Here is a 144,179-nt window from a genome sequence, read left to right as displayed (position 1 = left end):
AGAGCTGATTGATAAACTGATGTGGTTTGTTTGCAACCTACAGCTTCTGTATGAAGATCATTTTTTTTAGCATTTTCCCATTTTGTCCTTATGTCTCTTCCTTCTATCAGAATAATTTACGATCTCCATTTCCCACTTAGCCTTAGTCATGTGGCTGCAGAAAATCCCTACGTTCTGACAAATGGTTCTTGAGGGAGAGCTATGCCACTGGTGCACAGCTGCCTCCTTACACTAATTCTGACAGACGGACGTGGTGCTGTTTTCCCCCAAGCTCCATCTTTGTTTTACCCATGAAATTGCTTTGCTATGCATTCTTGTAGGCAGTAAGTCTTAATTCCCCTTCTCCTGCTGAGAAATGAAGAGAATGTAGGTCCCAGGATAACCTTATCTGCTGGAAAGGAGCATAGAAGTATAATCTCTTGACTCGTTTCATATGATTTGCCTGTGCTCTGCACAAATGCATCAGAAGACATTTATCTGACTCTGAAGCTGAGATTTTCATAAAAGCAGGTTAGCTCTCTAATGTTCAAATAGCTGGAATTTTATCCTCTAGCTTAGAGTGACTTTTGAGTATTAAACAGGGCCTAGGGGTTAAAAGATGGGACCTCAAAATTATTTAGAACTACTGCTAGTTCCAAAGGGGAGAATACACATAGAGAAAATGGTTGTGTAACATTTTCTGCTCTGAAGGAGCCTACTGTAATTTGTATTGAGAAGCAGTAACAATGTGTATTGAATGCTGGAATGGAACCCACTGTACTGACACTCTGTGATGTCAGCATCTTAGCACTGTACATGAGCTCTATCTACTACAGCTAAGTGTTGAAAGGTTTGTTCTAGTTGATAATGAGGGCTTCACTAACATGCTCTTATGGAAAATCACAGGTTCCAAATGTGTGGCCACATGGTAGAAAATTTCACTTTCTTCCATTGCAAGAATTGGATTTTCTTATCATTAGGTCTGAATTATGTCCACACCATGCTAATATAGAATGTTCAAAATCAAGATGAGGCAGAAAGTAGCAGGAAAAGATAATAGCAAATACAGTAGTGACTTACACTGTAAGAAAGGGCTTTCTTGGTACATACCTTGGCTTGTCTCTATTCTCTCCAAAGAAGACAACACATGCATTTCCATTCCCTTTTAACAAAGAGCAGGTGAGACGTGAGACATGATTGTCTGGATCTCTCAGTCTGTGTGGAAGAGTATGAAGGAGACACATAAAGGCCCATTATATTTTCAGCAGTAATGAAAACCAGCATAAATTATGCGTTGATTTTTGAATTAGGACTTTCTAAGGGATATGAGATATTAGAGACAGAACTTCGGGTTTTTACATCATATTAAGCTATTGTCCAATTTTCAAATTATATTTTTATTTGTTATCTTTTAAGTTTTTAATTTTTTGAATGTTTTGCTGTTATTAAGACTTTGTGAGTTTCACACCATGCATCCCAGTCCCACTCATCTTCTCAATCCCTCATATGTGCCCTTCACTTCTGCAACCTTCCCCCAAAATAGAACACACACACACACACACACACACACACACAGAGAGAGAGAGAGAGAGAGAGAGAGAGAGAGAGAGAGAGAGCATAGTAAAACCTGTCATTGTGGAAGCTATAGTATGTCACAGTGTGCCTCACAGTATATCCCTCTGTTCACACATCTACACTTGAAATGAGTCATTGGTCTGGTTTGAGGACTTCTGTGACACCATCAATATTCAATCCTCCCCAGGACTCCTCATTATCCTGTTGTTTTCCTGTATCATAGAGATGCTATATGTTTTCATCAGCAGGACTGGTCTTTGCAATGCTTCCTGACTGTTCTCGGATAATACATTTCAGGTGGGTCAATTCAGAGCCCCAGACCTGGGCCTAGGTGGTCTCTGAGTTGGTCAGCCTAAGGGCTCTCCTTTATTCCCACCACCAGGGAGACGTCTCCAAAACTGCTCCAGCTAGCCCACCCAATGGCGCCATTGGCAGGAGTCCCGGACAGCTCTCCTGCTTTTAGGCTTCAGGAGTAAGGTCACCTACACTCATTCCTCCAGCAAGACCGTGCTGCCCAATAAGTGCCAGGACCACTTTTCCAAGTGCTGAAGCCTTCCAGGAGCTGGACTAGCTCTTCCTGTCTCATACTCTTGGGGCTGGCTCACTCTTGCTTTTGCCATCAGGGTCAGTTCTCCTCTTTGCCCAGTTGAAGGGCCCGGTCTATCTCTCTAGTTCTGCAGGTAGTGAGAGGAATAGCTCTCCTGCTCTCAATCTACCAGGGCCAGGTCTCCTGACTAGCCTGAATAGCAAATAGCCCTTGGGGCTGGTTCACCTTCACTTCCTCCACCAGGGCCAGCTCTACTCTACTGCCCAGGCAAAGTTCAATGCCAACTCTCCTGAGTTCTACAGACAGCGAGTTGCAGGGCCAGCTCACCAGCTCCTGTGACCACAGGACAAACTCTTCTGACTGCCACAGGCACTGAGGAGAAAGATGAGCATCACACATGTTGTACCCATGTCATCTCACACTAGAGCAGTGTGATAGGACTAGTTCTCCCTGGCTTACACTTTTAGGGCTGGTTCCCTTGCAGCTGTCCCCAGGACCAGTCCTCAGTGCTGCTGCTGGTAAGGGGTGGGGCCAATTCTAGACAGCTGTTCAACATCCACATAGTACCTTGCTGCTGCCATGACCAGAGATGTCCCTGTGTTCTTTTGTGGTAATACAACACTGGGACATTAGCATCTATCATTAGCCACAGAGCCAGACATGGTCCAAAACAACAGTTTGGGTTGGGATCTCCCAATGGGGCTGGGTGGCTGGACACTCTCAACAAGCAGTTCCTCCCCAACCTCTACTCCCCACTGCCATCTCTCTTCATAATTCTCAAGCTGCTCCACTCTCTTTCTACCTCACCTGTCCACCATATTATGGTTTCTCCTACTTCAGGCTAGCCACAGGACTGGCAGAGCCCTGGGTGACATGCTATCAGAGCTGTGTGTTGTGGCAGCAAGCTAGTGTCTATGGCTAGCCTGTGCCAAGCTCACGAGGGAAGGTCTATGGATGATGTGGTGGTCCACAGGTCTATGCCTGTCCTGCTCTGCCTGCTTTGCTGCCTGGATTTGGATTGATTTCATTTTTATATTTGTCCTAGGCATAAAACTAGGATGAACAAAGGACTGCCATCTACTCTGCCCCTGACTGACATAAGAACAACATCACAAATAAGGTGTCTCTTTGTCAATTTCCAATAGGATCACATTGTATTTTTTTACTGTACTTGATATATAGGTAAAAGTTTCTTAAACTTTATCTCATTAATATGAATAAATTGTATAAAGTAATTAAGTTTAGTGTTAGATTTCAAGTTACACTGATAATTTGCTAATTGAATATAGACCCCCCCTTTTCACTCCCTTTTTCCCTCATTCCTCCAAACTTCTACTAGTTATTATTGTATGGTTAGGTGAGCTTTTTATAATTTCATACACAAGAGAAAATAAACAGGTATCAGTCTTTATGTGTATAGTTTAGTTTACTTGACTTGGTGAACTCTTATTCCATCTGTAGTGCTGGAAATAATAGGACTTCATGTTTACTGTGGATTAATGAGATTCATTGCATAAATATAGTAAAATTTCATATACCATGCATCTATTTTCAAACATTTACTGTATTGTGAGTTTTACATACATGGAACTGTTTTTATATCATTTTCAGGCTACCAGTTCCTCTCTCTGTGTTCTTCCCACTGTCTTTCAAATTCATAACCTTTATTTTATATATATGCATATATATATACATATATATACACATACATATAAATATACTCATATATGTATATGTATTCTACTGAGCAGAACTTGAGGGTTCCATAATCTATGAACAGAATTGTTTTTGATTCTTTGTTATCAATCATAATTAATTGCCTACAGCTTTTTATATAGAGGTGGCATCTTATGGGAATTCCCTCATGCACCTTAGCATGCCAGTTAATGATGTATTGTTTCCAGTTTTCTCTAAGCTAATATACCGTTGAGTATTTTTATCATTATTCATTAATTAACTTATTTATTTACCTTCCAAAAGTGTTTTCCCCCTTCCAATCCCCTTATCCCAGAGTTCCACCCCCATCCCTCCTCCCCTTTGCCTCTAATGGAATGATGATTCCCTGTGTCTATCTGCCCACCCTGGTGTATCAAGTCTTTGCAGGATTGGGCACATCTCCCACTAAAGCCAGATGAGGCATCCCTCTGCGATACATGTGCTGGGGGCCCAAGATCAACCCATGTATGCCCTTTGGTGTTTGCCTCAGTCTTTGGAAGCTTCAAGGGTTCCAGGTTAGTTGCTACAACATGTCTTCTTGTGGATTACCATCCCCTTCAGTGCCTGCCCATGTGATGGATCTCAAGTTGGGCTGGTCACTGCTCAGTTATTCCCTCAGTCTCTGCTCCATCTTTGTCCCTGCATTGGGATTGAAAGATCTGTAAGTGGGTGGTATCCCCATCCCTCCAGTGGGGATCTATCTGGCTACTGGAAGTGGTAGCTTCAGGATTCCTATCCCAACTGCTTGGCATTTTGGCTAAGGTCATATACATTGACTCCTGGGAGTCTCCTCCATGCCAGGTCTTTGAGACTTCGTAGAGATTTGACCCACTACACACTCCCAGTGGCTGCAGATTTCCATTCATCGTCCTGGCTCTCTGGGCCTCACTCCTGTGTTTCCTTACACCTGATGCTGCCCTCCCTATTCCCTTTACCTTGCTTCTCCCACCCAGGTCCCTACCACCCTCTTCCTCCTGTGACTATTTTATTCCCTCTTCTAAGTGGGATTTAAACATCTACCCTTGGGCCTTCCTTCTTGTTTAACTTCTTAGGGTCTGTTGGTTGTGCCATGGGTATTCTAAACATTTTTAGCTAATATCACTTAGCAGTGAGCACATACCAAATATGTCCTTTGAGGTCTCAGTTAACTCACTCAGGATATTTTCTAGTTCCATCCATTTGCCTCCAAAATTCCTGGTGTATTTGTTTTTAACAGCTGCATAATATTCCATTGTGTAAATGAATCACATTTTCTGTATCCATTCTTTGGTTAATGTACTTCTGGGTTGCTATCATTTTCTAACTACTGTGAATAAAGCCGCTATAAACATAGTGAAGCATGAGTTCTTGTGTTATGATGAAGCATCCTATGCATATATGCCCAGGAGTGATATCTCTGGGTCTTGAGCTAAAATTACTCCCAATTTTCTGTCGTATTTATTTCCAGAGTGATTGCATAAGTTTGAAATCTCACAAGCAATGGAGGGGTGTTCCCCTTTCCCCAGATTATTAGCAGCATGTAATTAATGTCCTTTGAGTTCTTTAACTTATCCATTCTGGTCGGTGTAAACTAGAATCTCAGGATCATCTAGATTCAGCTTTCCCTGATAGCTAAGGATATGGAACATTTCTTTAAGCACTTCTTGGCCATTCCAGATTCCTCTGTTGTGAATTCTCTCTTTAGCTCTGTACCCCATTTTTAATTGGGTTATTTGGTTTGATGAAGTCTAACTTCTTAAGTTCTTTATATATTTTGGATATTAGCTCTCTGTCAGAAGTAGAGTTACTGAAGATATTTTCTAAAACTGTAGGCTGCTGTTTAGTCCCATTGACAGTGTCCTTTGTCTTGCAGAAACTTCTTGATTTGATGAGGTCCCAGTTATCAACTGTTGATCTTAAGAGCCTGAGCCATTGGTGTTCTGTTGAGGAAATTTTCTCCTATGTCAATGTGCTTGAGGTTGTTTCCACTTTCTCTTCTATTAGTTTCAGTGCATCTAGTTTTTGATTGAGGTTCTTGATCCACTTGGAATTGAGCTTTGTGCAGTATGATAAAAATGGATCAAATTTGCATTCTTCTACATGCAGATGGCCAGTTTGACCAGCTCCATTTGTTGAAGATGCTTTCTTTTATTCATTGTACAATTTTGGCATTGTTTTTGTTAGATTTCAAGATTCTATATGTGTAGGTTTACTTCTGGAACTTCAATTCTATTACATTGTTCAACCTGTCTGTCTCTGTACCAATACCATGTGGTTTTTAATCCCTATTGCTCTGTAGTACAACTCGAGGTTAGGGATGCGGACTCCTGTAGAAGTTATTTTGTTGTTCGAGATTGTTATGATTATTCTGGGTTTGTTGTTTTTCCATATGAAGGTGAGAATTTCTGTTTCAAGGTCTGTAAAAAAGTGTGTTGGAATTTCCAGGGGAGTTGCATTGAATCTGTAAACTGTTTTTTAGTAAGATGGCCATTTTTACTATGTTAATCCTACCTATCCATGAGCATGGGAGATCTTTCCATCTTCTGATATCTTATTCAATTTCTTTCTTCAATGTCTTGAAGTTCTTGTCACACAGATCTTTCACTTGCTTGATTAGAGTCATCTCAAGATATTTTATATTATTTGTGACTATTGTGAAGAGTGTCATTCCCATAATTTTTCTAAGCCCACAAATCATTTGTGGGGCTACTGATTTCTTTGAGTGAATTTTATATCCTGCTGCTTTGCTCAAGTTATCAGCTGTAGGGGTTCTAAGGTAGAATTTTTGTGATCACTTATGTACACTATTATATCATCCTTGAATAGTGATCCTTGACTACTATTTTCCAATTTGTATTCCCTCATTGTACTTTTGTTCTCATGTTGCTCTTCAAACTCCATATTGAATAGATAGCAAAATGTGGGTAGCTTTGTACCTGATTTTAGTGGGATTGCTTTGAGTTTCTCTCCATTTAATTTAATGTTCACTCTTAGCTTGCTGTATATTGTTTTTGTTATATTTTAGAATGTGCCTTGAATCCCTGATCTCTCTAAGTCTTTTAACATGAAAGGTTGTGGGATTTTGTCAACTGCTTTTTCAGCATCTAATAAGATGATAATGTAATTTTTCTTTCAATTTGTTTATAGAGTGGATTATGTTATTGATTTTCATATTTGGAACTATCCCTTCATCCCTGGGATGAAACCTACTGATAGTGTGAATGGTGTTTTTGATATGTTCTTGGATTCAATTTGTGAGAATTTTATTGGGCATTTTTGCATTGATGTTCATAAGGTAATCTGGTCTGAAGTGATCTCTTTCTGTGCTGGATCTTTGTGTGATTTGGGTATCAGCATAACTCTGGTCTCAAGGAATGAATTAGGTAGTTTTCCTTTTGTTTCTGTTTTGTGGACTAGGTTGAGGAGTGTTGGTATTCTTTGAAGATCTGGTAGAATTCTGCACTGAAACCATCTGGTCCTTGGATTCTATTTGAGGGCAAGGGTTGGGAGGTTTTCATTACTGCTTCTATTTCCTTAGGTATTATGAAACTGTTTCAATAGCTTGCCTCATCTTGATTTATTTTTGGTATATGGTATCTGCCTATAAAATCATTCATTTCATTTAGATTTTCCAGTTTTGTCTAGTATAAGCTTTGGAAGTCAGACCTAATATTTTTAGAATTTCCTCATTTACTGATGTTATATCTCCCTTTTCATTTTTGATTTTGTTCTTTTGGATACTGTCCTCGTAATTTTAGATAGTTTGACTAAGAGCTTATATATCTTGTTGTTGACTTTCTCAAAGAAGCCTCTCTTGGTTTTGTTGGTTCTTTTTATTGTTTGATTTGTTTCTAATTGATTTATTTCAGCCCTTAGTTTGACTATTCCCTGCCCTCTACTCTTGATATGTTTGGGTTTGCTGTTGTTGTTGTCGTCCTAGAGCTTTCAGGTGTGCTCTTAAGTTGCTAGTATGAGATCTCCCTGATTTTTTTAGGAGGGTACTTAGTACTATAAATTTTCCTCTTAGCATTGCTTTCATAGTATCCCCTATGTTTAGGTATATTGTGCCTTCGTTTTCCTTGAATTCTAGAGTCTTTATTTCTTTCCTGACTAAGTCAAAATTGAAAAGAGAGTTGTTCAGTTTTCATGAATATGTGGGCTTTCTGTTGTTGAAGGCTAGCCTTAATCTGTTGTCATCTGACAGAATGCAAGTCCTGGATACCCTAACACACCTGAAGAGCAAGACCATGACCTTAAGTCCCATCTCATGAAGATGAAAGAGGCCTTTAACTAGGATATAAATAAATCCCTTAAACATACAGGAAAACACAATGAAACAGGTAGAAGTCCTTAAAGACGAAACAAATGAATCCCCTAAAGAAACACAGGAAAATAAAATCAAACAGGTTGAGAAAATTATCAAATTGGTCCAAGACAAAAAACAATGGAAATAGAAGCGACAAAGAGAACGCAAAAGCAGGCAAACCTAGAGATCAAAAACCTAGGAAAGAGAACAGAAACTACAGACAGAAGCATCACCAATAGAATAAAGAGATAGAAGAGATCATCTCAGGCACAGAAGAAATTGATACACCAGTCAAAGAAAATAGCAAATATAAAAAGTTTCTAACTCAAAACATCTACTATGAAAAAACCAAATCTAAGAATAATAGGAATAGAAGAAGATGAAAATTCCCAGTTCAAAGGATCAGAAAACAGCTTCAACAGAATCACAAAAGACAACTTTCCTAACTAAAAGAAAGTGATGGCTATAAATGTATCAGAAGCCTACAGAACAACAAATAGATTGGACCAGTAAAGAAACTCCTCCTGCCACATAATAACCAAAATGCTAAAAGTACAGAAGAAAGAAATATTAAAAGCTGCAAGGGGAAAATTCCAAGAAACATATGTTAGACATTTCTGCCCCATCTTTCACAATATTTCATCTGTCTTATGTATAGAAGTTTTATTGTACATGTATCACTTTGGGATGTATTACTTGGTCTATGTTTTAAACAGGCTGAGAGTTTCTGTTTATAGGAACCTAGGTGGATTTTCTATCTTGATTATTGTTAATAGTGTTGCAAGAAACAGCTATGGTTAGAATATCCTTTGGATATCTATCTATCTATATTTTATCTATTAATCTATCTATCATCTTTAGTATTGAAGGATAATAGTGCAAGTCTATTTTTTATTTTTAAAGGAACTTTCATATAATGGCTGTCATAGTATGCACCTCCTCCAACAATGTCTAACATTCCCTTTTTTATCAGTACCTATTGTTTTATCTTTCTTATTTGATAGTGATCATTCTAAGAGGGCTGTGATAATATATTGCTTTTTCTAATTTGCATTCTGTTAATGACCAATGACATGGATTATTTTAAGTATGATATATTAAAACCCACACTTCATATATTTAAGAATTGTTTTGAAAAACCTCTTTCTCATATTTTGGCATTTATTTTGTTATTTGCAAATATTATGATATAATTATTGAGATGAAGAGAGCTTAATATATTCTTTATGGTTTAAATGAAGAATTAATGCTTAAATTCACACAGACACTTTTACAAAACTGCATAGTTTCTTTCATTTTTCTTTCTTCTTTCCTCCTTTCTTCCCACAATAATTTAATATCCATTATTAATCTATGTATATACCAACTGTTTACTGTTTTGACTTTAAGTTGACTATTTGGAATTTTCTCATAATATTAGGCAGTGAATCTTTCATTCTTGTTGAAGTTTAATAGAATATTGAAAATAATATTTTCCTGCAATGTTGTACTATCCATCACTTAACAATGAATGATTTCAATAAATGCCATTATCATATACACAAGGTTTGCCTCCACTTACAGTGTCTGAATACTAAACTTCAATCAGATTCTGATAATAAAAATGGCACTGCTAGAAGGATAAGAAATATAGTAAAAAACATATTTACTAAAATAATACAATTCAGCAAATTACCACAGCAATGAGTGATTAAAACTAAATTTCCACATTTTATTTTAACCCCAAAGTAGAGAATTTCTATGCTGTTCTTTTGGGCTTAGATGGGTTCAACTAGGCATTGCCTTTAGTTATGTGTTTAGTAAATATTCCTAACAACTCCTGAGACTTTCTTTCTGTGTGCTGTTGGGAATGGCATTTTCTTTGATATTCCTATTCCACTTTAAATACGCACACACACACAGACACACACACAGACACACACACACACACACACACACATGCACGCACGCACGCACGCATGCACGCACACACACACACACACACACACCACAATCTTTCACATACAATAGACATAGACATATATCACAACTTTGTTGCCAATGATAAATTTTCCCTCTTAGGTACACATTCTGATCATATTCTTGGTAGGTTTTTCCACCAGTATGATTATCTTTAAAATGGATATAACAATAAATGCTTGGTAAATTTTTGAGATAGGTCTTCTTATATTCTAAAACAAACTCAAACTCAGTATGTAGGCAAAGACAATATTGAACTTCTTTCCAGCCTATGTATGCTTCCTAGATGCTGGGATTACAAGTGTGTACAACCATACCCGGATTGTGAGTTTTAAAGATCAAACCTAGGATTTGCTCTACAAACCCTATACCAATTGAGCTAAATCCTCTGTGTATAAACATTATATTAAAGACAGAACAGTGACTAGATTGAAGCTAGCTTTTGAACTCTTCCATAAACCATTGATCAATATTTGGCACCAGTGCTGGGAATGAAGATTTCGATATTTCTGTAGAAATATTTACAAAGAGCTAAATCTCATGTTTTCTTTATTCTACCAACATCAATAAAACATTTAGAGTTTGCAAGTATCCACTCTCTCATAAAGGAAACAGGAACAACATCTGCACCTACTTACCTTTGGATACAACCTAGGCTATCATTTATTTCAACTTCTGGAAAAGGGCTTTATGTTCTGAGTAAAATATATGAACTATCAAGTATCACTAGATAGTACCTTGCTGAAAGTGTAAGGGTCACTCTGCTTCTTGTCTGTTAGAAGCTGCCTGGATGAAGCTTATCCTGGAAGCTACAGACTTTGCCCTGAAACCACATTGTTGAATATGGGTTGCGTATTTCCTCTTTATAGAAGCCATTGCTGGTGATTTACACTGCCTTCTCTGCTCTCACTGTAGATCTATTCTTCAGGGGCAAGCAGATTCTACACTTTATCTACACCAAGTATATGTGTGAGCTGTGGGCGACAAGCTCACAGTGAGGTCTGAGCTTTTTCCCTCTCTTACTGGGCTAAATGCAGTAATGTATTTCACTTAATGTGTTGCCTATAAACTTGTCTGTTTCTGGCTCAGACAGTTTGGTAACCAGTACAGGTAGCTTTTATAAAATACTAATTATTAATTCATTTAATCATGTTAACTAGCTAGCAAAAATTATTTTATTTTTACTGCAATATATAAATATAACCAAAAGGTTTAGTTGCATATCAAGGAAGAAAGCAAGGCAGATGAATTGGAAATGTCTTAGGTTCTATGGTCATGTCATTCCACAACCAGTGTGATTTGTCTATTAAGACCCTAAGGAAAAATTCAGAGTGCAGATCAAATGCATTTTTCATGTCTAGTCTGTTTGCAGCCTTTGGAACTTTCCATACTTTTTCAGTAAGTTGTTCATCACACATGCAATAAATGGATAGCATGACAATTTATGTGACAAAGTGATGGAGTTTAGGATCTGTATATTGTATGACTGTTTCTGTCAGCTAAAAAGGATTCATTTTGGAGAATGGAAGGATAAGGCCCATGAAATCTACAAGAAATTTGCAAAAGATTAGCGGGGTTTATACTTTGTAAACATGTACTGTGAGGAGTAAACTCCAGGATGGAACTGTCTGCAGGTTGTTCAGGTAACCCCAGTGACTTTTTCCAGATCATCAGTAATGCAGAGATGGACTTTTTGTTGATGCAACTTCCCAAGTCACACATGCTCCAGTAACACAAATATATTCATGGCTTTACTGAGGTAAGCCTTAGGTGAAATGGTTTCTGTTGTCCATCATCCACCTAGTCTCATGAAAAGAAACATTTGCTCATATATCCACAGGAAAGGATCACATAACAAAGTATGACAGTGTTGAATGGAACCTAAGGTCTGGTGGGGTGGGGTTTGAAGGGGTGGGCACATTGTAGAGATGAGGGGGAGGTATGGGATAGATGTGGAACAGTTAGAGGGTAGACAAGGAGGGGGATAAAATCTGGTTTGTAAAAAAATGATTAAATAAAATTTAAAAGAAAGAAAGAAAAGAAAAGAAAAGGAAAGAAAAGAAAACGTGCCTCCATAAAAGTCAGCTGGAAGACATTTTCTTAATTAATGATTGATGGGGGACGTCCCAGCCTATTGTGGGTGGTGCCATCCATGGATGTGTGGTACTGGGTATCTAAGTTGGGGTTTTATTACTGTGAAGAGACACCATGACCATATCAACTCTTATAAAGAAAAACATTTAATTGGGGCTGGCTTACAGTTTCAGAGATTTAGTCTAGCATCATTATAACATCATTATGGCAGGAAGCATGGCAGCGTGCGGGCAGACACAGTGCTAGAAAAGGAGCTGAGAATTCTACATCTTGATCCACAGGCAGCAGAAGGAGATTGAGACACACTAGCCAGACTTAGTTTCTTAGACCGTCCCAAATGACCCACACTTCCTCCAAGAAGGTCCTCCAATATGGACACAACTCCCTAAGAGGCTCTACCATAGCCTTACTGATACAGAAGTGGATGCTTGCAGCCAACCATTAGACTGAGCACTGGGACACCAGTGGAGGAGTTAGGGGAATGACTGAAAGAACTGAAGGGGTTTGCAACCCCATAAGAACAACAATACCAACCAACTATACCCTCCAGAGCTCCCAGGGACTAAACTGCCAACCAAAGAGTACACATGGAGAGACCCATGACTCCAGACACATACGTAGCAGAGGATGGCCTTGTTGAACATCAATAGGGGGAGAGGCCCTTGGACATGTGAACACTGGAAGCCCTAGTGTAGGGGAATGTCAGGGTGGTGAGGTGGGAGTGGATGGGTGGTGGGAGTGCACCCTCATAGAAGCAGAAAGAGGAAGGATGGGATAGGGGATATTTGGAGGGAAAACTGAGAAGTGGGATAACATTTGAATTGTAATTACATAAAATAACCAATAAAAATAATAAAAAAGAAAGAGGACACAGCTCCTAAAACTGCCACTCCCTATAACCAAGCTTTCAAACACCTAAGTCTATGGGAGCCATTCCTATTCAAACCACCACATAGTAAGTAGCAGCCCTCCATGGCCTCTGTACCAGCGCCTATCTCCAGTTTCCTACCCTGTTCGAGTTTCTGCATTGACTACCCTCAATTATGGACTGTTACCTAAAGAATAGGTTATACTAAAACCCTTTCCTCTTCAAGTTGCCTTGGTCATGGTGTTTCATCACAGCAGTAGTAACCCTAACCAGGACACCACCATATGTTAAAAAAAAAAAGAAAGAAAGAACTTAGAGTTAACAATTTCTAGGATGCCTATTTACTTATATATAAATTCATTTTATATTGAGCTTCAAATACCTACTTCAGAGGTTGAGGAGGGGAAAAGTTGTCTTTTCTTTATCTTGGTTACTGAGAAGTGGATCACTGGGAAGATTTGTTTGTTAAAGTATAATTCCAGAATTTCCTTTTAGTAACTGATAAAAGTAAACCAGAAATAACAGGATACTTTTATTGTGTGATTAAAAACAATAGGAATGAATAATTAGAGGGGTCATGGTTTTAGCTACCCCACTTGGTTCTGTTACCTTTTATTGGTTCTTTAGTAATAGGATTATATATTAATTATAACAAATAAGTATTTCAAATTCTTTGTAATTATTAATTTGGGCTCTTAATTCATCTTCAAATGAAGCTTATTGGTGGAATGAAGGAGAATGGTGAAGACAGGATTTTTTCCCAACAAGATATCCAGTCTTCTCTTATTTCTGATTTTTTACCATTTGCTGTACAGGAAGAAATCATTATTCCAAATTCTTATTATTTTCAAGTGTCAGAGTTGATTATACAATAAGGTTATTCAAAATAAAAACACAATAATAATCCTTAACATAGAATTTAGTTAGGAATTCTGTTTTAGGTTGGATGATAATAGTTATTCCACTATGATTCCTTCCTGAGCAGAACAAAGTTTTCCTCAATGTTATCGCTTATACTCATATGTGGTAGGGTTGTCATTTTGATGTAATTATCAATGTGTCAGTTACAGTTATATTGAAAATCCTCTGAGAACAAATGCCTCTACAAAGAAGGTGGGAAATATTTCTGGTGATATTTCTTGAGGCTGATTTCATGCCCTCATATAAAGCTATTTTAGTAAATGCTTTAATTTGTGTGTACAGAAGCAGGTTGATCCTTACATACTCTCTTAGGTAGTTCAAAGTTAATGTAGTAAAGAACACAAATGCACAGAAAATCCTTTCCTTGTAGAGTTATAGATGTGTATATTTGCATGTGTATATAAGCATGTGTGAATTTGTACAATAAACCACATATGAAGGAAACTTCACTAATTTCATTGGATACCTTAAAAAGTAAACAGCACATACCTTGAGCTGGCTTAGCAAATCAATGACACTTATATTGCTAACTATATCATTACGTTTCCTCAAGAATCCTATGTCAGTGTCAATGACACATATTGCTAACTATATCATTACATTTCCTCAAGAATCCTATGTCAGTGCGATGTGGACTCTATATCAAGAACTGGGGATTGAAACATGCCATAGATGATGCTTAAAGTTTCTACTTAGCAGCTATATTCTGAAATGTTCAACTGATATTCAGTTTATTTCCATTTCATTCTAAATTGATCACATCATAAGTAGCTTTTTGTAGAGTCTAAAACAAAAAATACATAATTGTAGTTTCGTTCAAAAAAGATAAAAATAACTTTCACCTATCGAGACAAGAAAGTAGTCAGGAAAGAGAGTACAACTCCCAAGAGAAACGTCATTAATGTTACTGGTTCTGTTTCTCTCGGACTCTGTTTCTGCTGTCTGTCTTTCTGTCTCTTTCTGTGTGTTTCTCCTCTTTTCATATATGTGTGTATGTACTCTTTTTCATGAAACATGTGAGTCATTTTAATGTATTTCTGTTCTTATGGTCTTGACTGGGAAGGTGTTCATGAACAAATCTGTGCGCGCTGTTCTTTAGGATTGTTTCTGTCTAGACTTGATTGTGAGTAGCTTGACTCTTTCACCCAACCACCCAAGTGTAAAAGATGTCTTAGGCAGACAACTTAGTTGACAAAGTGTTATATAAACATGTAAACCTGAGTTTTACCATCCAAAATGCGTGTTAAAAATTCAAGTATCAGGGGCTGGGGATTTAGCTCAGTGGTAGAGCGCTTGCCTGGGAAGCGCAAGGCCCTGGGTTCGGTCCCCAGCTCCGAAAAAAAGAACCAAAAAAAAAAAATTCAAGTATCATGCACTTATAAATCCACACACTACAGAGGTGGAGATTGGTAGATCCCTGGAATTCACTTGACCTAATCAGGCGAGCTTAATTAATGAGTTCTAAAGAGACTGTGAAACAAAAGCATCATCAAACCAACAAAATAAGGCAGTTGAGAGATGATACCTCTGACTTTTCTAGTTTTAAAGCTTTTCTATCCCTTCCATACATGCATATACATGTATCATGTATAGCTTCCAAACATAGAGAAACACACACACACACATACACACACACACACACACACACACACACACACACACACACACACACGAGAGAGAGAGAGAGAGAGAGAGAGAGAGAGAGAGAGAGGAGAGAAAGAAAGAATTTTATAATATTCTTTTCTGCTAGGACCTTCAAGGAAGCTGATAGATGAGATTTTCATTTAGCAATCTTCTTATAATATGTTGGTGTTGACTTAAACAATATGAAGAGAGAGAAAAGAAAAGAAAGGAAATGAATAAAATGGAAAATAAATGAAATAGAAAAATGAAAAGAAGTGAAACGTGAAGAATATCAACGTAAGTGTACATTAGTTTTTATTTAAATTTTTATTTAAAAATAACGATACCATTCCCCCTTCCCTGTCCTCCCTCTATACCTCCCATGTCCCCCCTCATTTCCTCTTGGATTCTGTTTTAAATATTATTGTTTTCTCTGAGTCTCTAATTCTAAATACTAGTTTTTATTTATTTCTTGTCAACTCAGTCCAGCTAGAGTGATCTCGGAAGAAGACTCTCAGTTCAGAAAATTCACCCATCAGATTGCCTTTAGGCAGGTTTCTAGGGCATTTTTGTAGTTACTGATTGATATGGGAGGGCTTGCCTACTGTGCTTGGGGACATCCCTGGGTGGGTAGGCCTGGTTAATATTAAAAAGCAAGCATGGTATCAGGACAAGCCAGTAAGCAGCATTCCTCCATGGTCTCTGCTGTATTCCTGTCCTGCGTTCTTATCTTGACTTTCCCTAACAGTGGAATATAAGTTGTAAGGAAAGACAAAACACATTCCTTTTTTCTTTCTCTCTTTCTTTTTCCTTCTGTTCTTTCCTCTCTTCCTCCCTTTCTTTCTTCCATTCTTTCTTTTTTTTTTGGAAAAGTTGTTTGTTTTCTTATCATAGTAGAAAAGAATGAATAATCAGCTCAGTCAGGTTGTTAAAAGTTATGGAAATATAACATTCTTTTTTCAGATTAAACTTTTTTTATTTCCTCATTTTATAAGCTTGCACTATACTCCAAATTCTATGCTTGAACTCTTTTTTTTCAAAAATAATATTTTTATTAATAATGTGAGAATTTCATACAATGAACTGCGATCACACTGCTTCCCATCCCTCCCAGACCCCCCACCCTGTCCCACATCTTGGCACTCTCACCCAAGAGAAAACAAAAGTATACCAAGTCAATTTGTGTTGCCCACATATTCATTTGAACATGGGTCAAACTTCCAGTGACCAGCCCCTTAAAGGTAATGGATTTTTTCCATCCATCCCCTGCCCTGCACACACAGAAGTTATCAAATATGAAGACCCATCCTTCAACATGGTCAGCGTAATATCTATAATGTCAACTCTGAATTACTTTTCGTCACAGTGGAATTTTGTTTTATTTTGCTTGTTTTTGTTTTTCAGTTTTTGCTTTAGAAACCAGACCAAACCTGACTAAGTTTATTCATTTCCTTATGTTGTGTAATTATTCTTTTTCCCTTTCCAAAATGCTAATTTGCGAAAAGTGATTGTTCTTTTCGGTGGCATATTGTTAACCTTCTGCTCTGTTCCTTTGTTATGTTTTAGCATCTTATTTATAACTTATTGGGTACTTGGTAATGAAAGCAAAAACATGCAAATACACTGAATTTTTGGTCAAAGGTGAAAATATATGCTATAACTCTTTGTTTCTTTCTCCCTTCCTTCCTTCCTTCCCTCCTTCCTTCCTTCCTTCCTTCCTTCCTTCCTTCCTTCCTTCCTTTCTGCTTTTTATGCCTCTGTGCTGTGGTTATCAGTAATGCATTAATTGGGTCTTATTCTCTAATAGCAAATGCAAGCAAATAAGAAACAGCTACTGTTTATAGGCCCTTTGTATCATTGTTCAACAAAGGACATTTTTGCTTTATACTGTAAGTCTAATTTCTCATACAATCTGCAGAATGAGTTCACAGATTTCATGGGAAGCTTTCAGCAAACTGCAAACTTAAACCACATCCTTCCAGTTGGACATTTTTAAAGCTATTTTCTTTCTACACTATGGAGATTTAACCTGGCAACACTGTGTCAACACATTTTCAATAGGAACTTTGACAGTTGTTCCTAACTCCTCGGTAGCCCATACAACTCTCCTTTCTGGGTCAGAATGTACAAGATATGATAAAGGAAAACTTTCCAGGTGCCATTTTGGACTTTTTGATTTTTTGTCATACCGGGGACAGTATTTCATTATCTTATGCTGGGTAGTAAATGTCAGATTGCAGAAGCAGGTTTAGCAAGGGCATAATCATGTCAATTAGAGATCACTACAGTTATTCTTCACCTGCCATACACATGCTTAACTGACTAAATAATGAAAATGCAAAAGCTTAGATTCTAAGACAAAACCTTTGATTTTCAGAAAAATACTAATATTAATTTGACATTTGCTGCTGGATTAGTTAAATGTAAGCGTGGGGGCTGGGGGTGGGTTCTTTAACTTACTGGATGATTTTTTATTAAGACTTTTACCTCTGTGCATATAATTCTTCCATGTCAAATTATGCAACAAGTTTCTTGTCTGATAATTTCAAATTTAAATAAATTAGAAGCATCAGCATCATTTGTCAGATAATTAAGTTGTATATGCAGTTTTAAGTTCATCAGACCTTATTTTGGTTTATAATTTTGGTTGATTTTAAAATAAAAATATTAATTTAATTAATGTAGTTCTCACTACCTATATGGCAGATTAATTTTCACTCATTATTTTCCAAGATTTTATAGATAAGTGTCTATAACTACTTAAAAGTATGAATATTATCTGATTGAAGTTTTAAAGAAAAAATGCACTCTGAGTGAACGTATTTAGAATCATTTTAAACATGTTTACTACTTTTAGATAATTAATTTTGTACATTTTAAACATTTATTTTAAAATGGAAAGAGTTGTAACCTTTTTGTCATTAACAATTTCGGTTAGCAACAATGAATATGTTTATTTTAGTAGCTGAATTGATAGAATTTTTTCATCCTCTTTCATACTAAACACATACCACAGAAAAACAAAAAGATCAGATATATTAATGTTCCTAATATGTATTTCCTAATATGTGTTAGTTAAGGAGTAGCCTAGATTTCCATGTAAGAATGTGTAAATTAGAAATTAGACAGCATTATCTCATTAGACACTTGAAAAACCTTTGATATAATCCAACACCCCTTCATGTTAAAGGTATTAAAGAAATCATGGATTACCTTTTCAAACAAATCAAAACATAATGAAAGTTCAAACCCTGTAATTGATTGAGAATTTTTTAATATTAGATTTATTGAGACATAAACCACATAGTGTACAACTTATTAATTTACATTATGAAATTTTCCACAGTGAAGCCAACGTTAAATACCAATACTCGGGAGGCTAAGGCAGTAACATTACTACAAGTTTAAAGACAGCCTGTATATCATGGAAAGTCATAAATAAATAAATAAAAAGAAAAAAGGAAATTAGACAACAATAAACCCTGTTTATATCACAACACAGTGTAACCCAGTGGAGTATATTTATATAATACTTGAATATATATTTAATCTCTTGCATGAGACTTTTTACTTCTGAAATGACTTTAGATTCCTAAAGGAAGTAGAAAAGTAATTACAGACTCTACAATGTTGATATGATGATAGGAACATGGAATTTATATCAGAGGCCAAGGTAGCCTAGAGTACGTCTCTTTATTTGAAATTCAACTCCTCCTATATCATGACTGCTTATTCTTGTTTGTAGTGAGTTTACTATTTCAGTAGTTGACATCCTAAACTGAAATTTATGTATGCAACTTGTGTTTCACTACTATAATAAAGGCTCTGGGCTCTCACCATCAACAGCATCTTGGTTCAATGTGCGTTTACTAGTGAGAGCTGAAGTTCAAGTGGATGTAAGTAAGTAAATTTAAGACAAAAGGCAAAGTGTTCCTGAAGCACATGCTTCCCAGTGGCCTGTGCTGTCCTATTTACTGTCGCTTTACAGATCTTGTTCATCCTATTTGTCAATCTTTGTCAAGGTGCCAGGAGCACAGAACGAATGAGGTATATCCTTTCTAATTTGTATTTCAGCAAATTTCAATGAATGCCAAAAACTCTAAGGAGCAATTTGTTAAATGTTTGAATTTTACAATTAAAGCTTTTGCTCTAGCTTAATCCTCTGCTCTAGCAAGCTAAAAACAATTGGTAAAATCATTTAAATTCTAGTTTGTTGTTTTTACAATAAGGGCAACTTGACAGATAGCATTAAGTGTCAAAATGAGAAAAAAAAAGCTATGTACATAACCAAAACAAAGCATGATAAGGTATTTTAAGATCGTTCTTTGAGCTCACCCAAACTCACTTTTAATTAATTTTTATCATTTTATTCTTGTAATCATAAGTAGTTTTATGTTTCAAATTCTAGTTCTGTGGGACAGCACCATAGTTTATACAACACCTTGGATTTGCAAACAACTTCGTCACAGATTATCGCATTGAAAATATCAAAAACAGATTTTTTGAGTTAATGTTTTATTTTTTTAAATTCAGGCAGTATGTACATTTGAAACTTAAATACATACTCAACAAAGAAAGTTAGTAATTCCAGATTTTCCCCACTGTTTTCCTGTGTGTTTATTCCTGGATTCTATTGCTTCTAGTATGGAATTGATTAAACCTAGTTATAAGAAAAATCATATAGCCTAGATGTATAAAGTATTTTAAAAAAATTTCTCCTAGGAAAACTTTTTTTAAGTGGATAATTAAATAACCCTAATAACCATAAGTACTTGCAGCAAGTTCCAAAAATGTATTCATTGGGGTTTCCACAACTTGAAGTTGGAATAGCTCAAGACGGATTAGTCTCCCACTCTTCTGAACCTAGGATGCTTCTGAATGTGCATTCGATTTGAAAACACACATTGCATTTATGCTCTGTTCAAAATGCCTGTGGGGCGTGGGTTCTAGTTTTATGCTATGCTCTGGTGGGCCTTGGTCTTTGTGAAGAAGGACTGAGTCTTATGCAGTAGCACAGGTGTAGAAGAAGCTCAGAAATTCTTCCACACTAACAGCACTTTCAGTGTTGTAGATGATGAAGACAACACTGCCGTCCACTGACCACTTACATACCTGAAGATGTCATTCACAAATGATCTCAACCTTTATAACAAATACATGAGTCAGGCATCATCATCATCACACTGTGCAGATGACACGTGCTCAGAGGGCTACAGCATCATCACCTCAATGTTAATTACCTAAATTACATATTATTACCACATGCATTTTACTCTGCTTGCATTTTCATTGTTTTAAGAAACTTTTGCAAAAGTGATTGAGATTGGTCTGTGAGCAATTACATGATTGTCTTTACTTGAACTCCCTTCAGCACAGTCCAAACTCTGGCCAGAAGTGTAATACAAACTTTTGGATGAGTCTTCTGAGGAAGACCACATGAAGACAGAGAGCTGGTGACTCTAGAAGTTTGCTGCTAATAATCTGTTTTGGTATTTTGCACATAATCCGTGTGTCAATTTTCTTTTGAATGTGTCTGTATGTGTGGAATGTATATGTGTGTATACAAGTATGGTGCATGTTTGTTTTCATATGTAGGATAACACAGGTGTAGGCACATGTCCACATGTAGACTTTAGGTGTCTTCCACCATTGCTGTCTACTTTATTTTAAGAAAGGTCTTTCACTGAACCTACAGCTTGCTCATTTTATCTAGCTAAACTAGACAGTTTACCCGGGCTCTTTCTCCTTAATGGCAGAATCACAGGGCTCAACATGTCTGTCTGTCTTCATGTAAGTTCTAGGGATCTGAATTCTAGTCTGAGCAGCAATTAATCCACTAAATCATCTCTGCAGTCCTTCATGCTAATTTTATAAGAATAGATTCATGTACCTGTGCCTCTATAATGGCAAAGCATGCTTTTCCAGTGGAAAAGTCATGATGGTCTCAAAGAATATGGAGTGTGTAAGAGGGTTTGATGTTGGCTCGGTCCTCTATTTGCATAAAGATTTAGATATATGAAGCCACTGAATCCCATCTACATTTTAACAGACTAAATTGTGCATTCTTTTAAGTTCTACAAAGAAAATTTCATTCCTAAATTAAGAATCTTATTTGTTCATATAGGAAAATGGTATAGTCTGTCTTGTCCATATGACTTATGTATTTGCGTAAATAGCCTTTGTGTTTTAATTTAACCATTATTCTTCTAAGTTTGAAATTTTATGCTTTTCTTCCATTTTAACATGGAAAGGTTTCTTATTCAGCTTTGCTAATTTTTCAATTTTCACAGTTTGTTCACACATCACTCTTTTTGTCCAATTGTTTCAACAAGCAAGTAAATTTTTGGAAAACCCAATGACTTTATGAGGATAGTCATATATTTTTAGATTGATTAGATGAATCTAATTTCCCTTGGTTTTCTTATTCCTAAAAGGATATCAGTCTGGAGGTTCCTCAGAATATTGGACATTGAACTGCCTGAGGATCCAGCTATACCTCTCTTGGGCATATACCCAAAAGTTGCCCCAACATATAAAAAAGACATGTGCTCCACTATGTTCATCGCAGCCTTATTTATAATAGCCAGAAGCTGGAAAGAACCCAGATGCCCTTCAACAGAGGAATGGACACAGATAATGTGGTACATCTACACAATGGAATACTACTCAGCTATCAAAAACAATGACTTTATGAAACTCGTAGGCAAATGGTTGGAACTGGAAAATATCATCCTGAGTGAGGTAACCCAATCACAGAGAAACACACGTGGTATGCACTCTTGATAAGTGGCTATTAGCCCAAATGCTTGAATTACCCTAGATGCCTAGAACAAATAAAACTCAAGACGGATGATCAAAATGTGAATGCTTCACTCCTTCTTTAAAAGGGGAACAAGAATACCCTTGGCAGGGAATAGAGAGGCAAAGATTAAAACAGACACAGAAGGAACACCCATTCAGAGCCTGCCCCACATGTGGCCCATGCATATACAGCCACCCAATTAGACAAGATGGATGAAGCAAAGAAGTGCAGGCAGACAGGAACAACATGTAGATCTCTCCTGAGAGACACAACTAGAATACAGCAAATACAGAGGCGAATGCCAGCAGCAAACCACTGAACTGAGAACAGGACCCCCGTTGAAGGAATCAGAGAAAGAACTGGAAGAGCTTGAAGGGGCTCGAGACCCCATATGTACAACAATGCCAAGCAACCAGAGCTTCCAGGGACTAAGCCACTACCCAAAGACTATACATGGACTGACCCTGGACTCAGACCTCATAGGTAGCATTGAATATCCTAGTAAGATCACCAGTGGAAGGGGAAGCCCTGGGTCCTGCTAAGACTGAACGTGATTGTTGGGGGGAGGGCGGCAATGGGGGGAGGATGGGGAGGGGAACACCCATAAAGAAGGGGAGGGGGTGGGATTAGGGGGATGTTGGCCCGGAAACCGGGAAAGCGAATAACACTCGAAATGTAAATAAGAAATACTCACGTTAAAAAATAAAATAATAAAATAAAATAAAATAAAATAAAATAAAAAGAAATCAGAAAAGACAAAAAAATAAGTTGGCTGATAAAAGCGTGTTTGAAAACATGAAGGGAACATGGTGAGAATGATTAGGATGACAGGCAATGTGAATGAAATGTAATTCGACTAGGTTGAGCAGACTGATGTTCACAAGTAATTTTGTCTCATGATCAGTCATTAGGGGGAACGATCCCAGAAATGATGAATCAAGATATTAATCAAGCTACACAGGGTCCAGATGTTGTATGACAGTTCACCTGGGGAAAGGCAAACAGAAATCTACTTCCTCCAGATAGGGAATGGCTAAGAGACAAAAGTATAGATAGCACTAAAATCCAACGTACCGAGAAATCTCCCCGCAATTCCTATCCCTCTTGCCGGCATTCTAGCTGGTATATCTGTCCGGGAGGAAAAAGAACCGCCCAATGTGGGGGGCCAGAAACTTTTTACTGTGCTAAATGGGGATGTGAGACCCATACTAATGGGCCCTGGAAAGCCAAGGGGGGAGATCTCGTGACCTTTAATGGCTCAGCTGGGGAATCTAACATCCAAATGAGATTTACTGAAGCAGGAAAGAAACATGATTGGAAATCTGGGGTACGGTGGGATCTCCACCTCAATACCCCTGGGCAGACCCATCCTGGCTTACTGTTTTCCCTCCAATTGGTTCGAGAACGGATTGCCCTGGCAGTAGGACCTAACCTAGTCCTAAAGGATCAAAGACCCGCCTTGCTCCCTGCTCCAGCCCACTTGCCTAGACTCACTCAAACCTCTCTAGTGACCCCTTCCTTCACAAGTAGGGATTTCGCTGCTCCGACCACTCACACACCAGGCACAGGAGATCGGCTACTCAATTTAGTGAAGGGTGCATATTTAACTCTTAATTATACAGACCCATTTAGAACTCAAGAATGCTGGCTATGTCTAGTCTCCAGGCTGCCTTATTATGAAGGAGTAGCGGTTTTAGGAAATTACACCAACCAGACTACAGCCCCAGAGAGCTGTTCTGCTAATCTTAACCATAGATTGACACTTCCCGAGGTCACAGGACAGGGGCTCTGTACAGGAACTGTGCCTCCCACTCACCAGGCACTTTGCAATATCACAAGGAAGGCCCCCACTGGAAAGTATTATTTGGCCGCCCCGCCAAGCACTTACTGGGCCTGTAATACTGGTTTAACCTCGTGCATTTCAGCCATTATCCTCAACCAAACCTCTGATTACTGTGTATTGACGGAGATTTGGCCCAAGGTCATTTATCATGATCCTGAGTATGTATATTCTTATTTTGAGGGACAGCCCCGGATCAAGAGAGAACCCCTCACTCTGACTCTAGCTTTGTTAATAGGAGGAATTACTTTTGGGGGAGTAGCTGCAGGTATAGGGACAGGAACTACCGCCCTCATAGAAACAGGCCACTTCCGTCAGTTACAAGCAGCTATGAATGCAGATTTAAAAGCAATCGAAGAATCTATAAGTGCATTAGAAAAGTCTTTGACATCTCTATCGGAGGTGGTCCTCCAAACAGAAGGGGGCTTGATATGGTGTTTCTCCGTGAAGGGGGGCTATGCGCTGTCCTAAAAGAAGAATGTTGCTTTTATGCAGACCATACTGGAATAGTAAAAGACAACATGGCTAAGCTTCGTGAGCGCTTGGCCCACAGGCAAAAGCTGTTTGAGTCTCAACAGGGATGGTTTGAAGGATGGTTTAATCGATCCCCATGGTTCGCTACTCTGCTATCAACTTTGATGGGACCTTTAATAATCCTTCTCCTAATTCTCCTATTTGGACCCTGTATCCTAAATAGATTAGTACAGTTCATAAAAGATAGGCTTTCAGTCATTCAAACTTTTGTGCTGAGACAGCAGTATCAAATAGTAGAACAACAACCAACTGAGATGCCTTAACCAAATTAGGCAGATAAATAAAATAAATGAGTGAAAGATTCCACTCAAGGACAAAAAGAAAATGGGGGAATGAAAGACCCCCTCCCAGAAAGGGAATTGTACAAGCCCCAGGGCCTCAACCATAGAAGTGAAAAATAAGTACACAGACTTAGAACTAAAATAAGCCTTATGGGAAAGTTCAAGAAGTTCAAATATGTCCAAGATTTGTGGGACAAGCTGACCCAACATTTAGACAAAATAGCTCAGAAAAGAAAACAAAATGCAGGAACCAGACTAAATTATAGGCACTGCTCCATGGGCCACCTGGCAAGAAAAAGAAAAAGTCCTTGACCTCCCGGAAGCCCTGACCACCATGTACTTTTTGCTAACTCACTGTTATGATTATAGCCAAATTAGGTAACATACACTTATGCCTCATTTATTCCACCAATCACATCCCTGTAACCATGCATCTGCTTCTGTAACCCTGCTTCTGCTCACCAAAGCCCTATATAAACCCGTCCCTGGTTCTGCTAGGCGCGCCAGTCTTCCGAATTGACTGAGACGCCCACAGATACCTGTGCTTCCCGATCAATAAAAATCCTCTTGCAGATTGCAGCCTGTGGACTCAGACTGGTCATTGGGCTCGAGGATCTCCCTCCTGAGGGAAGATTCTCTCTGAGAGTCTTACAATATAACTCCTTAGACTGGTACACATGTATGGTTTATTTGGCAAAATGACCAGATCCAAATACTGTTCTTTATACAAAGATTGTGATTGGTCACAAGCCGCACATTGACTGTGCATTGCGAATGTCTTCTCATGGAGCCGACCCATCCTAAACTTTGAATCTTCAGCTAATTAAGCTATGACCAAGAATGCAGGTTTTTATTTTAGACAACATAAAATTCAGATCCAGGTATCTATCTATCTATCTATCTATCTATCTATCTATCTATCTATCATCTATCTATCTATCTTATTCACTTTACATCCCTCTCACTGCTCCATCCTGGTCACCACCTCCCACAATCCTTCCCCCATCACCCATCTACTCCTCTTCTGAGCAGATGGGGGCACCTCTGGGTACCCCCCCAACCCTGGTACATCAAATCTCTGTGAGGCTAAACACATTTTTTCCCATTGAGGCCACACAAAGCAACCCATTTAGAAGAACATATCCACATACAGCAAACAGTCTTTGGGGTAGCACATGCTCTAGTTGTTTGAGACCCATATGAAGACCCAGCTGAGCATCTGCTGCATATGAGCAGAAAGGCCTAGGTCCAGCCTGTGCATGTTCCTTGGTTCGTAGCTCAGTCTCTGAAAGCCCCAAGGGACCAGGTTAGTTGACTCCATTGGTCTTCCTGTGGTGTTTCTATCCCCTTTGGATCTGCAATCCTTCCTCCTATTCTTCAGTAAGAGTCCCTAAGCTCCTTCCAGTGTTTTGCTGTGGGTGTCTGCATCAGTTTGAGTCAGCTACTGGGTTAATCCTCTTAGAGGGCATCCATGCTAGTCTCTAGTCTGCAAGAATAAAAGAATATCATTAATGGTGTCAGGTATTGGTGGTGCTTGCCCATAGGATAGGTCTCAAGTTGGGCCATTATTGGTTGGCCATTCTCTCAGTCTCTGGTCCATTCCTGTGCCTGCATTTCCTGTAAATAGTATAAATTTTGTGTGTGGGTTGGTTAGAAAGCCGCTTAGCACAAACTCTTTGGAACATTTATTCCTCTGTTAACTTCTATAGCTATAATTAGTCTTTCTTTTTGGTGATGATTCAAAAATCTCTTATAAAAAGTTTTGCCTATTCTTTTTATAACACCCCTTTTGGAGTTCATTGAAGGTCTATAAAATTATGATAAGAAATTCTAAAACTTGATTTTACCTATGGAGTATTAAGAGACAACCACAGGCATGTGACAGCTTTAATAAAAAAAATGCTTCACATGTAACTAAAAGAGATTATAGGTTTTCATAGACATAGAATGGATATTTGCAGCCACACAGAATGATGTATTTATTCATTAGTTTATCATTTCAGTCACTCAGAAAACGATTATATAGGCAGTTAAAATGTGGCGGTAAGAAGACTAAGTCTACAAAAGCTAAAGAAGAAGATGCTATTCTCAGGCGATGCAGAGAAGCTAAATTATAGCCTGGTGATTGTAGTGTAGTGTGATAGTGTTTATAGGAACAGTGCACAGGTAGCATTAGAAGATACTGATGAGATGTGGGGCAGAGGCAAGAGATTCTCTAGAAAGCAACCAGGCCTTAGGTTCACTGTAGGAAGAAATGTGTAGTTTTATGTGCACTGGAAAGGGGCATGGTTAAGACCCCAAGAAACAAAAGCTAAGTGACATAAGGCAGCCTGATGAAGAAAAATACCAAGTGGAATGGGCTAGAACTTTGTTAGGACATTTTCAAATGATGACACTACAGTGTCTGTCTGTTTTATTTGTTCTGTACCGATTGAAGGGGATGGTGTGATACAGGTTCCCAAGTCCCTAGTCCTGTTCCCTAGAGGGTCTTCTACTCTCATTATTGGTAAATGAATACACTTCTCCCCACCCCATGATCCTCCATTTCTTTCTACTTAGGATCTTGCCCTTTCAGTTTCTTCAAAACCCTTTTAGAATGAGCAAATGAGGAGTCTGGCCACTTCAAAGGACAGTGTAAATTGTCCCAGTGTAAATTTCTACCACATGGTGGGATAAATTTATATTCCATTTTTCAAAGTCCCGTGGGAGTCATTAGAGAGCTGGACATTTCCCAACATTTTGTTGTTCCTTAGCTCCTTCCTTTCCCCAGCTTAGACCCCACGTCTCATGCCATTTTCTCCTACAAGTATTGCTTAATAAATCACTTTCATAAATCCTCATCTTAGGCTCTGCTTCTAGGACCATAGCCAAGACAAGTGGAGTCTGTGTTTCATTCATCTTAGTGTCAAAGTACCAAATAGTGGAGACACACTACAAGCCCAGAAAAATGAATCGTTAAGTGAATGAACATGAAAGATGCTTTTTGATAAGATTCAAGTGCACAGGATACTTGACATCAGATAATAGTTAATATTTATTGAATATTTGCCACATCCTCAGAATCTTGTTAAATTTATTGCATGTATAATCTCATTAAAGCCCTTAAAGACCCCATGAGGTAGATGAAATGCTATCTATGTGTTATCAATATTGAAACTTGATAGAGCACTCAGTTCTTTTGTCTGCGAATACCCATAAATAATAAACAAGGGCTTACAAAATCTCACTGAAGTTTTCATTTTTAGTTGTTGGTAGAAATCTGATAATTTAGAATTCCATTAATTATAATTCATTAGAATTTGTAAGATTTTTTAAAATCTGAAATTCAGAGAGCGAAATGTATAACAGAGTTTCAAAATACTAAGAGCTAGATGCATTATTTGATTTATTTGAAAGACAGTTAAAATGAATTCCCATAAGAACAATGCCAAGCAACCAGAGCTTCCAGGGACTAAGCCACTACCTAAAGACTATACATGGACCGACCCTGGACTCTGACCTCATAGGTAGCAATGAATATCCTAGTAAGAGCACCAGTGGAAGGGGAAGCCCTGGGTCCTGCCAAGGCTGGACCCCCAGTGAGTGGGATTCTTGAGGGGAGGGTGGTAATGGGGGGAAGGATGGGGAGGGGAACACCCATAAGGAAGGGGAGGGGGGAGGGGGATGTTTGCCCGGAAACCGGGAAAGGGAATAACACTCGAAATGTATATAAGAAATACTCAAGTTAATAAAAAAAAGAATATTTAACTATATTCATGTTTGTACAGTTTCCTAATTTGGGTCTAGCCTGGTCCATATTAAGTTCCATATTAGCCATGGCTATAAAGTAAGACTCTGCCTTATAAAAGAAAAAGGAAAAAGAAAGATGAAAAGAAAAGAAAAGAAAAGGAACATTTTTTTCTCTCTCAGAGTAGCACAATACTGTTAGTAGGTATGATCATGAATGCTAATTCTGTATTTAGATGACTTAAAGTATAGATGGATTTACTATGTAAAATCATGTTTGAGGGTCTTTTTCTTCCTGCCAAAGTAAGCCATCATTCCCACATTCCTGGTGCCCAAATGAATTTTAAGTATTTTGTTAAGTGCTTATAAAATCTGTCTTGACGGTGCTTAATAATAGAAACAAGTATCAAGTATTCTGTTAGAGATAGCCTTCCAGACCCCGATTTGATTGGAAAGCAGTGATGATTTTATGTGTGTGTGCGTTTCCATAACACTTAAGATCAACCATCACTTCATGCACATCAAGGCAACGCCAAGGGAGTAAGTGTGTTTGAGTTCACAGCAGTTGAGATGCCAGCTTCCGATAATGGGAGTTATTTTTATTGGATATTTTATGTATTTACAAATGTAACCCTTTCCTGGTTCTCCCTCCAGAAGCCCCTATCTGATTCCTCCTTCTCCTGCTTCTGTGAGGGTGTTCCCGCTCTCACCCACTCACTCCCACTGCACTGCCTTGGCATTCCCCTACACTGGGCCATCGAGCATTCATAGGACCAAGGGCTTCTCCTCCCATTGAGCCCAACAAGGCTTTCCTCTGCTACATAAGCCCTGGAGCCATGGGTCTCTCCATGCATACTCTTTAGTTGGTGGTTTAGTTCCTGGGAGCTCTGGGTGGGGGTATAGTTGATTGATATTGTTGTACTTGCTAAAGGGTTGCAAACCTCTTCCGCTCCTTTTGTCCTTTTGCTAACTCCATTGGGGTTCAGGTGCTCAGTCCAATGATTTGCTGTGAGCATCTGCCTCTGTATTTGTCAGGCTCTAGCAGAGCCTCTCAGGAGTAAACACACTTGTGTGACGCCAAATCGGACTGCATTTTGCTCATAGCCCTTAGCACAGTTATGGTTAGTGAATGAGTCCTCTAAAGAGAAAAGTAGTCTTACTAACAAAATGCCAATATAGTTTTATGAATTCTAAAACAAAATGTTTCGTTATCTATAAAGATTTATGTGAACATCTAAAAATCGAGTTATCCATTCATAGGAGAAACTAGTTGACATACACTACATGAGTTCAACAAACTGAAGCTCGGCGATGAAATAGGTCAGCACATCAGTGGCAGGTGCAAACAGAATTTCCCTAGAAATTTCAGGGTAAGTTTTAAATATGATTATTTTGATGTTGTAAGGGAATGCAAGATGTGTTAAAAAATTCTCAAATGGATATAAGCCAGACTACACTAAAGAATTACCTATGTAACCTAGTGAACTTCTGTGTAGTAAGCATATAAGCACTTGTGTTAGAGGCTGTGAAGCTTCATATTAAATAAAACACTCATTGTGTTGTAGCTAAATTTTGGGTGTGATGTTTTTATTCATTTGCAAGTTTTTATAATAACGTTAAAAACTTTATTAAAATCTTAACGAATACCTGGTTTCATCTGAAATTATTATAATTGGCCAACTTGAAGTGATATACACAAAATAAATATATTTTTGTAGTTTTAAAGCTTAAATGATTAATATGTAAAACTATATTTGGAAACTAAGTGCCAAGTGTTTAACCCATCTATAAATGTCTCCAGTTGTAGTAATGAAATGTTGTAGAATCTAACTACTAGGATATATAATCATCAATGTATCTGATAGCTATTATGAGTGTGTGTGTGTGTGTGTGTGTGTGTGTGTGTGTGTGTGTGTGTACAGAGCAGGATCTCTGTCAACCCTGATACTTGGGAAAATTCTTTATTTTTATTGGATATGGAACTTGTTTTGCTTTTAACAGCCTTCAAGGTATCTGAAAAAATGATCTTTAAGCCTAAGCATGCTTATTATCTTGAGGCAAAATTATGCTCAAGTTTCAGGTGGATTAAACATTGAAGAGAAGGGGTCTTATGCCTCCTGTAAATTTCTTATTATTTCATTCAGTCGACTCTTCAATATCTAAGAAAAACTGAAAAAATTCATTTAATCTTAGTACAGTGGTCATAAGACCAGATGTTAACTGTAGCTGGGTATAAAATCACTCTAAGAATTTCAGAAATACAGTAAGATGTGACAGTTTTCATGACCAAATACTAATTTTTCAATGTACATGTTTGCCTAGAAACAGATATGACTGTAATGGCGTGTATTGTAATTGTCTTAGGGTTTCTATTCCTGCACAAACATTGTGACCAAGAAGCAAGTTGGGAAGGAAAAGGTTTATTCAGCTTACACTTCTGCATTGTTGTTCATCACCAAAGGAAGTCAGGACTGGAACTCAAGTAGGTCAGGAAGCAGGAGCTGATGATGAGGCCATGGAGAAATGTTTCTTACTGGCTTGCTTCCCCTGGCTTGCTCAGCTTGCTCTCTTATAGAATCTAAGACCACCAGCCCAGGGACAGCACCACCCACAATGGGCTGGATCCTTCTCCTGCACTTCATCACTAGTTGAGAAAATGCCTTATCTGGGTATCATGGAGGCATTTCATCAACTGAGGCTCCTTTCTCTGTGATAACTCCAGTTTGTGTCAAGTTGACACAAAAAACCAACCAGTACAGTAATATATATTTTTCCATTTCACTTTTAAAAATTACCCCTCTCGCATCCCACAAGACAAAGGAAAAGCTCTAATCTACTTGTGATTTATTGTAGTAGATTGTTCTGGGATGTAGAAACCTCAGAGGTTCCAAAGGAACAATTCAAAATATCGATGTTGAAAAATAATGATCCAGCCCTCTGTGTGAAAAATCCTTCTGCAAATCAGTTGTTTCCTAATTTTTATTTTTCAGCAACATTGATGGAAGATCAAATGAATATGTCAGTGGAGACTATTAATCATGACTTTTTTATATGTAGCTACCTGCAATTTGGAGATATAGCAGGTAAGTAGTTTGAAGCACTGAGTTATATAGTTTAAAAAATCTCTTTGTTAATTTGGCTCATCTCACATATTTGCAGAAATGGTCTTCAGATCTAGGTATAAGTAATATTTTCTTATACATTTTAAAAAACATTTCAAAATGACTCCATTCATGTGACATGCAAGGACAGGGTGCTTGTATCACCTATAACTATTCTGAAATATACAAAATAGAGTGTATGGTGTCCCCTTGCGAGTGTTTGCTTTGAGTACTGAGATATTTATAATACTTAGTCTAGATTTCATTACAGTGTTGCATTACTTGATGTGTTTAAGACTAATTCAATGTCCCACGTTTATCTTTCGGTTTTAAGATTGTACTAGGCTTTCCCAAGTTTTAGTGTTAGTATAACCATTACCATGAGAAAATCATTAGTGAGGATGCTGCTGTGCATACACAAGTATTTCACACCGATCTCATAATTCTAGTGTTTTGATATGCACTGATTAGCAGTCAGGTTTTGTTGGGGGAGCTATGCTCTACATAAATAATCCTGTTACTTATAGTTAATAAAATTCTTATTTCAGTGTTCAAGAAACTTTAATTTATTTTTCCCTGGCAACTTGTACTTTATAGGTATTCCAGTAAAATGTGGAAAGGTTTGGAATATTTTATAAAATTCAGAATTTAGTTTGGCTGTTGTTATTGTTGATTGTTAAAATCTTATTCAGATTTAAAATGTTCTCTTGTAGTCCTGTTATGCATGGTGGTAATTTTAGGCATGTTAAAATTTTGACTATTATTTATTTTATTATTATAACTAACAAAATATCATAGAATAACTATTTTTTCTAATGTGTTTAATTAATATTGATTTATACTTTGGTTTTAGTATATGAACAAACATATTTAGTCAAGATATGTGACTTTTAATATAACTTGTGTTATGTTGTATAAAATACTTACATTTTCATACATGTTGTACTACATCAGTATAATATTTTTTATAAAGACAAAACAACTTAACATTATAGGCACTAAATTCAGAGTCTGTTTTATTTCAATTATATATTACTCTGAAAAAGACAAATTCATGTGAAAGTAAATCAAATATTTAGTAATCAAAACCAAAGAAATTTGGCAAGATTGCCTATTAAGAGACAAAGCTGATCTGATTGGAATGTGAAAATAGTGTATTTTTTAATAACTGTATAGACTTATATAAAGTGTTTAAACTGTGTGATCTATACCACTCTGCTATAATGATTAATGTTAGTCAGCAAATTTTTTCATCAATGTTTGGATTTTAAAAAGTGTGCCACACAGTTAAACAGCAACATTATGCTTTAGTTAATTTTAAAATGTGTTTTCAACCTGGGTGCATGTTATTTCTAAAGACATTCTTTTAAAATGGGCTGCATTTGACAGGACAAACGAGGATCAATGTGCTCTGCTCCTCAGTTCTGTGGTCCTAGGTGAGTCACTTACCTTCCCAGAACAAGCTCATTTTCAACAGGGACCTTCGTCTCCATCCTCTAGTACTCTTAAAAATCCCATCAAATGCCATTTGAAAATATTGGGGCCAGGGAAGCAATTATAACAATATCCATCAGACTTGAATGTGACATACTGTTAAGTAGCCTCTTCATTTCGTTCTTAAGTAAAGCCCATAAGAACCCTTCACTTTAGATGGCAGTTTCAAGTTTGGAAACGAATGCTGTGCAAAAGAAGGGACTCCTTTTATTTGCTTAGTCTTCAGAGACTTGAATTACAAAGTGAACTGTGCTTCCTTAATTGAAAGAGAGTGTCTGGAGTAAAATAATAGTATTACTCTACTTTGCTGTGCTACTCACCATATACCTGAGTTAATTTGAGTATATAAGATACTTGATCTATGTGATCAAGAAGACACTATTAGCATCTGTGTCATTGACTATTTCCTCTTCAGAAGACAGTCCAACAAGGTTTCTTCCTGTTCACCTTTCCCAGCCACATCCAGGACAATGACAAACTGGCCAACCTTGACTGTGGGGCTAAAATCCATGTTTCAGACTTTCATTAATTTCTGTCAGTTACTCAACCCTTTTGTTGATTCAGTTGTCACACACAATTTTCAACACACTTTGTCATTTTTTGTTTAACACTGGTCAGTGTTAGTCTATGTTTTCCACAATTATAACCTTAACCATAGAAAAATCAAAAAATGTCATAGTTCCAGTGGATATATCTAGATCTCAGTTCTTTTATCTATGGACCAGAGAACACTGGAGGGAGGATAGAAAGATTGCATGATTCAGAATAACAGGAAGGCTTCTATGAGACTTCCTCTCATAGAAAGTGATGCATAGAGAAACATAAACAATGCCAATATTAATAATCATTAATAATCATCTTAGCATGGAAGGAGAAGCATGCTCAGAGTTTCCCACCCCTAGGCAAACAACTACATGTAACTAATGACTGTGACGAGTGGGAAATCAGTCCCTCCTAGACACGAGCCACCTGATTGGTTATTGAATACAAAGGTATAGAATACACAAACATCAGAAACAGACTTAGTAAGTTATATTTACATATCTGTGTATTAATATAGTTAATAATAATCAAAGAAAAACAGGTTATGAGTTTAAGACTGGAGCTGGGGTCAAGGGATAAGTTAGAGGGGTAACATGAGGGATAAGGAAAGGGAACAATGTAATTATATTTTGATTTAAAATGCATAAAAATGGTATAAGTTTAAAAACAAATCTCAGCATACTTAAAAATATTGCAGTATAGGTTGCAAGGGAGTTTAAAAACCCATATCACAACTTAGGTCACCTGCGCAAAAGTGAGTCAGGAGTTGTTGAGTAACCAATCACCTTCCAAGTAGATCTGAAGCCTGATCCACACATGGCAACTTACGCCTGGTACTGAAACCTAATTAACAATCCACATCTGGAGGTTGATATTAAGATGCTTACTATAGTGTCTAACTAAATTGACACATCATTACTGTTTTCAAATAACTGTGCTAAAACATATGTTTTGTCCATATTATAGACAAATGCTACTGTTAGCCTCAAACATAAAAGCCTCTCTTTAGAGTGAATATCAGTTAATCCAGAGACCCATGGCTGTTGAACTCAGTACTCAGGGCCCATTCCTGAACAAGGCATTTGTAGCTCAGGACACATAGTAGAAGAAATCCGGAAGTGTCTAGGAGCTAAAAGATACAGAGAAGAGCTCAAAATACCTCCAGAATTAATAAAACTATTATAATCATGAACTCACAACAACTGATTTTACTTGCACTGAGCCTGTACAAGGCTGGACTTGTCACCAATCAGTCACAGAGGGGTTAATAGCTCATAGGTTGCTAGTCACAACAGCTGAACGATTGGGTATTGATGAATTCTGGGACAGAGAGAAACTTCAGAGTTTCAACAGAGTCTTCAGTTGTACATCTACTGCTAAATGCACCAGTCTCCAATAGATAGCTCACACAGACACAAACAATAAGATAAAAGAAGACATCAACCTGAGAAAGTGCTTTTTAGGTAGACAGTCGTCGGGTGGACAGGCATAATGGAGATTGAAGAAAGAAGGTTTGATTGGTCAGTATTCATTATATACCTGTGTGAAACTTATCAAATTTAATTTATATAAAAATGGTGGGAAATTAGTTTTGTTTATGTCCATAAATAACCTATCTGAAAAGCAAAACTGACAACTGTGCATTTTTGAAGAGTTTACATTTAGCTGACAAAATGGTAAAACAACGGCACTAAGAAAGTCGAGAATATATTTTGACTGTAGAAAAGACAAAGGTGGGGGAGAAAAGTAGATAGATAAACTAAGGAAGTATAAAGATATCACATGGTAATCCAGTATTTATTATCTAATTAAACACAGAAATACAAAAAGAAAACAGAATTTGAATGGAGGTTCAATGGTTCAAGGATAATTCTTTTCTAGAAAACTATAGGTTTTAGATGAAAATTTGTTTTGACAGGTTTGGTATGCAAACCCATGAGTTGCCATTGCTCTTGTATGCCTACGAGATGGATGCTGAATATACCCACAAAATCCAGTTATAGGTCACAGAAGACTCGAGCCGGAGATGACCTGGATGCCCCCTCCTCACTGAGTGCTTTTACAGTGTCAGAGGTGTTTAAGAGGACAGTGCTGATTCCAGTTTTTTCGTAATTGTCTATTATCCAGCTTTAGTTATAGTTTCATTGTTTAGTTATAGCTGTGTTTGAGCTGCTTTTAAAATTTCATACTTTGAAATTATTTAGAGATGCCTGATTTAATCGCTAAACTACACAACCCATATTTCACATGCGTTCAATATTGTGTAAATTGCATCTCGATCCATGTTTGTTTCAGGATCATTAAAGCTTCTCCACCTTCCGTTTAGATCAAAACAGTTCCAGAGCATGAGATACTCTGAAATGAGCTCCCGAGCAAAGTCTAACACGCCAAGGCAGTCGCCGTGCAGTGGGTTAGTGACTCCAGTCTTTGGCTTTGCAAACCCTTGCTCTGCAAAGATCTATATAGCTATCATTTGTGCATTATAGAAAAATGTCATTAGAAAAGTCCCAGAGTTTCCCATAATTATATACTTTATTCTTCTAGTCACGAAATAAACCCAATTAGAAAAGGATTTTGAATATTTGGAAGAAAAGAGCAGATTTAAAGGCTTAATTGGTTCTTTATGGGGAAATTATATTGAGCAAGTTAGTATAATATTTCTTCATTGCCCAATCCAACATGGAGAAAATTGACAATCTGCAAACACCAAACAATTTTCAAGAATTAGATGAATAGTAGAGACATTTTAATTACTATTTGAATATAAATTACTTGCTGTGTTTTAAATATTTCATATGAATCGAATCTACTGAAATCAAAGAGATTAATAGCTGTACAATCAAATTTCCAACTCTTGGCTACAGAGTGCCATGGTCGTTGATTCATTAAGCTACCTATTGCTTTTGAATGCTCTCCCTACTTTTATTAACTGCCTTGTTGATACATTTTGTCTTCAAAGGCAGAAAACATAAAGCTTCTGGTTGTCCTTGAAACAGATTCATATACAAAACCTAGACTTTCCTATGAAACACACAGAATAGCTCCAGTAAAGAGCAACATGGAGCAATATGTGTCTGAGAAATGTATTGTAAGGTTGCTCTTGTTTCTGAAATGAGACAATAAATTAGCGTTTTGCTTTCCACTTTTAATTGTTATAGGTGCCTAGAAGCATTGATGTGTGTTACCCTTACACAGGTCCTTAGTAGTCAGCACCACCTGCCAAATAAGATACAGAGTTAATTTGTGATTAAAATTTGAAATTAAAATTTCAGATAAATGTTTTATAAGTATAAATTTATTTAAATAGAATTACATTGCTTTCCTCCCTCCCTTTCCTTCCTTCAGGGCCCATCAAGTGCCCTCTGTCCAACCCATTTTATCCCCTCCATCAAGCTGATAACTCTTTATTTGATTATTGTTGCTACATAAATATATTGTTATATATTGTTACACACATTCTGTTATATACTCGAGTGTGTGTGCATGAACACATGTGTTTCTGTGTTGTACATATAAAAGTTCCTGAGTCTATTTTTGTCGTTTGTATATGGCTTCAGTCCTGTCCACTATACCTTCCTCTATAAGTCTCTATATGATTTGTTGATATAGGCTCTCTCACCGAACCTGGTCCATGCTGATGTCTTAATGGGCAGGCCATTTATCCAACAGACTTTATAGTTGCTGAAAACTCCTTTAACATATACCCAATGTATTATATATTAAAACATGCAGTCTATATGTTCACCAAATTATGAAGGGATAAGAAAAAATGTGCTACATATATACAATATAATTATATTAAGATTTAAAAATAAACCATAAAATTTGCAGATTAATAGGTGGAACAGCAAAATAGTATACTGAGTATCTTGGTAAAGGCTTCTTTGGCTATAATAAAAACCAACTAGAAACAATGTCAGGAGGAAAGGACTTCTTTCACTTCACAGAATACAGTTCATTATAAAAGAAGTTAGAGCAGTTACTCAAGGCAGGAACTAGGAAGCAGGTACTGAAGCAGAAGATATTGAGGAACACTGCTTAGTTACTTGCTTTCCTGACTTACTTAGTGAGCTTTCTTACACAACTCAGGATGCCCTGCCCAGGGATGGTACCACCAGCAGTGAGGGGGCCCCATCTGTCAATCAATAAAGCTCCCTACAGACTTGCTTATAGACAATCTGCAGGAGGCATTTTCTGATTTGACATTCTTCTTTTCAGATAACTTCAGTGTGTGGAAAGTTTATTCAGAAACAAAACCCAGGCACTGTGTAAGGAAACTAAGACCTAGAAAAACAAATGTTTTATTATTATTATTATTATTATTATTATTATTATTATTATTATTATTATTATTATAGCTCTGGAGTTTTAGGGTTGATGATGTGACCTGTAGTAACTACAGATTTAGGAAAGTAGAAAGCAACCTTGGAATGAGGGGTAGAGGAGGAGCTCCAGAGAGGAAGTTAGTTGGTCAGAAGGGATTGGGTTGGGGCGGGGCAGGAGTGGCCAAGGTGGGAAGAGTAAGGGAAATACAAGTGAGAATACAAGGGCATAAGGAGAGATAAAGAACATAAAGGATGCTCGAAAAGTCCACAGTGAAACATTATAAGCTTACTTATAGAGATATTATACTATCTATCTGTCTGTCTGTTTATTATCTATTATCTATCTTCTATCTATCTGTCTGTTTGTTTATCTGTCTGTTTATTATCTATTATCTATCGTCTATCTATCTATCTATCTATCTATCTATCTATCTATCTATCTATATCTATCTGTCTGTTTATTATCTATTATCTATCTTCTATCTATCTATCTATCTTTCTATCTATCTATCTATCTATCTATCTATCTATCTATCTATCTACCTATCCATCCATCTATTCATTTATCTATCTATGTATAATCTATCTAGATATTAATATTGATACATATTTTTATTAGGAAGTGTGACACACACAGATTATTATCCCATCTAGGGAAATAAAGTTTCCCCTAGATATATAGACTATTTGATAAAAATTTCAGTGCCAAACTAGTGATACCTACCTTTGAATTGTCATTAGGACATTGTAAGAGACCCCCTCAATAATAAAGGCTGCTGTTATTACTATGGGTTGCAACACAGAACCTTGTGGTTGTACCCTATTGTTAGTCTTGACCTAAAAGCCTCTTCTCTTGGCCTTGGCTCTCATGGTATAAGAAGATGCTGTGAAATCTATCATGAGAGAAGACTAATCAGTTAAGGATCTTCTGGAAGAAGAGAGATGAGGTTATAAAACTAGGAAAGTCCTTTGGAAATCAATCAGAAATAAACAGCAACAAAACATTTTATTCACAGGCATTAACACCAAATAAATATAAATTTGAAAAAGTTATTTGAGTTACACCAGTTAAAATATAGCTGAGAAATGTTCCATTATCCATGTCGGCATGATAACAGTATATCAGAGTGTAAACAGATCCCGGGCCTTTCACACAGGTGGTTGTCATTACATGGAGTCACAGTGCTTGCAAAGGAGTCACAGTGCTTACAAAGGAAGATGCGTCACGGGATCAGTGTGAGGACCGAGGGAGGTGCCGTGTTGAGCGCTGTAATTTAAGTTTTAGTCAAAATCACGTTATATTTGTGCGGTCTTAGTTTCAGAACTTCACTGCGTCTGTGATGCCCATTCACTCTCCATTCATAGTATTTGCTTACCTGTCTAATCTGAAATGTTAAAATGAAAAACCACCTGTTAGTTCTCAAGAGGACGGGAACACAAATACTCATATTTGCTTTATTATTATATTTGCCTCTGATGAATTCCAAAGGTCCCTGGAGCTTCCCAGCATTGCAGTTCCCAGGCCAAATTGCAACATAAACCCATAAAAATGTAAATACCTAAGAGGAGCAACACTGAGATGCCCATGTTTGATGGGAAAGAATTGATGGGTCAGCAGTCTAAACATGAGCATGATCGTCTTATGGGACTGTATATGCACTGCCCCTATCAACTTATATTGAGCACTGCAGGAGATAAAAGAAGTAATAGTAACTGTAGGACAGCGTCTAGGAGGTGAACATTAAGAATACCTCTAAAGGGCTGAATTGATTTCAAAGTGTTTTGAAGGACTTAAATGGGGGCTTACTTAGCTAGTATTTCAGAATATTTTAATTAAATCATGGTGGCTCAGAGTTTAAATCTCCCCTAAAGAACTAAATTGGGCAAAGATCGCTCATCAAATTGACGTTTTCTGATTCTTTCTCATTAATGAAAACCTCCATGTGTGCTTTAACTGTGGCCTGACATTCCTTCTGGAGAAGTGCAATTAGGAGTGCTTAAAGGTCTGCTCTGTAAAAGAGTGGACTTAATATTTCCTACGTGACTCTAGAGAACAGATCTAGGACCAATGAAGTGCATGGAGAGGGCAATCTTGTTCTGCTTAATATAGAAGATTGTCCTTAGAATCGCTCATTAGCTGGAATAATGTGCCTTTCAAGGTCATAAGCTTTATGTCAAAGACATGCTTAATATGTGCAAAATTTTTGTACTTTTTAATTATGTGGGGATATTTTAAAATTAGTGTAAGCAAAAATTTCAAAGTCCTTAACTCTTTTACTTTACATTTGATAGGATTGAGCTCAGTTTGCATAATTGTAATGGAGGCTGCACTCTTAAGCAGTCTGTATTAATGCAATATATCTGCTTTATACTGAACATGGCATTAAAACATTCAATGGGCTTAGGTTATTTCGATGTACTAGCTTCTTTTTAAAATTAGGACAAGATAAAAACCACTATGTTGAAGTTTGTTTCATGTGCTAAATTAGACGTGGTAGTGTATTTTCAATACTGTATCACACACACACACATACACACACACACAGACACACACACACACACACACACACACTTGTATATTGTAGATCCTAGTTATCAGTGAAAACAATTTGTCATGTGGACTTTAGCAAGAGGGGTCTCATTAGGCTGAAAAGTATAAACTGAATGACAATAAGAACATTATTTTATATTATTATTTCCCGTTGTGACATCAGGGATCTGTTTCCTTCAGCGAGGAGTGGTCCCCTAGAACTCAAGTTTCCCTTAGGTTGGTAATTCTTTGGCACACCAGAATGGGATTCTGTATTCATGGACTCTTAAAGTTTTGCAAAGCATAAAAGAAGGATACATTTAATTTGCTCATGAACATGATAAGAAGAGTCAGAGCAAACTGATCCGAAGACTAAAGGAAGAGATAAACGTATGTGGATATACACAACCCTTACCCCATTGTGATTACATCATTCTGATAAAGTTTATTCATTTATACATGTTGAAATTGGCAAGGAAATAAATGAAAAGACTCCATGTAGTTAGGTTGTTTGCTTGTTATGTTCAGTTCTAAATGAAGTCAAAATAGTGATGCAGATCTGTCCAATATGCAGAAAATTTGACAACAGAATTTCTTTTTACATGGTTCTTCTATACTGTCATAATGTTTTAATTGTTTATTTGAAGCAAAGCTCCAAAATAAATTTAATAACCTTAAAAACCATACCCGTAACTTTAAAAGTAATTTTAAACTTTACATTATAAGTTCATATTAATATATTTCCCGCAGACAAATATGACACGGATATGTTGGCATAGAGAAAAATTTAATGGGGAGTGGAAATAAAATTTTGGTTAATGAAATTGATTATATCAAAACACACTTAACTATTTTACTGATAAATCAGATTATACTCTAAACCAAAAGTATCTCTTAGAGAGAAATACTGCGCCTAACACTCCTACTATCCTATTAGGGTGGAGATTATGAATTGAATTTGAAAGTGATAAAACTGAGCCACAATATGATTAAATAAGTTGTCTAAATTCCCATTTAAGTAAGTGATGAAGCTGGGATCAAACACAGGTTTGTTACTGTACTCTAATAGTTACTGTACCATCCACTTTTAAAATGATATTTTAGCAGATTCTGATCCTTAGTTCTTCATGATGGAGGAAAATATCTGCAGGAAACATTTATAAAGAAGAAAAGATATATTTGGGTAAACACTTCAGAGATGGTGGCTCCTGGTAGGCTGGCTCCATCACTTTGGGACTATGACAGTAAGGGCAGTGTATGCCAGAGGTTGATCAGATCATGGTAGCCAGGAAGCTGAGCAAATATCAGGAAAGGGTAAGGGTCAATATGTATCTTTCAAAGCCACACTAAATGTGACACACTTTCTCTATAATGTTCCCAACTTCTACAGTTCTACCACCTCAGAATAATCTATCCAAAATTTAGATTTATCATTAGATTAAGTCATTAACTAGGGTATAGCCGACATGATCTATTCATCGCTAGAAAAGCCGGAGGTGCTTTTCCTCAACTCCTAAGCATCTTCCTGTCTAATCAAGTTGGTGGCCATGATTAACTGTCATGGTAACTAATGAGCTTTTTGAGTTTCTTCTGATCCAATCAATTCTCCATATGCAATTAAGGTAACTAATGTGTTTAAGAAACCCCAGAATCTCATTATTTCCATGTTGTAGCTGAATTTAAGCCCAGAATTTAATTGTCCATGCAGCATGTTTCTACATTATTTTTCACTCATACTCAAAAGTCTGATGCCAGATACTTTCAAGCCAGTAAATTCACTGCACATCTAGTATGTTTCCTTTCTCTTCCACATTTTATCCTGCTTTCTGATTGATATAACAACTGGTACATTACCATACTGTGCAAACTCCATCCCTTTAAAGACGTAATTGCTTATCATATTTACCTATGGACATATATGTCTTTCAGTGATCTACATCACTTTATATCATACACTGTGGTACAAGTTAATACTTAGTGCATACTAATTTATATTGTGCATTTTAAGACTTTACTTATAGTTAGTAATGTTGAATAACATCAGGTAACTTTGGTATTGAAAGACCTCCAGAGAGGACCTTTCCCTCAGGAGGAGACCCAAGCGCCCAATGACCGAGCCGAGGCCACTCAGATGCAATCAGCAAGAGGGTTTATTGGAAAACACAGGTACCTGCGGGCACACAGTCTCTTCAGAGGACTTGTGCACCCAGCAGCTCCAGCATGGGGCTTTTATAGGGTTTGGGGAAGCAGAAGCAGGCGTACAGAAGCAGATGCATAGTTACGGGGATTGGTGGATTCAAACGAGGCACATAGACAAGTTCACATATGATTGGCTATTTCACATGATGAGGTAATAAGGTATAGCTACACACATTGGTAGGTTTGGGGCGTCCTGAATGTTGGGGGCTGGGGGCTTATCTCTTCCTGCCAGGTGGCCTGTGAGTCAGATCTGGTACTCCTGTTCTGTTCTGCATTCCTTTCCTTTTATGGTCTGTTAGTTTTAACGGTGACTGGCCCTAGGTATCTGGGCGTGCCTGGGTTTGTTCAAGCCTGTTGCAGCTTTGAGTTAAGACTCATGGGGGGGGTCTTTCATTATAAAGTTAAATACATTCAAGCTATAAATAGTTTTAAGGAATTATACATTTTCCTCATATCTGACAATATTTTTTAAAAGTTGCTTTTTATTTTCTATCATAATTGTTTTATTTGCATGTATTCCATAAGTTCATTGCACGGACACCTGGAACTTGCAGTGGGCAGAAGAAGTGTTCTAGATTTCCCTAAAATGTACTTAGAGATGGTTAGGATATGCTTTGTAGGCGCTGAGAACCAACATGCCTCCTCTCCATGATCCGCACCTTCTTTAACCGCAAAGGCTCCACCTATTTATAAAGCTTCCAGATGATCACTTTCGCCACATACACATAATCAGAATTCAATGAAATAACCAAATATCTGTATGGTTTCATTTTATGCTGCCAAAATAATTTGGGGTCTTTTTTCCACGTGGAAAGGATTAATAAGAGAAGAAGAGTAGAAGAGGGGAGAGGTAAAGGCCAGCCATGAGCACGTGGAGGGGAGGGGCATGGGGAGAGAAGGGACAAAGGAGAGAGCAGAGAAGAGAGAGCACAATTTAGGACTGAAAAGACTGTTCAGTGGTTAGTAGTGGTTGCTATTCTTGTAGGGGAATGGAATTCAACCTATAGCATTCGGGTAAGGCAGTTTGGAACTGCCCTCTAATTCCAGCTCTTTTAGCTGCCAGGGGCATAAGGTTTTGCATTCCATTTTGCCATGGATGTATGTGAACTCCACTCACCAGAAAAAAATGCAGGGTGCGTTTTACCCTATACCGCCATCTGGTGATGGGCTTGCAGGAAGCATAGATGTACCTACCACTCTGGGGGTGAGAGAAAGCAGCCTAGGATGGGGGCCTCAGCCGGAGTGAGAAACATCATAGGCTGAGGCAGAAGCTGAGGTTCCCTGATTCCTGGGCATCCAGAAGCTGCTGGAAATTGTGAGGAGGTGTCAAGAAAGGAGGAGGCCCTTGGGCCTGCGATAAAGCCAGGGCCCTGGGGAAGGGCAACAATGGCTTAGCTTAGTGGTGATTGTCTGGGAGCTGGGGTTTGGGGCTTCTGCTGGACACTTAGGTGGCAAGTCTGTATGATGAAGGCTTCCACCCTGCTCCCCACTGCTGTTCTTGCTGGAAAATGAGTGCATACCACTTCCTCAGGGTGGACCAGAGCTTAACTACGTTTTGCAGGAAGTAATTTCTGGGAAGAGAAGTTTATTGGCTAAACCCACAGTGCCTATCTACATACCTCATTTGCATGGAGAACTCTGTTTTGTGCGATGTGACTAGTCATGTTCTTTAGGTGGAGAACTATGATTATATATTCTAGGCCAGGAATCTTGTCGGGGATAAGTGAAACACCTACCATCCTCATGTATCAGATGCCAAGGATATTGAATCTACTCAACCTTACCAAGTGTCCTGGCATGGTCCACTGCCCCCTAGGGGCTTAGGGACTCACACAAAGGCATATTTATATATACACACATATACACAAACACTTAAAAATAAAATAAACTTTTAAAACAGACTTTAATGTTACACTGACATAAATACTATTTCTTTTAATATTGTGTAACTTGCGGATGTTCCCTTAATGTAGCTAAACCTGAGTGTCCTTCTAGACCTGACTTAGAGCATGGTGTCTGCTCCCTGTGATCAATTAAAAACATAACCTCACCTACACCTCACTGCAGGAACATCCTCCTCTGTCATGCCCCTCTATTTATTGTTATCTTTACACTCCTCGTGATGTAATTTTAAACCTAATTCATTTTCTTTGATACTATGTCTATATTGGCTAAATGCTATCTAGAAAACCTCTAGGCATTTTGATCAGAATGAAATTTGATATTAGAAGTTATGTTATGGAAATGCTAGAAATCAGAAATGCCTGGGGAACAAAAATAACTAAAAAGAAAGAAAGTGTTTGACAGAGTGCAATTGCAGCTAGAAATTGTGAGCTGAGCCCTGGATATACAGGACTAAATAAGGAAAATCACCAATGGATTGGGAGTCTCCCACTATAAGAAACTGTCATTGCCTATGGACTGTGATGTGATGAGAAACAGTCTTATTCTAGGAAAAGTAAACCATGCTCCTTTTGCCTTAAGACTATAGCCACAACTACTGATACCATTTACATAAGACTAAATTTGAAAAGCTATCAGATAAGAGGTAATTTTTAGACAATTTCCCTTGTAGCTATAGCACATGACTTGCCACTTTATAAAGGTTACCTAGTACACCATCAAGTAATCTTAGGGTGCGATAGATTGTGCAATGGTGGTCTGTTTCTACTTCTACAGCATATTGGTTGTTCTGATATGGGTGAAGTTCTGTTCCACAGGTCCTTTTCAAGCTTCCAAAATTACATATATTTGGGATTCAAAATTTTTAATACAGATGGAAAAGCAAGATGTTGAAAACACAAGGTAAGTTTTAATTTCTGTGTTTACCAGCTTCTGACATTTCAATTCATATTCTGTAGTCCTAGTGTAGTAGGACCAATACTAATCCCACTTTCTGACTGGGTTAGCAGGAATCTTTTAAAAAAATGCAAACATATTTTGATATCATCATAGGTAAGCAGAGGAGAACCTGAAGATGGGTGCTGTTCACAGGCCTAACACTTCCCATTTTGCTTGGGTATAGACTTGGGTTGATTTTTATTTTTTTTTCCTCATGAGTCAACTTCTGTTTCCTAGGATTATGAGGCTGACTAATGGAAATACACCTTTATGGCAGAGAACCTAAACTATCCCCAAACAACAGAGGGCCTTTTAGGTCACACAGATCACCCCTTAATTCAAGATGATTACCCATAATGGTGTGGCTTCGCTACATAGGAGCACTACAAAACTTGTGGCAATCAAGTCGATTCTCCTCAAGAGATAAAGAAGAATAAAAATGACACCAGACACCCCTGCAGAGTCAGAACTGAGGTAATGATTAGACCGTAATTCTGACCAGAATTACCTGTTTTGCCATGATAAGCACCCCAGGTTTATCCTTCCTTGCTACTTTTCAGAAAATTCCAATTCTCTTCTTAATTGCTTGAGGATTGACTGGAAGTCATTAAACTCCTTAAACTTCCTTCACAGGGAAGTCAGGGTTATTAAGTTTCTTTATTTTCCCTCATCTCTACTGTTTGCCTCATTGATTAACATATTGGAATGAGCGACTTGCCTAGTCTCTCGAGAATGCAGGGGCTTGGCCTTTGACCAAAAAACATATTTGGAAATGATCATGTCAAATACTATAGACAAGGTTCTTGTTAATAAACAGCCAGTCAAATTTTCATCTTCATATAAATGAATGCAAACTTTTTGTTTTGGGAAAGAGAAGAAAAATTCTACTCAATCTCATCATGGATAAAAGATCCAAAATTGTTTCTACATCTTTATTTGGTCAAGAAACAGAAACTTTAATTGAGAGAAATGAGATTCTGTCAAATGCCTAAGCTACACACTTAAAATATATAAAATTATACTAGCAATACATTGCATTCCAGAAGTAGAAAAGCTATTGACACAAAATTGTTGTAAATAGTGTCCATAGATAGGAAAGAATTTTGTGCTACAGATATTATTACTAGTCCTGGGAGTGGTAAGGTTTTCCACTTTGCCATAGATCTATATTGTGAGAATGTCTTTGTTCCTGGTTCTAGGTTCCTGACCCTACCCTCTAAATCTTCTTCCTGTCTCATTATTTTCCTGCATCAACTACAAGGTCTTTGATGACATGATTTATGGTCTACCTTTATGCTACCTTAAAAATTGGGTGGCTCTCAAGTTACCTCACATCCTGGCTGGTAGTATTTTCTGACTGTACAACTCACTCAAGAACTTTGTCACAGTAAAATACACTAGAACCAAGTAAGGGTAATTGCACTAATAGCTTGAATTGGGATTCTTTTAAAAATAATATTAATTCCTCCTGATTTAAAATAATATTAATTCCCCTAGATTTAAAAATATTAATTCTCCACAAATTAATAAATTCAGTATTCCACCTCTTCTCATGTCAACAATCTCCACTCTAACCTCTCAATCCTACCAACTTAGAGTTTTCTTCCCCCATCCAGCTCTGCTTCTGCAAAATTCTATTTAATAACACTTGTCTTATTGTCACCTGATTTAGTGAACACCTCACACTGACAGATTATTTCTTGATATCCATCTATAAGGATTTTGAAGATAAATTAATGATGCTCAACTTTTAAAACAAAATTACTGGTGACTACACCCTTGATTTGGTCTTTACCTATCTGTTATCTCTCCTTGTAAACCTCCACATTTCTAGAGGCTTTTTTTATTTCATTTTTTTCCTTGTAAGGTAGCCAATTGTTTTCTTAGCTAATTTATTTCCTATCGAAGTTTCTGAAATGTTGAGGATTTCAAACAAAACGAAACAAAAATCACCAGAGGGAATAAAACAAGCACAGAAAACACTGTGTTATGGGTCAAGGCTACTGCAGTGGGGGAAAGATTGAATTTAACTCCTCTGTGGAAGAAAAGAAGGAGAAATTAGAGATTTTAAATGCTGATGTGTAAGAATGGAATATTACTGGAAGACACAGGGGAGAGATGAGTCAATAGGATTAGACCATCTATGTTTGCTAAAGCATGCTTCATCAAAAACTTAGGCACCAGCTCTCCTCTAGGGACTGAGTAATGGGAACGTGGACTCTGCTGGAGATAGCATTTCAAAGGTGTGTTTTCTCTTGTTGTGAAAGACATCTCTGGACTATAAAGGATTTACAATTTAAAAAGGTAGAGAACAAAAAAAAAAGAGGTAGAGAACAAATTTACAATTACAGGTTTTTTGAAGTAAGTGCTCTAAAGGACATGGAAGGGCAAGTGGTCAGCAAGAAGTCCCCTCACAGTGGGCCCAAGCTGAGGGGCAGGGAGCCCAGTCAGTCACTAAACCTGTGAGGTTTTTTTTTTTAAGGGAAAACCCATTGCACACATTACCCCCCCTCACAAATCACCACAAGGAAGTATTTTACAAACTACTTTGCATCTTTTACACATAATGTGGCTGTTTTTCAAACATTCTCTGACAGTTTGGACCTTTTCCTTCCCTAATCCCAGAAGCAAGTGCCACATATTTCAGGTTGATCTCACAAAAGAGTCTCATCTCAAGTGTCAATTTTATTAGATCTTGCTTCATAGTCTGAAAATATAAATGGCCTGTACATACATTTGTTTATTCCTCACTCATAGTAGATGCCATTAGCTATGAATTTCATGTGTCTTAGTTGCATGTATCCGCTAGTCAGGAACTCATTAACAGACTGCCTGTGTTTTAACCATGCTATTTTCTTAGCATTGGACTGGGGAAAGGGTTGGCAGAATTACAGAAATGCAAATTAGACCTGTACAGATGATGTACTTGCCCCACACCTGCCCCATATTTTGCTGACCAAAGGAAGCCAAATGGAGTCATGAAATTGCTACCTTGGGAAGTCTCTAATAGTCACGTGGCCAAGAGGATGGTTTTGATTAAAAAGGAGGCATAAACATCTCAGAATAAATCCACTGCCTGTAATAAAAGTGCATTGTAAGAAGGGACTAGAGAGCTTGAGGACACGCAGACAAAAAACAACATTGGATGTTGAATCGAATTTTAATTTTACCAATACTGATTGCTTTGCAGAATGCTTGTGTGAAACACCACATGATCTTGTAATTGGAAAACATTTGGGAAATCAATTTTTCAGTGAGTAGTTTAATGTTTAAGTTCATTTGAGTGAGGTCTTGGTCAAGTGGCAGTCAGTTGAATGAACTGGAAAAGATCGCAGAATAGTCTTTGGCTCAAGCCAATTCATTTTATTTTACTGCTTTCATCCATGGGCTCATAAATATTCATGACATTTGAACATGGAAAGGAAATCGGTTCTGCAGAACAAGTGTTATAAAGTAAGCACTTCCTGTCATATATATTCAAATAAAAACAGACAAAAGATGTGACTATGTTTTGATTCATGCCAGATATTCCAGCACTTAAAACATAAACTGTAAAATTATATTGCATTTGGGGTTAAGAATAAAAGAAAAATACATCACTGTAGAGAGAAAGCTAAGTGACTATCCCTAAATTTGAATGTATAAGCTAGGTGCATTTCTCCACCCAGGCACTGGAGTTGTGGTTGTGTATATTTACTACGAAGTGACATTCAAGAGACAAAGACATTGAAAAAGGGACACAATTTGGAGGACTCACTGCTTTTCTTTTCCTCGGGGGCTAGACCAGATCCTCAGGAATCAAGGACAGTTAAACTAGAGAACCAACTGGATGTTTTCTGATTAACAGGAGTGATATTAAAATGTCAATTTTTTGTGGCTAGGTATGTATTCAATGAAATACTTTAAACTCAGCCAGTTCAAATTGGAAATGATTATATACCCAGTCTCTCAGCCTCATATTTTTTCCAGTTCCTAAAGTGCATTTTCCACTTTGAAATTCAACTCAGTATAGTGGGGCATATATTAAAACTATTTACACACATAGACTATAGATGTTTTGCAGAATTGGGTAAATAGTTATCTCCTGAATTTCTTAATAGTTCTTTAAATTTTGGATGTCTGTATTCTTTTCCTTGGGTATCTTGGTCATCCAAAATATAAACTGAAAAAATTTTTCACTATTTCTTTAAATAACTGACACAAAACTATAATCAGATCATAGTTAGAATCTCATTGATTTTTATACACATTAAACAAAGGAAAGACTTCTATGGGACTATATATTGGGGTGTGGGGCAGGGACCATGACTTGTTTTCCTTTCAGCATTCTTATGGTTATTGCAATCACTTGTATGCTTACTAACTCTGTCAAGGTCCTGCATCAGCATCACTCGGTAAACCAAGGCAGGCAGAGAAATCAGGGAACAGGGCCAAAAGCTGATGAGTGCTGGCAGTGCAGCTCACTCTTACTATTCAGGGCCAAACGCTGATAGCTTCTGGCAAATTACAGCTGTTGATAGCAGCAGGGGAAATAAACTTAGTTATTTGGGTTCTTTTCTCGTTGACGCTGGGACCCTTCTCTGGCTACGGATGAGACTCAGAGTTCCTTGACTTGGCATGAGCCTGTGGGAAAAGAAAAGAGAGCTTGAAAGTCGGACACACAGACAACATGTACACTGGATGAAACCGAGAAAAGGGTTTCATCACACTTTATTGTTATTCTTAGTTTCAATTCCTTCTCAGGATAATTGATTATGTGGGTTTTAAAGCATTTCACATTCCATAAGTTTATGGTAAGTTTAAGGCAATAGTTCATATCATAGGTTGAGCTAAGGCTTAAGGAGTTATAGCAGGATTGTTTGCATGTCTTTCTATTAAGACTAGTACCTGACTGACCATATTTTCTAGCCCCATAAATTCATGATAAATTTAAAGCAATCCTTTTTATGTCCTAAGTTAGTAAAGTTCTGTCGAGAGACAAATCATTTGTTTTATGTCTTATTATTTTGAAGTCTTGTACAGATTACCTACTCCATCATTTATTTTCTGTCCTTGCATCTACAATTGACTATTACAAGTTTCTGACTTTTAGTTACCAGATAGTGTCCTAATTCCTAACCTAGAAGAAATGTACTCCTTGATTGTAAATTGCGCCAAGCCCAATTTCTTTTCCTGGTGCAATTAGACCACGGCACGCGAAGGTTTACAGAGCTCTAGTTGCAACTTTTATTCTTGTGACAATTTATGATGTCTAAAACATCATCATCTAGAATTATGAAATCAATTTCTCTACATGGCATTACTACACGAAAGTACATCTTTGTACTGATTCTGCAGGAGAATTGCCCAGTTGGGTGGGCGGATGCCCAGGAATCATCAGGCTATGTAATAGTGGCAGAAAAGGCAAATCAGCAGCAAGGAGATCCTAGGATGAAGGCTCTGAGGACCCCGCATCTCAGAGTGCACCCATCCATAGCCATGGAAAATGGTGGGCCATCTCCAGAAAACTCATTTTGTTTGCCACTCCCTTTCCTAGATGGCTTCTGACATAACTCCTTTTTTTTTTTTCTTTTCTTTTTTTTCGGAGCTGGGGACCGAACCCAGGGCCTTGCGCTTGCTAGGCAAGCACTCTACCACTGAGCTAAATCCCCAACCTGACATAACTCCTTTCTGAGGAGTTACCTAGGTGCTTGTGGAGATATCCTAGGTCCACGGATAAGTCAGATCCCCAAACCTGAGAAGTTGTTCATTTTATAATGAATATTATTAGTAACATTGTACTCCAGAGGACCAAAATAGAGGATAACTGTAGATGGAAACCTATCTTCCCAGAACACTCTTGCCATATTTCTACCACAGAAAAAGACAAATGGTATGCCATGCCCATCAATATATAAATGACTAAAGAATTGATTGTATATACTTGAAATAATAATGATGAACCAATACATGAACATAGTGGGAATTTTAACCATAAAATAAAGTATGCTTCTCCCCAAATAGTTTGGAATAAAATACTAATCAAATGAATAAACAAACTAAAACAACCAAAATATACAAATTATTCTCCAATATTTTTAATTTTGATTTTTTTCTGACTTCACCTAGCTTCTGTTACAGTAGGGAATTATTTGAAAGCTTACAGCTTCCCACAAACTCATAATACTCATGGAGTTAATTACACTAAAAAGTTTGCTATTAGCTGTAGACATTTATTTAGCACTTCTTGTGCATCAGACATTTTTAGAGCCCTTTATCTACATGTGTATTTTATTATCAAGAACCTCGGTATGTCCTGAGCTGACCAAGAATAAAAAAAGAGCTTGAGCAAGTCCAAGGATCCTGCAGCTGCTCAGCAGAACAGTTATTTCAGCTCAGGTATTTGAGGCTCTGACACCTGTGCTCTTAACAGGTGTAGCACATTTCCATGAATGTGCTGAGTTTATTCTGCAGTCACACAACTCCATTTGGCAAAGCTCTCTCAGAACTTTGGAATCTGAGCAGTATCGAAATTTAAGTCAAGACTTCTCTCAACTTCTTCCATCTGCTTCGCTCTACTTCAACATCCCTGCTGCTAACACCAGACTCTGGAATAGCAGAGGTCACATCTAACAGTTTCAAAAAAATATTGTAGTTTTATTGTTCTTGGTGAGAATCGATCCTGCCTTCCATGCACTTGTTCCATTAGTCACTTTGGCCTCTATCAAGAAGTTTACAGAAGAGATAACTATTCTCTTTCTTTCTTTCTTTCTTTCTTTCTTTCTTTCTTTCTTTCTTTCTTTCTTTTTTCTTTCTTTCTTTCTCTCTCTCTCTCTCTCTCTCTTTCTCTGTGTGTTCACATGTGGATGTATACGTGTATGATATATATTGAGTATTAATTAATTTGCACACATTATTGAAATGCCCAGATCTGTAGAATACAGAAACAGTAAAGTCTGCTCCTTACTGAAACCTTGCACATTTTTTCTGGTAAATGTAAGAAGAATCTTAGATTAGAGCAGTGGTTCTCAACTGGTGGATTGAGACCTCCAAAAGACCACTAAAAAACAAAGATATTTGCATTACAATTTATAACAGTACTAAGATTACAGTTATGAAGTAGCAATGAAAATAATATTTTGGTTAGGGGTTTATGACAATGTTATAACTATATTAAGGGGTCACAGCATTAGGAAGGTTAAGAACCATGGGAGTAGAGAAAATATATTTTATTTTCTTCTAACATATTCTTCCTCCTTTTTGTCTAGACTAAATCTAGACTTTTGCTTTTTCTATTACTTTGTCCTGCATGTGTTTTGTCTTAAGTTGCCACTGGCTTAAACGCAGGCCTTTCTGTTTACACATTTGTTAAAACTCTACAAACAGCATGTGGAGGAGGACAAGTTCAGCCATGAGAAGCCTTCCATAATTCTTCACTTCAGAAACACAAGCCAAGATCCTCTGAGGAGTTTCCTGAGAAAGCAAAATTTCAGATTTTGCTCTTGTCCTTTAAGGAGAAATGTAGAAATACTAAATATCCAATTATATGACCTGATAATGACAAAAAGCACAAAAAAGAGAAAGATCACTATTTCCCCACTAAATTTCAGTGATTTCTACTCAAAGAAAACCAGCCTATCTAGGGAATTCTTTGGAAATTTCAATAGGCCAGAATAAACTTACTCTGACTGAAAACAAAAAGGATGTTGAGATTTGGCATATATGTAGAAAATAATTTAAATAATATGGCTTTACAGCCGCAAATATTGAATATGGGCTAAACAAACAACAAATACAGACATGAGGGGGTACATTTAATTACAAACTGATACCCTTTAATTTTAGTAATTTATTGCTTAAAACTAGTCCCTTTCCATTTTAAAATGTGAGACAGTGTTCACTTTAAATATTAATGGGGTCAATGTGATGCTTCCTGTTGCTCATCCTACATGCACTGATGAAATTCAGACACATTTATACTGTACCTCCAGCCTGTAGTGATTACTGTCCCTGTTCTGTATCAGCCACAATGGTTCTTAGCCTCTGTATAAGAGTATGTAGTTTTTCTTGTCTATATCTGACTTGTTTCACTTAACATAGTGTCCTGTAGCTCTTTTTATTTTCCTTTTTATTTATTCTTTTATACAATACATCCCCACTGCCACCTCCCCTCCTTCAATTCCTTCCAGTCTCCCTCCCCCACATCTCTTCTCCCAGATAGATTCACTACTCCTCTTTTCCCCTAGAGAAGAGTAGGCTTCTCAGTTCTATCAATTGAACACAGCATAACAAGATGCAGTAAGAGTAGACACAAACCCTCATATCAGGGCTGGGTGAGGCAACCCAGTAAGAAGAAAATGGTCCCAAGAGCAGGCCAAAGGGTCAGAGACACTTCCTCAAAAACCCCTGACCTAAACAACTATATCATGCATGCAGATCTAGCAAAGACCCATATATCCTCTGAGATCAACACTTCAGTCTCTGTGAGCACTTATAAGCTGAGCCCTCTTAGTCATTCTGAGGGATGTGATCTCCTGCTGTCCTCCCCATGGCTCCTATGGCTTCTCCCTATGACCCCAATGATTCCTGTGGGTCTTGTAATTTCCCCTCAATCTCAGTGTGGTTTCCCAAACTCCAATGTTTGTGAGTCACTGCATCTGCTTCCATCAAATATTTTGCTACATTTGCTAAAAGTCCACTCTGTCATGGCTGATTAATAAACGCACACACACACACACACACACACACACACACACACACACACACACACACACACTATTTTCTTTATTCATTAATTTACATGAGAAACTAGGTGGATGCCATGTCCCATCCATTATGACTAGTGGTAAAGTAAGCATGTGAATATAGGTATCCCTCAGCATAGCATTAGTAGAGTACGCTTTAGTAGAGTGTTTTGGCTTTCTTGATATAGGATTTGGTTTTCCTTTGAATTCATTATCACTCTAAACTTGGTCATCTTCTGTGTGTTCCTGTCTCCTTAACTAGGAAACAAATTAGACTTTGTGTTCCATGTTTGTGTTCTTTATGGATAAGGCAGATAACCATTTGTACATTCTTGAAATGTGATTGACTTTTCAGTGTAAACTTTTATGTTTCTGATTCCATATTGCTTGACTTATTTCATTTTAGAGTTCTGTGACTACCTATGAGGAAACTTGGGAAATAGGGTAATAGAATAATAAATGTATAGGGGCATCTGGTGCTAATCTTAATGTCCAAGTGCTAAGAAAACCAGAAAGTATTACATATTCATATTCACACATTTCTAGTCTTATATCAGTGTTATAAAAATATTTATATCAGAAAAGTTACAAATAGCTTACTAAGAACTGTTGCTACATGAATGTATTGTTCCAGAAAAATTACTTCCCTCTGAACTGAATTTGCAAATTTCTTTATACTGCAGTGTTGACTATTTTATGCTTGTTCATAGACTTTATACTTTATTTTACTTTGAGACTGATAGTGACATATTCAGTATCATACTTAGTAGTATAGAATAATTTCTGTTATTGATCAAGCCGATAATTATGATAGCTTTTTACAGCAATGTGTTTTACCTAAGTACTTATATCATTTTATGTTTTATTAACCAGATGATAAAAAAAATGTGGCATTTGAAAAACCTGAAAACTGTCCAAATAAAGAAAATATTTGAAGACATTCCCTAGAAAGTGTTTTGCTATGCCATTACCTCCTGTTATAACAATGGTGTCCATATATCAGTTTTTCTTCTCACTAATTTTGTGCATTGTGAATATATCCCCACTGTTAGACTTTTGAGCTCTGCAGGACAATATTGGGTCATGTATGGTTCCTGGTCAACATCCTCTATTGTGAGCAAGTGAACTATAAGTAAATATGCTAAAGTTTGGTGTTTGAATATCAAATGATTAGGTGAAAAGCACTTCAAATTTAGCAATAATGGGGGAAACAATAAATTAACCCTAAATGAGACTATTTCACTGTAAAGAAGGTACACATTAGTTGAAACAACACAATGGAATAAATGTCTTATACTTTTTTTAATTGATTCTCCAGCTAGATTACTTGAAGACTGGAATCAAGTAGAACAAGATGTTAAAAATAAATCAGTGTTAAAAATATATTTGAGGGGTTGGGGATTTAGCTCAGTGGTAGAGCGCTTGCCTAACAAGCGCAAGGCCCTGGGTTCGGTCCCCAGCTCCGAAAAAAAGAAAAAAGAAAAAAAATATATTTGAATCCACATGCTCCTTAATTGCATGGGACTGTGTGCGGTGAGTACTAAATCTTAAAGACCTAAATGAGATTAATTTGTAGAAGAAGCTTCATTAGAGAAGCTGTCATTTGGGAGGAGGCTTGAGTTTTTTTAGACACAGCACAACAAAAGCCCTGAAAGTAGTTAGTAAAAGAATGGATGGTGTTCCAGCAAGGGAGTAAGGACTGGCTTTATAATGGGATGGTTGTTACTTAACATCTCTGTGCCTCAGTGATTCCTCTGCAGAATGAAAATGCTAATGGCATCGGCCTCAATGTCCTGGCTGTTAAATGAGCTGATAAGCATAAAGCTTTTAAAAGAGCCCTTGACACATAGTATGTGCTCAACCAAAGTTAAATGACATCATTATTACAACTGCTAATAGTATTATTCATGAGGGACCATGACAAGAACAGTAGGACTTTTCAAGTTTAGAGACCTGTAGGAAAAAAAAGCTAAAACTGTGAACATTTCAAGAAACAATAAAGAAAGTTGTTTGGGAATTAACCGATGCTGTTGATTTAAAAGTGGTTGACGAAAATGTATTTTATTAAAATAAAAAATATGTAGTAGCAATGTAGTAGCAATTAAAACCCTTAATTTTCTCTATTCCTGTGTTTTCCTAGTTTCACTCTCCATATCCTTTGTTGTAATATCTGGTTATATTGTGACTCAGAAAATCGTTGTTTTGTCCAGAGATTATACACTTAAAACGTAATGGTGTACACACAGGTGCACATACATAAATATGTGTGTGTATATATTATAAAATGTATTAAGTATAACATATTATATTTTAAATATATGATATATTATATAATATGTTGTTAAATAGACATGTGAAATCAAATATTACATCCATGACTGACAAAATTATTATTTCTTTTCAGAACTAGCCAGAAAAATAGAAATCAAGACAATTAAATTGCATAATACATGTCTTCATTTCACTACTTTTTTAAAGCCAATATCTATATGCTGTCATAGGACATCTTTTTTGTACATAATTATTTTTTTATTTTTATTGGATATTTCCTTTATCTACATTTCAAATGTTAGCCCCCTTCCCAGTTTTCCCTCCAGAAACCTCTTATCCCATCCCCCCACTCCTGCCTCAATGGATGTGCTCCCCCACCCACCAACTCCCTCCCACCTCCCTGCCCTGGCATTCGCCTAAACTGGGACATCAAGCCTTCACGAAACCAAGGGTTTCTCCTCCCATTGATGTTGGACATGGCCATCCTCTGCTACATATGCGACTGGAGCCATGGGTTCCCCCATGTGTACTCTTTGGTTATTGCTTTAGTCCCTGGGAGCTCTGGGGTGTCTGGTTGGTTGAAATTGTTGTTCTTCCTAATGGGTTGCAACTCCCCTCAGATCCTTCAGTCCTTTCTCTAACTCCTCCATTGGGGATCCTGTTCTCAGTCCAATGGTTGGCTGCGAACATCCATCTCTGTATTTGTCAGATTCTGGAAGAGCCTCTTAGGAGACAGCTGTATCAGGCAGCTGTCAATTTGCACCTCTTGGCATCTCCAATAGTGTCTGAGTTTGGTGACTGCATGTGGGATGGATTCCCATGTGTGGCAGTCTCTGGATGGCCTTTCCTTCGGTCTCTGTTCCACACTTTGTCTCTTTATTTCCCTCTGTAAGCATTTTGTTCCTCCTTCTAAGAAGTACTGAAGCATCCACCTTTTGGTCTTTCTTCTTGAGTTTCATGTGGTCTGTGAATTGTATCTTGGGTATTCTGAGCTTTGGGGCATCTTAAGAATAGAAGTTGTATGTTGGAAGTGTCACTCTCATCAAGAGCACTTGCTGTCCTTCTAGAGGCCCCACGGTCATTTCACAACAACCATGCTGTATAGCACACAACTGCTTATAATTCACCCTCTAAGGACATCTAACAAACTCTTCCCTCTTTGAGAACTGAATTCATGTACACACACACACACACACACACACACACGCGCGCACACACACACACGCACACACACACGTGCACTCACAAACTTAAAAAGATAAATCTTAAAAAAAATAGAACTTTGTTAACTCATCTAAGCCAACAAGAAATAAGCAAGTCTTTCAAAAGATTATCCTAATTATCCTTGTTTTCTTCCATGATCATTTATAAAAACCAATACCATGAAATCCAGACCATTTTATCTCAGAAATAGCAATACAGCAATAAGCATTATAGTCATCCTCAGAAATAATATCTGGTTATATTTACTTAATGAGGATAATGCTACAGTAAGGCACGTTATTTGCTTGGGATTCATATAATTTTAAATACCTCTTTCATTGTACATAGATAATATATTTTTATAGGTGAACCATGATTGAAACCAGAATTCATGTTACAAAGGCAAACTGAGGATGCCACTTTTATCATAATGTTGATAAAATGTACTTCTACATAACTCCTCATTCTTTTTGGATTTTTCTGCAGTAATCTTGCACATCTAAATATTCACTTTTTATAATAGTTATCAGTACTGAAAAGCCTCTCTGGGGCCCATCTTTGAAGAAAAATGACTCTCCTTCCTCTAGCTATCAACTGGCAATGGCTCACAAGCTAGTGATAGAAATTTGTGGGATTCTCAGACATCCACCATTCGCTGTTCTCTGGACTCATCTTGTACAGGTTTTGTACACACCATCACAGCCCCTATGAGTTCTTGTGTTAAATAACACTTTCATAACCTGAATATACTGTTTCACTGTTGACATCTATTGCCTCTGGAACTTCGGTTCTTTCTGATCCTTATTTTGTGATTACCCTTGAGTTATGTGGAGAAATAGTGTGTTATAAATGTCCTATTTAGAGCTGAGAACATCTCTAATTTTCTGCATATTAACTAGTTCTATATACATATATTATGTGTATTTAGTTATATACAATATTATGTATATTCATGCATATAACAACATATATGTTTATATGTTTATATGTTGTTTATATACATATAAAACATATGTGTTTATATGTGTAATTTATAAACAATAAATATCCTTATGTAAACCCATACCATGAGCAATGAGAAATAAAGAAACTGTGAAGAAGGATTGTAGAAAAAAAAGGAATAAGTTACCAAAATGTAATACATGTGTACTCACACTATACATAAAATATTAAAGAAAAGAAAATCCAATCAATTAAAACTATTGGCTTTGCTGGTGTAATCACTTGCATCCATTTTTCTTCTATTTCCTATCTCTTTCATATTTTTGTTGACCAGTGTTTCACCACTTATTACTCTATGAGGAAAATCTAAGAATGTAAACAGTACTATTCCTTCGTTTGGTTTGGACTTTGGTTTTAGGAATAAAGTATTTGTATATGTTAAGTACACATACACCTACCAAGTTACAACTCAAACCCAACATTTCATTTTTAAAATGTATACATATTTATTATTTCATGTATGTATAAAACATGATCTTATCCAATCATCTTCCTTTCTCCTCTCTAACATTCCCAAACTTCTCCAATAAACCTCTCTCCCAAATTCATGCCCATTTTTTTAGCTTTCATTTTTAATAATCCATCGAGTTTATTTGGTAATGTTCATATGTTAGCAGGTGTGGAGCCTTCTAGTGAAATGCTGGAAACTATCAATTCTAGCATAAGATTTATTTTTCTGATAGTCTACTGATTGAATTATTTCATATTCTTTATTGTGAATAATAAAACTCTACTTGAAGTTTCTTCCAAAATGACTTTTATTCAGACAAAGTACTTTCTCAAATTTAACTCTGCAGAGTAGAAGACAAATATGCATCTATAAAAATTAAATCCTTTTACATTTAAATTTTATAAGTTTAGTAAATTAAATTGGTGGAAGATCATAAAATTGTCAATAGATTATTATCAACATTAGCCTTGTTTGCTATCATCTGATGTTTTGCAAAATCTTCCAATTTTAGTCTACTTCAGGCAATTTTTCCTTGCCAAAATGCCTATTAGCATGATGTGTATTTCTCTTGAATTTGTTGAGTGTTATTTCTGGTTTAACGTTTCACCATAAGAATTATTTGAATCATTAGTGAAGAGATCCATGTTGACAATGTACCCTCAACTATATTTACAGCGTTAAATAATATTTAACATTTAATTAATACTGTGTATTTGTTCCTCATTATATCCTCTGGGTAGCTAGTGGCTGTGACTAATGATGCGTCAAGAATATGTCTTAAGCCTCTGTAACAGCTTTCCTCACATGAGGAGGCTAGTAACTCAAGTAATGTTATTTTACTATTCATTTCCTAGAAACATTTCTGCCATTGTGCTGGTTTCATGGGGATTTTGTGGCAATATATCACAGGTTGGATCACTTACACGTTATGATTTTTTTCTTATAGCTTCAAAGTTAAAGTTATAGAAGTTCAAAATTAATTTGTTGTCAGTTTTGTGTCTTTCCTAGTTTTACTTTAGTTGACTGGTACTCTTCATAATACTCTGCCCTCAGATGGGTCTATATTCACAGTCCAACTCCTAGGACATATATCAATATTGGGTTAGAACTCACCAATCTGGTTTGTTTCCATTAGATAGCATTCTTGTATGGTATCACATTGGATCAGAATATTGGTTTTGTATGTCATCTATGATTGTACCAGTTGTTTTTTTTTCTTTTTTAGTACTCTATGAAAGAAATTAAAGTATTATATTCATGACTTCTTTTATGGTGAGATGCATTTAAACTGATGTATCAATATGTGCTTAGATGCAATAAGATACATATTTTATTACTAACGATAGTGATTTTCACTAATTGCTTCTGTAATACCTTAAATCCTTAAACACCTGGACTAATGAATAGGAAGAATTTTTTACTCAAAATTCTCTTATGGTCAATATAGGTTATCTAACTATGACTATTTTACATTTGCAAAGGAGAGAAGGGAGCACCTGAGTCTAGCGTTCTTGAGTCTTCATCCATACCCACTCATCTCCATTCCCTCTCACCATGTCGCCCTGTGCAATCCAAAGCCAGAAGCATGAGGTATACTACTTTTACTTCTGGTGTTTAAAGTAGCATTTACTCAGTGAAACAAACAAAAATAACTTTTCAGTCAATATTTTCTTTCACCCAATTAAAGAAATGAATGTAGAGTTATTAAAATGATTATCTCTTGTAAATTTTTGATTTGTTACTCTAGCAATATTTAATAATGCTTATAACATTTTATGAAATTACTAGAACATTCAGCTCACTAATACATAGACAGAGTGGTTATTCAGACAAAATTTAGTGACTTACTGATTTTCTGAAGGTTGTTCTAACTCTTTTAAAACAGTGTATTAATAAAGACAAAGAAAATATGCTTTAGATAGTTTCTTCATGGTAAAGTTAAGTGAGTAATAATTCACTATTCATTGTATATCATTAATTAATGACTCTCCTAGGCTTCAGAATAATTAATGAAATCACTTTGGGGAATCAAAAACTGTTAACGCCACATTTTTTGTGGTGTTATACAGTTATTCATAGTTCAGAAGAAGGACTTTGAAAAAGTTTCTATCACAAATTTTCTCCCTTTCTCCATCAAGATATTTGTCTTTCAGTGACTCAGACTTAAAAAAGAAAGAGGAATTTTCTCCACATCCTTGCCAGCATGTGCTGTCACCTGAGTTTTTGATCTTAGCCATTCTGACTGGTATGAGGTGGAATTTCAGGGTTGTTTTGACTTGCATTTCCCTGATGACAAAAGGTGTTGAACATTTTTTAGGGGTTTCTTGGCCATTCGATATTCTTCAGTTGAGAATTCTTTGTTTAGCTCTGTAGCCCATTTTTTAGTAGGATTATTTGGTTCTCTGGAGTCTAACTTCTTGGGTTCTCTGTATATATTTGATATTAGTTCTCTATCGGACCTAGCATTGGTAAGGATCTTCTCCCAATCTGTTGCTTGCCGTTTTGGTGGAGTTGCAAGCAGGTACAACCACTCTGAAAATCAGTCTGGAGGTCTTCAGAATATTGGACATAGTGTTACCAGCTATACCACTCCTGGGCATACACCCAAAAGATGCTCCAACACATAACAAGGAGACATGCTCCTCTATGTTCATAGCAGCTTTATTTATAACAGCCAAAAGCTAGAAAGAACCCAGATGCCCTTCAACAGAGGAATGGATACAGAAAATGTGGTACACACAGTGGAGTACTACTCAGCTATAAAAACAATGACTTCATAAAATTCATAGGCAAATGGATGGAACTAGAAAATATCATCCTGAGTGAGGTAACCCAGTCACAGAAGAACACATATGGTATGCACTCACTGATAAGTGGATATTAGCCCAGTAGCTTGGAATACCCAAGATGCTATTCACAGATCATACGAAGCTCAAGAAGAAGGAAGATCAAAATGTGGACACATTAGTCCTTCTTAGAAGGGGGAACAGAATACTCATAGGAGGAAATACAGGGACAATGAGTGGAGCAGAGACTAAAGGAAAGGCCATCCAGAGACTGCTCCACTTGGGGATCCATCCCATATGCAGCTATCAAACCCAACGCCTACTGCTGATGACTATTGCTTGCTGACAAAAGCCTGATACGGATGTCACCTGAGAGGCTGTGCCAGAACCCCAATGGAGGAGTTAGAGAAAGGACTGAAGGAGCAAAAGTGGTTTTGCATCCTCATAGGAAGAACAACAATATCAACCAATCAGACAGCCCAGAGCTCCCAGGGACTAAACAACCAACCAAAGAGTACGTATGGCCAGACCCATGGCTCTAGCAGCATATGTAGCAGAGGATGGCATTGTCTAGCATCTATAGGAGGAGAAGCCCTTGGTCCTGTGAAGGCTCAACAGGGTGTTGAGGTGGGAGTGGGTGAGTGGGAGGGGGAGCATCCTCATAGAGGTAGGAAGAGGGGTGATGGGAGAGGGGGAAAACAGGAAGGGGGTTATCTTAGTCAGGGTCCTATTCCTGTACAACATCATGACCAAGAAGCAAGTTGGGGAGGAAGTAAGCTGAATAAACCCTTTCCTCCCCAACTTGCTTCTTGGTCAAGATGTTGTTCAGGAATAGGAACCCTGACTAAGACAGGGGATAACATTTGAAATGTAAATACGTAAACAATTCAATTAAAAAAAAAGACGAGGACCTGAAGCTAAAATCAAGGATACTATGTTTGCTTGATATTATTTTTAATTAAAATGTACTAATTGCACTAGGGGAAATTAAAATAGTTTTGCTACTAATAAAACAAAATGTTAAAAAATTAAATGGAAGCCAAAGATCCAAGTAAAGTGTCATCCTGTGTGTTTATTTATCTGTGCATCTACCTCTATCTCTATCTATCTATCGATCTATCAATGTATCTATTATGTATTTATTTATCTGGAAAATGTTACAGGCCAAAAAAATATCAGAAGTCATTGGTAGCATTCAAGAATAATAAAACAGAATTAAACAAATTATATAAATGAAATATAACAAAGTCAAAAGTGAGAAAGCACAGCAACAGTAGGAAGCTAAGGTAGTGTGTGAAGATGTGTTAAAATTTGCTTTAATGTCTACAGTAATTATGGATGTGCATAAAAACACTATAGCCTTGGAGGAAAATTTGTGTAAAGGCAAATTGTGACTCATTCTTCTAGGCCCTTGAAAGGTATGGTATGGGTATGCACTATGTCATGTTAAACTGAGTACTAATCAGTAGCCTGTTTTTACCTGAGGGTTACACCTTAATTTTAGCACATGGCACCTTAGGCTCCCATAGTCTTAAATTTCTCCAGTGTGAACATTGATCCACATAGTCATGAGCCCCCAAACTAGCATGAATATACGGTTTGTATTTAAATATGATCCTGAGGGGAAAAAGGAACACAGGAGACTTTAAAGTAAATTTATACGACATCAAGCTGTTGGGAGCACAGCATGAAGGTCCTTAGGCCCATAGATCTCTAGAGAAACTAGAAGTGTTAAGCATGCATGATTGTCTTTCCAACAGAAAAGACAAAAGACCTGTTCTTCCACCAGGAAATTTAGGAATTGGAAGTGATTAATAGCCTGGTGATCTGTGTTATCTGTTGGGCTGGCCGGCCGTATAACCAGGACTGGTTATAGAAATTTATGTAATCAAGAAATCTAAATAATTCCTACCTACAGCCAGTGTTTTTAAAGCTCCCACAACCTGGACCTGCATATCTAATAGTGTAAATGATTTTTACATTATCTGTATCTAGATGCTCTAGATGCTCCACAAACTCCCAAAATTAGAACCAGAGCTAGCTTACAGCCCAAATGACCTCTATGTATGACTAAGATTAGGGTAGGATCTTCCTTAATCCCTTAAGATAGTATAGGTAGCCTGTCTTTAAAACCCATCTACTTCAAAAAACTAGGGTGTACCCTGAGTTGAATTTCAATGTAATTATGCTTCTCTGTGTATTAAGTTGCATAAAACCAGGAAACTTTTTCTGTTTATTTTTGAAATTGTAGTGTGTTTTAAATATCCTGACAATGAACTGACTGGCCTTAAAATCTTTAGAAGTCTTGATTTCATCCACCCAACCTGAGTTTTCATACTCATTTCTCAGTTTGCGTCTCTGACTGTGCCCAACAGAGACCCCACAACTCCAATAAATCTAATAGAGAACAAATTATCATTTTTGTACAAATTTGAAGCTAATGAATTTTATATATATTATTGAATTTTGTATATTGTTAGGTTATAGCATATATAGTATTTGTATTGATGGTAAAATAAAATATTAACAATTCATTAATATATGCTTTCATAGAAGAATATTTGTTTGATTTTTCTTGTATTGAAAGCCCATGAGTGGGAATTTGGGTGGTTGTCAAACGCCTGGAGTGACTTATGAATATAATTCAATATTCTCCTGATCCAGAACTCCTCACTAAGCCATGCAAATTAAGATGTGCAAACCTTTATTTTGACTCATAAAACCCCACATGCCTGCAAGGCTCTGCAGAGTGAAAAAACACTGAATATCTGAACTATGTCACTTATAGCAGCAGAATATGTCTTTCTGAGAGGATAATGATATAGTTAGTAGATTTTTCTAGAGTGGTCAGGCCAGGCAGAGTCCTCATCCTAAAAAATTCTGAACTTTTGTTGCACATGTTTAAAAATTCAGAGTAATGCAGGACTTAAGGATTTTGACCTAGATATTCTAGTCATTGAACATCTCTAAATGTATAATACCCAAAGTACACTACTGTATTTATAGAATTCTGGTCAGATTAACTCATACTGGGGCAGTTCCTACCAGGTGGTGTGTGGCTTCTCTAACAAGGAACATTTTTTTCCTGAGTGAGAAGAGTAAGTACACAGCAAATATGAGAAAGACATTCTGAAGAAACAAAAGAAACCTCTGGCCTGCAGAGAAATTCAGCAAATTATATATGTAATTACATGTAAAAGACAAAACAGACGAATAAAAGTCCCAATATCAATAAACCTGTCAGAAAGTGGACTTCAAATAGTGAAAAATAAATACTATAAATCACATTGGGATAGTCAGAAATACCAAAAAATAATGACACATTAAATGGGGAGAGAAAATGTAGGCTACCTAGAAACCCAACAAAAACAGTGATTATCTTGGCACATGACTTGCATTTAAAAATAGCTAAAGAAGTATCTATCTGCAAAGTATATAAGGTAAAAATAACCAAATGAAAGCATGAATCAAAGTGGTGTTTAGAAGAGGAAATCAAAGATGAGAAGTCTTTGATTAGAAAACAAAATTAATGAACAGCTGAAAACCTGGGTAAGCAACATCTGGCTTGGGATTGAATTCACTATGAAGCAGAAGCCAACTGTGGATGACCTTAGAGACTATGCAGGGAACTATTCTAAATTTGAAGGAAAATTCCCAGATAGCTGTGCATGAAAACTGAGTGTCAAGTGTTGTGATGTGAAAGTAACATATCTCCCATGGGCTCATCTATTTGAACACTTTGTCCTCAGTTGGTAGCATTGATTTGGAAAGGTTGTGGAGCATTTAGTAGGTAGAGTCTCGAGACAGGAAGTGGGCAAGTGGGAGGCAGGTCTTCAGGTTGTAGTAGGCCAGCCTCACTTCCTGTTTCTGCTGTGACTAGCAAGCTTCCTGATTCTGCCTCCACATCCCCTCTCCTAGCTTCCTGTCTTCTCTGCCATGATGAACTATATCCCTCTGAAGCTGTAACCAAATAATCGTGTTCTGTCTTAACATTCCTTGTCAGGGTAGTTTACCACAGTAATTAGAAAGAAGTTAATATATTAAGTATTGAGGATACAAAAAGGTAAACTTAAGCCCAGTTTTATAATAAAGTATAGGACAATATGACAATGAAAGATAACAATTACATTGCTCTGATAAATTGATAAAGACATGGATTTGATATACTTGACTTTCTGCCTTTGTAATGGAACTCCAAATGCAAGTTTCATATCAGCCCTCCACATTTTCTCTAAATGTACAAAGTATATTATTTGTAATGGAGAGAATGAGTAGAAAGAACCTGCAGTCTGAATTACATACAAATCAACTCTGACCTATATCTTGAGTTATGATACAGACTTCAGCAATGATGCCTCCAAAGTGCTATAGGAATTTCTGAGACAAAAGACTTGTGTGAAGGACTTTGTTTTTCTTTAATATTACACAAATGTATAGAGTACCATAGAATAACAAGTCTTTATGATGGAAAAGACCAGCGTGTATGCGTGTCTTACCTGGCCCCTCTACCATAACCATTCTATTAAGATAGCCAAGGGGACTGTGAGAATCCTACAACAGCAATCACCCCAGCTCAGTCTGCCTCTTTATAAAGTCAGAGAGTAGAGGCCTGAAACTGACAAGGAATTGCCCCAGTCCACTGGGCTTGTGATGCACAAATAATACGTAATGTTTTAAACATTGCTGTCAGTTTCCACAGTGATAATGCCAGAGAAGAAGAGCTTCTAGAGATTGTGAAATAACTCTGTTGAAAGTGATCTCACAGCCTTCAAGTCAATAATTAATTCTGCCAACAGGTAGGCTTGTTACTCTTCTCTGAAGGGCATGTTGTTGCTCATCTTTTATGAAAAGGAAACAAATGACCCCTGGATCCGCTCACATCAAGAATTTTCTGATGATCCCTATATTTGCATCGTGCTGTTTCCTACTACTTCTGTCTGCTTCTGTGCCTACATAAACAATTGGGAATGCTCAGGCATTACTTTTGAATATCGATTTTACAAATATATGTTTTGATAAGTAATATTTATTTTACTGAGTCTACTCAATCTGAATAGGCTGAAATAGACAATAGAAATATTTTTCATCTGGACAGCTCTAATTTGGACTAAGTACTGTTTAGAACTAGTTATTTTTATTCATATCAATTCAAAATTACATTTTAAAGAATATTCTAGTTGCATTTGTTAGTAATTTTTATTTGACAAACCCATTTGTTGATGTTGGTTAGGCATTTAGATTCACATCCTTTTTGAGCATAGCAAATTTTGCCTTAAAAAATATTCATGGTAGGACACTATGAGATGATTCAGCAAGTCTCTGTAATGGCAAAAATCCATATAAAGATGAGGAGGGGAAACCGGCTTCTCAAAGCTGCCCTCCAACATTCTCATTTACTCTGTGACGTATATGTGTTTATGAAGACACTTTGTGCCAAAATGCACAATAGTATTATTATTTAAAGATACCCTGTTGTTTCAGAAACACAAATGACAAATACTTAATAATTTAGTAGATACACAGTGTTTACATTTAACAGTGCCTCATCTTGATTTTCCGGTTTGGTGATTTGGTCAATGTCTCTACAACGTTCATTTGTATAATTTGAGCCTCATTCTCTTATAGTTTACCTTTATGAATCTCCCATTTGAGTTCCTCTCAAACCTTTCCAGACAGATAGATGGTGTCTAGCTGCTCTGTGTGTTTTAAGTTCTCCAGGGAAGATGAGTCCACTAGCCCCCTTGATAACCAGCCCTAGTGTCTAATGGAACACGCACATCACTGTAGATGGTATTTGCAATTATACAGCACATTTCTTCTGAGAAGCTTTGGGCACTTTTAAATAGTGTTTCAATCCCCAAGCTGTTTCTGGAAGTAGGTGGTAAGCTTCATTATGCTCCTGGAGGCTACAAACATGTTTTTGTACAGGCAATATTCAGTGACCAGGACATACAAAAGGCGTTAGAAATGTTTAATAATCAGAACAGTAATTTAACAGACTGCTGGATTGAGAGGAAGTAGATTTAACTCCTGAGTATCTAATATAAGGAAAAGTTGAGAACTTCTGACTTACATGGACAGGGAAGAATGTTCTTCGATAATCTTTTGCTACGTTTTAGTAGTTTGCGTAAAAACCAGACTTCCCTCATGTAAATTGTTCTATCCAGTTATCCTCTACGTATGTCTGTCATGATGCAGTGAGGTCTGACATTCAGAGACAAATAAGCTGCAAGTAAAGGCATTCATTCCTGTTCTTAGGGAGCCCTAGACTGTGTCTCTTTTGATTGCATTGAAAAAATCCATTTTCTATTTTGCCAAATATTAAGCAAGCCTTCTCTAAACAGACTTGTGAAGCTTTTAAACTTTTGCCGGTTTTAAAGTATCCCTGAAGTGAGCTTTCATGTTATTTCGGTCCTGTACAGTGCTCTCAAAAACGCACACATGAAATAATTTATGGTCTTGCATCACAGATTGTATCTGAATTGAAAAATGGACGTTTTAAGAGCATAATTTGATCAGGATCAATAGAAAAGTATATTGGGAAAAGCTGATACTATTAACGCTATTTGATTATTTATATTGATGCTTATTGGTCCAGTGTTTGAATGGGAACAAAAGTGGGCACCTGGGTTCATTAATATGAAGAACTTTAACATTTTATTAAAGACTGAATTCTGTCACTTCACTAATATCAGTAACCTGTACTATTTGATTTGTTTAAAATAATCTATTTTTCTAACACGACCATTTTCAGGGCCCCAAATGACTCAAATCATGTCATTTTTCACCCAAGTTACCACATCATTCTCTTACCTATAGATGGATTTTGTGTAAAATAAGATATTATCATCAGCTTCTCTATAGGTTTGAATCTGAGGTACTCACATGTATCTCTTCATCTTCAGATGTTCGGAAGTTAAAGATTAAATGTCTCTAGATTATAGAAGAGTGAATATATTTACACATAGTAAAATATATGGTATGATAGAAAAAGAGAGTGGGAGAATATATGTGTACTGTGTGTGCAGATGGGATCCAGAAACATGAGTGTCCAGTTCAATAGACAGGGTCATGAGAGCTTCAAAGATAAGTGGGCCTATTTTCACTAGCTAGGGAGCAGGTAGTCTACGGATCTTCAGGATTTTTCTGGAGGAAATTCTGTTACTGAGTGTAAAATATTATTCCACCCAGACCTGAGGCCCCATACTCCCTACAAAGCACTAGCAATTCTTATATAAAAGTGAGCGATCAAGAGTCTCTAAGAGAGGGGAAACGTTCATGACTTTCACTCAATTGGCAGGAGTGTGGATGGATTGTTCTTGGGAGAGTTTCCTTAGTGCCTGGTGCACTGGGAGACTGCTGCTGATGACTCTCAAATGTCAGGAATAATGCTGAAGAAAGAGCAGTGCAAATACCAACAGAAAGCTGACATTCATAGAATGAGAAATAACTGAGTCAAAGCATATGACTCCAGTTAGCAGTAAGTTCTGCACTTAAGACTGGTGCTAATCCCAGTATGTTTACTAATGTGTTACTATTAAGGCTATAGTTACACAAGCTTTATTATATGGTAGGTTAGTAACCTGGTATGTAAGAACATGTGCCATCCAGACTTTATACCACTAGATTTAAGGTTGAAAATAGTGCATACGTATGACCAGGGAGGAATGCTAATTAAATTCACAAAATTAAGAGCAATGTCCGATCTTTTAGAGGATGTGGGATTTATTCCTAGGCTCCATGTAGTGACTTACAGCTGTCCATAATTCCAATTTTAGAAGATCTGTACCTTCTCTTTTGCCTTTGCAGCTACCACGCACACATATAGAAAGTACCACAGACATACATGTAGGCATAGCATCCCTACAAATATGTCCTTAAAATGAAAATAATATAAGCTATACTTCAGGACTAACATATACTCTATTTTGTTAGTTACTTTTCTCCATTGAGATATTTGAGCCACATACACCAGTCAGTGATTCAGGTGATACAGCAAATGTATGATCAATTAAAATAGAAGATTTTGCATGGATACTATTCAAAGAAAAGAATGCAGGTGTAAATGCAAGTAGACCATTGGATAGACAGTCTTAGAACTGTGAGAGAAAGGTAAATTGTCAGCTTTTCACATTAATGGACTCTTTATTTGAATAAATGGATTCTCTGTGTTCACAAAAAGGTATGCTCTCTTTGAATGAATACTCATAATAAGATGCTGTTAATCTATTTTTGTTAGGTGTTAAATAATATACTCAATTTTTATTGGATGGTTTTTTATTTACATTTCAAATGGTATCCCCTTTCCTGGTTTCCCATACATAAACTCCCTATCCCATTCCTCCCCCCTTCTATGAGGGTGGTTTCAAGGATTAAGGAATGAATCTCATCCTATGATATAACTCTTCCTTCCCTGTTTTAAGTTCTATCTAGGTTATTTAACTGAGTGCAACTTCAGCTTCTGATCTTACAAGGGGGACTAAAAGTTCTTACCTTGTTGGATTACTCCATGATTCAAACCTTGATAACAGGATATTTAACCTTGTGTTTATGCTACTGATTTGTTAATTAAACTTGTGAAAATCAAATCTTTGTTTTCCACGGTAAATTCTTTGTTAATCCACGAACGCTGGGGATGAGGAGAGTTTAGTGAAATGAAACCTCATTTGTGCTTCAGTAGTGGCAACTTGTAAATTTATTATCTATACTGTGCAATAGGATGTACCATAAGAATATGATCATTGAAGGTAAGTGTCCACGGTTTTGAGATTTCAACTGAAAAATGTACGACAGGTGGAATCTAGGGAGCATGGCACATATCTGTGAAACAATCTTCTAATATGGTGTTAGTGAAGATAAAAAGAAACTATGACCATTCTGTGCATATTGAGGAATGACCCACTATATAGGGTGTTTGTGAGGATGAAATGAATTATTACATTTTTGTGCCTATTATTTCTATAATTATGAACATAAAACCATAAACTTATGTTTCTTAAATGCATCCATATTTAGACAATTCTCAAGGCAATCTTCTAAAGAATTATTTGACTAGAGGCCTCTTCATATACATTTTGTTTCTAAAGAACTTGGGGGGATTATTTAAATGAACTTTTAAATTTAGTGGCTAATTTTTAAATCCATGTGGTTCAAAATATTGTTATTTAGGTAATGGAGAGGGTGATGGGTATATATGAAATTGTAATGAATCATGCTCTATATTAAAACCCTATAGGGATGTGATTATACTTCTTGATGCAGAGGATTTTCAGGTTGACTATGAGTATTAATTTGCAGCTACTATATTATGCTACTAATCAAGCTTCACTCAACCATCTCTTCCTATTGCCTACAGGGCTAAAAGCGTTTTTCTTGAGCTTTAGTTTTGTTGATTTTTAACTTTCTATCTTTTTTCTCACCACTCTGGGGAACTTCAGACAGGAACAGTTGTTAAATCGTCCTTGTCTCTGGACACTAATGTTCCCAGCCCTGATTAGCGTTTTTACTCAACTCTACATATTCTTCTAGAATCTCCACCTTTCCCAAAATTGTGTAGCTCTCTGTTTATCTTCTGTAACACCTAGGAGGGATTACGGGAGTGTCACACGTGTGAGTCTGAACACAGTATTAAGAATTTGTCACATGTTTTCATTATAACTCTTATTTAGAACTTAGTCATTGTACATAATGAAAAATTTTGCATTAATAGAAACTGATTAAATTATGTAAGAGTTACCTTCTCCTCTTTTTCATGATGACTAACATTTATAACTCTGGAATGTGTTTCTTGTATAGATCATCTTCAATGATCACACAGGTTCTTGGAGGATCTAGAAGGCATGGGACACAGATAATTAAGACATCTCAAAATATTCAAAGTGGCACTATGCCATATAACATTTACATCCATAATTTTGGGCTACTGGTAAGTATTTTCAGTGTTATCAATAAGTTGTTTTTATTGAAGACTGGGAGCCAACCTGGAATGGCTTTAGGGTAAAGTTTGCTATCTACCCTGGGACATCCAGTCCCAGCAGGACTAAGCACATCCTCTCCCACGGAGGCCCAATGAGGCAGTCAAGTTAGAGGAAGGAGATCCAGTGGCAGACAATAGAGTCAGAGACAGCCTCCACTCCAATTGTTTGGGGACCCACATGCAGACCAGTCTGCACCTTTTTCTCCAAACATGTACGGGGTCTAGGTGCAGCCCTTGCATGCTCTTTTGTTGGTAGTTCAGTCTCCATGATATCCTATTCGCCCAGGTTAGTTAATTCTGTAGGTCTTCTTGTGGTGCCCATGACCCCTCCAGCTTAATTCTCTCATCCACAAGACTCCCCAAGCTCTGTCTGAAGTTTGGCTGTGGCTATCTCCATCTGTTTCCGTTTACTGCTGGATAAAGCCTCTCAGGAAACAGTTATATTGGTTCCTTCTAAAAGCATAACAGAGTAACATTAATAGAGTCGGGGTTTGGCTCCCTTAGGTGGAATGGGTCTCAATTTGGGGCACTAATTGGTTGACTCTTCCCCTAGTCTCTGTTCAGTCTTTATCCCTGCACTTCTTGTAAGCAGGACACATTTTGGTTCAAATGTTTTGTGGGTCATTTGATGTCTTTACCGTTCCACTGGGAGTCATGCCTGGTGACAGAAGGTGGCTACTTTAGGCTCCATATCCCCCACTGGTAGGACTCTCAGCTAGAGTCACCCTCATTGACTCTCTGGAGCCTTCCCCATCCCAAGTATTTGGCCCATCCTACAGATGCTCCCCTATCCTGCCCAAGGCTGATTTCCATTTACTCTCCTGGCCTTCTCTAGACAGCTCTTTCTACACCTGAAACTCCGAACCCCTGTTATTGTCCCCATCTGCTCTCCTACACATTTCCTTTTCTCCATCTACCATCCAAGATTATTTTATTTCCCCTTCTATGTGAGATTTAAGTGCCCTTTCTTGGGTCTGTGGATTTTAGTATGGTTATACTATACATTGTGGCAAATGTCCACTTATAGGTCAGTACATACCATTCATGGCTTTCTGTGTCTGGATTACCTCACCCAGGGTTATATTTTCTAGTTCCATACACTTGTCTGAAAATTTTATGGTGTTCTTGTTCTTAATAGCTGAATAGTATTCAATTGTGCAGATGTACCATATTTTCTTTATTCATTCAAGCGAAGCTGCTATGAACGTAGTCGAGCAAGTGCCCTTGTAATGTAATAGGGCATCTTTTGAGTATATGCCTAGGAGTAGGATAGCTGAGTCTTAAGGTAGAACTATTTCCAGTTTTCTGAAAACTGATAAATTGCTTTCCAGAGTGGTTGTCCAAGTTTACACTACCAGCAATGGAGGAGTGCTCCCCTTGCTCTACATCCTCACCAGCACGTGCTGTCACTTGAGTTTTTGATCTTAGTCATTTCTGATGTGTGTAAGGCGGAATGTCAGAGTCATTTTGATTTGCATTTCCCTGATGACTAAGGGTCTTGAACATTTCTTTAACTTCTTCTTGGCCATTTGAGAGTTCTCTATTGAGAATTCTCTCTCTCTACCCCCCTTTTCATTGGGTTAGCTGGTTTGTTAGTGTCTAATTTATTGAGTTCTTTATATATGTTAGATGGATGAAAGTTTTATGAAGATCTCTTCCCATTCTGTAAGTTGTTGTTTTGTCCTATGGATGGTGTCCTTATCCTTGTAAAAGCTTTTCAGTGTCACAAGATCCCATTTATTAATTGTTGATCTTAGTATCTGAGCTATTGGTGTTCTGTTCAGGAATTTTTCTGTTGTTCCAACGTGTTCAAGGCAATTACCACTTTCTCTTCTATTAGATTTAGTGTCTTCAGTTTTATGTTGAAGTCTGTGGACTTGAGTTTTGTGCAGGGTGATAGATAGGAGTCTATTTACATTCTTCTTTCTATATGCAGACATTTAGTCAGGCCTGTGCCATTTTTTGAAGATGTTTTCATGAAATGGGAAACAACAACAGACACTGAGGCAATTCAAAGAATCATTATGTCTTATTTATAACCTGTACTCCACAAAATTGGAAAATCTAAAGGAAACTGTGTCTGTACGTAAATGAGTTTATTTCTGGGTCTTCAATTAGATTCAATTGATCAACCTGTTTGTTTTTATGCTAGTACCAGGCAGTTTTTATTACAATTCTGCATTAAAGCTGGAAATCAGGGTTGGTGATAACTCCAAAAGGTTCTATTATACAGGATTGTTTTAGCTATCCTGTTTTTTTTCATATAAATATGAGAATTGCTCTTTCAAGGTCTGTAAAAAAATTATGTTAGAATTTTTATTGGGAAATGCATTGAATCTGTAGATTGCTTTTGGTAAGATGGGGAATTTTACTGTATTAATCCTACTGATTCACGAGCATGGCAGATCTTTTTGTCCTCTGATATATTCCTCAATTTCTGTCTTCAGAAATTTGAAGTGTTTGTCATACAGGTCTTTTACTTGCCTTGTTAGAAGTACACCAAATGATTTTATATTCTTTGTGACTATTGTGAAGGGTGTTGGTTCCCTAATTTCTTTCTTAGCTTGTTTATTAATCATTTGTATAATGGGAGGCTACCAATTTTTTTAGTTAATTATGCATACAGTTAATTTGCTGAAGGTGTTTATTAACTGTAGAAGTTTCCTGGTATAATTTTGGAGTTTTCTATCGTGTCATCTGTGACACTTTGACTTTTTCCTTTATAATTTGTGTCCCTTTGATCTACTTTAGTTGTCTTATTGCTCTAGCTAGAGCCCTTGTCTTGTTACTGATTTTACTGGAATTGCTTTAAGTTTCTCTCCATTTAATTTGATGTTGGATATTGGCTTGCTGTGTATTCCCTTTATTGTGTTTAGGTATGTTCCTTATATCTTCAATCTCTCCACTACTTTTAACATGATGGGGTGTTGAATTTTGTCAGAGGCTTTTTCAATACCTTATGAAATGCTCATGTGGTTTCTTTCTTTCAGTTTGTTTATGTGGTGAATTGCAATTATGGCTTTTCATTTATTAAACCTTCCCTGTATCCTGGAATAAAACATATTTAGTCATGTTGAATAATGTTTTGGATGTGTTCTTGGATTAGGTTTATGAGTATTGTATTGAATATGTTTGCATCAATGTTCATAAGGGAATTGGTGTGAAGTTTTCTTTCTTTGTTGCATCCTCATATGGTTTAGGTAACAGGGTGACGGTGGCCTCATAGACTGAGTTTGGTAATGATCCTTCTGTTTCTATTTTATAAAATAGTTTGAGGAGTATTCATATTTGCTCTTCTTTGAAAGTCTGGTAGAATTCTGGGCTAAAATCATGTGGCTCTGAGTTTGCCATTTTTTTCCCTGGGTAGGGAGACTTTGGTGACTGCTTCTATTTCCTTAGAGGTTACAGGACTTTTAAAAAGTTTACCTATTCTTGATTCAACTGTGGTATGTGGTATTTATCTAAAAAATAATCAATTTGTTTAGATTTTCCAATTTTGTGAAGTAGAGTCTTTTGAAGTAAGACCTAAGTGTCTGTAGTAATGTCCCACTGTTCATTTCTTATTTTGTTAATTTGGATACTATCTTTCTGCCTTGTAGTCAGTTTGGCTAAGGGTTTGTCTATGTTGTTGATTTTCTCCAAGAACCAGCTCTTGGCTTTGTTGATTCTCTTTTGTTCCTTTAAGTTCTAAATCATTGATTTTAGACTTGAGTTTGATTATTTCCTGCTGTCTACTCCTCTTGAGTATGTCTGCTTCTTTTCATTCTGGAGTGTTGAGTTGTGCTTTTAAACTGCTGAAATGAGATTTTTCTCATTTCTTCATGAAGGAACTCAGTGCTATGAACTTTCCTCTTAGCACTGCTTTCATTGTGTTCCATAAATTTGAGTGTGTTATGCCTTCATTTTCATTGAATTCTGGAGTCTTTAATTTCTTTCTTTATTTCTTACACGACACAGTTATCATTGAGTAGAGAGTTATTCAGTTTCCAAGAGTTTGTAGGCTTCCTGTTGTTTTTCTTATAGAAGTCCAGCTTTATTCTTTGGTGGCCTGATTAGCTACAAGGAGTTATTTCAATTTTCTCATGTCTGTTGAGACTTGCTTTTGAAGTTTACATGCTCAATTTTGAAAAAGGTTCCTACAGGTACTAAGAAGAAGATATATTGTTTTGTTTATGGGTACAATGTTCTCTACATATATTTGGTCCATTTGATTCATACTGTTAGTCAGTGTCACTTTTTTCTGTTTAGTTTCAATTTCAATGACCTGTTCATTGGTGAGAGTGGGATGCTGAAGTTTTCCACTGTTAATGTGTGGGGTTTAATATGTGATTTAAACTTTAATTATATTTCTTTCACTGATTTGGGTATTCTTGGGTTTGTGGCATAGTGTTCAGAACTGAGATGTCATCTTGGTGGATCCTTCCCTTGATGCATATGAAGTGTCTTCCCCCATCTCTTTTGATTACTCCTGGTTAAAGATATATTTTGTTAGACATTAGGATAGCTACTCCAACTTTCTTCTTGGGTATGTTTGCTTGAAAAACATCTTCTCCTTTACTATCCTTTACTCTGAGTTAATGTCTATCTCTGTTGCTGAGGTGTATTTCGTATATGTAACAGAATGATGGATATTGTTTTCACATCCACTCTCTTAGTCTGTGTCTTTTTATTGGGGAATTGAGTCCATTGATGTTGAAAGATATTAATGGCCAATGATTGTTAATTCTTGTTATTTTGACATTGGTGGTGTGTGTGTGTGTGTGTGTGTGTGTGTGTGTGTGTGTGTGTGTGCTTTCATTATTTTGTTTTTCCTGGTGCAGATTTATTTGTTTTCTGTGCTTTTCTTGTATGCAGTTAACCTCTTTGGGTTGGAGATTTTTTTCTAGCATTTTCTTTTCTGTAGAACTGGATTTGTGGATCTATACTGCTTAAATTTATTTTGTTTTGGAATATCTTGTTTTCTCTACCTATGGTGATTGAGAGTTTTGCTGGCTATAGTTGTCAAGGTTTGTCTCTTTGGTCTCTCAGAGACATCTGCTCAGGCCCTTCTAGCTTTTAGAGTCTTTTTGAGAAGTTAGGTGTAATTCTGATAGTTCGCACTTTGTCTATTACTTAGCCTTTTTCCCTGGTAGCTTATTATGTGGAAGGAATGTTTTTTTTTCTGGTCCAATCTATTTGGTGCTCCGTAAGCTTCTTGTATGTTTATAAACATCTCTTTCTTTAGGAGTGGTAAATTTTCTTCTATGATTTTGTTGAAAATATTTTCTGGACCTTGAAACTAGTACTCTTTTTCAATTCCTATTATTCTTAGTTTAGGTCTTAGCATTACAGATTTCTTGGATATTTTGTGTCAGGAATGTTTTAAGATTTAACATTTTCTTTGACTGATGTGTTAATTTCTTTTATCATTTCTTACACACCTGAGATTCTCTTTTCCATGTCTTATATTCTCTTGGTGATGCTTGAGTCTGTTGTTCTGTTCTCTTCCCCAGGTTTTCTGTTTCCAGGATTCCCTCAGATTGTATTTTTTTTATGGCTTCTATTTCGATTTTCAGGTCTTGAGTAGTTTTGTTTATTTACTTTGCCATCTTAAGTGTGTTTTCTATGTATAGTTTTAAAAATTTATTTATTTATTTTATGTATCTGAGTATTCTATTTGCATGTATTTCTGCATGCCAGAAGAGGGCATTGAAACTCATTATATGGTAGTTAGCCACCATGTGGTTGGTGGGAATTGAACTTAAGACATCTGAAAGAGGAGTTGGTGCTCTTAACTGCTGTGTCATCTCTCCAACCCTTTTCTGGAAATTATTTATTTACTCTTTAAAGGCCTCTATGTGTTTGATTGTATTTTCCTGTGTTTAAGGGATTTATTCATTTTCTCTTTAAAGGCCTCTATCATCTTTATAAGATTATATTTAGGGTCATTTTCTTGTGCTTTAGTTGTGTTAAGATAACCAGAGCTTGCTGGAATAGGATAGTTGTGCATTGAAAATACCACATTACCCTTGTTTTGGGTTTTTAAGCTGACCTTTAGCTATCTGGCTGTCCCTGGATATTCCTGATGTGTAAACCTCTGTTAGCTGCTATGGGCTGGACAAGGAAGACTTGGTAGGCAGGAAATGGGAGTGGGGTCAGACCTGTATGTTCCTGGTGCTTAGGGCCTGGTGAAGGTAGGCAGAGGATAGTCTGACGGTTAAATGGAGCTGGGTTTCAGAAGCATGCTGCTCCAGCCAGCTTTCTTTCTAACCTGGCCACAGGCATAAAGAAATTTGTATTTAGATCTGACTCTTCAGTTCATTTTTACTGAACCAGTACTGATAAAGTTGACAATAGATGCAGAGCTGCTATTTGTCAGTTCCTCTTGTCCTATGCAGAAGCATCCTTTCCATTATTATCTACAGCCCATGAAAGTCTTATACCTTATAATTACAAAGCAATATAATGTCTGGGTCACTGTATGCCTGCTGACATTGTGCTGTCTAGCAAGGGTCCATTTCATCCTGCTTCTTAATACCTGCCTCTGAAAAGTCTTTCTAATAGTCCATGTACAGTGTAAAAGTATACCTGTGTCCCTTTCAGAAAACATTTTCTGCTGTCTCCAACTAGACAGGACTAATTACTTTTAAAAATGCAATGGGAATTTTTATGGTATGTATAATTTGTATTATAAGTAATTAGATATCTCCTCAGGTAGACATTGCTTAGGGCTTTATAAGCTTTATCTTTTATATATGCAAAAGCTAGAATTTTGAGAGGTGATATAGTTTTCCAAAAGTTCTAGAATGATTAGATTTCACTTTTAAATTTATATTCACTCTAAATTGATCATTTGTTTCTCTTCAAAATAAACCAGAGTATGTATAATCAATCATTTGTAAAAAAAAAAAACTTATGTGAAGCAGGGTGGATTTAATCATTATTTAATCAGTTTAATGTTATGGTTAAATTAATTTTTTCTGATCACAAAATCAACTCAATTTGTATCTAGTTCTGTAGCATTTCTTGAAGTGACATATAGTAAAATTTGTATCACAAGAAGAGTCACTTGACATCCTAGAATGGCATCAGTGACTTTCTCTAGCATACTCAGGATCCATCTGCTCTGTTTTAAAATGAAGCTCCTCGGATAACACACCTATGAACAAATCTTGAAGAAGAAATACATTTGTCTATAGAACTAGACATTGTGGTCATTAATCTGAAACACAGACTCAAGTTAAATATTTCACTTAAATCAGGTAGAGCTTATTTTGCACTGACCAAAAGGTTGTGGAAGAGTCATAATTTTGAGTCTTCTAAGGTGCCATTAATGGTCCAAGATCCTTCTATCTTTTCTCTATGGTATTTCTAAGGAGTGGTTATTACCCCCCGAGCTCAAAGGGCTCACAGTGACTTCTTCAAAGCAAATCATAATGGGATGAGAAGGCAGGGGTGCTTGTTCAGGGCTCCATCTGAGAAGTTTACATGTCATTTGTGTTTTATTCTATTTCCTAGAACTTAGTGACATAGTCACACCTTACTACAAAGGGAGCGAGGTAGTGTATGTTTTATTTTAAAGTGTCACTTAATATAGTTAGGAAGAAAACTACGTAATGCTGAAAAGATGCAGAGGTATCTATCTATTTACCTTTTTATCATCTATCTATTATCTAATTATTGTCTATTAAGCATCTGTTGACTTGTCTATCATCTATCTATCCATCTCTAAATATGAATGAAAGTGCACACAGTTTTCAGTTATTGCACAGATTTAATTATATATTTGTCTTTGTATGTTGAAGAAGCTTGCTGGAATTCCTCTAAAATTTGTTTCACAGATTTATGCAGGTATTGTCAAATTTAATATTAAATGAAATATAGAACATTATTTAATTAGAAATCATATATTATTCTAAGTATGGCTTAGAAATTTTTTAATTGAATTAGTAGCTGGTGTATAACAATGCATTATAAATAAGAGATAGCATGGTCCAGAAGAGCTCTTTCCTTTATTCTATTTTTGAATGATGATTTAAGTGCTATATGTCAGGGTTATGTAGGCCCTTGTGCTCACAGATAAGCACTAAGCATGCTAAACACACAAGGTTGTCTCTTCCAAGGGAGGGATATATAATCTGCTTTCTTGCAAGAAGGCTAGGAGCAGTGGTGGTTAATAGCCTGATGACCTTTGCACTATCTGTGTGGTCAGCCCACGAGGGATCCTCTGATAATATTGTTTTTAGCTATAGTACTTGGTTTTTATATCTTTACCTCTCATCCAACCCGTATTCTACTCTACCCCTTTCCCTCAACACTAAGTAGGGGAGAAGGGGGCCAAGACCTCTTTTACCCAACAAAATATACTATTTCATTCTCATTAGGGGTATTGGGTTCCTTAGGCAAGTCCAATCTTCATAAGTCAAGATATATCCAAATTCTTCTTTTCAAATTGCAACAACAGAAAGCAGGAGCAGCAGGGGGAGCAGAAGCCTTCTTTTCTGAATACCTTCTGGTTCCTCTCCCAGGCTATGGCAGTTATACATTCAGAAGAGTTCCCAGAATTTCAAACACTAACTATCAGCATTTGGCAAAATCATGTCCCTCCTACAGCTAGAGACAATCATAGTTAGCAGCTATGGACAAACTGAAGCTGTCCCATATCCCACACCCGAGATTAAAACAAAGATATATTCACATAACACAACTGGGTTTTTCCTTTTTTAAGAAATCAAAATTTTCACTACATTCCTCCACCAGATGCTTATCTTGAGCTGGCTTGGCTCAGGCAATCTACAGTGCAATCCTCTCTCCACCTGTTTTCTGAGTTAATCTATAGAACCTGTCTTTATGGAAGATGATACTTGCACTTAATAAAGGGTTTCAATGTAGTCTCATTTTGAACATTGTTTTGCACACAGGATTAAGTTAATTATCACCAGAAAACCTTTCCTCAATTTGTACTGTGCATAAATATGAGTAAAGTAAGCCACTGTAGGTCAGACTACCATAGTTTGAACCAAACCAGCTGTTGAGTCTTGTCTAACTGAGCTGCCTTCTTGACTTGCATGGATCACTTTGCTGGCTGTGGCGATAGCAGAGACACCTGCAGTTATGCACGATCATTAGCTATATTCATTAAGAATAAATGCCAAAGAGCTGGCTCATGGTAAAGGCATCTACTTCACAAATGTAATGTCTGGAATACTAAGGAATAGTGTAGAATAAGAGAACTAATGCCATATGGATTTCCTTTGGCATCCACAATGCCAAAGTGAGAGGAACATACACAAACATACATGTATGTGCATCCACACACTAAAATGTTAGAGAGATTCTAAGAAGCGCACAGAGTATCTTGTGCATAGGATGAGATTTTATCAGTACTGTGAAATGCAGCACTTGGACTGAATCACTTTGACATAGTAACAGTTTTCTTAAAGTTATTAAGCTTCTTTCTTCCATTTTCATGAAGAATATCTGTTGACCAGTCCCATTTGTCTCAAAGAAGAGAAAAACATGAAAATTGTAGCATGATCTGAAGAAGCAAGGATGACAGGCAGGTACTACAGAGTTTAGACAGAATGAACAATGGCTCCATGACGTAGGTGGGGAGGAGGTGAGACTTTGATTGTGACAGAAAAGGTATTGCATCGGAAAGTGACTTAGCCAACACCATTGATACACGTTGTACTGAAATTGAAAGCCTTTTCTACTCATATTCCCCCAAATTTGTGGATACGAAAGTTGATTTCAGCTTGCCTTTCTTAGTTGCAAACACATTTGTTCAAATGAACAGATGAGAGGCATCATCAGGCTCTTTTTGGATATACTGCTGTGGACATATTTGAATAATATGTGGCAACTCATAGTGACATGGTGACTCCTATCCACACCTCTCCAGTTTCAACTGAACATCAGGTTTGAAAATGCAAACAGACAGAGGATGTGGACAGGGCAAGATTATGGAGTATCATGTGTACGATTTCTTCTTTGGGAAAGAGGGCAGCTGAGCAGCTCAAGGGATACTCATCTTGATGCTTTTCTTTTTCCTTAACAGAATGTTTTTATCGATTCTCTAAGAACATCATGCCATGCAACCCAATCCCTCTCACTTCCCAGTCCCTCCATATCTGCCCTCCATCCCTGTAACCTCCCAACTAAAAGGAAAGAAAAATTAAAATAAAATTTAAAAAAAGAAAAAAAAGAAAATGCAAACAGATGTATCTGATCAGAAGGAATCAAGCTTGGACATGCACGGTCCATTCTTAATGTTTGCTTGAAGAGGTTCTTTCAGAATTTTTATTTTCCTTTTCTGCTTGATACTACCAAACTCATTTCTTTGGATGAGGATGGTTACTTGGCAACAACATTCCTTCTTCCTAAATCTTAGCAAATCCTTTAAAGATGACATGATTGTGTAAACTGTAATCAGAAAAGAAATGAAGCAAGTTCCTACAGCATGGTTGGTTATAAAGAAATACATGGTCCAATGTTGTTATTATCCACTACACAGTCAGAGGGTTAGACTGGGGTGGTCGATGTAGAGAGTTCTGAGGACATATACAGGCAGTTGTAGTTGCACACATCACTGAATTTGGGAGTTAGAGTGGGTGAGAAGGGCTTAGAGATGATCAAGAGCTCACACTGTACAGGAGCCATAAAAGAAAACTACAGTCATCTCCCTTTCATTTGGGCACAGTCAGCCCAGTCGGAGCACAGGAAGTATAAAGAGTGTCCAGACACATTAGAGCATTTGCTTGGTGCTTATGTTTGCTTTCCAATGAAATCTAGTGCTGCGTGAACAGTCTTATAGCTTTCCTAAATTTTATACACAAAAGTAGAGATGTCTCAGTCTTTTGGTTAGCCTTTTGTCCTTTTATTTAGGCTTCTCTTTAGCTTGATATTAGACAAACATTTGCTAATCATCGTTCTAATCCTAAGGATAATGAAGACAGAACACCACAGTTTATAGTTCATCTGGATGGTAGACTACAGGAAATGGAATCTGTGTGTTAGCAAGATAGCTCATCGCTAGACAGTTCTATTTTGATTAACAAGTAGAAATTTTGAAACCCAAACATGCCTGAAACACAGCTTCTGCCTGCCTTTCTGTCTAAATCAGCATTGCAGAATGAAATACAAATGTCAACTGTGTCTTCTCCCTTTCACTTGCCTCATATGTTGCTCCTCAGAAATGCTTATTAGCCTGACTTAAATTTCACAAACCCCCACTCCTCACCGTCCTCCCCACTTCTGGGCTAGGGGAAGCTGCAGTTATGTCTGACCTGAATTTCCACACACCTTCCTTCCTGCCTTCTCTTGTAATTCACTCTCCCTGTGTTTTATTTTTCCTCCACTGAGAGAGCAGCCTGATCTCAAAAATTCAATTCTCTTAGCATTCTCTAGCTCCAAATCTGAGCAATGCAGGAACACCGAAGTAAAGGCTAGATGCTGCGAGCCTAGGCAATGCAGTGCATAACAAACAGCAGATATCCACTACAGAGTGGGTAGCATCGGGCTAATAGAACTTAGGAGTCTAGGGCAGTTCCTGAGGTGTTTAGAAATGTGGAATTCAGTGTGGGGACATCTATAGAAATCTATAGAATGTCTGATGAACTGGTAGACTTCAATAAAAAACTTAGAGTTAAAGTGGCAAGGGGGAAATAGATGCATTGTTATTATGTTTAAAAAGCGGGGGGGGGGAGAACTGCTTTGAATTAAAGATGGGATTATATAGTATGTGTATTATCTAGAGTGATTGAATAGTCTGTCAAGTATCATTTCCCTGGAGGAATTTTAGTTATTTTCAACAGAATTAACTGAAAGAAGAATTCTCATTCTGGGGCAGAAAACGACGTGTAAACCAGAAACAAATTTTGCACATACATTTCGTGATTCAATAAGAAAGAAGACATAAAGGGATGAGGCTGGCTTTGAGAAAGGCTGCCATCCTAACGAAGGACAGTAGATGGCGGTGGCGTGCCAGAAGACAAACTGGAATTTCTACACAGCGGCCTAGAGGAGGTAGCTCGTGCAGGTACCTGCTTAAACAACACTATTGTGTCTGAGGAACTGTAAATTGTATTCCTGATTCACATGTCATTATTAATTCATTTTGTATTCATTATCATATGGCAAATTCATTTGGCAGTTACACAGATGTCAGAGTGTAGGCACCTCCCGGAGTGAGTTATTCGGGCTCTGACCAGACTTCCCATGTACTGGCATCGTGAAAGCTTTGACTGAAAAGAGGAAATGCTTTTTTAATATGAGAAGGTTTGGGATATAGGTTGGAGCAGAGTCTGTCCAGCAAACACCTTTCAGTGTGTGAGTCTTTGCCTGCCATGACTTCCTCTTGCATAGTTATCCCAGACTAAGTCTGACAGATGAAAATCTCCTGGTTTATAGAAGCTCTGGTTGAGATAAAAAATTAATAATCTTATTGCTGACCCAGCCACTAAGGGTAAGGCAGATGATCTTTTAATAATGCACTTCGATGTGTGGTTTGCATATTCGGGTAGAACAGAAAGGAAGTCTTACAGAGAAATTGAGGAGACATTTAGATTGGTGCTTCCACTAACTAGCTGTGGGGCTTAGGGAAAATCAATTAACCTTCCCAGGCCTCAGACACTAATCTATAAAATGAAGGGACTTCGTGGCATCATCCCTAAAGTTTCCCCCAGTGCTAAAAATAACAAGATTTCCTGATAGGGGAGAAAAACACAGAGCTTTGAAACTCTAAGAGTTCTCTGTGACCTAGTTCAACTCAGCAAAGCTGTAAAGCTTGCAATGAATTATAAAACGTGCATCATCTGTGAGTAAATGCACCTCAAGCAGCTGGTTACAAGTATGATTTACCGCCAGTGGCGGGTGCAGCATCCCACGAAAGTGACAGCATTTGGTCTTGAGACTGTCTTGAAGTCTCAGAAATGACAGGAGAGGAACTTTAGGAGCGAGTTCTAACATCAGGACTGCTTTCTTGCAAATGAACACAAGTTGACAAACCGTGTTTCGTGCTGTGTCTCGTCCTTCACAAATGTGTGAAGAGTTGATCTAAACTGCAGCATCCTCAAGACTAAAGCAGACTCTGCTCAGTGTTCCAGTCATGCTAGGGACACAACAAGTACTCAGAGAGCCACGTTAACTCTTTCAGGACAGCAGGGTTTTCTCTCTGCTGCACTTCTGGGATGCTATGTTCAGACATCTTCTTTGATGAATGTAGGAAAGTGCATTGAAAAAAAATACTTGAATCTTTGCAAAGAGACATGGCCTTTCATGTAAAGTTTTTGGGCATGTGAATTTCTTCCTTGGATATGAGTCTATTGATATAATTTGGCTCTAGTTTAATTGGAACCACTTTTGTTGTTGTTAAAGTGCCTTTGAATTTTTATGTTGGATAGATAGTTCATCATTATATATCCCCACATGTGTTGAAAAGCGACACTACCCTAGAAAGATATGCGATGAAATATTGTTACAAAGTAAACCCAAAACACACAGCCTAATTTAAATGACCAACAAATATGACCATACCTATCTGAAACCTGCCAGTTTTAAATTTGGGCAATGCCTTTTAAGGTAGCTGTTGGAAAGAGAGAGATGATTGTCACAGCTCTCCAGCTTCTGTCGCTCTAGAAATGATTTGATAAATAAAGTCAGAAAGGAGTAATCAATTTCTCAGGCATCAGTGTTGACACTCCATGTGCAGTCAGATAGCTAGGAGAAGAAAGTTTCAGTGTTCCCACATGTCTACAGGTAAATCCAGCCCTTGAGTACCTTCCAGTACTGGATCCTCTGAGAAGAAAAATGAGTGTTTCATTAGTATGCTGAAAACCGACAAACAAAAGCCTCTTCTAAAATCTTTAACAAACACCACCTAGAACTCTACAGTGCAGGGGGTTTTGAAAAGCTCTGAACAGATGCTAGAGAAGTACAGATTCTGAAAGTTACTGTATGCCACTGCCAAAGGTTCTGCTGAGAGTCATGTAGGGCATCTGGAAGGGTTATTGAGTTCCCCTATGATAAAAGAAGATCAGGGCAGGTAAGTAGCTGGGAGACAGGCTCAAATAATTTCCAACTAAAATACAGAAGGGTGTGGAATGGCTTAAGAAGCTAAAAATCTGTGATGCTTATTGAACATTAGTTAGCTCTACTGAATATTAATTATGTTATATATAGGTATATATAGATATAACTAGAGAGATGATGACAAGGCTGTATTGTTGGCCTTCTGGAGGGAAAGGTAAGGGAGAATTTCGTGGTTTTATATAAGACAAAGTGTGTTTTGGACTGTTTCTTACAGTTAATGTGTGGTTTGAAAAATGTTGCTTAATGTTGAATAGTGTTTTCCTTAGCTTTGAAGGAAATACAGCCAAATAATGGTTTCATTGTGCAATTCTGGAATGTTACAAAAAAGTGTGGAAGAGATATGAAGATGCTACAAAAGTGGAAGCAAACAATTATTCCCGGTAATAAAATTCTGAAATTGTAGCAAATGGAAATTCTAACAGAAACATAGCTATTTTTACATTTAATTTAAGTAATAAATTCAAGTCCAATCTTTAAACACCTATAGTATTTTAATTTAAAATTAAGGAAAACCTGCAGACACTGTAGTTTAGATTTTTTAATTTTTTATTTATTTGTATTTTCCTCTATTCAGTACAAGCCAAAATCCACAGGGAGTTGAGTCACCTTGTAGCTGAAAAGATTTTGAATTTTTGATTTGTATGCTTTGAATGTAAGAAAGAAAAGGACATGAATAGTCCACAGGCTTTCATGGCACTGACATCGTCCCCATAACACAGATGACTCAGGTTGCCAATGTTATTATGAGAGAGTATAGTATCTGTAATACAGTATATAGTTCAATTGGACTGAACAAAATCAAATAAACAAAATCAACAAAACCCAGAGAGAAGAGGAAACTGCCTTCCTTACTTCTTTTCCTAATTTTGATCTATCTTTCCAAGTTGTCCCATGTCTGAGACTTAGGATCTAAGGTCTTTTACCTAATACATTAGTTCATTCTTGGACTAGACATGTCACACAGCAAGTGGTGTTACCTACCAGTGTACCATAGGTCCCACCCCTCAACGTGACTTCTTGAGATATATGAATCTACTGATTTTCATAGTTGCTTGACTGGTATCCCCACTATTTTCTCTTCTTTTGTTTATATTTTTAAGTTTCTTCTTCCTGCTTTGAAAGACTTTTCATCCTCAAACTCTTTTTTTTTTTTAATCCAAAAAAGTAACAAGCTCAAACTCCTTGTCCCAGCTGCTGTTGAAACTTTGGCAGGAGCTACAGTGAACACTTAGATCCTCCCCTACCCCCGCCCCCCACCATTAGTTGATTCCCAAATTAGCCTTTTGTCTGCTTTGCTTTTGAGTGATTCAGAATTGGAACAATTCCTTGTGGTTTGATTTCAAATGCACCTTTTGTTTCTGTTGTTTCATCTTGGTCTGCTGCTTGGATGCTTTGATCTACTCCTGCTTTCCTCTCAGAAGCCTCAACAAGCTTTGGATATTCCATTTGCCCCCATACTGACTACTTTTCTTCCCCAGAGCATAGAAGTAAACATCATTTCTAATGTTTGATTGCCTCTCATCTTTATTTCCTGTCTTATTTCAGATGTATCCTTACCTCGCATGGTCATCTAAAGTCTGTGTGGTCAGCATCCCGAGTAACAGACATATTGCCCGGTCCTGGCTTGATTCCAATCCATCATTAGGCATTTTAGATTTTTAAAATTTCCTCCTCCTCCTCCTCCTCCTCCTCTTCTTCTTCCTCTTCCTCCTTCTCCCTTTTCTCATATACTCTGCCTTCCCTTTGAGTCTCTACATTGGCAAAAATTTCCTAAAATTATAGTACCAAGAGGGCAATGGCTAATAGGTAGGGATAAACAAGTGAAAATGCATTTACTAGGGAAATTGCCTCATGTGACTATAGGGAACTGAATAATCCCTTAAAAGGCCAACTGGGTTTTTTTGGAAGTTATTAAGTTTTATTCTAAATCTAAAAGCTTCAGACTCAGGGAACTCAAATTTTTAACTTCCAGTCTGAGACAGAAAGTTTGAAATACGAAGAGCCCACTGCTAAAAGCACTTAAAGTGGAAAGACAACAGAAGATGGAGTGTTGATGCCCAAGGGCAGGTGATAAACAAAACAAACAAAAAACCAAATAGACAAACACACAGACAGACAAACCCCAAGTATCTCAGTTCTTTGAAGGATACATCACATGAGCACTTTTTCTGTCTTGTTTTACACAGGCTCTTAGCATATTGGATCATGCCTGCCCCCATTAAGAGTGGACATTGCATGCTGAGTCTAGGGACTCATCATATGACAATCTTCTTTAGAAGTATCTCTTCACAGCAATTTAGGTAATCCTGCATTATCTAAATCAACTCCATGCCTAAAATTAAATGGACACTCCTACTCCCATCAGTAAGGAATGAACTTGGTCATTAATCCTTCTCTCTCTGTTCAGAAATCTACCCATCCTATTTACTTTTTATCTATCCCATTTAGACATCAGGTTCATATGAATTTGTGATTGATGTTTCCTCCTTTTTTTCTGTTTTTTTAAACCAAAAATCTAGAGCAGTGCCTGACAAACAGTACTCAGTTGTATGAACTTTTTGTAAGCAGGGAACAGCGTGACCAAAGTCAAGTGAACCTGGTAATTCACAGAATGCTTTGTAACCTGTCTGACTTTCTTTCTAAAATGTGCAAATAATCTGTAATGGCTTCATGTGGCTTTCCCTGTCTCCATGCAATGCTCCCTTAACTGCTATAGCTACAGGCTTCCCATCTGCAGTTATAGGATGATGCTTTGCAGTTATAGGATGATGCTTTTAAAAGTGTTCTTGAATGTGAGTTCTTCTAGGGAAGTCACTCAAGCTACTGCTGAGAAATTTCACCATTGCTGGAGGAAAAACATTTGCTGTAGATGGAGCTCATCTTCCCTTTCATATAGTTCCAACTTGGTTGGAATGACTGCAAGATATGTGTGTCATGGTTAGGTCTCTGTGGTTTTGGTTTTGGTTTTGGTTTTGGTTTTGGTTTTGGTTTTGGTTTTGTTTTGTTTTGTTTTGTTTTGTTTTTTTCTGTTTTCAAATAGAGACTCATGTTACTGGCATAGTCTTTTACATTGTTTTAAGAACTCTAATCTGTTTTCTTTTTTAAGTTATCTGCAAACAAAAGGAAGGAAAATAATATATCACTTCATGTTAATTTTATTCATTGTAGTCCCGCAAACACAGTTCAAGTAACAGTCATTTCCAATGTATGAATGATATTTCTCATCCTTACATCTGATCAGTTATTGATTATTCTAATCTAGCATCCTCCCTAATATGAATCAATTCAAGATCTTTCTCAATGTTAGTTCTTAGTTGGATCTCATTCAATGACTAAATCATAGTCAGTTTGAAACAGTAATATAGGGAGGGGATCTCTCAGAGTGAGGCTGAGCAAGTCTCAGCTATTAGGTCTTGAAGAGAATTTCAAGCAGGTGAGCTAATGGTCTCGGTTAATGTCAAACACTAACAACACAAAGGCTAACGCTACTCCCACTTGCTTTATAGCTGACAAAGATAATAACTCCCCTTGAAGATGGAAGCCACAGCTAGTTGATGACAAGAAACACTACAAGGAACAGAAGTCATTTCACTCCTCACTGCCTAGAAAGGCTGTATGAAGTGAGCCTTAACTGAAATCAAAAGACTCCCTTCCCCTTGATAATCTAATCCCTATCTCATTCATGCTTGCTTAGGTCAAAGCTGCACCTGCATCAGTCAAGGTCAGCTACAAAAGTCTGTGTAGGATGTGCTTACAAAGCTGTCTACAGCTTATAAAAGAGCTACTAAACATCATAGATGCCTACTGCAACAAGTTTCTGTGACTAGCTGCTGTGGTCCTAAGTGGTCAAGAGCAGAACTCATACCTATTTGGATACCTAAAACAATGTATCCAAATAAGAATTTGTTACATATGTCCCTTGATCACTGCTAATTCTTCCAGTGTGGCAGCATTTGACAGTTTTAGGATAGCAATACATGATTTATATGTCTTTCTTTTTAATTTTAAAAATTGTTTTACAAGTGTTATCTATTTCTATCCATCTACCTCTCTAAAACTATCATTTATCTCTCAACAGATCAATGTATATTATTATCTCTATCAACCTATATACCTATTATCTATCTATATATCGTCTATCTCTGTCATCTATCATCTATCCTATCTATCATCTATCTATCTATCTATCTATCTATCTATCTATCTATCTATCCATCTATCTATCTATCATCTATTATCTACCTATGTGTCTATTTCTCTGTGTTCCTGTGTAAGTGCACACAGAGATTTCCCTGTGAAAATTATAGACCAACTGTCCTTTCCTTCATATTTTCCTGAGGATTAAACCTAGGTCAGGAGGCTTGGCAGGCAGTACTTCCGTTCCCTGAGGCATCTTGCTGGCCCTAGAAGTCTTTCCTTTACTGAAATCTTTGTATCCAACTGAGCAAGTAGGCACATAATTTTTCAGGTGACTGTAAAATTGACAGTTCCATTACTGAAAGAAGAAGGGCAGATGGCAAGAAAGAATTTAGGTGTTTGATTCTTATACCAGTATTACATTTTACCATTTGTTAATTGAGCACACCCATATAAAATGACAATCTTCCCAGCTAAGGAGAGACATCACCTTAGCAAATATAGCACATATGAAGTTTAGAATATGAATATCACAGTGGTAAAAGCGGCCTGAAGTGGGATGTGCAAATACAATCAAACCGTAACCATCAGCAAACCTGGAAAGAGAGATTGTCAAACTAGGTCAGTGTGCTTCCAGACTCTCCTCTTTGGTTTTGGAAATGAGTCTCTATTAATTAACAAAATAAAGTAAGCAAACATTCACTGTGTAGTTAAAGTCTATTGTGGGGAATAGGTGTTAGAAATTTCAATGAGTCTAGAAAATACTAACACATTTGTAGGTCAGAAAAGTTTTTGTCTGGGAGAACAAAATGTTATAGGAACATCGTTAAAAAGATAGATTTTATTAACTAAAGATTAGAACAGAGGGAGCATTTATGTTGTCATTAAGGAAGATAATACAATATGTGGAAAAACATTAAAACTAAGAGAAATGGGAGGTGTTAGAGAGGAGAGGCTGGAGAGATGGCACATAGGAACAAACATAAATGAAATGAATGGAAATGAAAATGAAAAAAGTAAGAGAAAAGGAAAATACTGAATGACAAAATTGGGTTTGCAGGGCTAATTTGATGACTTCAGAAAACTTTCTCAAGCCAGTCCAGAAAGATCATTGCTGCCAATAAGAGCTTTGCAGTCATTATTTTTCCACAGACAGAGAAAAGTTGTAATCACTCGAACTTGAGAGAATGATAGGCAAGAACAATTGTATAACATTTATATATACTGAACCCAGAAAGAATGACAGTCCCCTCCCCTTGTCTAAGTCTGATCATGTCTGTGTTGCTTCTTTATTGGTAATGAATGCATCATTTTTTCAGGTTCCACTGGGTGGATAAATGTGGAATTGTGTAAAAAATCACAGTTTAAAAGAGTATGATTCCCCAACTCTCAGATCCTGGATTTACCCTTTTCTAAACCTGTGGCAACGATAAGAATATTCAAACATTCTGTGTCCTCAGTACTTTACTTTAAATGAGACAATATTGAGACTCACCTTAATTTCACTTAATCATTCATTTACATGGTTTTCAGAAGTTATATTTGTTCTTTGGAAGATTTTCCTCTAGTAGGTAGTGTGAAAAAGAATCAATTGACAACAAACTACCAGGTAAAACTGAAAATGGTTTGTGTATTATTTTCCTTTTATTGAAAATAGATTTCTTTCATACAATGTATTCTGATTATGATTTCTGTTCCATCTGCTCCTCCAAGTTTCTTTCCATATTCCTTCCTCCCTCCTGGATCCTCTCTGTTTTGTCTCTCATTAGAAAATAAACGGGTTCTAAGGAAATATAATATAATTTGAATAATTTAATATATAATATATACATGTAACTATAATACATAATAAAACATATAGATGAAAACAAAAACAAACAAATAAAAAAACAAAACCAAGCAAACAAAAGGAAAAGAAGCCAAGAAGAGGAACAAGAAACCGGTATAGACACTTAAATCCACTGTCATATTCAGACAAACACAACACCAGGAGCTATAATATATAATATAATATAGTATAATATAATATATATAAATACACACACACACACACACATATATATATGTGTGTGTGTGTGTGTGTGTGTGTGTGTGTGTATTCAGACCATTTGTTGGGTAAAAGGCAAATAAAAATAGAAAATTATAATGCATAGAAATTTAAAAATGAAAGAAAAAGAAAATGACTTGTCACATCATTATGCGACAAGGATTCTCCAAAACTAATGTTGAGTTTGTTTTCTGTTGGCCATCTTTGCTGTGCGTACAGCCTACTCTTAAGAGTCATTTGTTTCATATATATATTTGCCTTAACTGATCAGTACTTAGCATCTGCATGTACAGTGAGGTTTTATAAGCTCTCAATATTGTATGAAAAGGAGTAACAGCTTTATAAAGACAGACTCCCAGTACTTATGTCCCAGCTCTGTGGCCAGGGTGTGTAATATAAATTTCTGTGCCTGAATCCTCTCATCCGTGAAATGAAGATAGTGGCATACTTATCTCATGGGATTTTGTGAGCTTAAAATACTCCACAGTAGGAAGTACGCTGAAAACTGTGTAGTACATTGATCTCTAGTGTTTATATTATTATTGTCCTGGTTAGGAAGCTTGGACTTTGACTTTAAATCAAGCTGCTATCCAAACACTGACCAAATGTGAATGATAAGCTGCAAAAGAAGTCAGGTTTGCATTTAGTATCTCATTGTAGTGAAATACTGAGAGACCGTGTACATGCTTCAGAGTCCTAAGAGCTTATGGGTGGCTGTTTTGCCATGGTATATAATTCTTCTATGGTCATCTTGGTGTGTTCTCATCACTGTCTTTATTAAATAAAAAATTGCTATCTGGAGTGTGACTTAGTGGCAGAGTGCTTGCCTACCATGCACAAAGCTCTAACCTTAATTCCTAAGCCTACAAATACAACAATGGCAACGTCACAAACTAAACTTAGTTCTCTAATAGAGGAATTTATCGGTAAAAGTGAGACTAGAACAGACCCTCCCCAAATCTTTACCTCTTCATACATTCTCTTACCTTTACTTCAAATAATATTGCTATAAATGTGGTCAAGCAAATTAACATCTCCTCTCTTCTGCCTTACCAAGCAGAAATAATTGAGCCTGTTAACTTGAACAGAGAATGTTCTGGTCATTACAGGCAGTGAGAAGAGAGAGAGTCACTTGAACTGAGCTTGCTTGAGAGATGTTCAAGACAAATAGGCTTACCTTAAGCTAGTAGTCTGCCCATTGCTAACAGGCCACCTTCACACTACTGCTTCCTCAGCCCTTAATTGACTAGGTTAGTCTCCTCCATAATAAACCCGTGGAGAGTTTTCTGTTTAAGAAGGAAATATTTTCTTTGCTACCTTTTAAATTACTTTTTAAAGTTTTTTTTCAAGTAAAATAGATATAAAACATTCTTCGGTTTCTAGAACATTAGCAGTTATTTATGAAATAAAGGTTCAAAATATTAAAAAATAACTCGTTTGGCTTTCATTTTTCCCCTTGACACAGGAAATCAGGTACCACAGGCTGCTCTTGAACAAAAGAAGTAGCCCAGGATGGCCTTGTGTGTCTGATCCTTCTACCCTCTTCCTCCCTGGAGCTAAGATTACAGATGTGGGTTACCACACCTGACTTATGTGGACGCAGGGATAAAATGCAGGGCTCTGTGCTTGGTGGGCAGGCCTTCCACCAGCTGAGCCACATCAAAGCCCTCGTTTAGCCACTGAAAAATATTAACTGTCATGGCCCACTACCATGTCACTCTTTCATTTCCAACACGTCCAAATTTATTAAGATTTACCAACTGGGTAATGCATAAGTAAATTCCACAAATGAGCAACACCCGTCCATTTCTCTGCTGAGAACACTATTCTGGAATTTGAGGACTGTGAATAGAAAGGGTTTGTGACTGTGTTGGGTGGTTGAGGAGATTCATAGGTCATCCGTGTTTGCATTTCTGTTACCTTACCTAAGAAATGACAGTTTGCAGGTGTGCCAACATTAAGGGTGCTGCAATCCTGCTCCAATCTCAGACTGTCCATCTTAGACGTAAATGTTCTTTGAACACAGAAGATGGGAAAAGAGGATGTGCTGATTGAAACGGAGATTTAGATGATGCCCACTAGCACCCAGAAGTGCAACGGGCTCTAGAAATTCAGATTCTCCCCCTTAGACCTCTGAATGGTACAAACATAGCCAGCACACTGATGTAGCACTTCAATACTTATACATCCAACTGTGTAAGATAATAAAACTATTGTTTTAAGCCCAATTTGAGATGATTTATTACGATAACCATGAGGACATGATGAAATCCAGCAATACCTACAATAATCGATAGGATAAGTCTGCTAAGCTGTTCAGAGAATGACCACATATAATTATGGGAGGCTGATATTAATATCATCTGTTTTTGCCATAAGACAAGTTGTCACAGGCATTAAGCAATTTGCAACACAAGGGACTGTGTGAGTGACTAAAGTACTTGTGGATGCAAGGCTCCTACTGAGCAATCCAGTAGTCAGCCCATGCCTTTGGCTGCCATCTTTATCATAACCTCCAGTCTCTGCTTCTCCACTGCCTGTTCATATTTATCTATCCCTTAGATTCTTGATGATAAGCTTAGGGTCTTGTTGGTCCAGTAGAAAATCATTTCCCATGAGATTTCAAACTGTAACCATTAATTAAGTAGATATTGAAAAATCTGGCATTATATGCCAGGTCGTCTACTACCCATACAGGTGAAGAAGATAAATGCAGTTCCATTAGTTGGGAAGCTGAGAGTCACAGCAAAAAGAAGACCATTTTAAAGCTTACTACATTTCTGCTTTATACTCAGCCCTAGTACTTTTTGTTTTCTGCTTTTTAGCTATTTTTTTCTGAATGCATTACCGTTGCTGGGTCACCACAAATGCAGGGCATATAACTCAGCTACGTCTGTGTTGCTATCTGAAGCAGAGGAGGAGGGCTGTTTTAAAAAGATGAACAGCAAGCACACAATACAATATTCTCCTGTATAATGGCCATTAAGAACTCCGTGCTCAAGCATTCTTTACAGGTGATGAAACCGCTTTTAATTTTCATTTCCTTTAGTCCCTGGAAAACAAACGAACTAAGCAACATCTCCATGTTTTTACACATGACGGAAAGCTTAAAATGAGGCTTTGGGGAGCACAGAAAGAATTTTAAATGAGGTAGCAATGAGTTCAGGAGACAGATTCACTCACAATCAGGCAGAAAAACAAAAGAATGCTTTTTTATTTAAAAAAAAACTCCTTATGATTTTGTTCTAATGCTTTCATGAGAGATATTTTGGAATCAAGTTCAATAAAAACAAAAGGCTTCATTGCCTGCTATTAAACATAAAGTTGTAAAAATAATTATATAAAATATATTGCATTTGGATTTACCAGTGAATTTGAGCTCATTACATTCATCCGAATCTGTTGATTCTGTTTCTACAGAACCTAAGTGATTTTTTTTTGCAATTGGCCATTGTTCTCCTTTTAATTAAGCATGTATATATAATACAGCAGCAGGCAGAATTTATTCCATAATATTAATTTGGTAGCTGTACAGACACAAAACTCTTTATATTAAATAAACACAAACTATGTTGCATGGCCTACCAGGTGAGGTTCTACAGAACACTCTAGGGATTCTGGGGTTCTGGAAACATGGTTGTTGTTTTCTCTAAGTTAAAAGGCCACCCTAATACACCTTAATCCTTGCAACTGTTAAATCAAGCTCTGCCGAGGTCTTCTCAGCAGTTGGCACAGGTTCCTGTGGGTCTCACTGCTGGTGTTGTGTTCTGTTGCACTGTAGAAGGGCGGTACCAGCCACAAAGGCAAATTCCCCTGACATGTCAGTGGTCATCAAGACTGCCAGGAGGAAGCTTTCAAAAGCCTCTTGGGTGAAAAGTAGCTTGTTCCCAAATTCAGCTCTAACGTATTTCTTACTTTCTGTTTTCTTTTGCTGGATGGCAAGTGCTGTGTCACAGGCAGACTTGTTTCAGCTAATTCTCCTGGGACTTTATAAAGAGTTTGGGGCTTTTGAACCACTACTTTCCTTTTCCATAAACTTTCAGCTCCAAAGAGTGAGAAGGGGAGGAAGTTTTCTTCTGAAGTTTGCTTCCAAAGTCTCATCTCCAAGTGTCATCCCTCCTTTCTTGTTGCCATTATTGTGATAAGTGAAATAAGGAGATTTAGAAAGACAATGTTTTCTCTCCTGAGAACACTGAGCTTTACAGTGTGTGTGTGTGTGTGTGTGTGTGTGTGTGTGTGTGTGTGTGTGTATCAGGAAGCTGTATGAGTCCCAGAAGAGGAGAGAGAGATCTTAATGGAACAGAGAGGGGGAATGAGGTAACTATATAAAACATCCGACATGTAAGCAGAAGAAGAGAGAACTAATGTTTGGATGAAAGAAGGAAACTGCAAGAGGGGAGCAAGGGGCTATGGGGAGGAAGAGAGACTAGAGCAAAATACGGTCTCTCTCTCTCTCTCTCTCTCTCTCTCTCTCACACACACACACACACACACACACACACACACACACACACACAGATGCCACAACAATGAAACCCATTGGTTGAAAGCTAACTTAAATTAATTAAAAATTCTTGCATCTAGAATACAAAAATGAAAACAGAACCTCAAGTCAGGGATGTCTAATGGTTGGGAACCACCTTTGAACATCTTTCTTATAAAGCCAATTGAGAAAAGTCACTACATGAACAGCAATAGAGCACAGTAAATATTTCCATGTCTACATTTTCAAGCCTCCTTTAAATGATTAGCATTTAGCACTGCCCAGCACTTATTCCCCTCAAGCAGCCTCATCATATCTCATGATGCCTTGGCAGGCATAAGCTGAGGCGAAGGCATCTTATGTCTTGGCGGGCAGAGACCCATCTCTCCTCATTTCAATACTGATTACAATTGTTGTTTGTAAGCATCATGAAAAATGATTATTGTCACTTACCCGCCTATTTTCATGAGGAAACAAAGGTGCCAAGACTACATTCCTCTCAGCATTATTACACAGATCAAAGAAGATAAAGGACACAAAGTCTTCGCTTCGTATGCATCACACAGTGGTAGGATGCAGATTCTTATTGTGATGTAAAATTAAACTATTATGACTACTGCTATTCCAGGGAAAATATATGTATGGCTTTAAATATATAATTTGTTATGCTTTTATATGTCTCTCTTAAGATGCAATTCAGAAATAAAAATATGAGTACACGTTTACAATGTAAAAGGCGATCTTTTAATATATGTATGCTTTGTGACATGGTTCCCCAAAAAAGTTAATTACTAGACTCACTGCCGCACACAATTATTGTATTAACATGACAAATTTCAAGTATAGAAAGCACTATTTCAATTTGAACTATGATACTCAAAGCTCATTAACTATGTTCCTAAAGCACTCATTCTTTGACTCTCATTTCCCCAACTCTGTCTTCCTCCATTATCTGGAAAGAAGCATTCTACTTTTCTAATTCTGATTTTCCTTATCATTTTAAAAGATATTATAGGCACAAGATTTTGTGGTATTCATTTTTCTATTCCATAGTTTATTTAGCACAATATTTTCCTAAATCTTGTCACAAGCAACATTTCTTCCTTCTTTTAAAGGGCCACAAAATATTCCCTCAGCTGTTTACAGTGTTTCCTTTAGTCTCAAGAATAATGGCAGCAGGCATTGCTGATTGGCCCTTTCCTAATCAGTGAGCAATGACACAAAAAGAGCAGTCATTGCTAAACATTTAGAAAACATCCAGGACTCTGAAAGCAAATGGCATTGATACCAAGCTAAAGGAATGGCATTTTGTTTAGAGGCAGAGCTAAACTGCATACTCTTCAGTTTGTGTACCCCCTAGATATGGTACCAGGATCTGTACAACAGGGAACACTGCAACCTTTAGGTTGCGATTGTGAAGTGTTTTACTGATGTCAAAAATAAAAGATCAGCTTTATTATATAAGGAAACGGTACTTCATTTACTTTCCTATATTTGGAGGCAGGGCATATACATTATAGGTATATGCTCATATGTGTGGTATTTATCTATGTTTGTATATATATGGTACATGTGTGCATATATGAAGACAGAGATTGACTTATTTTTTTAATTGGACATTTTATTTATTTACATTTCAAATGTTGTCACTTTCCCGGTTTTCCCTCTGGAAACCCCCATCCCACCTTCCCTCCCCCTGCTTCTATGAGGGTGCTCCCCCATCCACCCACCCATTCCTGCCTCCCTGCCCTGACATTTCCCTACACTGGGACATTGAGCCTTGATAGAACCAAGGGCCTCTCCTCCCGTTGATGTCTGACTAGGCCTTTCTCTGCTACATATGCAGCTGGAGTCATGGGTCCCTTCATGTGTACTCTCTCGTTGATGGTTTAATCCCTGGAAACTTGTGGGGTGGTTGATTGGTTGGTTGGTCGGTTGGTTGATATTGTTGTTCTTCTTATGGGTTGCAAAACCCTTCAGCTCTTTTAGTCCTTTCTCTAATTCCTCCATTGGGGACCTAGTGCTCAGTCCAATGGTTGGCTGCCAGCATCTGCCTCTGTATTTGTCATGCTCTGACAGAGCCTCTCAGGAGACAGCTATATCAGGTTTCTGTCAGCAGCACTTCTTGGCATCCACAATAGTGTCTGGGTTTGAGGTCTGTATATGGGATGAACCCCCAGGTAGGGCAGTCTCTGGATAGCCTTTGCTTCAGCCTCTGCTCCACAGTTTGTCTCAGTATCTCTTCCACTGAGTATTTTGCTCCCCCTTCTAAGAAGGACTGAAGCATCCTTCTTGGTCTTCCCTCTTCTTGAGCTTCATATGGTCTGTGAATTGTATCTTGAGCCTGTTGTGAAAGAGATGTGAACACAGCTCACCTTAACAATTTTCCCAGGTGGAAGCAGGTTCATCTGGGAAAGAATGGCTTCAACTGTGATTGTAAGCATAAAAAGGAGATTTTCTGGAAGAAATATGTCCCTTGCCCAAGAATTTCAACACTTTTTTGGGGTGGTAAATATTAAAAAAATATGGAACCTTTTATCCCGTGCTAGTTCTGGCACCTGTTGGGCTGGATGGGACTGCGGGTTTCTTTATCTCAGCAGCTCCACACTGCTCCCAAGTACTCTCTGACCCAGGCGGTACCGCGGGCCATTCCAGCGTGACACCTTGCCATGTTGGACCCTAGAGTTAGCTCCAGCACCTGTAGGGCCAAATGGAACTAACCGTAAATTATCTCTGATTAGTATCTCTCCCAGCGCCTCTCTGCTATCTGTGAACTGTATGGTTCCAGCCACCTTGTAAAATCAGGGCCTTAGAAGTCCAGCATGGACTGACCTATCACGGCTCCCTGCCACGGACTTTGCTCACACTCTCAACAAACCAGTTAAATCATGACTCAGTAAACTGTAATTATCAATCAGATTTATATGTTAAATTCTCAGTCCACAATTCATCCTCACAATAAACCCACAACCAATTGATAAAGTTATAAACTGCCCAACTACATAAGATAAATTGACCTATAGAAATCCATCTCTTAAGAAATATTCATAACAACCTGTTTCTATGAAGAGATGCACGGCAAAGATCATTTGCGTCTGCCTCCATGTTTCATTTTCTCTCTGCTTCTCCCTTTCCTTCTAAAACCTCTGTTCCCACCTCCCTTCCTTGTCATCCAATGACAGGCCTTATTTTATCTTGTGTCTACCTTCACCTGCATAATGACATCAACTACTGAAAACCTATATTTACTTGGAAAAACCATCATACATACCAATCATAAGTATGTGTATCTATCCATATCATTAATATGCTCCAGTAACCTTTTTAATATAATAACAATTCCAACCTCAATGCTGTATTTTTAGGGAGGTTTGTCCATCCCTAAATGCAGGTTAGTCATGAAAGGGAAGGGAGTTTGTGTCTCTCAATTAGTCCACCACCAATGTAGATACTGGGTGGGTAGTGATGTGGATTACAGCAGGTATGGAGAAATGGCATGCTTACATGATTATATAAACATTTCCTCTAAACTATTTTAATAGGGGAAAGTGAATTTTATAATAGGCAATGTTATATTATGATCTATTTCCCAATTCTATATTTTTATTTTTTATTGTGTCTCACAAAATAAAACCCCAAATAGCTACACTGGAATAGGAGGAATCTTATCTAATTGTTGCCAGAAGCAACTTAATATTGGAGGTAGAAGTAAGCTTGAAGAGTAACTGATCTCAGCCGTAGGATATTGTGTAATCACAGAGCAGCCCAGAGGACTATAGATTGGGGGAGAAGAGGCACAGTGTGGATCTCAGAGTGTGATGTGAGACTCACCCAATCTTTCTGGGTATTAAGCTCTGTATGGTGCTCAGGAAGTCAAGGAACTTGAGGAAGTTAGGAAAGGTCAGAAATCAGGACCCATGCTGTGGTAATTACTTTTGTATCCCTGTTTATTTTACATGATAGAGACAAAATAAAGGAAGGGAGACTAATTTCCAGTCATGATTTTATTGTGTTTTAGTTCGTCACAGTGAAGAAGGCATAGATCTTCAGGTTTCTATCCCTACTGGAGGTAGTGTGGGTAAAATTCTATTTAATATGGAAAACCCAGAAGTAGAAAGCACTGGAGGAACAGGTAGGCTATCATCTAAAAATGCAAGCCCTTAGAGACCCGCGTCTGCCAGGCAGGTGTTAAAGTTTCCAACACAGCCCCATGAGCTGAGAACTGTGCTTTGAGCAGGGATCTGTGGGATTATTTAAGATTCAAGTAGCAGGGATCTTAAATGAACCGCCCTACAATGGGAAGAGGGAACTGTAGAACCCACATCCACAGAAAGGGCATCAAATGAGGGATGAGGTTGCCATCCCACAGTCAAAAACTCTGACCTAGAAATGTTCTTTTCTGAAGGAACTGCAGGGACAAAAATGGAGAAGAGCCTGAGGAAAAGGAAGTCCAGCAGCAGGTCCAAAATGGGATCCAGCTCAGTGGGAGGCCCCAAGGCCTGACACTATTACTGAGGCTATGAAGTACCTACAAAAAGGGGCCTATCATGACTGCCCTCTGAAAAACCCAACAAGCAGCTGAGTCAGATGCAGACATTTACACCCAGCCAATGGATGGAAGCTGCTGAGCCCTGTAGTTGAATTAGGGAAAAGTTGGAAGAAGCTGAGAAGGAGAGCACCCTGTAGGAGGACCAGCAGTCTTGAATAACCTGGACCCACGAGATCTCTTAGACACTGGATCACCAACCAGCGATTATGAAGCTCCCAACACATGTACAGCAGAGGACTAGCAGGTCTGAGTTCAGTCAGAGAAGATGCACATAATCCTCAAGAGTCTGAAGGTACCAGGGAGTGGGGAGGTCTGGTGGGGAGGGTGGGGTGGGGAGATCCTTGTGGAGATGGACAAGGAGGTACGCGATGTTGACAAGTCAGAAGATGGACTGGGTGGGGGATAAAATGTGGAATGTAACAAAAAGATTAAATAAAATAAAATAAAAAGTAAACATGTTTCTAAAAGTAAAAAATAAAAAGAATCAAGTAGTAGCAAGACCATAATAATCCTGAAGGCGCCTTGTTTCTTTTAAGCCCTATGACTTTTATTTGGAATTTTCAACCCACAGCATAATAATGGCTATATACTACTTCATTTATGGTAGCATATTATAACAATAGCAAAGTAACACAGATGCCCAAATATAATTTGTAACTTTTAAAAATGATGACCAAACTATAGTGCTTTGTGTACCCAAGAAATCTTGTTCAATCACCACCAAGGTCACACTTGAATGCAGACACTATATATATATATATATATATATATATATATGTATATATATATATATATGTATGTATATATATATGTATGTATATATATATGTATGTATATATATATATATATATAAAACATATATTGGTCTCTCGTGGAGGTGTGGGTCCATTTAATGGTGCCAATGGAGTTCTCTTCATTAGCTAACCCATTCACCGAAAGAGAGAAAAGAATATTAATCTCATAGGACTCGTTCATGTGTTTGTATTCTTTGACTTAATCTGTCCCAAGAGAGGTGCATGTTTTCTGCCCCAACCTGCTGTTACTAAACACAGTCTTAGGGTTACAACATGTTTTCAATGTTTTTAAAGATAATTTTCTTCTGCATCAATAATAGCCTCTCATATAACCCATTTGGTAGGTGTGTATGGTCTTTAATGTTATCCACAGTTGGGGCCAAAACGAAATCAGCATATACTTTTGTCCAAAATGTTTATGACACTAGAGAAAATAAAACTCAGAAACACACAAAGTTTACATTAGTTTGCAAGGTCTGAGACCCCTATACACATATATACATAGGTGCATGCCACAATTTTATAGACCTTTCATATTTAATTCTTTTGCTCTTGTACACATTAGAGAAAGTCGGCTAATTATACATTACTTTTATAAAGAATGTTATTGAACCTTATCTTTTGTCCATATTTTGTTTTATGCCATACATATAATATATCACTAAATTAAGGTTTTATTGCTAGTTTTAATTTATGGGACTTGAAAATCTGTAGCTAATAGAAGTCATTGCCATTTATTTATTCCATACTGTACAAGCTTGACTCTGGGATTAAAAGACAATGTCCAGCTTCTGAGTTCTGAAGCCACTGTGGGATTTTTGACCCTATACCATGTCTTTTCCCCTCTTATCTCACCAATGATTGATTCACTTCTTCCCGTATCATTTGGAATCTGGTGGCATGCCCCACCCCTTGATGGAGTGTCTTCTTAAACCCCCTTTTATCTTTATAAAGAGCGAACGCTCCAAATGAGAGCTATACATTGCATCTTCTCTTTTTCAGAAATCTCCACAAAGAAGAATGATCTGTGTTAAATCCCTCCTTAAAGATTTTGGGACCTCTGTGAGCTAGACTGATGAATTAGAGAGTATATTCTCTATCTTTAATGTTTTTCTAAAGATAATTTTCTAGAAGTAAAATACATAAATATTGCCTTGTGTTGAGCATATGAAAATTTAGGACAATAACTATCTTAGTAAACATATATTATCGAACTGTATTGCCATACAAGAATTGTGAAATTTGGATTAGATTCTCATAGATGAGCATTCTGCCATTTAAAAAGTTAATATGTACCTCTGATAAAGTGGTTTGTGTGACAGTATAATGGGGAATTATCCACCATTTTTATTTTAGTTTAAAACACTGCTTGAGTTAAGAGTGAAAGGAGCTGCCTGTCTTCCCCAAGAATAACATGCTTCTCACTGAGGTTGGATACATTGAGTGTTAAATGGAGTAATAATCCATCCTTACCAAGTTTAATGCTCATCTTTATCCCCAAACCCCTTTGATGATATCTGAAATATATTCAAAAATCATAGAAAATAAGTAAATTATAATTCCTATTCCAATTCAGTGTAAGGCCACGGAGGTGTGGGGCTGTGTTAAGTGGGTGGGTTTTAGATGGATGTAAATAGTCAGGAGATTATTTTATAGAGTCCAATATGCATTCCTATGATAGCCAAAACTCAATACATATGCTGAAGCCAAATTCAGAGTAAAAGATGCCACATCAAACCTGATTGCTATTAACCTCCAAGAGAGTCTGTCTAAGCAGAGACCACAGAAAACCATTGTCTATCAGCAACAGAATCCCTGACACTTTATTCCACCCAGCCTCCTTGATGCTTGCGTGCAAACTCATCCATTTGTCACATTAGGCTCTAGTGGAGCATGTGAACAGCCCATTATCCTCTCATGAAGGATGCTGGTCCTTTCCTCTATTGCTGCCTGTGGTACATTTGGATATGGCCTTTGAAAAAATGCTGAAATACACCATTGCTTCCAAGCCTTTCACGTTACTTGTTTATATTTGGGGCATTTCCTTTCTCTGATAGAAATGTGCTTGTTACTGCATGTACACACACAGCTCCTTGTTAGATATTTATGAGGATGTCTCTGTTTTGTTAAAAGAGTTAAATTGGAATCTGATTTTTTTTAAAGAAACATAGCTGTGACAAACACACACGCATGCACGCACACATGAACACACAGTTTTGCATTTTTCAATCACCTATATATTAGTTGTTGAAGACTCAAGATATGATCTTGGGGCTTTCACAAATGTCTGATCTTAATGAAGCCATCTATGAGGAAGTGTCAAGAGGCCACTAAAAAGAAATTCTAATTCTGCGCCTAAAATTCTGTTTATTGCTTTGTTTCATTCCTCCATACAGGATAGAGTACAGTAGCTAAGATAACATCACCACTAAGAAGATGGGGTTTCTCCCTTGATACTGAACTTGGTAAGTCTCCACAGTCTAGATAAATTCAATACTTTCATATGAGAAGCCAGGCCTGTTACAAATACAACCTCAGCTTGTCCCCGGTGATGTTCTTGCTGGCAGTTGTTCACAGATGATAAATTGCTTTGATTCAAGAGAGCAGTGAGGCTTGCTACTTAAAGTGAAACTTATGAAAATACCAAACCTCCTTTCTCGGGTACTGCCAGATTCTAATTATTCTTCATAGGATCATTTGTCAACTGTATCTCAACGTTACCACAAACTTGCAGATTTCCCTATTGTCAAATTGCTAATCCTGAAATGCTGATAATCCTTTGTCAATTTGAACTTGCCTTTTTTCAATATCTAATCATTTTTATCTTTTTATTTTTTCTTATTTCCCATTCTTTGAGTTGAAAACAATCCAATGGATATACTCAAGCAAATACAACTGAATTTTTCTAGATACAGAGATTTGTAAGCAATTTGAATCATTGGCTTTCTCCTTCATTTCTTCAGAAGTAGATACTCAGTGTATCTTTCACATAGGAAATGTTCACTGAGAACTTTTTCATCAGTTAAAATTCCTGTCAACCATTTTAACGAGAAACTAAATCTAGAATAAATGTGACACTTGCTAGAATGAGTTATGCTTTATTATAAAGTTTTTGTACTTGGAAAGAAAGTGAAATTAGTATAACAGCTTAGAAGAAAGATTGTGTCAGGAACTGGGATACAAGTTATGTGAAAATGAGTGATGGATATTTAAGACATGAAAGAGTAATTCTTTACATATACAAATAATTAAAGAACAAGAACTTCTAATCATCAACTTCTAAATTGTGTCTCCCATGTGCCAACTCACACTTTCACAGCTTTGTATGTAATAACAATGAAACGATATTTATTGATTAGTCACTGGCTTCCAGTTGCTCTACTATATCTACCTTTGATACACTTACTTCTGGAACATTATGGGATGGAAGATTATTTTCAAATTACTTTAACAAGTAGTTATAGTCCCACTTTGCCAGTGAGGTAGATTGTTAGCCTTGTAGTTCATTGTTGTAGTCTTGTCTTGGAAATAATCACATTAGTCTACATTCTTAGTGTCTCCCAGAGCCTTCCTTAGGACTATGAGGAGTCATTAATATGGTGGTAGTAGCCTGTGATTTGGAAGATCCTTTAATGTAACAATTATTTTTACTTTGATTAATATTACAACCATGTTAGTAATATCCAATCTCTTGATTTTGATGAATTATATAAAATGAAAGTTATAGGTGATTCTCTTAAGTTTTCTCTTACTCTCTTTTGCAAAGAATTTTTCTACTGTGTATGCCTTTGGTTTTTTATTGTTATGCTATGATTATTGTGGACTCTATTTCTCTTACTCTTGTTCCCACATGCTCAGTTCTTTTTTTTTCTTCTTTTTCCTTTTTTCTTTTTTTCGGAGCTGGGGACAGAACCCAGGGCCTTGCGCTTGCTAGGCAAGCGCTCTACCGCTGAGCTAAATCCCCAACCCACATGCTCAGTTCATATAGAATGATATACCATCTCTATCCTTCAGTTTCTCTTTAACATTGTGGCCTGCATTCTCTGCTTTGTGTATGATTAATTTTTCCTATTATTTTCTCTGACTGAATTATCAACCTAATTTGGTCAAATACTGAAAACAGTCAATTTTTTTAAATAATAATTAAGATCAAAAACAATGACTTTATGAAATTCGTAGGCAAATGGTTGGAACTGGAAAATATCATCCTGAGTGAGGTAACCCAATCACAGGTATGCACTCATTGATAAGTGGCTATTAGCCCAAATGCTTGAATTACCCTAGATGCGTAGAACACATGAAACTCAAGACAGATGATCAAAATATGAATGCTTCACTCCTTCTTTAAAAGGGGAACAAGAATACCCTTGGCAGGGAAGAGAGAGGCAAAGATTAAAACAGACACAGAAGGAACACCCATTCAGAGCCTGCCCCACAGGTGGCCCATACATATACAGCCACCCAATTAGACAAGATGGATGAAGCAAAGAAGTGCAGGCCGACAGGAGCCGGATGTAGATCTCTCCTGAGAGACACAGCAAGAATACAACAAATACAGAGGCGAATGCCAGCAGCAAATCACTGAACTGAGAATAGGACCCCCGTTGAAGGAATCAGAGAAAGAACTGGAAGAGCTTGAAGGGGCTCGAGGCTCCATATGAACAACAATGCCAAGCAACCAGAGCTTCCAGGGACTAAGCCACTACCTAAAGACTATACATGGACTGACCCTGGACTCTGACCCCATAGGTAGCAATGAATATCCAAGTAAGAGCAGCAGTGGAAGGGGAAGCCCTTGGTCCTGCCAAGACTGAACGTGATTGTTGGGGGGAGGGCGGCAATGGGGGGAGGATGGGGAAGGGAACACCCATAAAGAAGGGGAGGGGGAGGGACTAGGGGGATGTTGGCCCATAAACCGGGAAAGGGAATAACACTCAAAATGTAAATAAGAAATACTTAAGTTAAAAAATAAAATAAAAGAAAAGAAAAGAAAAAAGAGTTAATGGTTATTTTTAAGTTCTTTTCCACGCCGGTGTACTTTTCACAAGGATAATCTACATTCTATGAGAGCGTCTTCCTAGCTCTTAGAAGAAATGTAGCTTATTTATTCTTATCTTTTGCTTTCTGTCCTCAGCCAACTCTTTAGTTTTTGATTTTAGGAGTCTTTTACAATTAAAATTGTGTCAATCATGGTTCCTTAGATATGTAGGATCAGCAGTACATATGCATACAGCTATTTATACTATATATATATATAACTATATATAGTGCTAGCTATCATGTATCTATTACCTATATATATTTATGTCTATCATATTATCTGCCTATCTACTAATGATTATCTATATTTAGACTGACATAAAAATGTCAGTGAAATGCAGAATGAAAACCCTTAAGATTTAAGTCAAGATTAAAGGTACGAAGAGTTTGACAATTCATTTAATGGTCTTAAAACTGGTAAGCTCAAGATCTAAGAACTTCTGTCATTTTTAACTCAACTCAAAAAGTCAGGCAGGATCAAAGTTCTCACATACTTACTAAAGGGACAGTTTTTTTGTTGTTTTCAGGCCCCCATCTGGTGGGATGAGCAGCATTTATATTGTAGAAGACAATGTTTTATACTTTCATGCCAAGAAAAATGATTATCTTATCCAAATAAATTCTTATGGCCTTGCAGAAATAATAACTGACCAAATATATAGACAATCGTAGCTCAATCAAGTCGACACACTTAAATTAATCACCAGAACTTTCTTGACTGCCTCAGAAAATCTCCTGACTCACTTCACATTTTATAGATAAAAAGTGATTTATTATATATGCTACATTGAGCTTTATTTCTCTTTATCTTGACAGACAGATATAACAATTTTAGTTTTGATCTCTTCTTCTGAACATGATACTAAAATAGGCTACATGAATACAACTTCATACCTATCAGATAACTATGACACAGATTCAGACAAACCATAAAATATTAATGTTGGGAAAATATGAGAAACTGGCTGACATTTGAAGAAAATTTATGATCTATACACTGAGTAAGCATTATGGTTCTTCCACAGAGAACTTAAAACAGAATTGCCAACAATTTTGGTCACATATTCTTAAAAAGTAAAAGTAGACACTCAAATGTATTTGTTATATTTATGTTTATAGCAACACATTCATCATAACTAAAATTTGAAGCAACTCAATTGTGATTGGCTAAATAAACAAACAAAATGTGTCATTTGAACATATACAGAGAGACACATACACAAATGCAATGAAATGTCAACTTTAAGGAAAATTCTGATATGACAACATGTATAACCCTTGAACCCTTAATTGTAATGTAATGATATATATATATGTATATATATATGTGTGTGTGTGTGTGTGTGTGTGTGTGTGTGTGTGTGTGTGTGTGTGTGTGTTTAATCAAAGCATGTCCAGTTTGGGAAAATAAAATAGGTCTAGAGATAAGTGGCAAGTTAAGGTTGCACAACTTAAATTAACTTTATACCACTCAACTCACATTTGCAAGTGACTAAGTTGATACATTTTATGGTATTAATACATTTCCATTAAAATGGACTGTATTTGATGTGTCTAAATATCTCTCAGTCAAGAACCTCAGAGAGGGTTCTAACCATACATAGTAGAGACTTCTTTCTCCTCACAGTTTCCTTGTCTGTGGCACTTTTTATATGAATGTAAAATGTCCTGTAAGGGCCTCATGTTGAGGGTTAGTCCTTAATGTAGTAGTGTCTGAATGTTGGCCTGTGCAGAGCAGGATCCAGGGATGAAATTATAACGTGGCACTTTTAACTTTATCAATGTATTAATAGATTCTATGACTCTTATCCTCACTATAAACTAGCATGAATCTAGAATCATTATGGGAACAAACTTCTTGGTGTGTTGGTAAGTGTGTATCCAGAAGGCTTTTACTAATGAGAGACGATCTACTCAAAATACTGTTATTAATTCCATGCTCTGGGTCCCAGACCTAATGCAAAGGAGAAAGCAAACCGACTACCTGTTTTCACTTCTCTGTTTACTGACTGTAAGCTCAGTATGCCCGATCTCAAAATGCCACACCTTCTCTAGCATGATAGACTATATCCATTTTTAAGCCATGAACCAAATGAAATCCTCCCTCCCTGAACCTGCTTTGAACAGTGAGAAAAGTAATTAAACACCCATGTAGAATGGGAGGGGGAGGGGTTAGGGGGATGTTGGCCTGGAAACCGGGAAAGGGAATAACATCTGAAATGTAAATAAGAAATATCCAATTTACTAAAGATGGGGGGAAAAGAGAGAGAGAAAAAAGGACAGGAATGAGGAAAATGTGTAATAGATGTGTAGTTTAATGGGTCAGGGGGGTTGGGACTAAGTTTGGGAGATCTGGTTTATTGAAGAGAGTATGTTCCTGGGGATATTACTTTGGAATGAATATTTTGTCACTGTTTTCCTCTTCCATATATATATATATACATATATATACATACATGTATGCAAGCTAAGGTCTTGTGCATCTTCAATTCTAAGCAAAAATTAGAGAGAGAGAGAGAGAGAGAGAGAGAGAGAGAGAGAGAGAGAGAGAGAGTCATGCAGGCATGGGGTAAGGGAAGCACACAGTGGGCATGGCAGGGGACTTTGAAATCTCAAAGCCCACTGCCAAGTGATGTACTTCCTCCAAAACGCCACAACCTCCCTAAACAGGATCACCAACTGAGGACTATGTATTCAAAGGACAGACATTTTTAGGCAGTATCTGACTCAAACTGTCACATTCCACTCCTTGCCTCAAATCCTGACACCCTCAGGAATGACTAGTTTTCTGCTTCTGCATTCTATGACATAGATAAAGTTTAAAAATAACTAAAGGGAACTTTCACTTATTGAAAATGGTTCTTAATAGGTATACATTTCATTTCAGTTGACTTAAAGATGTTACTTTTCCCTTTCGTTAACTCCTTAAATTTGACATTATTTATCTTAGTGTAATCCTGAAAGGGCTGAGGGTTGATCTTATAAAAAAGAAATTTGTAAAATTTAAATTACCTTTTAATATTTAATTACCTTTTAATTTTTCATAGTTATTTATTTACTTATTTATTGTGACAGATTCGTATTATGTAACCCTGGCTTGTCTGAACTTCCCTTAGATTTACCTCCTGAGTGCTGAGATTAAAGGTGTTCCCATCATGTCTGGCCTAATTTTGAGAACAATTTCTCTCAAGTTTATTACCTAATAGTGACAGAGTAAGAGCCACTTACTGAGCAAACACTTAAGGTGAAAACCCGCACTTAGCTTGTCTCATTGTTACATGGATTGGAAATCCTATATCACTAACGATGTACAGCAGAGCCAGGCCCTTCTGAGATGATGCTACACATTTCTTAATTATTGCCTGTAACTTAACTGTACCCCAAAGGAATAAACTGCACTATCTTACAAGGTTAGCTCCCCAGTCTAACTATGAAGACCTTAAGCTTCTAGGTTGTAAAAATGACTGAGTAGTTTTTATTGTCATTGTTTTAAATAAGAAATGCTGTGAAGAATTACTTAGTGGGCAAATTGTTATGTACCACTTTCTCAACTTGAGAGTCTGAAAGTATTCAACAGACCTACAGATCACTTCATACGAAATAATAAAAGACTTATCCAAAGGGCAGATCTGGTAGCTTTTGTAGTGGCCCTCACCACGAGGACTAAAACAACACTTTCCTTCCTCTCCATCCTTCATTGTTATAGCAACCATTCATGCTTTACCGTCAACTTTGACCCATTTCTTTCTTCTTAGCTACTTTGCTCGGTCCTCCTCCACTGAAACATTGACATATTGGGACAAGCACCCTTTCTCTCCTCTTAGCAGTAAGACAGTCAGTCATTCTGCATGTATATTGTGGGTCTCATTAATAAAAGTGTATAGAATCACCACTTAGCTTATGTGCCAGATTGGAATAGGGATATAGTCCCTTGGTGATGTTCTGGAACTTCTACAAGAAAGGGATTTTTTTTTCAACACAAGCTCCAGTTCAATATTGACAGTAGCATTAGAAGACATTTTAAACTGCCTATTTCTGCTGGCTAGAAATTTTCATAACTGTGACAGGCAGGGGACTGGAAACCTTTGGTGCCTGATAGTGAAAATACTTGATCTGAGCTCCTAAAGCCTTTGTAGATATTTCTGTCTGGAGAAGATCATCAAGGCTGCATTAGCTGAGTCCTTGAGATGCAATGGAGTAGGTGATGCTATTTTCTTCTGCCTAAGAGAAATGGCGGAGCCTCTTTGCAACAAATGATCACAAATTGCTGAGTGTGTCTGAGTCAATGAGAGGACTTGCATCCTTGTGCTAATGCAAGCTGCTCTTCAAATTTTGAGTGGTACACACTGTACAGGGAAGAAAAGGGCCTGAGGATAAAGCTACCAAGACATATCTGTATCTCCTAAGTAAATGTGATCAAAAGGGAAAGCCTTTCAGCCTTTAAGCTACTTTAAAAGCAGATTTCAAAGCTCAATAATCAAATCCAGTGGGGCCCAAAGTCAAAAAGCAGAAGGAAGCAAACTTTGGACAGTGGAGAATGAGAAAACAACTATGCTTCTCAGTACAGTTTAGTGGGATGTCAGTCTTTTCTATATCAGTTTATTATTGTTGTTTTTTTCATTATTGTTTATTCTGTATAGAGCTGTATGGTTCTTGTTATGAAGGGTGTCACACAAAACTTGCGTATATTCCAAGTTTAATGCTAGAGCACTCTTTCAGTCCATTATGTCCCATTTTAAAATGTTTTTGTGGCTGCATAATCTAGGTCATCTTTTAGTTTTCTACTGCAACTGTTTTGCATATCATTTTATGCAAATACATTTATTTATAGTAGGTAACTTTTGAGTGGTAACTCATACCTGTCCCTAGAAGGATTTCTTAGATGACAGGGAATATCATGTTTTCCTAGATTTCCAGTTATAAGATTTGATTTTGTGTAACATAAACGTGATAATTTTGCTACATCATAACCTATTTTGGATCTCCCAGTGTCAATGGGGCAGATACTGACAGCAGTTTGTATCATTTGGGAGCAATTTCCTAGGTGAAGATATTTTACTAGTAATTTTTTAATAAAGATCTTCAGAAAATGTTGTACCTAAGTCTGATTGACAGACTAAAATTTCAACCTTATAGGAGGTTGGAACATTGCTGGTTGAGAAACAAATTATCGTGGGTCATCTTTAGTCTTCTTTACAGTCTTGTATTGCTAACTTCTTGCTGACCTAGCATCATTGTGACTATGAAGAAAATCTTTTCTAATGTGTGGACATATCCTCCAAATTAGCCCAAATCCAGGAGAGCTAAGAAGGGGATCAGGTGTCAGCTGAAGCCTACACAGATTCCTCTGCTTCACTAATGTATTTGACAGTGTCTTGATTTATGACCTATGTGAACATGAATATGGTGACCCAAACTTGATGTCAGACATCATCTTTGATTGCTTTTTCACTCTATTCCTTAAGGAAAGGTCTGTCAATCAGACCCAGAGCTAGCGGATGAGGCTAGTCGTACTTGGCAGTTTGTTCTGAGTTGCTCTAATTTCTACCTTCCCCTGCTAGACTGTATTATATAACATACAATAGTCATCACTTTCATATGGCATATACATGAGTTTCTGGTACTCTGAACTCAGACTCTGACACCTATGTAGGAAGTGGTTTTAACTACTGGGCAATCTCCCCAAACCCAGATTTTGTGGTATTAATTCAAATCCTAGCTGGAGGTTAGGTTTGAAATGATTTGTGACCACAGATGGACAAGATATTTGCCAGAGCAACTGGGAAAGGAATATCTTTCTTCATTTTTGTTCGGGAAACTACCAGAATATAAATATATCTTGTCATTTTCTTTTAGATCTCATGGAATTATTTGAAAATGTGATATTGGACATTGTGCAAATATAAAATCAAATGAAACTTGACCATGTACCTCATGGTTTCATCAAGTTATGGACGCTCTTTTGTATACCTTGCCCCAAAACTCTTTTGTAATTGTTTTTGTTTGTTTTTTTGTATGCATGTTTTTAGCTATTGAAAATGTAAGAAATGACACTGTGCATCACTGGGAGGTGAATATTTGCAGTTTCTATCTTCAGGCTTTTGGAATTCCGTCCTTAGAATATGATAGGGGAAGTTTTTGTGGACAGCTAGAGGATGAGACATAGTAAGGAAGAAATCGTGATGCTTAAGACAACAGTCAGCTTCAAATGTCAGACGGAGGACACAGCCTGCCTTGGTCTTTCCAGCTGTGATGCCTCCATACTCCATCAAGCTCTACAGTAAACAAGGACAGGAGAGATCTTAGCCAGCAAGCATTATTCTGAGAAATAACTAATCACTGCTTTTGAAGACACTTAGTTGTATGGTGGTTTATTAAAGGGTTGTGATTAATTGATACAGTCATCACAGCTAGGAGATTTGTAAGACAGGAGACGTGCTTCATGGAAAGATGAAGGAAGAAAAGTGGATTCTTGGCATCGTCATGTGAGTTGTTAAATCATGCTTTACATAAACTTGGCCTCGCTCCTAGAATTGGCTTTTCTGAGAGTAGATCCTCTATCCTGTCAATATGGTTGCTCTCATTGGTTTTGTTCATTTTGTTTAGGATATATATTTTTTGAGGGGGGAAATGAGAGAGAATAGCCTTATTATATTTCTTTAAAGTTTGATAAATAAGTTATCCTATTCACTACACTGTGCAGAGTTCCCTGCTGAAGCAGAAGTAATATTATCCTGACTGGGTCTAGTCACCAACTAAAAGAAACTGAAATCATTATGGTAAACATCACCCAAAATCTGAGTAGGGAGAAACACTAACAACTTAAGTAACATATTTCCTTAATTCATTTAAAAATAAATTAGGTATTAAGTGACTTCTAACTTCTCGTATTCATAAGGACTTGATCCACTCGAATAAAATAAGAGCATCCCCTAGATGCAAACACGCTTTTTTTTCCTGGCCATTTGAAGTCCTGTTCAGAAAATCTTTGCCTCTATCTGTGTTTTGAAGTGCCTTTTCCACTTTCTTCCTCACACCATTTCAGGGTTTTAGCCTTACACAAAGGCTTCTGATCCACTGAAATTGCATCCATGTGGAATTCTTTATTTAGAATGAGAGATGGAGATCTATTTCCCTTTTGTTAGATGTGAACATATAGTTTTTCCAGCAGCATTTGTATGCTATTGGCATCTTTGCGAAAAATCAGATGATTGTGGCTGCTTCATTTGTCTTTGAGTCCTTAATTTGGTTCCATGAATCAACTTGTGTGTTTTATTTCATGATGGGTGATGTTTTGGTATCATGTCTCTTTCTATAATTTGAAATAAGAAATGGCCATACATGTGTGTGTGTGTGTGTGTGTGTGTGTGTGTGTGTGTGTATGGATAGATAGATAGATAGATAGATAGATAGATAGATAGATAGATAGATAGATATAGATACAGATATATTCTATCCCTTGATTTCTTTACCAAATTTTATTCAGGAGTGTGTTTCTTAGTTTCTATAATTTGTTTGTATTTTGTCATTCTCTTCATGATTCTTAGTTTCATTCAATAGCAATCAAAGGAAATACAAGATATTATTGTAATTTTCCTGTATTTGTTAAGACTTATTTTGTATGAGGTGCCTCATTATATGATGTATTTTTAGAGAGGTGCATGGGCTGCTGAGAAGAATATTTGCTATTTAGGTGGAATGTTCTGTAGATAGAGTTGGGTTCATTTTGCCTACAATGTCATTTCACTCTGACAGTTCTCTGCTTTCATCTGGATTATATATATATATATATATATATATATATATATATATATATATATATATATGTGTGTGTGTGTGTGTGTGTGTGTGTGTGTGTGTGTGTGTGTGTGTGTATATTGGTGAGAGTGGAAGGTAGAAACCAAATACTACCGTAGTGTTAATGTTAATCTGTGACTTTTCATCCAGTAGTGCTTATTTTGTGAAATGGAGTGTGCCGATATGAGGAGCATGTGTGATTTAAATTATTAAGTCCTCTTGCTGGACTATTTGTTATTCTGTCCTATTCTGACTAAATTTGTTTTGAAGTTTTTTTTTTTCCAGATCAACATCTGTTTGCTTTGGAATCTGTTTTCCATGCTTTCATCCTGAGGCTGCTTTTGTCTTTATACCTTCTTTTTTTCTTTCTTTCTTGACATTTTACTTTTCATTAAAATATTGCATAATTCTTTCCCTCTTTTTTCCTTTCAGTCTCATACAAACATGTTCTACTCCCTACAATATTCATAACATCTTTCTCTTCAATTATTATTGTTATATACATTTAACTATATGTGAACATATATAACTGCATATTAATATATAGGAGTAAGTACATAAGTATAAATTTTGAGGCCATTTAGTGTTACTTGTGTATGTGTTTTTAGAGCTGATTATTGAGTGTTAGATAATTTGATTATTTGGGCACAGACTGACACCAAAAGTTCTCTGAACCGAGACCCAGCCTGAGAGAACAACCAGTCAGTATGCTAAGTGTGTCTAGGGTGTAGACCATTACCACTGCTTAATGCCATGAAACACAAGAGCAGCAGAACACTCTTGAGACCACTGCTGACACAACCAGAGACAATAAGAGACCCTGGGCTTCACTAAGAGGGGAAAGTAAGTGGTGAAGAAATAAGAGACAGAGAAATAATGATAATGGATACAATGAATAGAGGTAAAATTTGAGACTATAGGGTAGTGAGTGCCGCGCCCCACCTCGACCAGCAAGGAAGTCACGACCAGAGGAGATCTTCTTCAAGCAGTTTTACTCAGGAACCTTGATACAATCTTCTGCACCACACTTAAATAGCTAGCACTGGCCAATCCTAGCAAGCCACGTGGGTCATGCAGATAGGCTGTCACTATACGGAAGCTAGCAGGCCAGGCAGGCATAGCCAAATAAGGACTTGTTTACTACAAGGAGCACTCACAGTTGGGAGGGTGAAAGGCAGAAACCAGCGCCATCTTTGAGGCGCGGCACGTTGCAGCTCCCTACAAGTGAGGAACAGCTTGATGGGATTAGCCCATGATGCCACATGAGACCATGGTAGGATCCTGGACTGTGGTGCCATCAGGGGCTATGTCTGGGTTTATGGCTCTGTAGTAACAGGGTTCTGTTACCACCAAAGATCAGGTGGTCAGTCTTGGTCTGGGCTGCTGCCGAGGACAGTTTGGTGTCTGGGTGCTATTCAGAACTGGCCTCACCCCTCACCTGGGCACTATGGGAGAGCTAGTCCTAGGGGCCGGAGAACAGGAGAGCTGATGCACCCCTAGTTAGCTACAGTACTTCGGAGATCAACCCACACATTGCAGGAGTTGCAGATAAGCTACTCACAAGATAAGAGCACAGGAGAGCTGGTTCTACCACTGGCTGGAGGAGAGATACTCTCCTCCCTCCTCACCCTTCACCACCTGAGTTAGGCCGGAGACAAAGAATGGGATCATGAGAATAGCAGAACTTACCCTCCTCTTCATTGGTTGCAGCAAGCAGGAAAACAGGCCTTGTATCTTGCCTGTGCAGCAGAGTAGAGCTGACCCTAGATACGGAGGTGGTGGGTGGGCCAGCCCTGAGAGTATGAGTGTCTCTTATGTATGTGGTGGCATGAGCAAGGGCAAGATGTCCTCCTACCCTCCCTCATCCCTTACCATTTATGGCAGACAGGAGAGTGGGCCTTGGGGTGATGAGAGGGGGAGAACTGGTCATGTCCCTTACCAAGCACAACACTCAGGAGAGCAGGCTAGAGCTGGTCCTGATAGCCAGGGTTGCTGGTGAGGCAGCCCTGAGGGCAAGAGAGTGGGAAAGCTGGAAGTTTGACCAGGTTAGTTACCTCTCAGGTCCAAATCCAGGGATTTGAATTGGCTCACCCCTATGGATTAACTGCTGGAGTGTGTGGAAGGGTCAGTCCTATAAATCCACAACTACAGGATTCCTCAGGCAAGGCAGGATGTACAGAAAAAGTACATAGAGTAGTAGAAGCCAGAGGCCTTGAAGCATACCAATGAGTCATTGCCATGTAAATCTGTAAGCAATGAAATGTGGACAAAAGGAACACACTCTGATACATTACAGCTTCCACAATAAGATTTTTTTGTTTGGGGGATGTTGCAAGGGTGGAGGGAATATATGAGGGGAAGAAAATGAGTGGGATTGAGATGCATGATGTAAAATTCACAAAGAACCAACAAAATGTTTTAAAATATATAAGAAGGAAAAGAAGGTGGAATAAGAAGTTGGAACATTATTATAATCAAAACAGTTTAAGGATTGTTAAAGCTGTAGAAAGGTACAGTTAAGAAATGAGGAGGCGGTGATATGGAAGAGAAAGAAGCACATCGGTTCTGCACAGGATGAATATTAGAGTCACAATAGAACGAGTGCAGAAACACAACGTAATGATCAACACCAATGAAGAAACACAAAACCTAAAGCATGACTATTAAAACACATTTATATAGGAGTGAAGATCAAAAAATTGAAATAAGAGATCAAGTGACTAAAAAGTGGAAAATAATCCAGCCACAGTATGTTTTTTTGGTGGGGTTGGAGTTCTTGCCTTCCCCATGCTGCTCCATGTAGAAGACTGAGAATCTCCAGTGCAGACCCCTGAAACCAGATCTGTAGCTATGCAACAGCTCCGTGAATTTTCCTTTGGGTTGAGGTTTGGTCGGTCACCTTTGTCAGCTTCATCCGGTGTCTTCAGTTCTCATCATGGAATTCTTGTTTTTCACTGAGAAATGGTCTCCTTACCTGGGCGCTGGCTGCCCCATCAGTGTCAGAGTTTGTGTCCTGCGTGTCATTTCACAGTAGGCCAGTTCCCATGTGGGGATTAAGGGCTCTGGCCCTTCTGAGGTGAATTCAGCACAGCGTGCTCCAGGCACGTCTCTTCCCAGCTGGTTGTTTACCACGCTGCAAGCACATTCAGCTTTTTATTTCGTAAATGGGCATCCTCCTGTATATGCAATCGGGGACTAATATTTCATAAACATAATGAGTCGGTTCAACCATTATCACAAGTGAAAGGAGTGGGCAGAAAAAAAGAGAAGAGAATTCTTAACTATATTAGAATGTTGATTTATGTATTTCAGAGGGAAAATTATAATGGTTTTTGGAAACCTCTCAGTCTCTAGCTTTCATTATTTGAATTAAATCTTGAAAATGAATTTTGGCTTAAAATTAGTTCCTGTTTCTAAATATTGGCTTATAAAATATTTCATTTCTAAGAGTATCTCCAATTATGACAAAGAATAAGCAGAAAACAGAACCAAGGTATTTAAAAATAATGTTCTACCCATCTATGCAAACAACTAATTGAAAGTAAATAAATTAATGCTATAGAGACTTAAAGTTTAGTTGTCCTGTAAAAAAATAACCAGAATAGAGTATGGTATAAATCTCCTGTATGCTTTTGATTAAAAGTTTCCAGGCATCCCAAGCCATTCATTTACTTATTAAATTTATCAGGTACCTAAAATGTGTCAGGCCCTGTGCTAAAGGGAAAGAAAAATGGTAAATTTTCTCAGAGAGCTCATAATCTCAGAGAAGAGCCAGGTAATTTTTCAGAACACACAATAAAGTGACTTAGACTAATGAGACATGGTCACCAGCACTGGACAAAAGCATGAAAAACATTGGCAGTTCTCTTCAAAAGAAAGTGCCAGCCATACCATATGGAATTGCTACTTTGGCTAATGGGGAATGCATTCATAAAGACCTAATTTTTTCACTGCTTGGGAAATACACCTGAGAGGGAGACACCAGGGCTAAACCCAATGCCCACTGTTCTTCTGAATGGATATTCAGCTGCCTGTCAGGATTATGCTTGTGGACTCTTTTGAGTAGTTGAGACAAACTGTATGATTCAGTTCACAAAATATGAGTAGACCTGTAGTATGTCCTACAATGTGGTAATTTTAGCTGATGGAAAAAAATCTCTGCAAAGCAATTTTTTTTCTGGCATAGCAATCAGCAAACTTCAACATGGTTCTGGGCAGTAAGAAGTGAAGCTCTCTCCCCTAGTAATCTTCATGGTCACTGGAAAGTTAGTGCTATTTATTTCAAAAATAAATAAATTATGAGTGAAATGAAGTGTTTTATGCACTCTCGTGATTGTGTATTCATGTGATTTGAGTGGCATAAGTGGAGAAGTTAGGAAGTGTTTGCTGCGTATCTTTGTTCCAATATTTTTTCACTTAATTACCATTACTAGCAATTTGTCATCTTTCTCAGTAGATCTTCATGGCAAAACACACATCTCCATGCCTGCATACTCCCAAGAATGTTTCATTAAACATTTTGCTTTATTTTTTGTTTATTTACTATAAAATTGTTTACATGCTAAATTCTGAAGTTACTTGTGAGTTCTTTAACACTTGGAGAACATGATGTCCTAAATGTCTTCAAGCCAGACATTTTCAAGACTTAGGCAGTATGTTTTACCCCATTTTAAGGGCTGCATAGTGATAGAATTATGTCTTACAATCCTACAAAAATGATAAAAGGAGTCTGAATATAGAAAGCAAAGTGATCTAAACAATTGAGTATCAGTGTGCCAGCTTTCTCTAGACGGTTGGAGTTTGTAGAAAACGATTGCTTCTGTATTCTCAAATAAAATGTCCTGAGGGACTTTTTCTGTGGAGGATGCTTTTATTTCTAATGTGAATTTTCATGGAAGAGAATCTCTCCTTTTTTTCTGAAAGTTCTTGACACTGTTTATGTAAAAGTATTTTAGTGGTGTTATGAAATGCTATAGTTTCACATTATACTATCAATGATTAATTCTTCCTGAGCTACAGATAGGATGAGTGTCTCTAAAGCCCTAAGGGTGCGGCTGTAAGTTTCTGTAGTATTCATGTAAAATAGAACTTGACAACAAAATGTAGCTTAGGGAATAGCAATGATGATGATTCTAAAGGTCTCTTTAGGTAGAGAGATTAAAATAGGTATTTCATGTCTCATCAGCATAGCTGTCATGTATAGAAAATTAAGTTTTAGAGAACTAGACTCACAACCTTTCTACTTCTTGGAAATAAATATGCCATGTTAGGACACAGATTCATTCATTCAAGAAAAATGATGAGCTCTTACTATTAATGAATTCCTTATGAGATCACATTTATATATTTATTTTTTTTTACTTCAGATCAGTTTTTAACTTGGTTGGAATAGTTAAGGCAGCAGATGCAAATGTAATCTAGAATTTTTTCCATTGCTTTTTCTCTTCTGAGAGTAGGCACTGAGGAATTTGTATTTAAAGTTTTAGTAATATCTTCATTATTTACTTATGGAGTGTTTTTGTTTTAATGATATGCGGTTATTCCAAAATTATTCCACTTTCCATTTCAGTTCTATTTTTCCTTAGTGCTGTGAATCCAACCCAGAAAATTGAGATCATAAAAAGCTGGGAAATAAAATCTGGCCATTCCTTTATATGCAGGCTGGTAGGAGGCCTGATGGTAGAGGCAGGGGACTCTGTGCACTACAGAAAGATAATGGGTCTGATACATTAGTGCTTCCCCACCCACTTCTTGTTTTAATTTCTTTTCTGTACTTTTTTCTTCTGCTGCTTTTTATTTATTTATTTATTTATTTATTCATTCATTCATTCATTCATTTTGGAGGAAGAGGAATTTATTCTTTTTCTGGTTAGGGATGAAGGGCGTGCGTAGGTTTCTATGCTTTTGGAGCTTCGTTTAATTACAATCACTAAAGCCCCAAAGCACAGAAAGCTCAGCTTGGCTCGGCAGTGACTCTGCTCCTATTCACACCTAAGGCACTCTGTTTCTGTACACGCTGATTGGCACCAGCCCTTTATGGAATGTTACTAGGCAAAAGAGTCTATGATAAAAATAATAACATTCATTCTTATGTACAAAATAGTAATCACAACAGTTGCCGTGGCATAAATATTATTACATACATGTCCTAAAATGATGGAATATGAAGTTCATCAGCTCACATCCTATGCTGGCCTACATTTTCAAAAAAAAATCTGTTTTGAAAAAATTTATCCGATCTTCCCAAGAACATATTACCTGTTCTTGTGAAAACCTAGATGATATGCACTGTCAGATTTTATTATTATTGTGACAGATACTTCGGTGTATAAATCTTAACCTAATGAAAAAATGTCATCTTCTTTTTGAAGCTAAGTATTTAAAGTACATCAACCATTCCTTGTGATAGACATTTCTTCCAAAGGTTTGGGAGGGATTGCATATTAAAATACTTTGTATATGAAACTCTTATTATTTATATCCACTGCCACAGTGGATAAACTAATTGTCAACCACTTTTGAGAACTAAGTGGTTTTTTAAAATTGCTTGTTGAAATGAAAGTCTAAAAATGCCAAGCAATATTTCTGAGCATTTCTCCCTGTACCAAGGATTTTCTTCTTATTTATTGGTTTATTATAAAAAAACAGAAAAGTAATGGAGGGAGTTGAGGAAAGGAAATAACATTTTATGCATCTTTGAAACCATCACCAGCATAGGAGCTAGTGAGTAATCTAGTCATCAGTTGTCCTGGACTTTGTAACAAGGGTAGCAATTATACCTTTTTAGGATAAACAAAATCTGATAGCTTGTTTCTCAAAAAAGCTATGTGCACAAGATCACTTGGGTATTTAGTTAATCAGAAAGTCTTTTATCATGCATTCAGAAATGCTGATTCAGAAAGTTTCTAGTGGACTCCTGGGTAATTCTAATGCAGCTAGTTCAATATATGCATTTACATAAAGAATAACGTGAAATGCTTGGATGTATTATTATGTGACTAGGAAAACAGTGTCACCTGAGTATATGGGAAATTATATTTTCTGTAGGTTACAGAAAGTGTGCATTTATTTAAAATGGATGTACAGTACAGTTAAATAATGTGTAAAATTATATATACACATTTAATTATTTATAAGATTATAATGACATGATTCCCCTTCCCTTTTTGCAAAACCGTATTACAAATCTTTTCTCTCTTTCAAATGTATACCTAATTTTCCACACACACACACACACACACACACACACACACACACACACACACACACACACACACGTTTTTTAAAATTGTATATTTTATGTATTTACATTACATTTCAAATGTTATCTCCTTTCCTGGTTTCCCGTTCATAAACTCCCTCTCCCGGCTTCTATGAGAGTGTTCCCCCACCCATCCACCCACCCCTTCCTGTTTCCCCACCCTGGACTTGCCGTACACTGGGGCATTGAGCCTTCACAGGACCAACGGCCTCTCCCATTGATGCAAGATAAGGCCATCCTCTGCTACATATGCAGGTGGAGCCATGGGCCCCTCCATGTGTACTCTTTGGTCCGTGGTTTAGTCCCTGGGAGCTCTGGGAGAGTCTGGTTGGTTGAAATTGTTGTTCTTCCTATGAGGTTGCAAACTCCTTCAGCTCCTTCAGTCTTTTCTCTAACTCCTCCTTTGGGGACCCTGTTCTCAGTTCAATGGTTGCCTGCGAGCATTATCTGTGTTTGTCAGGCTCTGGCAGAGCCTCTCAGGAGACAGCAGTATCAGGCTCCTGTCAGCATGCACTTCTTGACATCAGCAATAGTGTCTGGGTTTGGTAGTGACTGTATATGGGATGGATCCTCAGGTGGGGCAGTCTCTGGATGGCCTTTCCTTCAGTCTCTGCTCTGCACTTTGTCCCTGTATTTCCTTTAGACAGCACACTCCTAAATTTAACCTGCTCTATCTGTGCAATATTACTTGTATTAAGGCTGACCATTTGGTATTGGATAACCAATTGGTGCATTCTTGCTTAGGGAAGACAGTTTTTCTGTGATATCAGCATTACTTGGTTGTCTATAGTTCTTTGTGTGCAAATATCCCAACAGCAGGCATGAGAAGCCATCTCTTGAGTTGCTTGTCAGGGCTTCTCAAGATATTCCTAAAACATCACAGGCTATTTTCATTGGTGACTCCTCTTTCCCCAGAGGTGGAAGAGTAAGCTCCCATTGGTGAGAACACCATTTACTTCAAACTCAAGGCCCAGAGGCCCTTGAGCAGGAACTGATGGGAAAAGCTCCTTCCTAACTACTGGCTTTCATAGTATCAGAAAGCACCATGCAAATTTCCAATGGAGAAAAGTAACCAGCAGTTCTCCAGAGCTATGATGCCCATAAGCCACAAATACTGTAGAGTACAAAAATTCTAAGGGTTCAATGAGGTCACACAACCTTGACAGTAATGAATAGCTCTCTAGTTTGACTTGAGACCCTCTCAACTAGAAAGAAATCATAACTAGTACAGAAAACCTTGTCAACCATCCATCCAAACAAACAAACAAACAAACAAACTCCATATCAATTCATGCTCATCTTTTCAAGGGAGTTTTCTAAAATATCTCTATCATATACATATTAGATATCAGGTTACCTTGTGTCAATCTATTGCAGCAGTTCTTATGTGTGCTATGAGACCTCAGGTTTTTTTTATTATTATTTTTATGGACCAAGTATCAGTGATGGTAGTGAGTTTTCTCTATTAAAGCACATTTTAAGAACTCTTTCATTATGAAATAGATAGCATAGTTTTCTTGGAGGATATTTTTAAGGAGACAGGTAAATAAATTCTGTAGACTTTATTGAAGGCAAAGTCCAGCTTATTCTTTTGTTTTAGTGATTAAATTTGTTCTTTGACAATTTCATACATGAACAGTTGCACTGTTTACTCTTAGACCCTGTGCTCTCATCTCCTTCCCATCCCTGTCATACTAAGTATCCTACCCATAGGCCCTTTGCACAAATTCATGTTCGTTCTTTCTTTCTCTCTTTCTCTCTCTCTCTTTCTTTCTTTCTTTCTCTCTCTCTTTCTTTCTCTCTTTCTTTCTTTCTTTCTTCCTTCCTTTCTTTCTTTCTTTCTTTTCTTTCTCTTTCTACCTTTCTTTCCTCCCCCTCTTTCTCTAAAATTTTCAAACTCGGCATTTCAAAAGCTAATTTGGTTCTGCAATGTTTCCCCCCCTTTTTAGGTCTATTGACTGCAGGTGTCAGTTCATTATGTAGGGTAGCTTTGTAAGAAAAGAACTCATGCTAGTTCCTAATTATTTTGGCATGCAAAATCACAAGCCTATGATTGTGAAAGAAGATGATAGTAGCAATTTGTTCCAATCACTCTAAGTCTTTTTAATCCAGTTGAAGTATAGTAAAGCTAGCCTTGAAAAATTATTGCTTAATATCTCTCATCCATCTCTCTCTTTCTTATGTGGAAAATCAACCTCTAAGATCAGCTGATAGATTCACAGTGGCAACTCTGTTTTAATCTCAGTGCAAGGACCTTAGAACTTCATTTCTCATTTGAACATCACATTCTCTTTTAGTCCCTGAGTATTTCACCTTCATATGAACCTACCTACAGAAGCTACTGATAGTGCTTGCTATATTTATTATTTCCATGATGCCTTCTTATATAAAGAATAGAAATCAAATTTCATGGTATTTGCTAAGACCTTTAGGTATAACCCCAGGTAACTCTTTGAGCTGTGTTACCTTTGATTATATTCTTGTGCATGCTGATTTGTTACATGTCATACACGTAAGACAGTCAACATTTTACTGCACAAACATCTGCACAGAATGAGGATAGCCTACTTTTTTCTTTTTTTTTAAATTGGATATTTTATGCATTTACATTTCAAATGTGATTCCCTTTCCTCCCTCTCCCATCCCCCCTCCCCCTGCTTCTGTGAAGATGTTCCCACTCTCACCCACTCACTCCCACCTCAATGCCCTGGCATTTCCCTACTCTGGGGAAATCAGCCTTCACAAGACTAAGGGCTTTTCCTCCTATTGATGCCAGACAATGCAGTTCTCTGCTACACATGGTGCTGGAACCATGAGTCCCTTCATGTGTACTCTTTGGTTGGGGGTTAAGTCCCCAGGGTCTGGTTGGTTGATATTGTTGTTGTTCTTCTAGAGTTGCAACTCCTTCAGTCTTTTCTCTAATTCCTCCATTGATAGCTTACTTTCTAAAAGAAACTTGATTTACTTTTCTTCTTCCTGTAACACAGTACCTCACAGAAGAAACCTAAATGTGGGTTGGGTTTATTTTGGCTCACAGTTTGGAACTCTGTGTTGTGAGAGCATGGTAGCTGATGACCTGCTGATGACAGCAGAAGCATTTGTGATACTGTGTTCACCTGGAAACTGAGAAAGGTCAGTTGGAAATGAGGTTAAGTATAGCTTTAAAGACCTGCTCCTTAGTGACCAGTGTCTTTCTGTTAAGCTCCACCTCTTAAAGGTTCATCAGCCTCCTAAGACAAAATGATCACCCCGAGGATGAAATGATCAAGTGCATACACACGTGAGGGCAGTTTATGATTCAAACCACAAAATAATTGAAGCCTCCCCTTGTTTTCCTCAATTCTCACTGGTGGCCCAAATGACACTGAGGTGAGAATGCTTATTTCGTCATATTTCTACTTGAAAATTTGTTTAATCATTTAAAACCTTCCCCTTGTTTAAAGTTGAGGTCTTAACTGACCATTCACAGAATCTGTGAATTTTATTTAGTTTTGTAGCACAGATCTTTGCAGTATATATTTGAAACCAAGAGTACGTGAATGATACCATGAATAATCAATCTAGTGCTTGCATCTAACAGCATATTTTAAACATGATGTCATGTAGATTTGGATTAAAGGAGAAATGAGAGCTCATAGATTTATTTCTTTTTTTTACAGACACAAATCCCTTGATAGTAAAAACAAGTTCAAAGCAGACATCAGTGCAGCCATGGATGTTGTTTTCTGGAGGGTACACTTGTTTTCCTACTGTTAACTCAGTGAATGTGTCAGTTCCAAGAATGAGGAAGCCTGGATTGTCAGTTCTTAATGTCCTAGAAAAAGGAAAAATACCACTTGTAAATATGAGAAATAGACATGAAAGACTTTTTTTTGGTCACAATGAAATTTAACAATCTCCTTTATTTATGGAAGGAAATTTGGGCTCTTTAAGGTAGCTGCTTTATTGCTTAATTGTAATTAAGATTTATTAATAGGAATCAGGCATAAAATGGGCACTTCAGGTGCTAAAATTATTTGAATGAAAATTTAAAATGTAAAACATTTTAGAAAATATGACATTTTAAAATTTTCTATAAAAAGTGAACTTCAGAGAAAAATCTGATTAACGGTAACTTCCTCATGAACTCAGTGTTGTATTTTAAATCTTCCTACAGCTTGGTAGTTTGAAAAAGGGCAGTCAAATGGGCTCGTGTGGCTTTTCCCAATTTATTTTTCACTATGTCACTGGAAAATGTTAGCTCTACCCCTGTTAGTTGGCTTGCTAGGCAGCTTTGCAAAAAAAAAATAATAATAATAAGAATAATAACAAATCAGAAAAGCCATCCAAATATATGCTAAGTTAGTCTGTTCTGTTAGCTACAGATTGATATTTTAAATTATTGACATTTTCTTATAAATAAACTTGCTTACCAAAGTTTAATGAACATTTGCTAATAGCATCTTAATCTGGTAAGGGTCCTGGGCATTCTGAGAGAAGACTAGATGGTTGCACAGATACTTCATCTGTTCTTGAAAGACTCTTACAACATATGAGGAGTAGTGTCTGCATCATATTATACCTTTGAAATATATGCTCATTCAGAAAGGGAAATCCAGTAGATATTAGCAAGTTGGATGAATGAATAACTGTGAAATGATCTTCTTAAACTTAAATGTCATCTGAAATTTTCAATAGTACTTAATATTAGCATAAATATTTGGTGATCTAAACTATTTATTAAAAACTTTAATAAATAAAATTATTTGTGCATTGTCTAATATAGCAACTCAGCTTTTAATCTCTGACCCTTACTTATAGACCACTGTTGACTCCAAGAAGTTGTATGTCCTCCTAAGTATTGTGGTACATCTGAAATGGTGCTATTATTCACCCCATGCTTAGGGAATCTGCATTTCTTCTGCCCAGATGTTAGTCATGGCCCAAGATTTGTACAGGGAAGTGTGCTGTCTGAAATACATGATATTTGTCTTAAATTTTGACTTACTCAATTCTGGTTTATCAACAGTATACAAGGCATTTGGTGCTGCTAATGTAAAGAGGAATTTTCCTCACCTATTCCTAAGACAGGAAGCAAATATTAGGAAATCAGTTCCTATTTAATTATAATTCTAATTCAGAATTAGTGTTGGTGTTATTTACACAGTGATTATAATGCTATGATTTTGTATGATATAATTTGAACTAATGATGTCAATTTTTTCTTGTAACTCCAAGAGCCAGTATGCTGAAGTGATGAGGCTAGGTTACTGTTAGTATATTTTCATTAAAAGTAGAAGACTTATAGGAATAAAAAGAACAGGAGATTGACATTTTAAAGAAAAGCCAGCTTAAAATTTCTTTAAAAAGTGAAGGAATAGTGAAATGGTTTGGGAAAAAACTTATATATGGATTATATAATCCACAAAGCCATATGAGGTTACCTAAAAGGTAGTTGTTTACAAAAGCATCCCTGAAAGACACTAGCTGAGAATGGTAAGACAAGATAAATAATGGGTCTAAATGGTGATTAATAGAAAATTTGCCTATAATCAGTTTAATACCTCAGCTCACATATTAATGACACCCCTCTCACAATACCCATATTCAGCATGTTTAAACATAACTTACTATACTGAGGCATAATAGCTGAGGTCTACTTTACTAATAGCAGTGTGTGTGTGTGTGTGTGTGTGTGTGTGTGTGTGTGTGTGTGTGTGTGAGAGAGAGAGAGAGAGAAAGAGAGAGAAAGAGAGAGAGAGAGAGAGAGAGAGAGAGGCAGAGACAGAGAGAGACAGAGAGACAGAGACAGAGAACCACATTTAAAACACTTTATGTGAAGAGCTGAGATAGGAAAACATGTATGTTCTGTTATAGCATAGCAGAAAGCAGTTTTTAATCATTTGTTTTAGGGCATTGTCTGATGGGCTTTACTCCAATTATCTATTCTTGTGGTACTCATTGTAATACGAATCTATAGTAAAGAGTACACATGGAGGGCCCCATGGCTCCAGACACATATGTAGCAGAGGATGGCCTTGTCATCAATGGTAGGAGAGTTCCTTGGTCCTGTGAAGGCTCAATGCCCCAGTGCAGGGGAATGTCAGGACAGGGAGGTAGAAGGGATTGGGTGGGTGGACAGGGTGGTAAACACCCTCATGGAGTCAGGGGGTAGGAGGATGGGATGTGGATTTCCAGAAGGGAAACTGGGAATGGGAATAACATTTAAAATGTGAATAAAAAAAATCCAATAAAAGAAAAAAGAAATCATACATGCAGCCAAGAAATGAAAGAGAGTGTGCCATATGTGCTAGTCAGAGTATAATCACCATGACAAAAGACTTTAGACAAACAATTTAAAAAGAAATATTTATTTCCTTTTCAAGGTAGCAGTATATTTATTATTGTATGGCCTTGTCTGTCACTTTGAGTCTGCATTGAAGCTAGCATCGCAGTGAGTGTGGGATGGAGAGCGGACATTTTCAGCGTGTTAGCTACGAAATGGGAGACCAAAGGCATGAGGCTCTGGGGTTCTGAAATACACTCCAACCTAGCCTAAGTTTGTAATATTCACTACTTGCTGATGGTGTAACAGGCTAACAACTGGCGGCACTCTTGAAAAACTATATCACTATCAATGAGTAAATTAACGGAAAACTTAAATTACCTTCTCTAAAAGATGGAAAAAGGTACCTTCTCAGACTGAATTTTGACGATTGTAAAACAACTCAACATGAAATTACAATGTACCCCTCCTCAGTTTCTCTACTGAGCCTGAAATTCTTTAAAGAGAAAAGGTAGTAGGCATTGATTAATAGCTCAAAGACCCATTGATGCCTGGCAGAAACAATGAGAATAAACAAACCAGTGTTCCATATATCAATATCAGTAAGTCCAGTAAAAAATTACATTATATGAAAAATAAGTCACACAAGAATACATAGCATATGTCTCTATCCACAGCAGGCAAAACAGAGTGATGCATTGTTATTATTGTTTATTATTATTATACTCTTGCTGAACTCTAGAGAGCAGCAAGGGTTATGATGCCATTATCTACTTTGCACTGGGAACTTCAAAGATATTTAAAATTCTATTATTAAATCAGGGTAGCCCTGGTCTAGGAGCTCTTCTTTCTTATTATATGTAATGTAATGCTTACTACAAATAGTACACTGTAAATAAGTTCAGCACAAGGAATTAAAAATGAATTTCAAAGGAATCATAAATATAATAAAATGTTTTTTTTCTATAGCTATTATCTCTGAAATAGGGCCTGCCAGTCAGAATATCCGCGAATCTGTAGGACTCCAGCTTCATGTACTCTTGTTTTATCCCTAATCAGTTTCAAACCACAGAGGTTCTCCAGCTATTTGAGGATAGGCTACAGCCTGAAGGACTAAAGGATGTAAGAAAAATAAAGAGAAAAATAAATGGTCGGGAGAGAAGTGAGGAAATTAAATTCAATCATGATTAAAACTTTCATAATAAACTATTAAAATATTTTAAAATATTAATAGCAAAAGGAATCCATAAAATACAAATGCATATAAAAGTGAAATGTAAGCCACATTGAAAATTGCCAGTGTTGGGGTAGAAATGAAATAATCTTATCATTTCATAATTTCACTGTCAAACTGAACTAGTATTATAGAAACTGGTGACAAAATTTTAAAAAGTGAAATGAGAGAGAAGTCCAAGGAGAAAAGGTATAAAGCATAAGTTACACTTTATAACTAGGAAGATTAAAGGAGAGAGGAGAGCAATGCATCAGATACTAAAAGCACAAGCTGTTTCTTCTGAGGACTGTGGTTCAGTTCCCAGAACACATCTACCAGCCCACAGCTGCCTACAACTTCAGTTTCAGGGACCTGATATTATCTTCTGGGCTCTGTGGGCAGTGCACCCTGATGGGGAACAGTCACACATGCTGTCCAAACACCTATATAAATAAAATAGAATTGAAGACCCAGAAAAAAATCCACACACCCATGGTCAACTGATTTCTGACAAAGGAGCCAAAACCATCCAATGGAAAAAAGATAGCATTTTCAGCAAATGGTGCTGGTTCAACTGGAGGTCAGCATGTAGAAGAATGCAGATCGATCAATGCTTATCACCCTGTACAAAGCTTAAGTCCAAGTGGATCAAGGACCTCCACATCAAACCAGATAGACTCAAACTAATAGAAGAAAAGGTTGGAAAGCATCTCAAACACATGGGCACTGGAGAAAATTTCCTGAACAAAACACCAATGACTTGTGCTCTAAGATCAAGAATCAACAAATAGGATCTCATAAAACTGCAAAGCATCTGTAAGGCAAAGGACACTGTTGTTAGGACAAAACAGCAACCAACAGATTGGGAAAACATCTTTACCAATCCTACAACTGATAGAGGGCTTATATCCAAAATATACAAAGAACTCATGAAGATAGACTTCAGGGAGACCAATAACCCTATTAAAATGGGGATCAGAGCTAAACAAAGAATTCACAGCTGAGGAATGCCGAATGGCTGAGAAGCACCTAAAGAAATGTTCAACATCTTTAGTCATAAGGGAAATGCAAATCAAAACAACCCTGAGATTTCACCTCACACCAGTGAGAATGGCTAAGATCAAAAACACAGGTGACAGCAAATGCTCACCAGGATGCGGAGAAAGAGGAACACTCCTCCATTGTTGGTGGGATTGCAGACTGGTACAATAGTTATTCTGGAAATCAGTCTGGAGATTCCTCAGAAAATTAGACATTGAACTACCTGAGGACCCAGCTATACCTCTCTTGGGCATATACCCAAAAGATGCCCCAACATATAACAAAGACACATGCTCCACTATGTTCATAGAAGACTTATTTATAATAGCCAGAAGCTGGAAAGAACCCAGATGCCCTTCAACAGAGGAATGGATACAGAAAATGTGGTACATCTACACAATGGAATACTACTCAGCTATCAAAAACAATGACTTTATGAAGTTCATCGGCAAATGGATGGAACTGGAAAATATCATCCTGAGTGAAGTAACCCAATCACAGAAAAACACACATGGTATGCACTCATTGATAAGTGGATATTAGCCCAAATGCTCGAATTACCCTAGATGCACAGAACATATGAAATTCAAGAAGGATGACCAAAATATGAATGCTTCACTCCTTCTTTAAAAGGAGAACAAGAATAGCCTTGAGAGGGAATAGGGAAGCAAAGTTTAGAGCAGAGGCTGAAGGAGCACCCATTCAGAGCCTGCCCCACATATGGCCCATACATATACAGCCACCCAATTAGACAAGATGGATGAAGCAAAGAAGTGAGGTCTGACAGGAACCGGATGTAGATCTCTCCTGAGAGACACAGCCAGAATACAGCAAATACATAGGCGAATGCCAGCAGCAAACCACTGAACTGAGAACGGGACCCCTGTTGAAGGAATCAGAGAAAGAACGGAAAGAGCTTGAAGGGTCTCGAGACCCCATATGTACAACAATGCCAACCAACCAGAGCTTCCAGGGACTAAGCCACTACCCAAAGACTATACATGGACTGATCCTGGGCTCCAACCTCATAATTAGCAATGAATAGCCTAGTAAGAGGAACAGTGGAAGGGGAAGCACTTGGTTCTGCCAAGACTGAACTCTCAGTGAATGTGATTGTTGGGGGGAGGGCAGTAATGGGGGGAGGATGGGGAGGGGAACACCCATATAGAAGGGGGGTGAGGGGCTAGGGGAATGTTGGCCTGGAAACTGGGAAAGGGAATAACAATCAAAATGTAAATAAGAAATACCCAAGTTAATAAAGACGGAAAAAAAACCTGAAAAAAAAATATAAACAAGCAAACAAATGAACAAATGGAAACAGAAAGGCCAAGGAAATCATCATGAAAAAAGTAAAAGAAAATTACTTAGAAATGAACACATTCAGACTGGGAAGTCCTACCTAGTTTTATATATGTAGTAGAGGGGATGTATGTGTTGGGTTTATTATTCTTAGGCAAATGGAAGGAACTAGAAAATACCATCCTGAGTGAGGTAACCTAGTCATAAAAAAAAAACCACACATGGAATGCACTCACTGATAAGTGGAAATTAGCCCAAAAGCTCAGAATACCCAAAAAAACAATTCACAGATCATATGAAGCTCAAGAGAAGGAAGACCAAAATGTGGATGCTTCAGTCCTTCTTAGAAGGGGGAACAAAATACTCACAGGAGGTAGAGGGTGGGAGGGACTTGTGAGGAAGAAAGGAGGGGGAGGGGAAAAGGGGGCAGTATCAAGTATGCAAGGAGAAGGTTGTCCAGGAAATTGATCAGATGTATGTAGCAATGGGTGATGTAAAACTTGGGGTAGCCACCAGAAAGTCCAAGATGACAGAAAAGCAAGAGGCTCCCAGGATCCCAAGGGGATGACATTAGCTGAAATGCCCAACAAAATTGAAAAAGAACCTGTAGAGACCAAATCCAAAATTTTTTTTTTATTAACTTGAGTATTTCTTATATACATTTCGAGTGTTATTCCCTTTCCCGGTTTCCGGGCAAACATCCCCCTCCCCCCTCCCCTTCTTTATGGGTGTTCCCCTCCCCATCCTCCCCCCATTGCCGCCCTCCCCCCAACAATCTAGTTCACTGGGGGTTCAGTCTTAGCAGGACCCAGGGCTTCCCCTTCCACTGGTGCTCTTACTAGGATATTCATTGCTACCTATGAGGTCAGAGTCCAGGGTCAGTCCATGTATAATCTTTAGGTAGTAGCTTAGTCCCTGGAAGCTCTGGTTGCTTGGCATTGTTGTACATATGGGGTCTCGAGACCCTTCAAGCTCTTCCAGTTCTTTCTCTGATTCCTTCAACGGGGGTTCTATTCTCAGTTCAGTGGTTTGCTGCTGGCATTCGCCTCTGTATTTGCTGTATTCTGGCTGTGTCTCTCAGGAGCGATCTATATCCGGCTCCTGTCGGTCTGCACTTCTTTGCTTCATCCATCTTGTCTAATTGGGTGGCTGTATACATATGGGCCACATGTGGGGCAGGCTCTGAATGGGTGTTACTTCAGTCTCTGTTTTAATCTTTGCCTCTCTCTTCCCTTCCAAGGGTATTCTTGTTCCCCTTTTAAAGAAGGCATGAAACATTCACATTTTGATCATCCGTCTTGAGTTTCATTTGTTCTAGGCATCTAGGGTAATTCAAGCATTTGGGCTAATAGCCACTTATCAATGAGTGCATACCATGTATGTCTTTCTGTGATTGGGTTAGCTCACTCAGAATGATATTTTCCAGTTCCAACCATTTGCCTACGAATTTCATAAAGTCGTTGTTTTTGATAGCTGTGTAGTATTCCATTGTGTAGATGTACCACATTTTCTGTATCCATTCCTCTGTTGAAGGGCATCTGGGTTCTTTCCAGCTTCTGGCTATTATAAATAAGGCTGTGATGAACATAGTGGAGCATGTGTCTTTTTTATATGTTGAGGCATCTTTTGGGTATATGCCCAAGAGAGGTATAGCTGGATCCTCAGGCAGTTCAATGTCCAATTTTCTGAGGAACCTCCAGACTGATTTCCAGAATGGTTGTACCAGTCTGCAATCCCACCAACAATGGAGGAGTGTTTCTCTTTCTCCGCATTCTTGCCAGCATCTGCTGTCACCTGAGTTTTTGATCTTAGCCATTCTCACTGGTGTGAGGTGAAATCTCAGGGTTGTTTTGATTTGCATTTCCCTTATGACTAAAGATGTTGAACATTTCTTTAGGTGTTTCTCAGCCATTCGGCATTCCTCAGCTGTGAATTGTTTGTTTAGCTCTGAACCCCATTTTTTGATAGGGTTATTTGTCTCCCTGCAGTCTAACTTCTTGAGTTCTTTGTATATTTTGGATATAAGGCCTCTATCTGTTGTAGGATTGGTAAAGATCTTTTCCCAATCTGTTGGTTGCCGTTTTGTCCTAACCACAGTGTCCTTTGCCTTACAGAAGCTTTGCAGTTTTATGAGATCCCATTTGTTGATTCTTGATCTCAGAGCATAAGCCACTTGTGTTTTGTTCAGGAAATTTTCTCCAGTGCCCATGTGTTCCAGATGCTTCCCTAGTTTTTCTTCTATTAGTTTGAGTGTGTCTGGTTTGATGTGGAGGTCCTTGATCCACTTGCACTTAAGCTTTGTACAGGGTGATAAGCATCCAAATCCAAAATTTTAAAACAGAATTGTTCCTGTCTAAAGTTAATGTGGGGACAATATGTGGAACAGAGACTAAAGGAAAGGCCATCCAGAGACTCCCCCACCTGAGGATCCATCCCATATACAGACACCAAACCCAGACACTATTGCAGATGCCGAGAAGTACTTGCTGACAGGAGCTTGATATAGCTGTCTCCTTAGAGCCTGACAAATACAGATGTGGATGCTCACAGCCAATCACTGGACTGAATACGGAGACCGGAATGGAGGAGTTTGTGAAAGGACTGATGAGCTAAAGGAGTTTGCAACCCCATAGGAAGAACAACAATATCAACCAACCAGACCCCTGCAGAGCTCCCAGCTAACTAAACCACCAACCAAAGACACCAACCGAAGAGTACACATAGAGGGACCGATGGCTCCAGCTGCATCTTTAGCAAAGGATGGCCTTGTCTGGCATCAATAGGAGGAGAAGCCCTTGGTCCTGTGAAGGCTGGTTTCTTTGGTATAGGAGAAAGCCAGGGTGTGAGGTAGGAGTGGGTGGGTGGATGGGAGTGGGAGCATCTTCATAGAAATATGGAGAGGAGGGAGGGGTTGATGGAAGGGGGAAAGGGGATAACATTTGAAACGTAAAATCACAAAACATCCAATAAAATAAATAAGAGAGATATCACTAAAAAATTAAAAAATAAAATAAGCCACATTTACATTTAGAACTCTCATAAGCAAAGATTAAGCAAAATGCCAGACACCCATGGACAGAAAAAGAAAATAAAATCAGACTGGTATCATTTTCTTTTTAACCAATTTAGAGGTATAGGATATACTGAACTAAATTAAACAAACAAACAAACATTGTAACTCTTTATGCTTATTGAATTGGGATACAGATCTGCTAATATACCGTTGTTTCACTTTTTTTTTAATTGTGAGTTTGTTAGAGGTTCTCCACTAAATCAGGTGGGAAAAATCAAGAAACCAAAGGGGATTGATAAAATTAGCCCTCCAACGAGATTGTTGACGTAAGATCTTAGGAAAAGAGGTGTGAAGCCCCCCGACAAGTAGCCTAAGTGAGGGAGAGGAAGGAAGCTGTCCTGAAGGCCTGTGGGCTGGAAAGAAAAGAATCCATAAATTTTACAATATAAATATATAATGATAGCAATATGACCACACTGTATTTAAATCTCAGAGCAGTTCTAGTAAGTAAATACAAAGCACCACAATTGTGTCTGCATCAAATGTCCTAACGAACGTCGTTGATATAAGCATTATTTGCCTGTTTTCCAATGTGAAGTTGTGAAGCAGAAAATACAATGTAAACATAGGAAACTTAATACCATTTTTTGTATTTTAATTTTTGCCATATGGTCATTTTTATTTGGCACGGTGTATACAAATACTTGGTATAATGCCCTTTGTTAAATCATAAGAGCAGGCTTAAAATTCTAGAGAAAATGGCCATCAGCAAGCAGATGGATCTTAGTGATTCTAGCAAGAGTAAGACACATTATAGTGCATTGTGAATGTACACGCAATGCTGTTCTCAGACAAGATATATAGAGAAAAACATCTAAGTTCCTTCTAATTCCAGAGTATGCTTACTCACTTTGTTTTGGTTTTTGATTGTTTCACCTTTTTAAGATCAATCAAGTTTAGCAGATCTCTACACAGTCTCTCTAGAAATGATTTCCAGGTGGTGAATTGCCACCTGCCCTGCGGAAGGATGTATGGTAACTTAACACCTTTTATGCAAAACTGCATGTAACTTGGAAATTTTGTCTGCCAGTACTGTCTCACAAATTTCATGTTGCTTTAAACAACTGTGCAAAGTTTAGGACTAAAATAGGATTTTTTAAAAAATTATTTATGGAGTCGACTGGTTAGAAATACGAATCAAGGGGTTGGGGATTTAGCTCAGTGGTAGAGCGCTTGCCTAGGAAGCGCAAGGCCCTGGGTTCGGTCCCCAGCTCCGGAAAAAAAAAAAAGAACCAAAAAAAAAAAAAAAAGAAATACGAATCAAGAAAACTAATGCTAGACAAAAACACAGAGAAAGTCAAGCAAAGTATGTGCTTTATTCTGATCGTGGACAATTAAAATGTTAACAAGGAACAGGAATAGAGGCCCAGAGAATAAGGAGGGAAACATCAAATATTTACATTCAGTAGTTCTTTTAATACATATTGATTGAATGTCTACTTTGTTTTAGGCAGGACTTAAGGTACTAATGTTTAAATTCCAAATAAAATGAGCAAACATTTCTCTTCTCATAAAGAGTGACTCTGGAGAATAATAAGAGGGAGCATTTAAAACTCTGATTATATGTACACCAGGCATCGTTCACAGAATTTTAACATGGGCTTTCTGATCTGCCGGGCTGGGCCTGGGCTTTGGGCTGACTGTGAGATACTTCAAAGGAAGGATTCAAGGCAGGCATTTTCCCATTCAAAGGAAAATAGACTATGAACTGCTTGATCCCTGAAATAGCCTACACCCTCTTTCCATATGAGGATTTTCATAATAGTATGTATTCTGAGAAGTTTGACACTGACTTTCCCCCACTCCACTCTCAGTTTCATTATAATGTTGAATATTAAGGCAAAAAAAAGAAGAAAAAGAAAAAAGAAAAGGAAGAAAAGAAAAAAAACTCAGAAAGTTCAGTGGTTCGATGGAGCAAAACTTTCTTACTGATATGCCATTTACTGTTTTGGTGTTGTTGAGTGGTCCACTGACTCTGAGGTGATTGATGGTGGCTTCATACTTGAAATATACACCATCCTCAATTTCTTTAGTGGAAAAAGAGACATTATGAGCAGTTCCTGGGGGAGCTTTCTGTTGTTCCTTTTGGATGAGTGAACCTCATATCCCTTCTCCTTATTTGTTTTATTTTATTATTGTTGTTGATGATTTTGGCCAGCCTATTCAAATAATCCAGAAAGTTGAACATTTATAAACCATAAGATCAAATTTATAGAATCTTCATTGAAACTAAACTTAAAAAAAAATTCTGACAGTTTTGCGAGTGTTCTGAATAGTAAGTATGGTAACCCATTTATCATTATCAAGTAATGATAAACTGGTATGAATGGGAAGAATGGATATAGACTCAGAACATAAGAATGAGAGGAGTTAGATTCTCAAAGACAGAAGGCAAGATAACTATGAATTATCCGCTAGATGTAAGTTTCTAGTCCAGTGTTAAGTCAGGATATATCATTTCAGAAATTCCATTAAATCCAACTTCACTATCTAAGATGCACAAATATGTCTTACCCAACATGCCCCTCTTGGACTGAGTAACTCTGGCAAGGGGAAAAAAGGCACCTGCTGAAGGCCATTGATACCCTAAACATTTTATTGCCTGGACTATGACTATCTTCAATCAATATTATATTACTATAATAGACATTTAGCAACTGTTTTGTTGAAAACATTGTCTTTTCCTCTTAGTCTACAAGGTAGCTAAAATCAGGATAAAAGCCTCTTATTATGTTTTACTTCAGATCTCCCTTTTAAAGGTCAGTCACTTCCTTATCTCTGTCTATAAGAACTTTAACTACCTCAAGGGCCGTTAATTGAAAACCCAAAGTTAGCCAACCTATATTGTCCTTCTTTAAGACTGAAGGTGCAAAAATAAGAGTACTGAGGCATTTTACTGTTTTGCATTTATGTTCAGCTTCCGGGTCCTTGTTAGACACCTGAGGATTATTTCCGATCATTGTCCTAAATTCACAATCATCTTAAATTGAAGGAGCACAGGCCTTTTGAGTTTTGTAGGCAGATGACTCCATCATGAGATTCCCTCAAGCAGAAGCAATTATCTCCTGGGATTCAGCTTGTTCCCTCAGGCAATGGTGCTTCTAGAGCCACCTTGCAGAACCTTAACTGAGGTAATGATCACCCAGACCACAATTGACCAAGAATGCTTAATTATGCATGCCTCTTGCCTGTGCTTAAATTCTTTCATTTAAACCTAAAGCTCATGTCAGCACCCTCAGGATGGTTAGGGAGACACTGGGCTCTTTTAACAAGTATGCAAGACCAGTTCATTGGATTTCTCTGACCTGGGGCCTTTGTCTTAAAATTCCAGTACTAATTAGAGTTCTTTTTCTGCTTGCTATTACTTTCTCTGCCTCTGTCATGCAAATGTTGCTTCCCCTAAATGTCTAATGTATATTTATCTCTGCTTCCAAGGAGTGTGTTTTCTAGTAGTTGTTATAGGAGTAGTTCAGCAAAATGGATAGAAAAATTGTGTTATGAATCTGAATTACTTTTAACACAGTAGTGGATAAAACATATGGGATGTAACCTCCTCTTTTCTCTCTTACTCAAAGTGGTAACTCAATTATTAAACCTCTTATTGATAATGAATTGGGTAGTGTAGAAAGAAGTGCATTAGCTGTTTTTTTTGTTTTGTTTTGTTTTGTTTTTGGTTGATTTGTTGTTGAATTAGAAAAAGATGTAATTATATGGGCTGGAGAGATGGCTCAGTGGTTAAGAGCAGTTTTACCAGAGGTCCTGAGTTCAAATCCCAGCAAACACATGGTGGCTCATGACCATCTGTAATAAGATCTTGTATCCTCTTCTGGCCTGCAGGCATATGCGGGCAGAACACTGTGCATAATTAATAAATAAATCTTTTAAAAAACAAAAATAAAAAGATGTAACTATAAAGACAATGGGTTGGCAGGGTCACTGGCAAGTGCCATTGTCCCCAAATAAAAATGTTCACTGGCAACAAATGAACAACTGAAGACTATGAGCAATTGGTATACGTTTCTCTGACAGCTTATAAAACCTTCTCCCTGGACATGGGGGCCTATGCCTGCAATTCCAGTACTTGAGAGACTGAGGCATAGAGATTGCTGTAAACTCAAGGCCAAAGAAATGAGTTCCAAAGCAGCTGTGGCTACAGAGAGTGATTGGCTCACCACATCTGAAACATGCCAAAGAGAACACAAAAGAGATTCTCTCTTCTGATGATGCAGAAAGTAAAATTCAGGCAAGAATCTCATTCAGTGGCTGTTTTCTATAGTACAATATGCTGTACTGATAAAGATATGGGCTGAGGAAAAGTATGCTGGACCTGACTTGGAAAATAAATGGGAATACAGGCATATGAGGCAGTACTGATGACATTCGGTCTCAGAAACCTCCAAACTTGTCGCTGTGGTGTATTCATCAGCTGAAAACTGCTTCTTTGCACTGGAATTTGCATGTCTGAGCAAGATCTGTCCTCTTTTCTCCTTTCTTGATAGGACCCTAAAGCATCCAAGAAAACATAGCTAGGATCCCAAAAAGGAAAAAGGAAACAAAATCCCAATGGAGTAAAAAACAGTCAAAATGTGTTGTCATGGTCCTAGGGAACACAGGTGATGGATTTCCATATGTTGATGAGTCAAAGGAGCTGGATTATGTGATAAGCTAGGAAAGGGTTGGCTGATTAGAAAGTGATCATCTTCATTGTACCTAGGACCTCATTCAGTGCTTCAGATTAAATATTTAGCATGACTCCTTAAAAGAGGGGAAAGGGAATGGCCCAGGTGAAGTGCCATCATGTGCCAGAATTTCTATCCCTGATGGAAAAAAAAGGACATTAAAAAACACTAATGCTGTAGAGACTACAAAAGACTCAAAGACTGCCAGGGACTGTTTCACAGGGGCCTGTGGAGGTTTGCTACTCAGCATGGTGAGACAAAATGTAAGCAAATTCCACTTAAGTTTTAGTACAAATTTCCAATACAGAGTAATCAGATCTCCTTTGATGGCTGAAAATAAAAGATAATTTGATCCATAGGAAAAACAAGCCTCAGACAAACTCCCACGCAGAGTCGTTGCTTGAACATCAAAAGTCATCATTACACAGTTTGATGGTAGAAATTGTAAGGGTCAGTGACACTCACCCCATTGACATTTATTTATAGTAATTTTCGGAAATAATGGACTCTAGTTGATGGTTTAGAATCAGGAGCATTATGAAGTTTAGAGTGGCAGTTTCAGCCAATAGGGTGAGACCATGAGGAATTCAGGAGAACATATATGGAAGTCAGGATTCTTGAGTACTGGGTAAGTTGGAATTTCAGAAAGAACAACTCTGCAATGCAGAGGAAAATATCCCCCAAAATGATCGCTAAGTCCTTCCCCAAAGTCTCTGATACCCACAGATGTTTTCAAGGAAGAAAAATGAGTGTGGTGGACAGGGAGAGCCCTGTGAATAGCAAATGGCAAGTAATTTGGTTTATTGCTCTTTGATCACCTTCTTGAAAGTCTTAATAATTTTATCTTTTAATCTGTTTTGGTAGAGAGATGTCCAAGGGAGCATCTGTCAGGGATTTTGAGCTTTGCTTTCCATATGGCTTTCCTTCCCATAAACTCTGTCTCCTAGGCTCCCCATCTTCCTGGGTTTAGTTTGTTTCACATCCTTCCCAGCAATTGCTCCCTCCCAACTGCCTCTTTGAGATCTGATGCTTGGGCAGGAGATAGGAAAGTTCAAGGGAGAATGTCTGCATTTACTTAATGAACATCCTTTGCCTCTCGTAAGACAAATAAATAGTTTACAAAGTATACAACTATACATTGAGACCATGGTAGAAAGATGAAAATTCTCTTTATTCTAATAAACAATCTGGTATTTTTATTTTTGCACTGGGTTCTTGCTTATTATGCTCTATTTTCTGACATATGCTCAAGTCAGTGAGCCTTGGGGAGATGGGAATAAAGAAATGTTTTGAGGGTTGTTAAGTCATAGGGATTGTGTTGCCATTGACACCCTCATTCTGAAATGTTGCTGATAATGATTTCCAGAGTGGTTATACCAGTTGCAAGACTTGACAGCAATAGAGGAGTGTTCCTCCTTTTCCACATCCTCACCAGCATGTGCTGTAACTTGAGTTTTTGATCTTAGCCATTCTGATTGTTGTGAGGTGATATCTCAGTGTCCTTTTGATTTCCATTTAAAACTGTTCTGTTGTGAATTCTCTGATTAACTCTGTATCCCATTTTTCATTGGGTTATTTGGTTTTTTGGAGGTTAACTTCTTGAAGAGAGAGAGAGAGAGAGAGAGAGAGAGAGAGAGAGAGAGAGAGAGAGAGAGAGAGAGAGAGAGAGAGAGATATTTGTAGTGAGCCATATTGGATTTGGGCCTGGCCGTTTTGTGACTGCATAGCTCAAGGTGGCTACGTGACTCTGGGCTGCATGGCCACAGAGGTTCAACTTTGAAATGACTGCCATACAGACATGAGATTGTTGAACTAAAGCCTCTCCCAGGAAGACCCTGGGAGCAACGACAGGATGTTTCAGCCTGAGCGAAACACCGGATGTCCCTGAGCAGATTCCTGAGAAGGGTTCTACCTTTTCAAAGAACATGTCCCCGGAAGACTGTTGCCTCTTTGTTATAGGAGGATATCTTGCAGTGTAGTGATTCACCTTATATCCTTGGGCACTTCCCAAACTCCCCAACCCTAAGCTTCAGTTCCTGCTTCTATTTCTGCCTCAGAGCTTTAAATGCTGTACATTTCTCTCAATAAACGAGACCTTGACAATAGACTCTTGCTTGATCTCCTTCTTCTCTCGCTCCTCATTAGGCCCAAGGGTAGCACCCTTCGGAACCCTGAATAACTGGGTCCCCGCTGGTGGGGACAAGATTTAGCCCTCTTAGGGATGTATGGTTAGTGGTGAGTGAAGATTTTTTTTCCCAATCTGTAGGTTGCTGATTTGTCCTATTGATGGTGTCTTATGCCTCACAGATTTTCAGTTATATGAGGTAGCACTTCTTACTTATTGATCTTAATGCTTAAGCCATTGTTGTTCTGTTCAGGCAATATCCCACTGGGCCAATAAGTTCAAGGCTGTTTCCCACTTTCTCTTCTATTAGTTTCAGTGTATCTGGTTTTATGTTGAGGTCCTTGATCCCCTTGGACTTGAGCTTTGTGTAAGGTGATAAATATGGATATATTTCCACTGTATGGTTTTCGATTGTCCACAGGTATGTGAGTTTCTGGGTCTTGATTCTATTCCAGTGATCAACCTGTCTGTCTCTATACCAATATCATGCGGCGTAATCACTGGGTTTCTCTCAGTTCAGAGGTTTTAACCCACATTTTATTAATGACTGACAATGTAGATAATTTTTATATGTTAAATGATCAAGATATTTTATGTGCCTCCTTTTGGTTATTTTTTAAAATCAGGTTATTTGTTCTCTCACTACTGAGTTTTTTAATTTCTCATGCACTCTTGATATGCAGCTGTTATTATAGATAGATAGCAAGGGCAGATATCTCTTCCTTTCTTAGGGTTTTCCCTTGTGTTCTCTCTCCTTTTATTTCTTATGTAGACACTTTTTTAGTTTGTCCCATTTGTCAACTTTTTTGTTTTATACTTTGTGCTTTTAAATCCACATTTCCAAAATTTATTGACAATGTCTAGAAGCCCACTTCCTCTGTTTTCTTCTTCATAGACCCATTTTCAAAGTAAAGTGCAGACATTTTAATAATAGTATGCTAGAGATGAATTATGCATAATGATATAAGTGATGAGAATACCAAATGTTGCTAAGCTATTCTGAAAGTAAAAGCAATTTTACCTTTCTGGAGCATGCAACTGGAAGGTATAATCATATTTAATTTAGTTGGTTCACCAGATATTGAGGAGCAAACAAAATGAAATAGCACACACATCAGCAAAATTGGCTTTGGTTCACTCACACCAGGTGTCCTCAATTACTGAAATAGAAGATTCCTGGATGCAGTGCTTGTCCCTCACCGGAACTGCCACATGTCACAGGCAATAGGCAGTGGCAAGGCTTTTATTTACTTTGATCCTATTATGTGGGGCATCTCAATTTGAATAAAAAGCCTTTGAGAAATATGTGCCTCTTCTTAGTACCATTAGTAATTGTAGTCTTCAGTTCCCTTGGTAAAACATCAAATGTTTTCTTCCTGTAATATTGCATCCGCAGTCATTATTAGGCACACTAGAAGTGCAGGAATTGTACTGAGTGTATTTAATCTCCAGTGTCAGCTTGAGCTCTGCTGTCCAACTTACCTCTTCCTGCCTGTGCTTACTCCTCAAAATAAACATCTTGAGCTCTGTCAGGAGAGCCTCAGATGAGGGTTTCTTTCCACAGGTTTCATAGTACTTTGTCGCCTCGTTGTTGTTGTTTTAAATTATAACTGAGAAAGATTTAAATTGGAATTCATCTTTTCAGGGAACACAATATTCTTGGTATGTTTGATGTAGCCTCATGGGTAAAATTTGTAAAGAGAAATGATGTCTAGTATATTCTCCTTCAAAACATATTTTCCACTGTGAAGGCAATATTGTAATTTGAGAAGCCAATTCAATTTCAAGGAAGAGTGAAACAAATAAAGCATTTACCATTTATGCATTTCTTGAGAATTTATTATGTTCCCAGTCCTTTGTTAATAATAACTTTTGATAGGATTTAATCAAGGTCAATGGCCATTCTACAAATGGTACCAGCCCAAAGTGAATAGTTTATCTTAAATTGGGGGGAATGGCTGCTTAAGGACTTCTAGAATGGAAAGTAATTGTTAGCTTCAATTTAACTTAAGTCGAGATAGCTTTGGTATGGTTTAATATTAAAACTATCTAATCTTTTAGTAAAAAGTTCCCAAACCAAAAATAGTTCCCTTCTAAAGCTCAAGCAATGT

The sequence above is a fragment of the Rattus norvegicus genome, chromosome 14 (genome assembly GCF_036323735.1).
Source record: "Rattus norvegicus strain BN/NHsdMcwi chromosome 14, GRCr8, whole genome shotgun sequence".
NCBI classification, from domain to species: Eukaryota; Metazoa; Chordata; class Mammalia; order Rodentia; family Muridae; genus Rattus; species Rattus norvegicus.
The sequence above is the reverse complement of the archived record's forward strand: the minus strand, read 5'-3'. Positions refer to the sequence as shown.